Source organism: Bufo gargarizans, chromosome 4 (genome assembly GCF_014858855.1).
Source record: "Bufo gargarizans isolate SCDJY-AF-19 chromosome 4, ASM1485885v1, whole genome shotgun sequence".
NCBI classification, from domain to species: domain Eukaryota; kingdom Metazoa; phylum Chordata; class Amphibia; order Anura; family Bufonidae; genus Bufo; species Bufo gargarizans.
This window is the reverse complement of record NC_058083.1, coordinates 521,706,742-521,850,920: the sequence shown is the minus strand read 5'-3', so window position 1 is coordinate 521,850,920 and position 144,179 is coordinate 521,706,742. Positions and strand designations below refer to the sequence as shown.

General features: G+C 46.0%; 1 protein-coding gene and 1 long non-coding RNA gene across 2 annotated transcripts in view; one reads left to right on the top strand and one right to left on the bottom strand.

Moving 5' to 3' along the window:
• LOC122935984 overlaps positions 1–9,022 on the bottom strand; it is a 21,010-nt gene extending 11,988 nt beyond the window's left edge. Inside the window, exon 1 of the long non-coding RNA XR_006388860.1 lies at positions 8,814–9,022. This is a non-coding gene — a long non-coding RNA (uncharacterized LOC122935984). The remainder of the gene's footprint in view (positions 1–8,813) is intronic.
• A 23,456-nt stretch (positions 9,023–32,478) lies between these two features.
• On the top strand, positions 32,479–125,123 carry ITPKB (inositol-trisphosphate 3-kinase B). Its single transcript, XM_044289456.1, has 8 exons — positions 32,479–32,827; positions 42,204–43,479; positions 99,416–99,515; positions 99,741–99,954; positions 106,300–106,504; positions 110,508–110,609; positions 111,121–111,192; positions 120,062–125,123. Exons 2-8 carry the CDS (start codon positions 42,364–42,366, stop codon positions 120,275–120,277), a joined length of 2,025 nt encoding a protein of 674 aa, XP_044145391.1. The 5' UTR covers positions 32,479–32,827; positions 42,204–42,363; the 3' UTR covers positions 120,278–125,123.
• Positions 125,124–144,179: the final 19,056 nt, after the last annotated feature.

The following is a 144,179-nucleotide window of genomic DNA, read 5'->3' as shown; positions in this document are numbered from 1 at the left end:
GCGCTCTGATTGTCGTCTCATTACGGAGGCGCTCTGATTGTCGTCTCATTATGGAGGCACTCTGATTGTCGTCTCATTATGGAGGCACTCTGATTGTTGTCTCATTATGGAGGCACTCTGATTGTCGTCTCATCATGGAGGCACTCTGATTGTCGTCTCATTACGGAGGCACTCTGATTGTCGTCTCATTATGGAGGCACTCTGATTGTCGTCTCATTATGGAGGCACTCTGATTGTCGTCTCATTATGGAGGCGCTCTGATTGTCGTCTCATCGTGGAGGCGCTCTGATTGTCGTCTCAGTATGGAGGCGCTCTGATTGTCGTCTCATTACGGAGGCGCTCTGATTGTCGTCTCATTATGGAGGCACTCTGATTGTCGTCTCATTATGGAGGCACTCTGATTGTTGTCTCATTATGGAGGCACTCTGATTGTTGTCTCATTATGGAGGCACTCTGATTGTCGTCTCATTATGGAGGCGCTCTGATTGTCATTTCTATGAGGTCACTGTGACTGTTTTTATCATTTTTTTTGCGGACCGTATGCGGAACCATTAGCTTCAATGGGTCCGCAAAAAAAAAAAAAAACACGGAAGCTATTCCTTGTGCATTCCGTTTCCGTATGTCCGTATTTCCGTTCCGCAAAAAAATAGAACATCTCCTATTATTGTCTGCATTACGGACAAGGATATGACTGTTCTATTAGGGGCCAGCTGTTCCGTTCCGCAAAATACAGAATGCACAAGGACGTCACCCTTATTTTTTGCGGACCGCAAAATACATACGGTCGTGTGCATGAGCCCTTATGGGGCGCCATTGTTCTTGTCAGGGGGCGGTGAATGTGCTTGAATTCATTTTTTCGGAGGTCAATGACATTGTCCTTGAAATGGGGGACACTGTAATTGGCATTATGGCGGGTGGCACTGTGATTGCCCTTGTTATGGGGGTGCTGCGTTTTTTCATTTTTATGAGGTTGTTGTCCCTGTCCTTAATATGGGGGCGCTGTGTTTCTCTTTTTATTTTTTTACGACACGGTGACTGTCCTTGTTATGGGACACCATGGTGGCGTTTATAGGAGTGCTCTTGTTATGGGGGCACTTTAATTTGCATTAGGGCTCATTCAGTGGTATGCTGGCCGCAAAAATGCGGATCTGTTTTTTGGCGGACGGTTCAGCATGTCCGCAATTTTTTTTTTATTGCATTCCGCATTTTTGCTGACCCATAGACTTCAGTGGGGCCAAGTCTTGATTTTCACTGACAAGTATAGGACACGTTTTATTTGTTTTACGGAGCCGTAGAACGGAAGAAAAAGGCCCCATAAAAATTAATCGGTCTGCATCTAATGCGCAAAAAACTGATCCGCATTTTTGCGGACAGCACGCGGCAGTCTGAATGAGCCCTTAATATGAGGCCACTTCGACTATATTTGCCATGGGGGCACTGTCAGGTATGTGGTCATTGAGGTCCCTATGAATGTAAGGGCTCATTCAGACTGCTGTATGCTATCCGCAAAAATGCGGATCCGTTTTTTGCGTACCCATAGACTTCAATGACTGTATGAAGTATAGAACATGTTTCATTTGTTTTGCTGAGCCGTGGAATGGAAGAAAAGTGCCCCATAAATGGGTCAACATCGGATCTGAAAAAAAAAAAACGGATCCGCATTTTTGCGGACAGCATACGGCCGCCTGAATGAGCCCTAATTGTTATGAGGTCACAGGGGTAGTGCAGCTGGCGCTGTGATGGGAGTCTTGCTCTAGCACCTGAGGAGCTTTGTGAAGCACCTACCTACGTGGGTGATGTCCCTTTAAGAAAAGTCACGCCATGTTTTATAATAATATTTTTGAGCATTTTGTCTTTTTTATGTGATAGAAACCGACGACGAATCTCCCACGGTTCACTTAGAAGTCTGCAAAAAGGCTTCACCCCGTGGGCGGCGATGTCGTTTCAATGGAAGGCTGTGAAATCAGGGGCCGCCGCACAATAACCGTCTTCTCCGTGCGGCCGGTGGCTGAGACGGCGGGATGTATTATCAAAGGGGCCCCGGGAAGACACGACGCAGGTGCCATTCTTTGTCTCTGTCCTATTAAAGCTGTTACATTTGCCATTATCTGAGCCGCGGCGGTGAGCCGGGAGACAAAGAGGCGCCATTCTTTTTCTTCGTCTTTCGCGGTTACTGTATGTGCGATGGGCTCGCTGGGACAACGGACTATGAAAAATCTAATTTGGCTCCTCGCTGCGGGATCGACCCAAATTCAGAGCTGCTTATCCTTGAATGAATATGGAGGAAGTTATGAAATGTAAAATGTAAAGCGTGAAGCTACTGCCTAGTCCGATCACATGCTTTACACTGCAGCTCTGCTTCTTCAGATCGGCTGCTAGGGTCAAGCGCGAGCCCACTGGGAGCTGATTATAGAAAGCACAGAATGATGATAAACTACCGGTGAGAAAAGGAAGGTCACCGCAGATATTTGAAGTGAGAGTCGTGGTCGGTAGGGTTCTCCACACCACAGGGTGGCGCCCTTCTCATCGTGGTTTCTCCCTGACAAAACGGACCCAGAGCGGAGGTGCAAAACTGTTGCTGTTTACAGAACTTGGCTGAAAGAGTTAAAGGGGTTGTCAACGTCCTATAATGCCCCCCCCCCCCATATGCCCGGGCCCCTTACACAGATAGTACTTACCTCACTCCCCGGCACCTGTGTCGCTTCTGAGCGATGGGAGGAGGGCGGCCAATAGCGGGCCGCGATGGGAACGAGCCTCCCTTGCATCGCTGGTGACACTAGGGAGGCTCGTTCCCATCGCGGCCTGCTATTGGATGCCCCCTCCCCAGACTCCAGATGTTTTCATCCGTGCGACGGGGAGATGCAGTGGCGGCCTTGGCGGCATCAGAAGCGACGCGGGTGCCAGGGAGTGAGGTAAGTACAACCTGTGTGAGCAGCCTGGGCTAGGGGGGGGGGGCATTATAGGCCTTGGACAACCCCTTTAACTCTTCATAGTACAATCTTTCACGGAGGCACAATCTTGTTGGTTGCAGTCTTCCAATGATGAGGTACAATGTGCTTACTGGTTCCACTTTGGGCACAATACTTTAGGTGCAATGGTCGTCCGTTTCTCTGCTGTAAGTACCTTAGACCCTTCCCTGACACAAGGGAAATCCTGCAAACCTGACTCAGGACAACTCTAGGGAGACTCCTGTCGGCACCCGCCTGGGCCAGCAAAGTTCCTGGACCATATGACTGCCTCGGTGCAGTAACTGGCTCCGCTCTTACCATGCGTGGGAACCTTTACTACCTGTATAAAGCGCTCATTGCCCATGGCCCTTCCGCTGCCCCCCTCTTGCCCCTAGCTGTTGCTATCCTGAGGCGATTGCCTCACCTGGCCTCATTGGTGGTGCACCCCTGAGCAGGACTATCAGTTAGGGTCACAGCCAGCACACACTCTCCACATGGCGGGAGCAACGTTTCTTAAAGGGGTTGTCCCACCAAAAATATTCTACAGTTTTCAAACCGGCACCTGGATCTGAATACTTTTGTAATTGCATGTAATTAAAAATGTATCTGCATAGCGCCACCTGCTGTTTGTTCTCTTATTTCTTTGTCCAGCTCACTGAGATGGCCGCACATGCTCAGTTTCATCCTTCAAATGCCTCCTGAGCTGTGATAGGGAGAACATGGACACGCCTCCTGAGCTGTGATAGGTAGAGCTGAGACACGCCTCCTGAGCTGCAGCAGAGAAGACACTCCCCTTGAGCTGTCAGCTTGATATAAATCTAGCAGAGCAATGAATGGGGAGATCTCTGGATCAATGTGAGGTCCAGGGCTGGTTCTGGCTTTGTTAGAAATAGATTGTCCTGTACTATATGATGTCTGATTTTTATTTTTTACATTAATCATGGGAGAACCCCTTTAAGTGCCACTCAGCTGGAGCCCACGGCAATGTGTCACAGCACCATCTATGTGGCCAGATCCTCCAAAAACATAGCACCTGGGGACAGTCTTCTCCCAACTCCCATGCTTGAGCAGAGGGGGAACCCTAATTAAAGGGACAGCGGTATATTATATAAATTATGCATAAAAAAATATAGCACATGATGCAGCATAAATTAAGGCAGGAACTTGTATGTGCACCACGGCATTCCTCCCAACATTTGACCCGCCCCCGCCCCCTGTCCCGATTCATCGATGAAAGCCTCCCAGAAATGATGGGAGTATTCCCTTACGTCCTAACCAGTGGCACAGATGGGGTATTCTGCCCCTGTGGACTGGTTAGGACAGGTGGAAGTTTTAATGAAATTAAACAACACATACACACACCCTCCCTGCCCCAATAAAGAGGGGGCGTGACCCCCAGGCCCTTGTGTTTTTTTCTGTCCTTTGGACAGTTAGGATGGGTGGTCCCCTCCTCCGTTTCGGCGGAGGAGGTTGTTGTAGCTGGCCGGGTCGGATTGTTTTGACTCGAATCCTGTCTATGATGGGGCCGTAGGTCGGGCACTCACCAGTTTGTGTGCTCCGGCGTCGGCTCTTCCCCATGCGGCTGTAGCGGTGTCCGCATGTTCTGCTGGGCGCCGCCATCTTGGGAAAGTGATGTCATGTGACGTCACTTCCCTCCTCCGCCCTGCCGATAGCAGGCCGCATTTAAACAAGAGATTCAAGGCAGTTTTTCCTGTAAAGGAGGATCAGGTATCATCCTGGGGGCCTGTCCCAAAGGTGGACATGGCTATTTCCAAACTATCAAGGAGGACTTTAATCCCATCGGACGACGGATCAAGCCTCCAAGATCCGATGGATCGGAAGGCGGATTGCGCCCTTAGGCGGGTTTTTTTCTTCAGCGTCTGCCTCTGCCTCAGTCACTATTGCGTCATCAGAAGTGGCGAATTTTCTTAGATCAAGGTTCACCCAGATACAGTCTGACCTGGACCAGGGGGGTTCCAGGGATGACATCTTGGCCTCCTGTAAGACGGCCAGTTTAGCCATCGACTTCTTTTGTGACGCTGCTCCACAACAATTGAAGTTGGCATCCAAGTCCATGGCGCTTTAAACCCCGGGCAGGCGTCCGCTCTGGTTGAAGCCTTGGAAGGATGATATTACCTCTAAGCATAACCTGTGCGCTATGGCTTATGAACCCGGCAAACTTTTTGGAGCAGAGCTAGACCAGATAATGGAGGGGCTGTCGGACAAGAAAGGCAAGTCCCTTCCCCAGCAGTCCTTTCGTGGTCGGGGCAAGAGGTATGGTTCCAGGACGTAACCTCAACCTAGAACCCAGAGAGATTGGGGTTCCCGTAGAGTAGGAAAATCCTCTAGGGGATCTAGACCCCCCAAGAAGTCCTCGTCGCTCTGATTGCGGGCCTCCTCGAGGCTCTTGGTATTTAGCTGGTCTGACTGGATGTCCAATGCTCCCTGCTCCCCACATTCCCGTAGGCGGGCGCCTACAAAATTTTCTAGATTTTTGGCAGGATCATATTCAGGACCAATGGGTCCTTCGCATCATTTCTCAAGGTTACCTTGTGGACTTGAGCAGTCCGCCCGTGGACAAGTTCGTCCAGACAAGGTTACTTCCCTGCAGCAAGCAAAGAGTTCTAGAGAGCTATGTTCTAGAATATCTTCAGAGGGGGGCTCTAGAGGAGGTCCCCCCCCCAAGAGAGGGGAGCAGGTATCTATTCCCCAATGTTTCTGGTACCCAAGAATACCAGAGGATGGAGGATGATTATAGATCTGAGGTACTTCAATCGTTTTATCAAACGAAATAAATTCCGTATGGAAACTATCCAGTCAGTGACCAATCTTCTTGTGCCGGGGGATTTGCTGGCAACCTTGGACCTCAAGGATGCTTATCTCCATATTCCCATCCACCCTGGGTCCAGAAGATTCTTAAGGATCGCGGTACGGATCGGGGGGGGGGGGGGGGGGGTCGTAAAACAGTTTCAGTTTGTGGCCCTCCCGTTTGGGATTTCTTCAGCCCCACACACTTTTACCAAGGTGATGGTGTCCGTGGTGGCTGCTCTAAGGCTTCAGGGTCTAAGCATAGTTCCTTACCTGGACGATTGGCTCCTCAGAGCTCCTTGCCAAGCGATCCTGTCCCAACACATTCAACAGGCTGTCGCCTTCCTTCATCAGCTAGGATGGATAATCAACTGGGACAAGTCCCAACTTCTGCCAGCCACCTCGATAAGGTTCCTGGGGTTCGTGGTGGATTCAGTAAAGATGACTATTCATCTCACTCCCGAGAGAAGGCGATCCGTTCAACTGACAGCCCATTCTCTCTCAGTACCACGAGAGGTAACAATTCGAACATTGATGAAGATGTTGGGACTAATGTCATCAACCGCAGAGGCGGTTCCTTGGGCATTATGGCATCTGCGTCCGCTTCAGTCGGAGGTACTAGCCAAGTGGAATCACAGTCCGGGGGGACTCAATTCCGTGCACTCCCTGTCTTACCATGCCCGATCCTCTCTAAGATGGTGGTCTCACCTCGAGGACGGCAAGTCCCTGATCCAGCCCTCTTGGATCATACTTACTTCAGATGCATCCCTAGTAGGCTGGGGAGCTCATTTTCTGGACAAGACAGTCCAAGGAACTTGGACACCACAGGAGAAATCATTGTCATTGAATCTCCTGGAGATCAGAGCGATCAGACTAGCTCTTTTTCATTTTGCTCCCTTCATTCGAGGGAAAGCAGTGAAGGTACAGTCAGACAGCATGACCGCTGTGCTGTATATCAACAAGCAGGGAGGCACGAGGTCACAAAGTCTCCTGAGAGAGATAGGGGTGATATTGGATTGGGCAGAACTGAACCTCACCCACTTATCAGCCGTTCACATTCGCGGAGTTCACAATGTGATCGCGGATCGCCTGAGCCGAGGTCTTCCAACCGGAGAATGGTCACTTCATCCAGAGGTCTTTAAGGAGATAACGCTCAGGAGGGGCATGCCAGAGATCGATCTCATGGCAACGAGGTTCAACACCAAGGTGGAGAGGTATTGCTCCCTTTACAGGGAGGACAACCCGGTGGCAATAGATGCACTGTCAATCCCATGGAGGTTCAGGCTGGCCTACATCTTCCCTCCAATTTCCTTGATACCAAGGGTCTTGATGAAAATCAGGCAGGACCAAGCGTCAGTCATCGCCATCATTCCATACTGGCCAAAGAGAGCTTGGTTTACCCAACTCTTCCAGATGAGTCAGGGTCAATTTTGGAGGCTTCCCCCAGAGAGAGTACTGGTGTCGGGGGACACTCAGATCTCCTCAAATCTTCAACCTGACGGCCTGGAGGTTGATCAGTCCCTTCCAAGGATAGAAGGGCTTTCGGGGTCTGTCTTGAGTTTTTGCAAGACGGTCTGGACAAGGGGCTGCCTTCTACCCTCAAAGTGCACGTTTTAGCAATTTCAGCCTGTCTCAACAGGTCTATTTCTCAAGAGCCCCTTATTAAGAGGTTCCTGAAGGGAGCTTCAAGATTAAAGCCTACAGCGATTAGACCGGTCCCTGTTTGGGATTTATCGGTCGTGCTCAGGGGGTTATCATCTCCCCTTTGAGCCCCTAGAGGAGGTGGAATTCAAGTTCCTTACCTGGAAGATCACCTTTTTGTAGGCCATTACCTCTGCAAAGCGAGTTGGGGAACTCCAAGCTTTTTCCACGTTTGAACCTTATACTAGGTTCCTCCAAGACCGGGTACTACTTAGATTTCTGCCTACCTTTATTCCAAAGGTGCCTTCTTTTGACAACATTAACCAGGTGATTTCCCTGCCGACTTTGGCTCCACCCCCTCCTCTGAGGAAAGAGGGCTTCATACCCTCGACATTTCGAGATGTCTTAGGATTTACCTGGAACGCTCCAAGGTATTTAGGAGAGATGAAAACCTCCTTATCCTCTTTTCTGGTACCCACAAGGGGAGGAAAGCCTCTAAGCCCTCCATCAGTCGATGGATTAAAGAGGCAATTCGGGAGTCCTATATGTCTCAGGGCTCGGAGCCTCCTGAGTTTGTAAGGGCCCACTCCACTCGGGCAGTGGCCACTTAATTTGCAGAGAGAAGCTCGATTCCATTGGATGTGATCTGTAAGTCGGCTTCTTGGAGTTCTCACTCCACCTTTATCTCACACTATAGAGTGGATTCTAGAAATTCATAGCTATTCCTCATTTGGCCGGACAGTATTAGCTTCCGCCAGGCATGAGGACCCTCCCATGGGGGTTTCTTCTTGCTAAATCCCCATCTGTGCCACTGGTTAGGATTTAAGGGAATCGTTAATTTCTAACGATAATTTGTTTTCCCTTAGTCCTAACAGTGGCACACAAATATCCCCCCCCCCCTTAGTTATACTTTAAAGTTGTTTTTTTTCCTACTTGTAACTACACAAGGGCCTGGGGGTCACGCCCCCTCTTTATTGGGGCAGGGAGGGTGTGTGTATGTGTTGTTTAATTTCATTAAAACTTCCACCTGTCCTAACCAGTCCACAGGGGCAGAATACCCCATCTGTGCCACTGTTAGGACTAAGGGAAAACAAATTATCGTTAGAAATTAACGATTCTTCTTCTCATGGAACTCTCCAGCTGTTGCAAATGATTGGGGATAACTGCAATACTAGATACAGCCCACTGGCAAAGGTGGCGCTATTTCTTAGAAAACAATAAATTAGTCCTTTTGTCTCATCAGATACAACCCGTATATTAGGGAATGCTCTGGCTCCTTTTCCATAAAGAATCTTGCAGTGACGGGTTCACTTTAAGCGTACTTGTAGGGCATGTGAGGATAGGGTGGTCTGAGGTGTCTGCTATTACAAAACCAGCTTTTGTGCGGGGGTTTGCGCTCGGGATCCTGTTTCTTACCACTGTGACATTTTCTTTTTCTTGAAGAGGGGTCTCATTCAGCAGGTCGAGGCGGAGAACCCGAGACGCGGATGACGGATCCATTTCTTCCTTCTCACGTACTTGGAATGTCGTGAACTTTTCGAATAAACATCTGGACGCGGAAGTGGAAACAGGAAACGTCTCCTTCTGTTCTGACCACATGGGGAATTCTCGCCTCTTACGTTTTTGGAAACTGATTTTAGTTTATTTTTCCTTTTTTTTCCTTCAGTACTGTTATCTTTCTGTTATATTAACCCGAATCGGCCCCTGACAACCAATCGGTTCCTGTCCCATCTCTACCTTGCCTGCCTTCTAACTCTTCACCCTGTACTGCATGTGACTACCTTTGTTTCTTACCCATCTAGACAACTATAGGATCTCCAACTGCAACTGGCAGCCACCTCCGCCATATGCAGCACCCCAGTGTGTGTGTGTGTGTGTGTTTGTGTGGGGGGGGGTGTCTGCAGATGGTTTGTTCTTTAATGTGATGTTATTGAATGTTATGTGTATTGCTATGCCATGTATAACAACCAATATAGCCGTGTATGCATGGCAAACCCAAGGTTAATAACTCACACAGCCCTTTTCAGGAGGTTGCTAAGTGGTGGCTGGCTCCACCCCTAGCTCCGGGGGTTTGTAGGGAGAGCCATGTGCGCCTTCTTTTTTAACGTCCAGCTGCAGAGATTAAGGCCTCTTTCACACAGGCGTTGCGGGTGACGTGTGGGAAAAGATGCGGGTGCGTTGCATGAAAATGCGCAATTTTTCCCCGCGAGTGCAAAGCGTCATGTTTGGTACCCAGACCCGAACCCGGACTTCTTCACAGGAAATAATAGCATTCTTAATACAGAATGCTTAGTAAATTAGGGATGGAAGGGTTAAAAAATAATAAACAAATTTAACTCACCCCATCCACTTGGTCACGTAGCGGATCTCCTCTTCTTTCTTCAGAACCTGGCTAAAGGACCTTTGATGACATCACTGCGCACATCACATGGTCCATCACCTAAATTCACATGCCTGACCGACACTGCCCCGTTCCTCGCCATAAAATGCGTAATCGCCCTATTGACTTTTATGCGGGCCCTATTCACCACCTCGACTGATCTGGCCCCGCGCCATACCTTACACGGGACTATGTCGGACCATACGGTCACCAACCTCGGGAACAAAGCCCATAACCTAAGCATATCAAACTTGATATCCCTCACCAATTACCTGAACTGTCTGGGGTCCTATCTAGCTTAACCAAACGTTGAAATTCCGCCATCACACTGCCCCAACCCATACCCCTGCGCCCCAGCCACCTTACCACTGCATCTGATTGAGCAATACCCAGCTGCTGACCGTCAGGTCTAACCGACGCCCGCAATGCTCCCCAAAATACAAAGGAGTGTCCCAGGATCCACACCAATGCAGATTCTGCACCTGCAATGAAAGAAGAAAAGAAACAAGGAGCAAAAACAGGTCCGCACCAACCATAACAAAACAACAGGATTAACGCAAGGAGAACACAGCGAAGCCGCCCTACAATTTTTTCGGCCGAACATATGACTTGAACCTGATCGACTCCCAACGCCCAATCTTTTTAATCATGCCGCCCTCCAGCCCCAAACGCGCTGCCTCTGTCACCACCCCTATCTGAAACGAGTGGCTGGCATACCGGAGCTGCCCACCCCCAACCGATCCAAACACCTCCGAAAAATTGCCGTGAACTGAAAACGGGATAAAAAGAAACCGTCCGCATGGACCAACAACGGCAAGACCTCCCGTTTTTTTTGCCGCCCAATATTCCTTCAAACACCGAACCGGGCACATGAGACACCACGAGATCTCGTCAAGCACGACCGTGCACCCTTTTCCCTCCACATCCGTCTTGGACCGGCGGATGCCAAACTCCACCCTGTCTCCTAACAACTTAACGTCCTCTGCGAGCAACTCACCTGCTAGCCTAACCGTGGGTGAAATCAGCTCCCCCAACTGCATGGCCCCAAGAAAACGCCAAAGAAAAAGCTAAACGGAACAGCCTCGTCTCCCCAGACCAGCTGCAGACATCCTGTAACTGCCCCCCTAATCCCAGAAGCAACGCAAAAGAGACTGGACGCCTCCCGTCCTTATCGGCTCGCAACCGCCGCCACCCTTTTAAAATGTAACTAACCAAAAAAGAGCTGGTAAAGTCAACCATCTTGCGTAACTTAAAACCAAATGAAAGTCCCGCCACATACCTATTTATTTTTGACACCGACCATCCCTCTTCTCTACAGTGGCCTAAGAAAAGCAATAACGGGAACTCCAGGTCACCTTCACAGGTCCCAAGCCTATCACACCATTCCTCCCAGCAACGCCACGCCTTGACATTAGTATCCCACGTACCGGGCGCCAGAGATGAGTGGATGAGCCGCGCTACGTCCTTCCAACAGATCCAAAGGCAACCCGGGCTCCCCAGCCCGACTTCCTCCGCTTCTGGGGCAAGCTGCCGAAAATGCTCCCACTGTGAACGAGAGAGTGCGTCAGCAATAGAATTCTCAGCCCCTGGTATATGCACCGCCACCACACATGCATTCAATAATAATCATTCCCGCACCAAACACTGTAACAACTTAACCACCATAGGCGACGACGCCGATAACCCGTTAATCGACTGAACCACCCCCCAAATTATCACAATAAAACCGGATTTTTTTATTACAGAAAAACTCCACCCAAAGCATCGCTGCCACCACTATTGGAAACAGCTCCAATAAGGCCAAATTCCTAACCCAACCCTTCGTCACCCAACTCTCTGGCCATGCTTCCGCACACCACTGCCCCTTACAATACACCCCAAAACCCCCGGCTGCATCAGTAAAAAGCTCAAAATCAAAAGAATCTATTACCTTCCCGATCATTATTGACCTCCCATTATAATCTTCTAAAAAGGCACTCCTGCAAATCAGCCCTCAACTCGCTACTCAAGCGCACGTAATGATGCGGCATAGACACCCCCGCCGTCACCCCTGCCAACCGCCGACTGAACACCTTTCCCATAGGCATGATTCTGCACGCAAAATTGAGCTTGCCTAGCAGGGATTGAAGCTCTCGTAACTGGATTTTTTTTAAACGCCCCTCCCTTGACACTTCCTTCTTCAGGTCCGTAAGTTTATCCAAGGGCAACCGACACTCCATCCTGACGGTGTCAATTTCTATCCTCAAAAAAACCAAGACGGTAGCTGGACCTACGGTCTTCTCAACAGCCAACGGTACCCCAAAACTATTAAACAAAGTAACCAACGTGTGCAACAACACCGAACAAACCTTCGAACCTGGGGGGCCAATACATAAGAAGTCATCCAAGTTATGGATAATGGACTTACACCTCGCCGCATCTGCCACCACCCATTCCAAAAAAGAGCTAAGCTTCTCAAAATAAGCACATGATAGGAAACAACCCATCAGCAAACGACGGTCGACAAAAAACCCGCCCTCCCAAAAACACCCCAAAAGATGCACACAATCCGGGTGTACCGGCAACAACCGAAACGCTGCTTCAATGTCCGTCTTCGCTAACAACGACCCTGCTCCCAACTTTTGCTTCCATGCCACTGCCGTGTCAAATGAGGCGTAAACCACAGAACAGATGTCCGGATCAATGCCGACAAACCCTTTGGAAATGACAGGTGGTGAATAAGTCTAAACTTATTCGCCTCCCTCTTTGGAACCACCCTCAGCGGGGACAACCGTAAATCACTCAAAGGAGGTTCCGCAAAGGGGCCTGCCATCCTACCTAACCCCACTTCTTTGTCTAACTTCCCAGAAACCACCTCAGGATGCTGTAAAGCAGATTTTAAATTCTTCTTTACCAAAACCGGACCGGACGGGCGAAACGGAATCCTAAAACCTAACCAAAAGCCCTCCCTCAAAAATTCTGCCGTGCTCTGTATGGATACCTATTTAGAAACGGTTCCATCCTTTCCAAACTTACCGGTGTCTCCCACTTTGTTATTATTATCCCCGCCCTTTTGTCTATTTCCCCTAAAACAACGTGTGGCTCCATGACCACCCCCGCACGTGGAGGACTCATGCTTAAACTTGCATTTCCCTCCAAATTTACAGCTCCCCTCGGTGAACAAGAAGCACAATCCTTTAGAGGATGCTGTCGTCAAACCGGATTGGCATGCACCCCCCGATTCCCCACGAAAGGACTGACCTAACCTAACCGGGACCGAGATCTTCAACCATAATGCAATATCCTTATGGTCCCACCTAATGCTAGGCCGAACCGCTCTCCGCTGCCTGAACTGGTCGTCGTAGCGGATCCACGCCTGACCCCCATACTCACGATACGCTTCCCCAATTGCATCCAGGTAACAGAACAGCGCCGAGCAACACTCCGGCGTCTTTTCACCTATCACGCTCACCAAGATTGCAAATGCCTGCAACCAATTAGGAAAAGTGCACAGGGTCAAACAATACGGCCGCTTTTCCTCTTCCTCTTTATTACTATCATCTCTCTTGGCCCTGTCCAAATTTAATTTTTCCAACAGAAGCAAGGAAAAGAATTTACACATACTCTCCTTTCCAATTTTTTTTCTCAGACCTCCTGCTTTAATTGTGCTCCTAGTGGTCCCTCAAAACACACTGTAAACTTCCCCTTTTGCCCTATCATCTACCTTAACCGACTCGTCCTCCACCGGCCCACCCGCCTGGGTCTCGACTGACACCTATCTGCCACTTGTCCCCGACGCAGCTCCCCCCGAACCCCTAACACCTCCGCCTACCCCCCAAGGGGGCAACGGCGACCCCCCAGCCGCCCCCAACCCTGACAATAAACCCGCCAGGCCACCTAATAACTGACCAAAGCCCCTACCTAAAAACGCTGAGGGGGGCCTACTCCCCCCCCCACCCGCTACCTTAGGCAATACGGATCCCCAAGCAATCTCACCTGGGTGCCGTGTTCCCATCAGCCGCAGATACGGAATCCAGCCGAACGGTCCTCTGCGCAGATCCTGAAGGTCCTGGATAGACGTCATCCCATGCAGATTCCCTAGCTGCGCCACCACTAGGGATGTAACCTCCACTGCTTCCAGATGCCCGGCTACAATCTTCAAGTGCAGGTCCCACCGGATCCACCACCAGGGACGTAACAATCACTGCTCCCAGATGCCTGAGGGGGGGGCGGAGCCAGCACGATGCTGCTCCTGAATCGCAGCAGCCCCGTTCCGGACTTCATCTTGCTCCCGCAGGGGCGTCCCCACACCTCCTTGAGTCCAACGTGAGCCCGCCGTTCCTGGTGCCGCTCCCACGCCGCCTGTCTGAGGAGGGGGTGACCGGGGCCGGCCACCCCGCGAGTCCCGCCTACTTGGAGGATTCCTTCCCCGCCGAGGCGCGCGGGCCTGGGCCGCTGCCTGCCGACGGGAAGGGTCCCGGGAGGGGCTCCTAATGCGGCGCTGGACTCTGGGAGGCTGGTCAGGGCTGAGGTGCGCCGGCGGCCTGGTCCGCTGCGGCCGGCAAGAAGTTAGCGGAGGCGAAGCAGAAGCCTCCGCTGCCCCCCTAAAAGCCCTTGAAGCTGCTCCTGCAGCCATCTTGATACGCGGGAATTCGCCGCGGCAGCAGTTCTGCATTTATTGCATTTATTGCCATGGTAAGATATTAAGGGGATGCCTGCAGCGCTGGGTCAGCTACCTGAGCTAACTAAACCCACAAAATGGCGCCTGTCCTCCTTCTCCTCACCCCTATATAACCCCCTTAAGACCACCCCCCTAAACTCAAATCACCCAATCCCTAGACGGGGGGCTCCTTAACCAAACCCGCCATTAAGGGCAATATAGACTTTACTGCTGTGGAGGGATTATAGTTAACACACCCTACACAATTAAGGACTGACTTGGCTAGTCGTATCGCTCAACCTGTACGCCGCTGTGCACATTACAGGCATCATTGCAAAAGTACAGTTGCCAGCCATAGATTCTACTGAGAAAGACTTTAAGCAAGATAGAGAAAGAAGAGGACCATAACTCCCATCCTTGCCCAAATCCATACATCGCTATCTGGAAGATAATTCCACTGTGTACAATTAGAACTGTGTTTTTCTATCATTGGATGTACTACAACTCCCATTTTGCACTACAGTAAAAAGAGAGGTTCATTCTGTTTAATGTGGCCTGGTTACTGACTTTTGCACTATATGCTGGCCGTTGCACTTTGCACTCCACACGCTCTGCCTTGCACCCATCTGAACACCTAACATCACGGGCATGCCAGCTACCATCAGGCAGGAGCCACAGAACCAGGGTGTGCCCCAAGGAAGAAAGGGTGCCCCCTCCTTTCACTGCATGGCCTTAGGGAGCAACAGTGTCATTGTCTGGGACAGCTAGAACCACTACCACTCTAATCCTCCGCTCTGGCTGCTCACAGGTCGCTGCACATATGTTCTCCAATATACTTCTTTCTCTAGTTTCGCCCTATTATGACCGTAGATATCATGGAGAAGGATCCTCCTCTCAATACCTATGACCTAGAGTGAAGATGGTCTGGTTGGCTCGAGACGTCCATGTGTCCATCAAAATGGGGCTATACTTTTGGAAATGGGCTTTGGAGACATTGCTGCTGCGGTGTGAGCAACATTTTGGACATAAGGCCACACCCTTTACTGGGTCCCTCCCCACCCTAATATTTTTGAGTTATGAGAATTTAAAGGGGTTATCTCATGACTAATGCCAAAAATGAAAATCATACATTATATAGTACATTACAATCTCCTTCTAATAAAGCCAGAACCAGCCCTGTACCTCACATGGATCCAGAGATCTCCCCGTTCATTGCTCTGCTAGATTTATATCAAGCTGACCGATCAAGGCGGGTGTCTTCTCTGCTGCAGCTCAGGGGGCGTGTCCATGCTCTGCCTATCACAGTTCAGGGGGCGTGTCAATGCTCTGCCTATCACAGCTCAGGGGGAGTGTCCATGCTCTCCCTATCACAGTTAAGGAGGCAGTTGAATGATGAAACTGAGCATGTGCGGCCATCTCAGTGAGCAGGTCAAAGAAATAAGAAAAAAACCAACAGCAGATGGCGCTATACAAATACATTTCATTGAATAGCTCAGTAGCTATGCAACATTTTTAATTACATGCAATTACAAAAGAATTCAGATTCAGGTGCTGGTTTTAAAACTACAAAATATTTTTTTGTGGGACAATCCGTTGTCAGGGGTGCCAGGAGCCGAACCAGCATTAATCAACTGACTGCAAAGAACCCCTTTATCAAGAATACTCAACATGTAAAAGTTAAATGAACCATGTTTTGACCCATACATAGAACCATGTATCAGGACTCATGCCATATAACAGGGCTGAAATAAATGCTACATGGCACCAGCTTCATTGTCTCCAAGACACAGAAAACCGTATCTTATTGACTGCAAATGTGTCTGAAGGCTTCAACTTGTATGGGAGGAAGGAGGAGGGTGTAGCCAAATTACACAAAGTTCCCACATGTCTGGCCAACAGTGAGATGAATATGGTTTCCAATACGTCTTGAATATTCAAGCCCAAAATAAAGTGATTTCACAGTCAGAATATTTGTGGAGAAAGTGTCGGAGAGTTGTAAAAATGATACCAGCTGCAAATACATCAGAGAATGCCCAGGTTATACCAGCTGTACATATATAATTATACAGAGGAGATGCCCAGGTTATACCAGCTGTACATATATAATTATACAGAGGAGATGCCCAGGTTACACCAGCTGTACATATATAATTATATACAGGAGATGCCCAGGTTATACCAGCATGATCCATATCACTATATACAGAAGATGTATAACTTATACCAGCTGTACATATATAATTATATACAGGAGATGCCCAGGTTATACCAGCATGCTCCATATCACTATATACAAGAAGATGTATAACTTATACCAGCTGTACATATATAATTATATACAGGAGATGCCCAGGTTATACCATCATGCTCCATATCACTATATACAAGAAGATGTATAACTTATACCAGCTGTATATATATAATTATATACAGGAGATGCCCAGGTTATACCAGCTGTACATATATAATTATATACAGGAGATGCCCAGGTTATACCAGCATGGTCCATATCACTATATACAAGAAGATGCATAACTTATACCAGCTGTACATATATAATGATATGCAGGAGATGCCCAGGTTATACCAGCATGGTCCATATCACTATATACAAGAAGATGCATAACTTATACCAGCTGTACATATATAATTATATACAGGAGATGCCCAGGTTATACCATCATGCTCCATATCACTATATACAAGAAGATGTATAACTTATACCAGCTGTATATATATAATTATATACAGGAGATGCCCAGGTTATACCAGCATGCTCCATATCACTATATACAGGAAGACGTATAACTGATACCAGCTGTACATATATAATTATATACAGGAGATACCCAGGTTATACCAGCTGTACATATATAATTATATACAGGAGATGCCCAGGTTATACCAGCTTTAAAAATATAATTATATACAGGAGATGCCCAGGTTATACAGCTGTACATATATAATTATACAGGAGATGCCCAGGTTATACCAGCTGTACATATATAATTATATACAGGAGATGCCCAGGTTATACCAGCTGTACATATATAATTATATACAGGAGATGCCCAGGTTATACCAGCATGCTCCATATCACTATATACAGGAAGACGTATAACTGATACCAGCTGTACATATATAATTATATACAGGTCCTTCTAAAAAAAATTAGCATATTGTGATAAAGTTCATTATTTTCTGTAATGTACTGATAAACATTAGACTTTCATATATTTTAGATTCATTACACACAACTGAAGTAGTTCAAGCCTTTTATTGTTTTAATATTGATGATTTTGGCATACAGCTCATGAAAACCCCAAATTCCTATCTCAAAAAATTAGCATATCATGAAAAGGTTCTCTAAACGAGCTATTAACCTAATCATCTGAATCAACTAATTAACTCTAAACACCTGCAAAAGATTCCTGAGGCTTTTAAAAACTCCCAGCCTGGTTCATTACTCCAAACCGCAATCATGGGTAAGACTGCCGACCTGACTGCTGTCCAGAAGGCCATCATTGACCCCCTCAAGCAAGAGGGTAAGACACAGAAAGACATGTCTGAAGGAATAGGCTGTTCCCAGAGTGCTGTATCAAGGCACCTCAGTGGGAAGTCTGTGGGAAGGAAAAAGTGTGGCAGAAAACGCTGCACAACGAGAAGAGGTGACCGGACCCTGAGGAAGATTGTGGAGAAGGACCGATTCCAGACCTTGGGGGACCTGCGGAAGCAGTGGACTGAGTCTGGAGTAGAAACATCCAGAGCCCCCGTGTACAGGCGTGTGCAGGAAATGGGCTACAGGTGCCGCATTCCCCAGAAACAGCGGCAGAAGCGCCTGACCTGGGCTACAGAGAAGCAGCACTGGACTGTTGCATGTCATTCGGAAATCAAGGTGCCAGAGTCTGGAGGAAGACTGGGGAGAGGGAAATGCCAAAATGCCTGAAGTCCAGTGTCAAGTACCCACAGTCAGTGATGGTCTGGGGTGCCATGTCAGCTGCTGGTGTTGGTCCACTGTGTTTTATCAAGGGCAGGGTCAATGCAGCCGCTATCAGGAGATACAGGAGCACTTCATGCTTCCATCTGCTGAAAAGCTTTATGGAGATGAAGATGTCATTTTTCAGCACGACCTGGCACCTGCTCACAGCGCCAAAACCACTGGTAAATGGTTTACTGACCATGGTATTACTGGGCTCAATTGGCCTGCCAACTCTCCTGACCTGAACCCCATAGAGAATCTGTGGGATATTGGGAAGAGAAGTTGAGAGACGCAAGACCCAACACTCTGGAGGAGCTTAAGGCCGCTATCGAAGCATCCTGGGCCTCCATAACACCTCAGCAGTGCCACAGGCTGATTGCCTCCATGCCACGCCGCATTGAAGCATCCTGGGCCTCCATAACACCTCAGCAGTGCCACAGGCTGATTGCCTCCATGCCACGCCGCAGTGAAGCATCCTGGGCCTCCATAACACCTCAGCAGTGCCACAGGCTGATTGCCTCCATGCCACGCCGCATTGAAGCATCCTGGGCCTCCATAACACCTCAGCAGTGCCACAGGCTGATGGCCTCCATGCCACGCCGCAGTGAAGCATCCTGGGCCTCCATAACACCTCAGCAGTGCCACAGGCTGATTGCCTCCATGCCACGCCGCATTGAAGCATCCTGGGCCTCCATAACACCTCAGCAGTGCCACAGGCTGATGGCCTCCATGCCACGCCGCATTGAAGCATCCTGGGCCTCCATAACACCTCAGCAGTGCCACAGGCTTATTGCCTCCATGCCACGCCGCATTGAAGCAGTCATTTCTGCAAAAGGATTCCCGACCAAGTATTGAGGGCAGAACTGAACAGAATTATTTGAAGGTTGACTTTTTTTGTATTAAAAACACTTTTCTTTTATTGGTCGGATGAAATATGCTAATTTTTTGAGATGGGAAATTTGGGTTTTCATGAGCTGTATGCCAAAATCATCAATATTAAAACAATAAAAGGCTTGAACTACTTCAGTTGTGTGTAATGAATCTAAAATATATGAAAGTCTAATGTTTATCAGTACATTACAGAAAATAATGAACTTTATCACAATATGCAATTTTTTTAGAAGGACCTGTATATAATTATATACAGGAGATGCCCATGATTAACCAGCTGTACATATATAATTATATACAGGAGATGCCCAGGTTATACCAGCTGTACATATATAATTATATACAGGAGATGCCCAGGTTATACCAGCTGTACATATATAATTATATACAGGAGATGCCCAGGTTATACCAGCTGTACATATATAATTATATACAGGATGTGCCCAGGTTATACCAGCATGGTCCATATCACTATATACAGGAAGATATATAACTTATACCAGCTGTACATATATAATTATATACAGGAGATACCCAGGTTATACCAGCATGGTCCATATCACTATATACAGGAAGATATATAACTTATACCAGCTGTACATATATAATTATATACAGGAGATGCCCAGGTTATACCAGCTGTACATATATAATTATATACAGGAGATGCCCAGGTTATACCAGCATGCTCCATATCACTATATACAGGAAGATATATAACTTATACCAGCTGTACATATATAATTATATACAGGAGATACCCAGGTTATACCAGCATGGTCCATATCACTATATACAGGAAGATATATAACTTATACCAGCTGTACATATATAATTATATACAGGAGATACCCAGGTTATACCAGCATGGTCCATATCACTATATACAGGAAGATATATAACTTATACCAGCTGTACATATATAATTATATACAGGAGATGCCCAGGTTATACCAGCTGTACATATATAATTATATACAGGAGATGCCCAGGTTACACCAGCTGTACATATATAATTATATACAGGAGATACCCAGGTTATACCAGCATGCTCCATATCACTATATACAGGAAGATATATAACTTATACCAGCTGTACATATATAATTATATACAGGAGATGCCCGGGTTATACCAGCTGTACATATATAATTATATACAGGAGATGCCCAGGTTATACCAGCTGTACATATATAATTATATACAGGAGATACCCAGGTTATACCAGCTGTACATGTATAATTATATACAGGAGATGCCCAGGTTATACCAGCTGTACATATATAATTATATACAGGAGATGCCCAGGTTATACCAGGTGTACATATATAATTATATACAGGAGATGCCCAGGTTATACCAGCTGTACATATATAATTATATACAGGAGATGCCCAGGTTATACCAGCTGTACATATATAGTTATATACAGGAGATGCCCAGGTTATACCAGCTATACATATATAATTATATATAGGAGATGCCCAGGTTACACCAGCACGGTCCATATCACTATATACAAGAAGATGTATAACTTATACCAGCTGTACATATATAATTATATACAGGAGATACCCAGGTTACACCAGCTGTACATATATAATTATATACAGGAGATACCCAGGTTATACCAGCATGGTCCATATCACTATATACAAGAAGATGTATAACTTATACCAGCTGTACATATATAACTATATACAGGAGATGCCCAGGTTATACCAGCTGTACATATATAATTATATACAGTAGATGCCCAGGTTATACCAGCTGTACATATATAATTATATACAGGAGATACCCAGGTTATACCAGCTGTACATATATAATTATATACAGGAGATGCCTAGGTTATACCAGCATGGTCCATATCACTATATACAGGAAGATGTATAACTTATACCAGCTGTACATATATAATTATATACAGGAGATGCCCAGGTTATACCAGCTGTACATATATAACTATATACAGGAGATACCCAGGTTATACCAGCTGTACATATATAATTATATACAGGAGATACCCAGGTTACACCAGCTGTACATACAGTTGCAAGAAATAGTATGTGAACCCTTTGGAATGATATGGATTTCTGCACAAATTGGTCATAAAATGTGATCTGATCTTCATCTAAGTCACAACAATAGACAATCACAGTCTGCTTAAACTAATAACACACATAATTAAATGTTACCATGTTTTTATTGAACACACCATGTAAACATTCACAGTGCAGGTGGAAAAAGTATGTGAACCCTTGGATTTAATAACTGGTTGAACCTCCTTTGGCAGCAATAACTTCAACCAAACGTTTCCTGTAGTTGCAGATCAGACGTGCACAACGGTCAGGAGTAATTCTTGACCAGTCCTCTTTACAGAACTGTTTCAGTTCAGCAATATTCTTGGGATGTCTGGTGTGAATCGCTTTCTTGAGGTCATGCCACAGCATCTCAATCGGGTTGAGGTCAGAACTCTGACTGGGCCCCTCCAGAAGGCGTATTTTCTTCTGTTTAAGCCGTTCTGTTGTTGATTTACTTCTATGCTTTGGGTCGTTGTCCTGTTGCAACACCCATCTTCTATTGAGCTTCAGCTGGTGGACAGATGGCCTTAAAGGGGTTCTGCACTTTCATTTAACTGATGATCTATCCTCTGGATAGATCATCAGCTTCTGATCGGCGGGGGTCCGACACCCGGGACCCCCGCCGATCAGCTGTTTGAGAAGGCAGCGGCGCTCCAGCAGCGCCGCAGCCTTCTCACTGTTTACCGCTAAACAGCGCTAAGCAGCCTTCTCACTGTTTACCACTGTTACGGCTAAGCTCCATTCAAGTGAACAGAGCTTAGCCGCGCCCACTCTAGTTGATACAAGTCGTGACGTCAGTGGGCGGGCGGCCCGGCGGTAAACAGTGAGAAGGCCGCGGCGCTGCCTTCTCAAACAGCTGATCGGCGGGGGTCCCGGGTGTCGGACCCCCGCCGATCAGAAGCTGATGATCTATCCAGAGGATAGATCATCAGTTAAATGAAAGTGCAGAACCCCTTTAAGTTCTCCTGCAAAATGTCTTGATAAACTTGGGAATTCATTTTTCCTTCGGTGATAGCAATCCGTCCAGGCCCTGATGCAGCAAAGCAGCCCCAAACCATGATGCCCCCACCACCATACTTCACAGTTGGGATGAGGTTTTGATGTTGGTGTGCTGTGCCTCTTTCTCTCCACACATAGTGTTGTGTGTTTCTTCCAAACAACTCACCTTTGGTTTCATCTGTCCACAGAATATTTTGCCAGTACTGCTGTGGAAGTGGCATCCTCTGTGGTATCCTCCCATGAAATCCATTCTTGTTTAGTGTTTTACGTATCGTAGATTCGCTAACAGGGATGCTGGCATATGCCAGAGACTTTTGTAAGTCTTTAGCTGACACTCTAGGATTCTTCTTCACCTCATTGAGCAGTCTGCGCTGTGCTCTTGCAGTCATCTTTACAGGACGGTCACTCCTAGGGATAGTAGCACCAGTGCTGAACTTTCTCCATTTATAGACAATTTGTCTTACCGTGGACTGATGAACAGCAAGGCTTTTGGAGATACTTTTATAACCCTTTCCAGCTGTATGCAAGTCAACAATTCTTAATCGTAGGTCTTCTGAGAGCTCTTTTGTGCGAGGCATCATTCAGATCAGGCAATGCTTCTTGTGAAAAGAAACCCAGAACTGGTGTGTGTTTTTTATATGGCAGCTGTAACCATCACCTCCAATCTCATCTCATTGATTGGACTCCAGTTGGCTGACACCTCACTCCAATTAGCTCTTGGAGATGTCATTAGTCCAGGGGTTCACATACTTTTTCCACCTGCACTGTGAATGTTTACATGGTGTGTTCAATAAAAACATGGTAACATTTAACTCTTTGTGTGTTATTAGTTAAGCAGACTGTGATTGTCTATTGCTGTGACTTAGATGGAGATCAGATCACATTTTATGACCAATTTGTGCAGAAATCACACGATAGGCTAAGGTATGCCAGCTCTGCAGACAGTATCACACAGGTTAGGCTTAGATACCGGAGCTCAGCAGCAGCTGACAGTATCACACAGGATAGCCTTAGATACAGCAGCTCTGCAGACAGTATCGCACAGGATAGCCTTAGATACAGCAGCTCTGCAGACAGTATCGCACATGATAGCCTTAGATACAGCAGCTTTGCAGACAGTATCGCACAGGATAGCCTTAGATACAGCAGCTCTGCAGACAGTATCGCACAGGATAGCCTTAGATACAGCAGCTCTGCAGACAGTATCGCACATGATAGCCTTAGATACAGCAGCTTTGCAGACAGTATCGCACAGGATAGCCTTAGATACAGCAGCTCTGCAGACAGTATCGCACATGATAGCCTTAGATACAGCAGCTTTGCAGACAGTATCGCACAGGATAGCCTTAGATACAGCAGCTCTGCAGACAGTATCGCACATGATAGGCCTAGATACTTGAGCTCAACAGCAGCAGACAGTTTCATACAGGGTAGGTTTAGATACACCACCTCTGCAGACAATACCACACATGTTAAGCTTAGATACAGTAGATCAGCAGCACTCCATTCCAGTAACAGTAGACAATATCACACATGATAGGCCTAGATACACCAGCTTTGCACTCAGTACCATGGGTGATAAGGTTAGATACACCCACTTTGCAGCACTCTGTTCTTGTAAGATCACAGTATCAAACATGATAGGCTTAGATACACCAGCTCAGGAGAAGTCCATTCCTGAAACAGCAGACAGTATCACCTGATAGGCTTAGATACACTACTTCTGCAGACAATACAATACGTTTAGATACAGTAGCTCAGCAGCAGACAGTATCACACAGGGCAGGCTTAGATACACCACCTCTCCAGACAATACCACACTGACATAAGCTTAGATACAGTAGCTCAGCAGCACTCCATTCCAATAACAGTAACACACATGATAGACTTAGATACACAAGCTCAGCAGCACACCTTTCCTGTAACAGCAGGACAGTATCACGCAGGATAGGCTTAGATACACCACCTCTGCAGACAACATCACACGTGATAAGCTTAGATACAGTAACTCAGCAGTCCTCCATTTCAATAACAGTAGACAGTATCACACGTGATAGGCTTAGATACACAAGCTCAGCAGCACACCTTTCCTGTAATAGCGGACAGTATCACCCAGCATAGGCTTAGATACACCAGCTCTGCAGACAGTGTCGCCCAATAGGCTTAGATACACTCCACCTCTGTTAAATGTTGGCACTAATCAGAACTAATTATATCTTCTCTTGTAAAGGGAAGAGCACTGGGGACTCTCTGCGGTGGATGCCAGAGGCTTGGATGTCTGGACCTTGCTCACATCCGCAGAGCACAGGTAATTATTTTCTTAGGCACGAGACGTCTTCACTGACAAGTTCTTACACATCTTTCTTATGTTCTCCTTATAAATAGGAAATCTCCGCAGGACTGTGTGCCGTGGGATCCAGCATGTACAGAGGGTTAATCTATGACACACGCTCGCACATCATACCTAATTTGGTTTGGGTAGGTTTAAATTTGTCTTAATTTAGATGATCCTGGCTCTGCTCATTACCCGACCTGTTACCGGCTGACACCATACATCCATGTGATCTCATCGAGCTCGCTAAATGTGATTACAGCGCTGCCCGACAGCCGGCTGCTAATACTGAGAGAATGGGCGTACATATAATACATCATGTGCTGCCGTCCTTATAAACCTCTGACCTGTACAGTGAATGTCAGCTATGGGATACAGAGGGTGGGGGGTGACGAGAAGGGAACTATAGAGGGTGGGCTGCTGGGAAGTGTCACATGGACCATTTCTACAACTTCCAAAACCATGCGTATGCAGTCTTTATGTGCTGGACCCCTCCTGCTCCATATCACACCGCCAATCAGTCTTCTCCCACCTCTGACAGCTGTAAATATAGTCCCCGAGAAGTTCCTCAGTCAGTGACCTTTACCCTCTGGCAGCCACAAATATAATCCCCAATAAGTTCCTTAGTCAGTCTTCTTCCCCCTCTGGAAGCTGTAATTATAGTTCTCAGTAAGTTCACCAGTCTACTTCACCCACTGACAGCCATAAATATAGTCCACAGTAGGCTTCCAATCGGTTTCCTTCCCCCTTTGACAACTATAAATATAATCCCCACTAAGTATACAAGTCAGTTTCCTTCCACCTCTGGAAGATGTAAATATAGCTCACAGTAAATTTCTTAGTCAGTATAAATATAGTCCCAAGTAAATTCTCCAATCTCCTTCAGCCACTGACAGCCATAAATATATTCCACAGTAGGTTCCCAGTCAGTCTCCTTCCCACTTTGACAGCCATAAATATAACCCCAGTAGGTAGACAAGTCAGCTTCATTCCCCCTCTGGAAGCTGTAAATACAACCCCAGTAAGTTCCCCAGTCTCCTTCACCTTCTGACAGCCATAAAGATAGTGGACAGTAGGTTTCCAGTCAATTTCCTTCCCACACTGACAGCTATAAATATTCAACCCAGTAAGTACACCAGTCAGCTTCCTTGCCCCTCTGGAAGCTATACATATAGTCCTCAGTAAATTCTCTAGTCTCCTTCACCCACTGACAGCTATACATATAGTCCACAGTAGGTTTCCAGCCAGCCTCCTTCCCACACTGACAGCTATAAGTATAGAACAAAGTAGGTTCCCCAGTCAGTCTCCTTCCCCCCTCTGACAGCCATACATATAATCCCCACTAAGTACAGTAGTCAGTTTTCTTCCCCCTCTGGAAGCGTAAATATAGTCCCCAATAAGTTTCCCAGTCTCCTTTAACCTCCGACAGCCATAAAGATAGTTTCCAGTCAATTTCCTTTCTACACTGACTGCCATAAATATAGACGCCACTAATCTCCCGAGTCAGTCGCCTTCCCCCTCTGAAAGCCACAGAATCTGCAGTGTTTCCATTATGTGTGGCTGTACCCTAACTGTCACTGCACTGCTCTCTGGCCACAGGAATCCAGCAGGATTGTGAACGCAGCTTTGGCTGTGACTAGTGTATAAGACACGACTTAACACTACAGGTTGAATCTCAGTTCTATATTCTACCTTTACTGTACACTACCATACTGACGCTTTAATACAATGAGTGTTCCCGCTCCGTCGTTCCTGGCCGGCCGCTCCCTGGGTGTTCATTTGCTCTAATTCAATACTAGCAGAACACACAAACAAGATGTGTTTGTTTTTTACTTTGTTTTTTCTTTCCTATACAGCAACGATTATGTATGCAGTGCGCACGGCTGGACATGTAACCATATAGACAGGGACATAGGGTGACGCTGTGACGCATCCCCTATATAGTCACCCAGCTTTACGGGACAATGTCTCCCGGGTTACTATAGATACCTTGTGTTCTACGAGAGTCAAAATTACAGAGATCTCCTTCCATTACGACCATAATCCTCCAACCATATGAAAACACAGTGCAAACACCAGTATCCTCACATGCAATCCTGTGCTACTTAAAGGGAAACTCCACGTTTCAGCTACCATTCACACCATTCCACCTCTAAAACCTACATCAAATCTTCAGTCACTTTGTAAACACTTTGCTTTATGTATCTTGCACTGATATTGGCTTGTGTGATGTTTTCTTCTCCAGTCACATAAATACCTTCAGAATTCTGGTAGTTTCATATTTCCAGAGAGCAGTGCATTATGGGAGCTCAGACAATACATGCAAATTATAAGTAAAACTGTTTAGTCACATGTCTGACAGCGGTGTGGCGCTAAAGTGTTGTCAGGTTTCCATGGGCAACCAGCAGAATTTTGAAAACTATTCTAGATAGGAAAAGGGAAATCATATAGAATGTTACAAAGAATAGTGAAGGAAAGTATGTAAAAATCCAGCTTCAGAGGGTGTGACTGCAATCAGGACCGTTATAATCAGGCAGCCAGCACCCCCACCCACCCAACCAAATATATATCGGGAAGAAAAGCCCAAGTGGGGGGGAGGCAAGGGGGGTGGAAAGAGGTTCAATGAAGGACAATGGAGGCCCATGGAGGCTACAAGTTTGTCTAAAAGCAAGAAAAGGGATGCCCAAAAAGGAAAATATAGGCTCAAAGAGGTGGAAGAAAAGCCCAAGTTGGAGGAGACAAGAAGGTTGGAAAGATGTCCAAGATGGGGTGGACAGAGATCCAAGAAGGGGAAAGTAATGTCTAAGGTGGAGGAAGAGACTAACCCACAGGGAAGTCATAGAGGAGAGAAGTGGAGGAGACAAGAAGGATGGAAAGAGGCCCAAGATCATGATGGGGTAGACAGAGACCCAAGGAAGAGGAAGATACCAACTCACAGGGAAGGCATAGAGGAGAGAAGTTGGAGGAGAAAAGAAGGATCGAAAGAGGCCCAAGATCAAGATGGGGTAGACAGAGACCCAAGAAAGGGACAGAAATGTCCAAGGAGGAAGAGACCAACCCACAGGGAAGGGATAGAGGAAAGAAGTAGTGGAGGAGACAAGAAGGATGGAAAGAGGCCCATGATGGGCCAGACGAGACCCAAGAAGGGGAAAGAAATGTCCAAGGATGAGGAAGAGACCAATTGACAGGGAAGGCATAAAGGAGAGAAGAAGTTGAAGGAGAAAAGCATGATCGAAAGAGGCCCAAGATGGGCTAGACAGAGACCTAAGAAGGGGAAAGAAATGTCCAAGGAGGAGATAGAAACCAACCCACAAGGAAGGCATAAGCTTGAAGAAGAAGGGAAAAAAGCTCAAGTAGGATGAAGGCAATAATGATGGGTAAAACCCCAAGAACAGGAAAGAGAGAGACACCAAGAACAAGGAAGAAAAGGGGTAAGTGGAGGAAGGGAACAAAAGAGGATGGGAAGAGGGAAAAGAATGGTGGAAAGAAGTCCAGAGAAGTGCAAGAGAAGTGCCAGGAGGCCAAAGACATGGGGCAATAGAAGTGATCTGATGCAGCAGTAAGTGTGAAGACCAAAGTCATTGTCTAGCCCTAGATGTAACCCAAAAAAATGACAGACCTCAGAAGCCAATGACTCGCTGTATTGTTGCAGTGACCCACCACCACTGCTAAAGGGATAATGCTACAGTACTTACGGTCACTACTTTAAAATGCTTATTAGTATGTTCATTGTGGTTTAGGCACTTTGTGATCCAGAAAGACTATGTATGGAGCAAATAGTTAACTGGCAGCATGAGTTAGTAGGAGACAGGCTGCCCCCTGGTTAGAGAGTTCCTTGCAGACTGAGCTAGAGTGAAGACCTGAATTGGAGTGCTCTGCCAGGTAGGCCCTAAAAAGAAGTATTCGCCAGGAAAACAACATTCCTGGGGATAAATCTGCCAGAAAAACTAACTGCTAGGAATTACCTGGGGTTATCTGCAAAGTGTGTTTTGTTATCTGATGTTCATCACGCTAATGTAATGTACACCTAGTAAGTCTAAGACCACCCTGGCCCAGCCCTCTCTGGAGTTTAGGGTGTGGACTGGCCCCACACCCCAGCTCAAGAAGTTTCAAGTCAGACAAGCTGTAGAGAGGGAGGAGGTAAGGAAAAGTCTCTATGTGCTCCTCTCTTCCAGACACCAGCACCAAGCCCTGAAGTCCCATCACCTATAATAATAATAGTAATCTTTATTTCTATAGCGCCAACATATTCAGCAGCTCTTTACAGTTCAGGGGTTCATGTACAAACAGTCATAAATAACATAGCAACAGATGAGTCAATCATTTAAACAAGAGCAATGAGGGCCCTGCTCGCAAGAGCTTACAATCAATGAGAAAGAGAAAGTGCTAAAGAAGAAGGATTTATATGGCTACAGCATGGTAACCCAGTTTAAACCATTCCAGACCCTGCTGCTACAGAGGGAACACAAGTAAGACACCCTATGCACTCCCAAAGAAGAAGGGTTGTGCCCATTCACTTATTGCATGGCTCAGGGAGAGCTAGAGCAAGAAGTTAGCCACCATGAGGACTGTGACCACTCTCACTGCAACAGCCACCACTCCTATCCTCCGCTCCTGTAGCCACCATGCCTCCCATGCAGGCCAGCACGCTATACTGTCAGCTTCAGATGGGGTTTCAGTTTCTCCATCTCATGAAACCCTGTTGCAGCTGCTCTTCTCATCATGACCCCTATTGTGGCTGCTTCTATCCTCATGGCTGTGGTTGGTTCTCTACCTATGTGTGCTGCGGTAGCTTCTACTCTATTCAAGACCCCTGATGTGGCTGCTCCTCTCGTCATGGCTCCTGCTGTGACTGCTCCTCTCCTTGTGGTCCCTGCTGCGGCTGCTTCTCTCCTCATGGGTCCTGCTGTGGCTGCTCTTCTCCTTGTGGTCCCTGCTGTGGCTGCTCTTCTCCTTATGGATCCTGCTGTGGCTGCTACTCTCCTTGTAGTCCCTGCTGCAGCTGTTTCTCTCCTCATAGCCTCTGCTGCTGCTCCTCTCCTCATGGCTCCTGCTGTGGCTGCTCCCCTCCTCATAGGTCCTGCTGTGACTGCGCCTCTCCTCATAGGTCCTGCTGTGACTGCGCCTCTCCTTGTGTTCCCTGCTGCGACTGCGTCTCTCCTCATGGATTCTGCTGTGGCTGCTACTTTCCTTGTGGTCCCTGCTGTGGCTGCTTCTCTCCTCATAGCCTCTGCTGCTGCTCCGCTCCTCATGGCTCCTGCTGTGGCTGTTCCTCTCCTCATGGCTCCTGCTGTGGCTGCTCCTCTCCTCATGGCTCCTGCTGTGGCTGCTCCCCTCCTCATGCCTCCTACTGTGACTGCTCCTCTCCTTGTGGTCCCTGCTGCGGCTGCTTCTCTCCTCATAGGTCCTGCTGTGACTGCGCCTCTCCTTGTGTTCCCTGCTGCGACTGCGTCTCTGCTCATGGATCCTGCTGTGGCTGCTACTCTCCTTGTGGTCCCTGCTGTGGCTGCTTCTCTCCTCATAGCCTCTGCTGCTGCTCTGCTCCTCATGGCTCCTGCTGTGGCTGTTCCTCTCCTCATGGCTCCTGCTGTGGCTGCTCCTCTCCTCATGGCTCCTGCTGCGGCTGCTCCTGTCCTCATGGCTGTGGTTGCTACTCTTCCTATGTGTGCTGCTGTAGCTGCTACTCTATTTAAGACCCCTGATGTGGTTGCTCCTCTCCTCATGGCACCATCTGTGGCTGCTCCTCTCCTCATGGCTCCTGCTGTGGCTGCTCCTCTCCTCATGCATCCTGCTGCGGCTGCTCTCTCCTCATGGCTTCTGCTGTGGCTGCTCCTCTCCTCATGCATCCTGCTGCGGCTGCTCTCTCCTCATGGCTTCTGCTGTGGCTGCTCCTCTCCTCATGCATCCTGCTGTGGCTGCTCCTCTCCTCATGCCTCCTGCTGCGGCTGCTCCTCTCCTCATGCCTCCTGATGCGGCTGCTCTCTCCTCATGGCCCCTGCTGTGGCTGCTCCTCTCCTCATGCCTCCTGCTGCGGCTGCTCCTCTCCTCATGCCTCCTGTTGCAGCTGCTCGTCTCTTCATGGCTTCTACTGTTGCTGCTCCTCTCCTCATGGCTCCTGCTGTGGCTGCTCCTCTCCTCATGGCTCCTGTTGCAGCTGCTCGTCTCTTCATGGCTTCTGCTGAGGCTGCTCTCTCCTCATGGTCCCTGCTGTGGCTGCTCCTCTCCTCATGCCTCCTGCTGTGGCTGCTCCTCTCCTCATGCCTCCTGCTGCGGCTGCTCCTCTCCTCATGCCTCCTGTTGCAGCTGCTCGTCTCTTCATGGCTTCTACTGTTGCTGCTCCTCTCCTCATGGCTCCTGCTGTGGCTGCTCCTCTCCTCATGGCTCCTGTTGCAGCTGCTCGTCTCTTCATGGCTTCTGCTGAGGCTGCTCTCTCCTCATGGTCCCTGCTGTGGCTGCTCCTCTCCTCACGCCTCCTGCTGCGGCTGCTCCTCTCCTCATGCCTCCTGTTGCAGCTGCTCGTCTCTTCATGGCTTCTGCTGTTGCTGCTCCTCTTGTCATGGCTCCTGCTGCAGCTGCTCCTCTCCTCATGGCTCCTGCTGCGATTGCTCCTCTCCTCGTGGCTCCTGCTGTTTCTGCTCCCCTCCTCATGACTCCTGCTGTGGCTGCTCCTCTCCTCGTGGCCCCTGCTTTGGCTGCTCCTCTCCTCATGGCTAATGCTGTGACTGCTCCTCTCCTCGTGGCTCCTGCTGTGGCTGCTTCTCTCCTCTTGGCCCCTGCTGTGGCTGCTCCTCTCCTCATGGCTCCTGCTGTGGCTGCTCCTCTCCTCATGGCCCCTGCTTTGGCTGCTCCTCTCCTCATGGCTCCTGCTGTGGCTGCTCCTCTCCTCATGCCTCCTGCTGCGGCTGCTCCTCTCCTCGTGGCTCCTGCTGTGGCTGCTCCTCTCCTCGTGGCTCCTGCTGTGGCTGCTCCTCTCCTCATGGCCCCTGCTGTGGCTGCTCCTCTCCTCATGGCTCCTGCTGTGGCTGCTCCTCTCCTCATGGCCCCTGCTGTGGCTGCTCCTCTCCTCATGGCTAATGCTGTGGCTGCTCCTCTCCTCGTGGCTCCTGCTGTGGCTGCTCCTCTCCTCGTGGCCCCTGCTGTGGCTGCTCCTCTCCTCATAGCCTCCGCTGTTGCTCCTCTCCTCAAGGACCCTAGCAAACAGTCTCACACACCATAGGCTTAGATACAGAATTCAGCAGATATTATTCAACAGGATGGGCTTAGATACAGCATCTCAGCAGACAGTATCCCACACGGCAGGCTTAGATTCACCAGCCCAGCCCTGTATTCGGCTTTAATATATTCGCTTAAAAGACAGTGTTACATACAGTATAATAGGCCAATAAAATACACAAGCTCTGCAGCACGATATCATAGGCTTAGATGCCCCAATTCAGCCAGCAGTATCACTCATGACAGGCTTCGATACATTGTTTCAGCTGCATGTTATAATGGTCAGGGTGCATTCTAACATCTGCTTTCTACATCTTTCCTTTCGTTTCACCCCATGTATAAAATTATTGACGGCTGTTGGCATCCCGGGTTCACAGCCCTCGCCAGCCATCTGAACCGGTGCCAGGGAGGGTGCCCCCCGGGGCAGCCGTTCATACAATTCTTCTTTTTCTGCTTTTAGACATGGTGTGTCCTCCTCTTGCCGCCTGCAAATCCAGTGATTGGATGGGAGAGGAGAGAAAAGCAGTCTGCTGTCTCCCAGGCGCAGGCAGTGGAAAGTAGCAGGGCTGCAAGCAGAGGGTGCACTGCAGAGTGTCCTGACAATGGAAACTTTCTCAGTTCCCCCAGTACAAGGAAGCTTGTAGAGCTGAGTTCAGCCCCAGACAAACTACACAACTTCCTTCCTGCTACATACTTGTACATTGCACATTAAACAAACACTGCAGGGAGGCACAAAGGAAAGCAGCCGAGCGGCTCCCTCCACATATCCATGGACCCCCAGGCTGGATTCTGACTCCAGGACTGTCTTCTTGCAGAAGAAACTGTGGCTGCTGGCAAGAAAGGCGAGAAGAAAAAGGTAGAGGACGAGGAGCTGGACACCAGGGATTAGGTCCTAGAAGTCACCTCCTGCACAGGTAAGGCGTATCACACTGCCTGCGCTTAGATACATGCACGTTGCAATACTGTATCCCTACTATAAACACATGGGGCGGTCTTAGGGCACCTTATGAGCCATGGGTGCCCGCCGCCGGGTGCCCTGCGTGGGCAGATGTCAGTCTGTGTACAGGGCGCACTGGCTATGCATCTGCTGGATCACTCTCGCTACGATTCGCAATGGGAATGATATTCGCCCATCAGGAGCGCCCGATATCTTGGTCGCTAACTTGTTGCACCCCCGCAGGCGGAGGGCGCAAAACCGTAATTTAGCGGATTGATCGCTCTCGTTTCTATCAAGTAGCGATTGCTGGCAACCGCTATGACGGTTGAGATGAGGATACGTTCCAAGTTGCCATTTACGGAAAGGTTTTGTCGCCAGGGAGCGCTATTTATCGGCTGCTCATCGGTGGATTGCAACCCCCATCGTATTGTGAAGGTAATAGTTGTGGCCGGCTGCTGGATCTGTTCCGAATAACAGAAGTTATTGACCATAGCTAATTTTTTTTAGCAATTCCCCAATTTATATGCATAATGAGAGTCTCCTGCTCAAGCACAGAGGACCTAGGTTTGTTGTCCGCTCGTTTGTCCGATTACTTCTAATTATATTGACCATAATATTTTTTTTTACCCATTTGAATATTAGGGAATTGCATATGTAGCAATTCCCCAATCTATATCTATTATCAGACTCTCTCTTCTGTCCAAGCATAGAGAACCTAGGTTTGTTGTCTGCTAGTTTGTCCGATTACTCCTAATTATTTAGACCATAACCAATTTTTTTACCTATTTGAATATTAGGAAATTGCACATATAGTAATTCCCCAATCTATATCCATTATCAGACTCTCTCCCTTCTGCTTAAGTACAGAGAACCTGGGCTTGATGTCCACTCAGTTGTCCCATTACTCCTTATTATACGAACCATGTCCTATTTTTTAACCAATTTGTTTGGAAAATTGGACAAATAGCAATTCCCTATTATCTATAATCCTTTATCGGACTCTCTCCCCTTTGCTCAAGCACAGAAGACCTAGGCTTGCTGTCCACTCAATTATCTAATTACTCTTAATTGTATTAACTATTACCTATTTTTAACCTATTTGAATATTAGGAAATTGCACATTTAGCAATTCCCCAATCTATACCCATTATAAGACTTTCTCCCCTCTGCTCAAGCACAGAGGACCTAGGCTTGTTGTCCGCTCAATTGTCCGATTACCCCTAATCAGGGGCGTTGCTAGGTTAAAACATTCGGGACTTGGGCCCCTGATGTTTTGTCCCAGGCCCCGAATGTCCTGCCTGCCTGTTAGATATAACTGTATTGCCATCCTCAGGAAGGTAATACAATTGAATCTACTGCCCTGCAAGAGCTGAAGGACCTGTGGTGACATCACAGGTCATGTGATCAGTTCTTAATGCAGTAGCTGAAAAGGACCTGCAATGATGTCACGTCATGTGACTAGTGCATGAGAGGACGGCTCAGCAGTGAAGAGAAGTCCTGGGAAGAAGCTGTAGTATGCTACATGAGGAGAGGCAAGTGAAGGGAGAGGCAGAGTAATGCTGGGAGTTGTAGTTATTTAACTAGGACTGTATGTTGGGGCTGAAGGGAGGAAAGTTATTTCATGGGACAGTGGGTGAAGTGATGTTATTTACATGGGACTGAAAGTTGAGGGGGGTGATGTTATTTACATGGGAACGCATGTTGTTGGTGGCTGTGTGAGGGAGTGATATTATCTATATGGGACTGAATGTTGAGGGGTAATGCTATTTACATGGGACTGCATGTTGAAGTTGTCGGGTGGGGGGTGATGTTATTAAATGGGACTGAATATTGAGGGAGTGAAGTTATTCACATGTTCACATGGGACTGTATGTTGAAGGCAGCTGGGGAGGGGGTGATGTTATTTATGTGGGACTGTATATTGCAGGGGGCAGGAGAGATGGTGTGATGTTATTTACATAGGACTGTATTTTGCAGGGGGCTGTAGATAGAGAGGGATGTTATTTACATGGGACTATATATTGGAGGGGGCTGGATAGATGGTGTGATGTTATTTACATGGATACATGGGACTCTATGGTGGAGGGGCTGAGGAATTATAATTTCTGAGGGCAGTAAATGGAGGAATATAACTACAGGGGGCACTGCAGGGAGCATTATAAATACTGGGGGCACTTCAGGGCGAGCATTATAACAGTAGGGGGCGATATAAATACTGGGGGTACTGTGGGGGCATGATAACAGTAGGGGGCATTATAAATACTGGGGGCACTGTGGGGGCATGATAACAGTAGGGGGCGATATAAATACTGGGGGCACTGTGGGGGCATTATAACAGTAGGGGGCGATATAAATACTGGGGCACTGTGGGGGCATTATAACAGTAGGGGGCGATATAAATACTGGGGCACTTAAGAGTGAGCATTATAACAGTAGGGGGCGATATAAATACTGGGGGCACTGTGGGGGCATTATAACAGTAGGGGGCATTATAAATACTGGGGGCACTGTGGGTACATTATAACAGTAGGGGGGCGATATAAATACTGGGGGCACTGTGGGGGCATTATAACAGTAGGGGGCGATATAAATACTGGGGGACTTGAGAGTGAGCATTATAACAGTAGGGGGCATTATAAATACTGGGGGCACTGTGGGGGCATGATAACAGTAGGGGGCGATATAAATACTGGGGGCACTGTGGGGGCATTATAACAGTAGGGGGCGATATAAATACTGGGGGCACTGTGGGGGCATTATAACAGTAGGGGGCGATATAAATACTGGGGCACTGTGGGGGCATTATAACAGTAGGGGGCGATATAAATACTGGGGCACTTAAGAGTGAGCATTATAACAGTAGGGGGCGATATAAATACTGGGGGCACTGTGGGGGCATTATAACAGTAGGGGACATTATAAATACTGGGGGCACTGTGGGTACATTATAACAGTAGGGGGGGCGATATAAATACTGGGGGCACTGTGGGTACATTATAACAGTAGGGGGGGCGATATAAATACTGGGGGCACTGTGGGGGCATTATAACAGTAGGGGGCGATATAAATACTGGGGGACTTGAGAGTGAGCATTATAACAGTAGGGGGCATTATAAATACTGGGGACACTGTAGGGGCATTATAACAGTAGGGGGCGATATAAATACTGGGGCACTGTGGGGGCATTATAACAGTAGGGGGCGATATAAATACTGGGGGCACTGTGGGGGCATTATAACAGTAGGGGGCAGTATAAATATCGGGGACATTAAGCGTTCTTATTACTACTGGGGGCTCTATAGGAGGGACTTATAGATCCACATTATTTCTACTAAGAGCACTATGGGGGGCCTTATTACTACTGAAGGGTCTGTAGAGAGCTTTATTACCACTAGGGGAACAATAGGGGGCCTTATTTCTACTGGGGGGGTTGGTCGGGGGTGCGTTTGGTCGACTCAGAGAATTGTGCCATATGCATTGGGGCTCGGGCCCCAGACCCTAGCAACGCCCCTGCCCCTAATTATATTAACTATTACCTATTATGTAACCTATTAGAAAAGTGCACAAATAGCAATTCCCCAATCTATATCCATTACCAGACTCTCTCTCTACTGGTGAAGCTGACAGAACTTAGGCTTTTTGTCCCACAACTGTAAAGAAATAATTCCAATACATATATTATAAATGAGCAATTGCTATTTATGCGATCCACTGATATTAGTGTGTTCCTCAATACTAGGAAAATACAAGATGCTACAGGTTACTGGGCATCGATATACACTTATTATTGGAAAGTGTGACTGTATATTGTATTTTAAGAGGAGCTTTAGGGAATTGCTTACATACCAATTCCCTCATATCTTCACAATCCCTACCTACACAAGCCGGGAGGATCCAATAATAAAGATGAAAGATTTCCATTGCCCTGGGAATACTTATTTAACCCTTGCCCCTTTAAAGGAAGAGATCCTAATATAAGTATACATAAGGTAATTGCTACTTATGCAATTGCCCAGCATATTAGCACCTGATAGAGTATAATGGATGCTCAGTTACAATAGTCGGTGACCTTTAGCGTATTTCGAACCTCAGCAGCGACATGACAACAATGAGAGGTGTGAGCAGCATAATGCTCAGCAGGAGATCATCACTCTTCAGGTGTGGGTGGTACTGTGAATACACAGCGCAGGTGTGTGCGGGTATAGGTCAGGCAGGGTACATAACAGAGGGCAAATACATTTGTCAATGTGCTGAAAAACAATAGGGGGCATGCACTTCCTGCAGCAGGACCCCTGACAGTCAGCTGTACTCTGCTCACACGAATATGGGAATGTAGCATGGTGTGGGTTTAAAGGGTTAATTAATAGAACACCAGTTTGGACATTCCTGGGGACGGCAATGGTGAACAATACTGGTTGTCACCCTAATAAGTGATGATCAACTGGAGCGCTGCAGAGGGATGAAGATCATAGGCAAAACTAGGGACATAAGGAGAACAGAAGGAGCCACAAGGACATGAATACGGCTTGTCACAGAATACTGCCTGCTACCACAAATGTGGTGGGTCACACATTGATTCTGAGTTACAGTATACTCCAGAGCTGCACTCACTATTCTGCTGGTGCAGTCACAGTGTACATACATTACATTACTTATCCTGTACTGATCCTGAGTTACATTCTGTATTATACTCCAGAGCTGCACTCACTATTCTGCTGGTGGAGTCACTGTGTACATACATTACTTATCCTGTACTGACCCTGAGTTACATCCTGTATTATACTCCAGAGCTGCACTCACTATTCTGCTGGTGCAGTCACAGTGTACATACATTACTTATCCTGTACTGAGCCTGAGTTACATCCTGTATTATACTCCAGAGCTGCACTCACTATTCTGCTGGTGCAGTCACAGTGTACATACATTACATTACTTATCCTGTACTGATCCTGAGTTACACCCTGTATTATACTCCAGAGCTGCACTCACTATTCTGCTGGTGGAGTCAATGGGTACAAACATTACTTATCCTGTATTGATTTTGAGTTACATCCTGTGTTATACTCCAGAGCTCCACTCACTATTCTGCTGGTTGAGTCACTGTGTACATACATTACTTATCCTGTACTGATCCTGAGTTACATCCTGTATTATACGCCAGAGCTGTATTCACTATTCTGCTGGTGCAGTCACTGTGTACATACATTACATTACTTATCCTGTACTGATCCTGAGTTACATCCTATATTATACTCCAGAGCTGCACTCACTATTCTGCTGGTGGAGTCACTGTGTACATACATTACTTATCCTGTACTGATCCTGAGTTGCATCCTGTATTATACTCCAGAGCTGCACTCACTATTCTGCTGGTGCAGTCACTGTGTCCATACATTACATTACTTATCCTGTAATGATCCTGAGTTACATCCTGTATTATACTCCAGAGCTGTACTCACTATTCTGCTGGTGCAGTCACTGTTTACATACATTAAATTACTTATCCTATACTGATCTGAGTTACATCCTGTATTATGCTTCAGAGCAGCACTCACTATTCTGCTGGTACAGTCACTGTGTACATACATTACATTACTTATCCTGTACTGATCCTGAGTTACATCCTGTGTTATACTCCAGAGCTGTAATCACTATTCTGCTGGTGCAGTCACTGTGTACATACATTACTTATCCTGTACTGATCCTGAGTTACATCCTGTATTATACGCCAGAGCTGCACTCACTATTCTGCTGGTGGAGTCACTGTGTACATACATTACATTACTTATCCTGTACTGATCCTGAGTTACATCCTGTGTTATACTCCAGAGCTGTAATCACTATTCTGCTGGTGCAGTCACTGTGTACATACATTACTTATCCTGTACTGATCCTGAGTTACATCCTGTATTATACGCCAGAGCTGCACTCACTATTCTGCTGGTGGAGTCACTGTGTACATACATTACATTACTGATCCTGTACTGATCCTGAGTTACATCCTGTATTATACTCTGGAGCTGCACTCACTATTCTGCTGGTGCAGTCACTGTGTACATACATTACATTACTTATGCTGTACTGATCCTGAGTTACATCCTGTATTATACCCCAGAGCTGCACTCACTATTCTGCTGGTGAAGTCACTGTGTACATACATTATTTATGCTGTACTGATCCTGAGTTACATCCTGTATTATACTCCAGAGCTGCACTCACTATTCTGCTGGTGGAGTCACTGTGTACATACATTACATTACTTATCCTGTACTGATCCTGAGTTACATCCTGTATTATACTCCAGAGCTGCACTCACTATTCTGCTGGTGCAGTCACTGTGTACATACATTACTTATCCTGTACTGATCCTGAGTTACATCCTGTATTATACTCCAGAGCTGAACTCGCTATTCTGCTGGTGGAGTCACTGTGTACATACATTACTTATCCTGTACTGATCCTGAGTTACATCCTGTATTATACTCCAGAGCTGCGCTCACTATTCTGCTGGTGGAGTCACTGTGTACATACATTACATTACTTATCCTGTACTGATCCTGAGTTACATCCTGTATTATATTCCAGAGCTGCACTCACTATTCTGCTGGTGGAGTCACTGTGTACATACATTACTTATCCTGTACTGATCCTGAGTTACATCCTGTATTATACTCCAGAGCTGCGCTCACTATTCTGCTGGTGGAGTCACTGTGTACATACATTACATTACTTATCCTGTACTGATCCTGAGTTACATCCTGCATTATACCCCAGAGCTGCACTCACTATTCTGCTGGTGCAGTCACCGTGTACATACATTACATTACTTATCCTGTACTGATCCTGAGTTACATCCTGTATTATACTCCAGAGCTGCACTCACTATTCTGCTGGTGGAGTCACTGTGTACATACATTACTTATCCTGTACTGATCCTGAGTTACATCCTGTATTATACTCCAGAGCTGCACTCACTATTCTGCTGGTGCAGTCACTGTGTACATACTGTACATTACTTATCCTGTACTGATCCTGATTTACATCCTGTATTATACTCCAGAGCTGCACTCACTATTCTGCTGGTGCAGTCACTGTGTACATACATTACATTACTTATCCTGTACTGATCCTGAGTTACATCCTGTATTATACTCCAGAGCTGCACTCACTGTTCTGCTGGTGCAGTCACTGTGTACATACATTACATTACTTATCCTGTACTGATCCTGAGTTACATCCTGTATTATACTCCAGAGCTGCACTCACTATTCTGCTGGTGCAGTCACTGTGTACATACATTACTTATCCTGTACTGATCCTGATTTACATCCTGTATTATACTCCAGAGCTGCACTCACTGTTCTGCTGGTGCAGTCACTGTGTACATACATTACATTACTTATCCTGTACTGATCCTGAGTTACATCCTGTATTATACCCCAGAGCTGCACTCACTATTCTGCTGGTGCAGTCACTGTGTACATATATTACATTACTTATCCTGTACTGATCCTGAGTTACATCCTGTATTATACTCCAGAGCTGCACTGGAGTCGGGCCTCTCCGCTGCAGCGCGCTGGTTGTGACTCCACGTGATGCCCCGTGCCCGATACGTGTAATGGGTGTATGGCGGTTCTATTTCTGGTGCACAGTCTCTTCATGTAGTTTTGTGTTTATGGAGCGGATGCCAGCTGCCGGGGAATCCCCTGTGTATCCCGCCCGTGGACAGCGAACGGATAATTCTCTGCAGTACAAACATCCCTGCCTTGTGCGGAGCAATCACCTGTCACTAAAACTGGTTCTCCATAATACCAGGGCTGGAAACACGCCAGTCGTCAGGCTCTCATCCTGCTACTGGAAGATGGGCCATCCCTTCTCATGTCCTCAAGTTCTACGTGTGACTATGTATAGGTCCTTCAGCCGGGCTATGCATGGTGGCGGTTATGTAGCAGAGGAGGAAATGGCGCCAAATATACAATAAATATAATATCCAGACGCTGGTTTGAAAAATGTTGAATTTATTTGTGTGACAACCACTTTAATTAATAATATTAAATAATAAGAAAGTCTTATGTGTCCTTGCAAAAATAGTTAAAAAAGTAAACAAAGAAAAAAATTAAATAAAAAATAAATAAATAAATAAAAATCTATTCCAAAAAGGTGACATTTTTGTCTGGTCCTCAAGGTCCTGGTCCTGAAAGGTTAAGTAATTTCTTAGGTTATAAAGCTGATATGATAAAATTTTGTAGGTCGGAAAATGGGAAAAAAACAAACATTTGCCTTTTTTTAAGTTTTATTTTAGCATCATTTATTTTTATCTCGCCCCCCCCCCCCCTCTCCAAAATGAATCGTCTAATTCTCCCATTAATACCGGCGCTATAAATCATGTAATATATGACGTCGCTGTAGTGATGAGAACAAAGACTCTTCTTCAGTCTTACAAGGATTTCCCTCCCTTAGGGCTCATGCACACGAACGTATTTTCTATCCGCTTCTGTTCCGTTTTTTTGTGTTCCGTTTGCGGTCCGTATGCGGAACCATTCATTTCAGTGGGTCCGCAAAAACGACGGAAGGTACTCCGTATGCATTCCGTTTCCGTATTTCCGTTCCGTTCAAAGATAGAACATGTCCTGCTATTGCCCGCAAATCACTTTCCGTGACTCCATTCAAGTCAATGGGTCCGCAAAAAAAAATAAAAATGAATGCATACGGAATGCGGAACCATCTATTGAAAATTTTATGCCCAGCCCAAAGTTTTTTTATGTACTTACTGTTTAAACATTATTGTATGCTTCCGTTTCCGTTTGCGATATGCAAAACACGGATCGCAAACGGAAACCAAATGGAATGGAAGCAGAATCACTACTGAAACAAAAACGGTAAAACAAAATAAATTCAAAAAATTATCTTCCATTTTTGAATTTTCCTTGTAATATAAATTTTATGGTGTCAAAAAAATAAAAAATATATAAAAAATATTTTAAAAATGATCAACAATTAACCCTAAGTGGCTACCGTATGTTTTCCCAAACCGTACCATAAATATTCAGAGTCTAACATGACTCAGACGTCCCATAAGAGGTTAAATTCTGGAGAGGGAAGTGACTGTTGGAGGCCTCGCTCACATTTCTGACATGGTTCTACAAGCCTGTTCTTGCGTCTGACATCAGGACTTGTTTACGGTACAGGTTGTAAGTCTTGGGCAGGTATATGCAAATGGATTCCTTTCATCGGCGTGAATGACGGCGGTGAACTCGCCAAGCGGCAGACTTTTTTTTTTTCATGATCTCTTCGTCAGTCCAGAGAATCTCGTCAAAGGCATTTACATTTTTCTCTTCTCTTCTCATTTACAGCTGATTTGTTTATGGAGGTCTGGGCAGCTGCCCAGCCGAGCCGTCATCTCATCAACTTTTCAAGCAATGTTGTGGACGAGAAGACATCTTTGGGACCTGTTTGCCTGAGCCGGTGGTGCCCAGCACACCCCGTGTCCACCGCTCCTCTCCTCACAGGACTATGGCTGTGTATTGCTATGCCTTGAATAGCTTGGTCATGATGAATAACAACAGTGTGACGAAGACGAGCCAGAGACCGGTGTTGCCCATGCCAGAGAGACGTAGCACTTATTGTCCACTGTTGGTCCGATCTCCACTGCCTCTCCATAGCCCCGGAGCCACCAGTCCCGGTAGCTCTCCAAGGAACAACAACACATCCTCCTTTGTCTTTCCCGAGTCGGGAGAACGATCCACCTCAAGAAGTCGTAGCCCTAGTTTTAACGGCAAAGATGACCATTCTCCGACGTTGTCAAGAGTCCGAAGGTGCCCCTCGCCTTTACGACTTCATGGCGGGAATGTGGGGGAAGCGGTCTCTGTGATAGATTCGCGATCGGGGTCTTTGTTGGGGTTTGGGCACGGACATGGGTCAGGAATGGGACTTGTGGAACCCGGAGAGAAGAGACGCCTTTCTCAGTTACAACGGGAGCTCCAAAATGTTCAGGTTAACCAGGTTGTGGGACTCTTCGAAGCACATATTCAAGCCCGGAACCGCCCAGTTTCTCCAGCTCTTAGAAGCCCTCGTCTAGGTAGCAGGTCCCCGTCACCTCTAAGATTTGGTAAGCGGGAGGATAGTGTGTTTAGTTTTTTTCATGATAGAGGACCTAAATCATCTTCCTCCAGTTTGGAAGGAACATCAACCCCTACATCACCAATATCACCATCAGTTGTCCCAGTGTCACCCATAATGGCTCCAGGAACTTCATCAGTATCACCATCAGTGGTCCCCTGTAGTGAAATAGACACATCTAGAACTTACAATATAACCAAATCTGAGCAAAACCTCAACAACTCCCTGGAAACTTCAAGCAAGTCTATCCCACCTAAGATAGTATCTCCAGGACCTATTCCAGCAGTCATAGTCACTGACCATGGGGAAGACGTTGAAGGTCAAGAGGACTTTAATAGCCTAAGCATCAATCCTGCTAATCTACCTAGGAAATTATCCTCGTCTTCAGCTTCATCTACTGGCTTCTCTTCATCTTGGGATGACTCAGAGGACGACGTATCCAGTGATCCCGAGAAATCCCCCGCACACAGCACCCCGTTTCTACAAACCATCGAACAAAAGCCAAGAGTGGTGAGTGTTCCTCATCTATGTCGCTTTCTGTTTAGGCTGATGGTACAGATGTAGCAGAGCTGAACAGGAGCTGCATTATGTTCTTAGTCAAGCTATATTAGTTTTACATTGCGTCTCGTCCAAATTGCCGAAATTTTTTTCCTTTGTTTTTATATGTTGTTGGTTTTACGTTGTTGTTGCAACCATCAGATGATTATGGATCATGTAGCCATATGTCTAATGCCGTAAGAAAAGCATTCACCCTTCAAGACTTGCCCATACTGTAACCACCTGCATTCATAATGCCTTTTTTTGAGGGGTGGAATACTTTTTATATGCATTTTAAACTGTATCAGTGGTTTGCAAAAATATTCAAATATAGTTCTTTAAATGTCCATCTCGTCAGTTCAGGTTCCTTAGGCTTTTGGTCTTCATTTTCACTTCTTGAAAAAAGACCAATGGTCAGGATTTTTTTTTTTGTTGCTGTTGTTTTTTTTATTTTACAAGTAAAGGTCAATTGTGAGCCAGCTGTTAGGTCAATTTCTTGAACTTGGAGCTTCCCACACAGGGGTTGAATACTTACACAAACAGCATTTTATCATTTTATTTTTTTTCTTCTGTGCTGTCAGACTGACGTATGGGAGAGGAAGGGGGTTGAATACTTTTGCAATGCCCATTATATAGTATTTTGTGTTTGGATGCAGATTTTCTTGTGCTGTTCTCTTATCAGGAGATTTGAAATACCTCGTGGATGTTACCTTTGTACTTCTGCTTTTTGTATCTGTCCTTTCACTCTTCTGTGCACGGAAGAAGCCTTTGGCTTTGTTCATCCTGAGCTATCTGGTTCCCGATATTAAAATGCTAGAACTTTAGAAAAAGGCCGTCAGCATTCAGGGTCTGTGGAAAGCTGGATGATAAGCCTTATGTGACCATGTCAGGTCAGTAGCCCCCACTGTTTGATCTGTAGATTTTGGTCCTTTTTTTTAAATGCATTTGAGGAGATATGACCTAAAATTTTGCACCCAGCCCCTGCAGCATATCCACCACACCCTGCTTCAGCTACGTAACCTGCACATGGTGCCCAAGACCTTCACCAAGAAAACAGAACCTTCCTACAGAGACTTTTTTTTTTTCTCCAGAAGTTTGAATTAAGATGTGAAATGACAAGCTGTGAGCATAGGTCACTGGCGGTACTATGCGGTGACTATAGTGCAGTATGTGGCGCAAATGGGTCATATCATCTGAATGACGGTTTTTATGTCTTGGGGCCCTCTCAATAGATTCTTAGCTGCAATACAACTGGCCATCGACCAACCAAATATCATTAGCTGAATTTGAAAGGGAGGGGGGGGGGGGGGGGGGGGGGGGTTTGCAGAAAACGGATAGCCTCACGTCTTGACCTTGGGGTGCACCTAGCCTTTCTGGTGCCTGAGGCGAAAACTGAAACGGTTCCCCCCCCCATGCCAATTTCTTAACCTAACCCCTTCCCTTCAGCCATTGGCCCTTCGGCTGCCCCTCTCTTGCCTCTACCTGGTGCTGCCTGAGACGATCGCCTCACCTGGCCTCATTGGTGGTGCACCCCTTGTATGGTGTAAATGTATCCCTGTAAGTTCTGTTTTTTGGGGGCGTTTTATGGTTTTTGTGCACAGTTTGGTGTATTATTTAGGCACTTTATAAGGCTACTTTCACATTAGCGGCAGCCTTCTCCGACAGGCTGTTCCGGTGGGTGAACAGCCTGCTGGATCCGTGCTGCCGCTAGTGGAAGTCCGCTTCGGCCGCAGCACGGCAAACATTATAGGTGAATGGGGCCGGAGCGGACTGTATAAATCTGCAGTAAGTTCTGGTATTTGGACATTTTATGGCTTTCTTATATGGTCACAGTATAGCTGTGCTATTGGTGCCCAGTGTGGTGTATTACTTAACCACGTTATATTTCCGGTATTTGGGCAGTTATATGGACGCGGTATGACATGTTGTTTGGGCACAGTATGGCGTATGGTTTATGCCCTGTAACTTTCTGTTACTTGGACAATGTATGGCTATTGGTGTTGAGCGCGAATATTCGAATTGCATATTTTTTTCTCGAATATCGTAACTTGGAGATTTTGCGAATATTTAGAATATAGTTCTATATATTCGTGAAATCGAATATTCTTTTTTTTTTTTTTTAATTGTTATATTTTTTTCTTTCCCACTTCCCTAAAGTTGTTCTTACCTGTCCTTTGGATTCCTGGCTTCCTGGCTGCTCCAGTCAGTGCCCGTTGCCGCTTCTGCCGACTTCCGTGCTCATGGAGCGTCCCCATCACCATGGGAACGTCTCCATATACTAGAATGTACTGTCGGATTTGAGAATTACGTTGAAATCGCAATTCGATTAATTCAAGTTATAATAATCGAATTGCGATTTCAACTTTTTACGTATATTCTTAATATTGCTCTAACTTTGTCTTTTAGAATATTCGTAATATTCTGAAAGACGGAGTTAGAGCAATATTACGAATATTCTAAAAGACGAAGTTAGAGCAATATTACGAAATTTCGTAAAATACACATATAGATTGTAATTTAGCTAATATACTGCTATAGTAATATTTTTTAATAGTGTACATATTTTTCAAAACTGAAGTTCAGAAGAGGCCAAAAAAATTTGAGAAAAAAAAAAAAAAGGGATTATAGCACTATATTAGCTAAATTACAATCTATATGTGTATTTTACGAAATTTGGTAATATTGCTCTAACTTCGTCTTTTAGAATATTCGTAATATTCTAAAAGACGAAGTTAGATCAATATTACCAAATTTCGTAAAATACACATATTAGCCTAGCCATAGTCAATTAGTCATAGGAACGTTGCCTTATAGTATCAAAAGAAAAATCGCAATACGCGATTAATTAAATCGCATATTATTCGCGATAATTGGAATAATTACGAATATTCGATTTCGACGAATATAACACGAATATTCAATCGAATATTCGCGAAATTGAATATGGCACCTCCCGCTCATCACTAATGGCTATGTTGTTTGGGCAAAGTACAGCGTTGTTATTGGGGCACAGTTTGGTGTGTAGTTTATGTGCAGCGCAGTTCGGGTATTGTATGGCTATATGGTGACAGCGCGGCTTGTGTTCTTTGGGCAGAGTCTAGTGTATGCACTGGAACTTTCTAGTATTGTAGGATTGTTTGTGCTCAACATGGCCGTGTTACTTGCACCGTATAGCATAATTATATGTGCCCTAAGTTCTCGTATTTGGATATTGTATGGCTTTGTTACATGGACATAATACGGTGGTGCTATATGGGCACAATATGGCAGTATTATTCGATTTTTGCTATGTGCAGGCACATCTCCGTAGCTGTCATCCAGCCTCGTCGTGGAATTGAACCATAGATATCAATGGAGAATGACCAAGCATGCTCTGAGAAGTGATTCCACCGGTTCCCAGGTGCGGGACACCCACCGATCATATTTCTTTGACGTGTCTGATGATATTCCAGAGGAGGACGACTTTAAGGTGGCAGTGGCACGGTCACGACATACCGCACTGTAACCTAAATACTTGTGTTGGGCTGAGCGGTGTTATCCGCTGTGCGGATGTCAGGAATAGTGGGATCTGACAACTTCCAGGGTCCTCAGGGCATCTGCAAACATTGTCAGCTTCATATAAATCACACGTAGAGATGGATGGCGGCCTCTGCGTGTCCTGGTTTACATCTGGGAGGATAATCTGCGGGTGGAGACTCCCATAGAAGAAATGAGACCTTTTATTCAGCCCAAAAAACTGTCGCAAAAGCTAATTGATACTCTGACCCCTAATGTGCGTCAGAAGAGCTTACAATCTAATTTTCTCAAGCTAGACATACGCGCCGCCTGGGAATTTGTAGAAGGGGTCCATCTGCTGGTATGTGCCCTGAGGATACAGGAGCTATCACGGAAAACGATTCCGTACAGATGTTTCCCTACACATGGCTCTAGTTATCGCTATAAAAATATCAGCACTTAAAGGGAGTTTTGACCTGTGCCAGAGAGAAGACCCCCTTCGGATTTCCGGAAAGAAACTGCTGCAAAACTCTAGGCCTAGCCCAAGGGTCCTGCGACCTGGAAGGGGGTGTCACCTGTGTCTTGGGTACCCCAGGCTTGCAACTGCCAGGAATCTTAATAATAACCATATAGCAGTAATAGGCCTCATGCAAACCGCGGATCCGCAAAAAACGGCCCGTGTGCCCTCTGCAATTTGCGGAACGGAACGGGCGGCTAATTGTAGAAATGCCTACTCTTGTCCGCAAAACGGACAAGAATAGGACATGCTATATTTTTTTTTCTCCTGGGCCACGGAACGGAGCAAAGGATGCAGACAGCACGCGGAGTGCTGTCCGCATCTTTTGCGGCCCCATTGAAGTGAATCGGTCCGCACCCAAGCCGCAAAAAGTGCGGCTCGGATGCGGACCCGAAAAACGGTCGTGTGCATGAGGCTTTATATGCACATATATAGCATGGAGCTGTTATTTGGTTATTGTATATTGGTATTATGTAAGCACTCTGTGGCGGTATTTACATTGTGTGGCACTGGTACAGTGTTATTTTGCAGTCTATGGTGGCGATGGCACTATATAGCAGTGTATTAAAGTGCTATTTGGCCAATATATAGCATGGTATTAGATGAGTGTATATATGGTGCTGTTATTTGGTCACTATAGGTTGGCATTATTTGAGCACTCTATGGCAGTATTTACGTTGTGTGGCACTGATTACATTTTGCAGTCTATGGAGGAGGTTGCACTATATAGCATTATATTAAAACGCTATTTGCCCAATGTATAGTGTATAGCAGTTACATGACTGTATATACGGAGCTGTTATCTGGTCACTGTATGTTTGCATTATTTGAGCGCTGTATGGCGGTATATACATCGTGCAACACGGATATAGTATATTGTGCAGTCTATGGTGAGGGCAGCATAATATAACATTATATTGAAGTACTATTTTCACAATTTATGGTATGTTATTAGATTACCGTATGTATAGAGCTGTTTTTTGGTCACTGTATGTTGGTAACATTTGAGCACTCTATGGCGGAATTTACATTGTGTGGCACTGATACAGTGTTTTTTTGCAGTCTATGGTGTGGACGACACTATATTGCATTTTATTGAAGTGCTATTTGTCCCATGTATAGCATGTTATTAGATGAGTGTATGTATGGAGCTGTGATTTGGTGACTGTATGTTGGCATTATTTGAGAGCGCTGTATGACAGTACTTACATTGTGCAACACAGATACAGTATTTTATGCCTTCCATGATGGGGGCGGCACTATATAACATTATATTGAAGTAGTATTTGCCCAGTATATAGCTCGTTTTTAGATTACTGTATGCTATTTGGTGACTGTATGTCAGTATTATTTGAGCATTATATGGTGGTATTTAGGCGGCACTGCTACTTAGGCACTTTACAGTACATTTTGTGGGACAATGCACTGGACAACATATTGCACTGTTATTTGGCGCCGTTATTTAGGCACTATATGGTAGAGTTATTTGTGCACTGTATGGTGGCACACAAGTACATCATCCAATGCAAGGCCAGTCTTCCAGAAACTAGGCTTTCAGCCCGGTGACTGCTCATCTAGCAGGGCATGCTGAATCATATAGTGCCGCCAGGTCCAGAGAGCAGCTGCCAGTCATCTGCAGGGATCCAGGAACTGCGGTGCAGAATTAAATCCTATCCACGGGACGGGGGTGCCGGAGGCGGCTGCGGTGATGGCAGAATTCGCTTTTTATGGAACACGTATCGAGCGTTGGGATAAAAATAGCACAAAAGCTGCGGGACGAAATCCAGAAAAAACAGAATAGCTATTTCTGCGATCCTCTATACGTCTGTCTATAGCTGCTGCCCGGCCAAAGAAAATATACTTCAATGCATATTAGAGCCTGGAATGCGGCTGTAATCCAGCGAGCGGCGTGTGTCACAGGAAACGGGGGCTTGGTGGGAAGCTACTCTTTGTTATGTGTGATCTATGGCCGATGCGTGCTCTGCGACTTCCAGGATGCCGCCATATTGTTACACATTCCAATCCGTTCTATCTGCTCCCGGGAAAGCTGGGTGACAAGTTCCGACATGGTCACCATTGCATCTCAACCTGATGCTCAACTGACCTGTGACGCAGTAAAGCTTGACAGAAGATGACATTTTTGAATAATTCAGATTCATGATGAGGATAATTTGTAAAAAAAAAAAAACATAATAAAAATTAAAGGGCATCTGTCAGCAGTTTTGTCCCTAGGATACTGGCTGACCTGTTACATGTGCGCTTGGCAGCTGAAGGCGTCTGTGTTGGTCCCATGTTCCTATGTGCCCTCATTGCTGAGAAAAATTATGTTTTAATATATGCAAATGAGCCACTAGGAGCAACGGGGGCGTTGCCGTTACACTTAGAGAGTCTCTGCAGCTGCCACGCCCTCTACACTTTGATTGACAGGGCCAGGCGGCGTGATCAATCTTATGGTCCTGTCAAAGTGCAGAAGGCGTGGCAGCTGCAGAGATCTTCTAGGTGTAACGGTAACGCCCCCGTTGCTCCTAGAGGCTCATTTGCATATATTAAAACATCATTTTATTTCTCAGCAATGCAGACACATAGGAACAGGGGACCAACACGGACGCCTTCAGCGCACATGTAACAGGTCAGCCAGTGTCATAGGGACAAAACTGCTGACAGATGCCCCCAGATTTGGCACAATAAACACAGTATTAGCAGTGCCGAAAACCGGAGAATGGGCAGCGCTGGTGCAGAAACCTTGATAGTATAGTATTGAGTCGCTTTGCAAATACTTTACTCATCTTGTATTGATCTTAAGTCGGATTAAGTTTTGCCAATCATAGTGTCCTGAAAATCCACATATGTTGTTTTACTTCTCTAGTCACATCCAAAGCTGCATTCAGAATTTAGCATGACTGAAATACCTGCCAAGAGGTCTGTTTTTTATGAATCTGGCAATGGAATCACATAAGTCTGGATGAAGTCTGTCCACTTATTGTGTCCTGAAGATCCCTAACATTGTTATACTTCTCTGGTCACATCTAAAGCTACATTCAGAACTCAGCATCTCTGAAATACCTGCCGAGAGGCCTATTTCTTTTTGAATCTACTAATTATTAAAAAGGTAATAGAATTAGATCTGATTAGGTTTGGTTAGGTTATTGTTTCATCCGAAGTCGATTCGCTCATCCCTAGTCCACATGCATTGTTTTACTTCTCTAGTCACATCCAAAGCTACATTCAGAATCCTGCCAAGGAAAATACTAATTTTTTTATAATGCAGTGGGTTTAAATGTGTTTGGATAGATTTGGATACAATTTTGCTAACTAAAAATGCTAATACATTCTTCTATGTCTCCAGTCACATCCAGAGCTGAAAATACCGAATTTTTAATACTCATTTTCACCATGCAGTGTGTTTACACAGGGGCATTGCTAGGTTAAAACATTCGGGGCCTGGTCCTCTGATGTTTTGTCCCAGGCCCCGAATGTCCTGCCTGCCAGATAGATACAACTGTAAGTCCTCAGGACGGCAATACAATTGAATCTAATGCCCTGCAAGAGCTGAAGGACCTGTGGTGACATCACAGTCCATGTGATCAGTTCTAAATGTAGTAGCTGAAAAGGACCTGCGATGATGTCACCATCATGTGACCAGTGCAGGAGAGGACGGCTCAGCAGTGAAGAGAAGTCCTGGGAAGAGGCTGAGGTGAGGTCTGCTACATGAGGAGAGGTAAGTGAAGGGAGAGGCAGAGCAATGCTGGGAGTTGTAGTTATTTAACTGGAACTGTATGTTAGGGCTGATGGGAGGTAAGTTATTTACATGGGACAGTGAGGTGGAGTGATGTTATTTACATGTGAATGCATGTTGGAGGTGGCTGTGGGAGGGAGTGATATTTATATGGGACTGAATGTTGAGGGGTAATGCTATTTACATGGGACTGCATGTTAAAGTTGTTTGGGGGGGGGGTGATGTTATTAAATGGGACTGAATATTGAGGGGGTGATTTTATTTACATGGGAATGCATGCTGGAGGTGGCTGGGGAGGGGGTGATTTTATTTACATGGGACTGTATGTTGAAGGTGTCTGGCGGAGTGATGTTATTTACATGGGACAGAATATTAAGGGGGTGAAGGGATTGTATGTTGATGGTGGCTGGGGAGGGGGTGATGTTATTTACATGGGACTGTATATTGGAGGGGGCTGTAGATAGAGAGGGATGTTATTTACATGGGACTATATATTAGAGGGGGCTGAAGAGATGGTGTGATGGTATTTACATGGGACTGTATGGTGGAGGAGCTGAGGAATTATAATTTCTGAGGACAGTAAACTGAGGAATATAAATGCTAGGGGCACTTCAGGGTGAGTATTATAACATTAGGGGACAATATAAATACTGGGGGAACTGTAGGGGCATTATAACAGTAGGGGGCGATATAAATACTGGGGGCACTGTGTGGGTATTATAACAGTAGGGGGTGATATAAATACTGGGGGCACTGTGTGGGTATTATAACAGTAGGGGGCGATATAAATACTGGGGGCACTGTGTGGGTATTATAAATAGGGTGATATAATACTGGGGGCTCGTGTGGTATCTAGGGGATAAATACTGGGGGCCTGTGGGCATTATAACAGTAGGGGGTGATATAAATACTGGGGGCACTGTGTGGGCATTATAACAGTAGGGGGTGATATAAATACTGGGGGCACTGTGTGGGGGTATTATAACGTGGGTGTGGTATTATAAATATATATTGGGGCACGTGTGGGGATTATAAACAGTAGGGGTGATATAAATACTGGGGGCCTGTGTGGGTATTATAACAGTAGGGGGGTGATATAAATACTGGGGGCACTGTGTGGGCATTATAACAGTAGGGGGCGATATAAATACTGGGGGCACTGGGGGGCATTTTAAATCCAGGTGACATTAGACGTTCTTATTACTACTGGGGGCTCTATAGGAGGGACTTATAGATCCACCCTATTTCTACTAAGAGCACTATGGGGGCCTTATTACTACTGAGGGGTCTGTGGAGAGCTTTATTACCACTGGGGGAACAATTGGGGGCCTTATTTCTACTAGAGGCTCTGTAAGGGCATTATTAATACTGTACGGGGGGCACTCTTGGGGAGCACTATCACAGTTGGGGGCACTGTAGAGGGCAGTATTACTAATGAGAGCATTCTAAAAAGAAAATACTATTGGTGGGACTATGAGGAGTACTGTTACTATGGGGAAGATTATCTGTATGGCACAAATTCTTCTTCAGGATAGTATCTGGGGGTAGAGAAAAATGAGGAAGCTAAGACGTCTGTGTGTCACACTCTGCAGAGACGAGGCGGCTGAGAGAAGATGTACGGACCAAATGGAGAAGATGATGACAGAGAAGATCTACATCGGAGGAGACGTCACCTGGGAGGCCGTGGATGTGAGAGGTACGAGCTGCTGTATAGCGAGTACAGCAAAATGTCTTCAGTGCTAGTGTTTGCGGGGGAGCGATTGGTTGACTTAGAGAATTGGGCCATATGCATTGGTGCTTGGGCCCCAGATCTTTTGAGACCCCAGCAACGCCCCCGCAGCAGATAGATCTGGATAGGGTTTTACTAGTGTCCTTAAAATCCTAATATTTTCTTCTATGTCTCAAGTCACATTCAGAGCTGCATCTAGAATTCATTGTCTGAAATACTTCCTGTTTTTACAAAAAGACAATAGGCTTAGATAGATCGTGTATACTCTAGTGACTTCTAAAGCTGCATTTAAAAAGAGAGACGGCGTCATTTATCAAAGCTGTCTATAGCAACCAATCAGAGCTCAGCTTTCATTTCTTAAGCTACTCTGGTAAAATTAAAGCTGTGCTGTGATTGGTTGCCATGGGCAACAAAGGCCGTTTTCTTTTTAAACACTGAAGGAAAAGACACACCCACTCCAGGAGAGGTTTGAATGCAGGATCTTGCTGCAAAGCATCCTGGTACCTAATTTCAGCACCTCGAAAATGGCATTAAGTGAAAAATGTCTCTTAAATGAACCCTTTAAACCCTAAGGCCTCATGCACACGGCCGTGCCGTTTTTACGGTCCGCAAACCGCGGATCCGCAAAAAACGGAAGCAGCCCGTGTTGCGTTCCGCAATTTGCGGAACGGAACGGGCTCCAGCAATATAAATGCCTATTCTTGTCCGCAGAGCGCGGACAAGAATAGGACATGTTATATTTTTTTAACGGGGCCGCGGAACAGAGCCACGGATGCGGACAGCACACGGAGTGCTGTCCGCATCTTTTGCGGCCTCATTGAAGTGAATGGGTCCGCATCCGAGCCGCCAAAACGGCGGCTCGGATGCGGACCCAAACAACGGTCGTGTGCATGAGGCCTAAGGCTGCACATAATCATGGATTCTGATTAGGCCCGTGTATAAAAGTATGCTTGGTGGAGATGTACTTTAAGGGCTCATGCACACGACTGTATGTATTTTGCGGTACGCAAAAAATACGGATGACTACCGTGTGCATTCCGTATTTTGCGGAACGGAACAGCTGGCTCCTAATAGAACAGTCCTATCCTTGTCTGTAATGCAGACAATAATTGGACATGTTCTTTTTTTTTTTTGCGGAACGGAAATACGGACATACGAAAACGGAATGCACACGGAGTAACTTCAGTTTTTTTTGTGGACCCATTGAAATGAATGGTTCCATATACGGTCCGCAAAAAAAACACGGAACGGACGCGGAAAGAAAATACGTTTGTGTGCATGAGCCCTAAAGGGGTTTTTCCATCTCAGACAATGGGGGCATATCACTAGGATATGCTCCATTGTCTGATTGGTGCGGGTCCCACCTCTGGGACGCGCACCTATCTCATAAAGCCATCCGGCAAAGTCTCAGAGGGCGCACCTGGCCGCCCTCCATTCATTTCTATGGGTCATCTGAAAATAGCTAAGCTCTCGGCTATTTCTGCCATTCCCATAGAAATGAATGGGAGCGGTGGCCGCGCAGTGCGCCCCTGTTCAATTCTATGGGTATTCCAAAAATAGACTCACCGCTTGGCTATTTTCAGGGCCAATAGGAAGGCTTGGTGGTGGCCGGACCCAGCACTGCCTACCACCACTTTGCGGCCTCTTGTTAGTCGTTTTCCTACCGCTGGGACCCACACCTATCAGACAATGGGGGCACATCGTAGCGATATTCAATGGGGGCACATCGTAGCGATATTCAATGGGGGCATTTCCTAGCGATATTCAATGGGGGCATATACTAGCAATATTCAATGTGGGCATATCCTAGCAATATTCAATGTGGGCATATCCTAGCGATATTCAATGTGGGCATATCCTAGCGATATTCAATGTGGGCATATCCTAGCGATATTCAATGTGGGCATATCCTAGCGATATTCAATAGGGGCATATCCTGGCGATATATTGAGTGGGGCCATATCCTAGCGATATTCAATGGGGGCATATCCTAGCGATATTCAGTGGGGGCATATCCTACCAATATTCAATGGGGGCATATCCTAGCAATATTCAATGGGGGCATATCCTACCAATATTCAATGGGGGCATATCCTAGCAACATTCAATGGGGCATATCCTGTCAATATTCAATGGGGGCATATCCTGGCGATATTCAATGGGGGCATATCCTGGCGATATTCAATGGGGGCATATCCTAGCGATATTCAATGGGGCCATATCCTGGCGATATTCAATGGGGGTATAGCCTACCAATATTCTATGGGGGCATATCCTAGTGATATTTAATGGGGGCATATCCTAGCGATATTCAATGGGGGCATATCCTAGCGATATTCAGTGGGGGCATATCCTACCAATATTCAATGGGGGCATATCCTGGCGATATTCAGTGGGGGCATATCCTACCAATATTCAATGGGGGCATATCCTGGCGATATTCAGTGGGGCCATATCCTAGCGATATTCAATGGGGGTATATCCTACCAATATTCTATGGGGGCATATCCTAGTGATATTTAATGGGGGCATATCCTAGTGATATTTAATGGGGGCATATCCTAGTGATATTTAATGGGGGCATATCCTAGCGATATTTAATGGGAGCATATCCCACCAATATTCAATGGGGGCATATCCTAGCGATATTCAGTGGGGGCATATCCCACCAATATTCAATGGGGGCATATCCTGGCGATATTCAATGGGGGCATATCCTAGCCCACATTGCCTGAGATGGGAATACCCCTTTAAATCAAATTCTGGACGGTACTTTCTTCGGATTGTAGTCTGAATTGGTGTTTCCTTTCATGGAGATATCAGTGGAGGTTCCTGGCGTCTGTCCAGTTACAGTCTTCACCCCGTCCGCCCCCGATTATTGGACGCAGCAGCCGGAGAGACTGGTTTTCCACATCGAACCTTTGATGACAGTACTAGATATGCCTGTAGTATTACGGTACTTTCCAGCTCTGCAAACCTTATCCCAGCAAGGTTAATAACTGTACTGGTGGAACTGGGAAATAGTTTCCAGCCAATTTTTGGATTACAATCTAGGATGGAGAACAATTGGGGAGGAATAAATCACCTCACGTAACGGGTTTCTAAATTTTCCACCCAGAGTGGCCATATTTTTCGAGTTTTTTTTTTTTTTTTTTGCCATTGAATGTTATAATCGCATAGACTTTAGCCATACTCTGTCGCCATATTGTGCCGCCACACAGCGCCGTATTACGGAATTCTTAGGGTGGTTTAGTTAGGAAGTGGAAGCTGGGAGGGAGTACAAGTGCAGGACTACTTAGGCTTTGTTTGTAGTCTGTTACCATGGAGACACATAGGACTGCCTGGAAGCTGTAGACACCAAACGGTAACGGATTTTTAGTTGATATTATTCGCAACGTTGCTCAAATTTTCATTTTTTGAAAAGGTGGTCGCGCAGATGGAGATGCCATTTAATTTCAGAACCAACATCGCCCACTGTGAACCCCCCCAGGCCTGACCAGGGAGCGTGGTATGAATCTGACTCTGCCATAGAGCGTATATACTTCTTAATGAATGAAAATGACATGAAAGGAGTAAAGAAACGTGGCCGCTGGAAGCCAGATTCTGCGCCGGACATTTGCATAGACAAATTTTCTTTAGGAATCTGAGATTACCAGGACAGGCTCATAGCTGATCAACAAGGGGGTCTGGTCCAGCTAAACATTTTCTTACACCCTATTAGGGAATTAAGGGTTAATATATGGAGGAGGGGCGTGCCCTCTGATCAAGATCCTTTCTTGGCCCAGAGTGGAGAACGGTTACAAAGAGCCTCTCTCGCTCTGGAGGACCTGTCCTGTCCTGCATTACACAGACCACTCATTGATTGGAATAGGGATGGGGCAATACTTTATTTGCCCTGTGGTGGCACTGTAGGAGATTTAAAACTTCCTCTCAGGTTTCCCCCACCGATCAGAGCCGATTGCTGGAGGTTTCAGCAGGTGGACACTTTATGATCATCTTATTGTCAAGGGATTGTCTAAAGCAGAGGACCCCTTTAAAAAGCCTCTTGTTTCAAATCCCTCAATCTCACAAACCTACAAAACTACTTGTTAAAGAAGTCCTCTATAGATGGTCCCTTTTTGGTGAGAAGGCCCCCCCATGCTTCTGGGACCTGCAAAGATCAGCTGTTATCCGTAGAGAAGACTGGCAGCAACTGGGCGATTTTCCTGCAGTGCCCCCACAGGAGAGCTGAAGCATTACACATGGACCATTTATTCAGGCATCAGGCAGGAAAATTAACATAGAAGAAGAGGGGGAATATAATGACTTTATTTTTTCTTATATTATTATTTTTAGATTGATAATGACATAACTATCATAAAAAAATAAATTCATATTTTTATTATTTTATTATAGTATCAAACCAGTCAAAGTATAGTATCAAAATAGTGTCATAGTATGACAATACGGACAGTCCCCAAACCTTTTTGTAAAGCCAGTTTGACCAGTAAAACCGGGATTTCTGAACAATGTGATGTGAATGGCGCGAGATAAGGGCTCGGATGCTGTAGGAACTACGTCTGTGGAAAGGGTTAAAGGTGTCTGTGCCTGGCTGTATACACTGCCATGTTATGTCACGCTATAACACAGCCGCCTGTGTTTGGTGGGCAGGGCGTGGGCGAGGCACACTTAATCTGGAGTGGAAACTTCACGCTGCATGTGGTTACCAGCTCTGCAGAAACTTTTTACACAGATGCAGTAAAACACGGTGCACGGTGGGGATTGGCATGCCATGGGGGTCACTTAATTATCGATTGCATCTATGTATCAATGGAGCATTCCGCTCATTATTTAAAAAACAAACAAAAAAAACATAGATTTAAAATGAGGGACCATGATCCTTTGCAACAGGGCAGAATATTCAAGCCCCTCCTAGTGACAGTCAGAAATGGACCTGTTGTGCGGCATGTCAGTTGTTTTTGCGTTTATTTTTTGTTTTTTTTTCAATGGAAAGGTGAGACCAGCAGGAAAACGGCATCTGCAACAAAAATACACATAAAACAGCACAAAAACACACCAAAACTGCAATAAATAGTGTGGATTTATGTCCTCTTTATTTGGTAAATTTTTGTTTGGACTCTATTCAATGGAAGGGTGAGACCTGCAGAAAAACCACATTAAGGGCTCGTTGCCCAGCCGTGGCCGTATTGCGGCCCGCATACAATACACGGGCATCGCCCCTGTGCACCCAGTGTGCATCCTGCATCACGAATGCAGACCCATTCACTTGAATGAGTCTGTAATCCGGGAGATGCAGAACGAAGGCACAGATTGGTAGCCAATGAAAGCACTACGGGGTGCTTCCGTGGGTTTTCTGTTCGTGGCTCCTCACCGCAAAAAAAAGTTTTGCATGCACTACTTTTTTGCCGTACGGACCGTCGGATGTGGATCATGGACCCCATTCAAGTGAATGGGTTCACGATCCGCATGGGGCAGCCCCAAGGTCGGTGCCCGTGCATTGCGGACCGCAATTTGTGGTCTGCAGCACGGGTCCGGCCAGCACATGGTCATGTGCATGAGAGCTGCATAAAAAAAAAAAACACATGCAAAAACGCACCAAAACTGCACTAAATAGTGCGGATTTATGTGCATTTTTAATGAGGTTCTGGTGCAGATTTCTTTCAGATTTTCTGCACACAAATCCACACCGTGTGCAGCCACACCCTTGTGGTACCAACACAAGGTGCAGATATGTATGTAGAAAATCTACATGAAATGTGCACCAAAACCACACAAAAAAAGACCACCTTTTATTGCGGTTTTGGTGCGTTTTTATACGCTTTTTGTTGCAGTTTTTCATGCGCCCCCCTTGGAGGACCCAGCATGTTTTTGCATTACATTGCTTTCATTGAGAACTGTGTAATCCTCCATATCGCCTGTGGTAGCGCTGCAGGAGAATTTAACACTTAAAGGGATTCTCCTTCTTTCTTCCTTCTCACTGCTGCTATGTCTATAGCAAGCAGGAAGCGCGTACCTTCCCTTCATACAGCTGATCGACGGGGGTGCTGGGTGTCGGATCCCCGCCAATCTGATATTGATGACCTATCCTGAGAATAGGTCATCAATATTAAAAGCGTGGCCAGCCCCTTTAATGCCCAGCTTTCCAGCAGATTGATCACTGGGAATCCCAGCAGCCGTACACGCCATATTCAGCTTTTTATTAAAGCATTGTCTATGGAGGACCCCTTTAACTATTCATATATTCTGGGCAATTATGCTTACTATTATGGAATTTTCTTTTAAATACCCATCACCACTAAATATGTAAAAATGTCCCTGTTGCTTAGTTACAACACTCATAGTTTATCTATGCAGCCTGAGACAAAAATACCCTGATAGTTTATTTCATAGTGACAACCACTCTCTTTTTTTAAAACGGAGAGGTTGTCACAGCCCCACCTCCTTTCCTGTCATCGTAAGCTGTAGCAAACAATAATAATAGCATATTTAGTATTAGGTCTGTATGGGGGTTTCAGCTAGTGGATCTAAAGTAGACCGCGAGTAAAGATCTGAGGAATAAGCTTTAAAGGGGTTCTCCGCTTTGGACAATCCCTACTTGTTAGAAGGGCCACTTGACTATGAGCAGATCACAAAGACTTTCAGCGATCAACTGTAATCTGTGGGGAAACCTGGCAGTAAGTGTTCAGTTTTACCTGCAGTGCCCCCACAGGGGGAATTCAGCATTACAGTGTCCATTCAAATCCATGGGCTGTCTGTGTGATGCAGGACAGGACGGGTCCTCCAGAGCAAGAGACGTTTAGTGATGAAGACCCAGAGCTGCTTTATTAATAAAGGGTGTATGACAAACCCTTTAATTACATACATCTTGAACCCCTCTTAAAGCAAGCCCCTTAGTCCATATTGGGAGTTGTAGTCCTCCAGCGGTTGCATGGTCACGGCTTATCTAAGGTAAACAACGCCTTGCACCATTGTAGAAGGCGACTGCTCCTCATCTGGTGACAATGGCTGTCCATCCCGGTTGCTAACCAGATGAATATATTGACAATTCCGCTTGTGGAGATTTTACGCCATAGTTATCAGTTTTCCAGTGTTTAGGATGCAGCACGCTGACGCATTTCCAGCCGTTCCTAATAGGACTTATGGAATGTGAGAGGAGACAACCCCTTTAAGGCATTATTCGGACACTTCATGAGGGCGATTGGCCATTCAGGGGTCTGAGAAAGTTGGGTGCCTGTCAGTAGTGCTGGTTGTGACCCAGCTTTCCCAGAGAGAGATGAAACAAACAGCTTAAAGCTACGTTCACATGAACCCAAGTTGTATGAAATCGTGACATTTTCACAGAAGAGGGTAACTTTTCAGTTTCTGGGAAAGCTGGTTGGAGTCACCATTATAGTGACCCTTCGCTTTGACACCCTCATAAATCTGTCTGTATATGCAGCAGTATAGGACAAGAGGGATGTATAGGTGCCTACCGATGGACATTTGCCACTCCGGCTACAAAAACATGGCCGCCATCTCTAGAAACAGTGCCGCTCTTGTCCTTACGATGTCTGGTATTGTGGTTCTGTCCCATTCAAATGATGCTGAGTTGCATTACCACCTATAGACAGAAGTGGCGCTGTCTGTGGAAACCGGCAGCCCTGTCTTTTTAATCTCAGACTACCCCTTTGAGGCCGCCGTGACCCTGGAAGGTTTTTTTTTTGTTTCCCTCTTTTATACATTTTATGCTTTAAATGGGAACTTTTATATGAAACCCCCAAAAAAAAGATGACCTCAGAGAATTTCCTGCTCTATAATGGAAAATTAATTTGAGCTGACGAGCGATGGGGGAAGGGCGAGCGGAAAAAACTTCAGTCTTGACTACAAATAGTAGACAATGAGCCTGTCCTGACCCATAGGGAATGCCAAAAATGGTGTCATGGTGAATAAATCAGGGAATTGCTCGACTAGCTGTTCACTTATGATTTCATATTATTGGAATTGTAGAGGTAAAAGTAGAAAGAGAAACTGGGCCTCAAACTGTTGATGTTGCCCATAGCAACCAATCAGAGCTCGGCTTTCATTTCTTAAACTGCTCAGGAAAAATGAAAGCTGAGCTCTTATTGGTTGCTGTGAGAGACAAAATATGGGTGTGATTCCGGTATGCAAACTGTCTTTGTCACACATAGCAACCAATCACGGTCCAGCTTTCATTTCGTATTCTGCTTTTGACAAACGAAAGCTGCGCTGTAATTGGTTGCTATAGGCGAAAAATGCATTTTTTTCTTTGAAACTATTTTTAGAAATGTGTCTATGGACGCATAGACTTGGACAATTGCTCAGGGTTCCCATTTCCTAGGGTATTCCTAGGTATTATGTAAATTGTATATGACATGGCACTGTATGGTGATATTATCTGGGTTGCATATGGCAGTATTACTTTGGCACTGTATGGTGGTATTATATGACCTTTATATGGCAGTATTATCTTGGCACTATGGAAGTATTATGTGGGCTGTAAATGAAAGTATTATTCTGGCACTGTATGGTGGTATGAAATAGGGTGTATATTACAGTATTGACAGTATATGTTGATATTATGTGGGCTGTTTATGACAGTATTATGCTAGCACAGTATGGTGGTCTGATATGGCATGTATATGGCAGTGTTATGTTGGCACGGTATGGTGGTATGATTTGGGTTGTACATGTCAGTATTAGGCCTCATGCACACGACAGTATTGTTGTTTCCGTGTGTCTTCCTTTATTTTTGGAGGATCACCAGACATGTGAAGGAAAGTAAAAAAAAATCTAAGTCAAGTTTGCCATGCAAATGATAGAAAGAAAAAAAAACGGACGCGCGGACGCGGATGACAATCTTGTGTGCCTCCGCGTTTTTTCACGGACCCATTGACTTGAATGGGTCCGCGAACCGTTTTCCGTGAAAAAAAATAGGACAGGTTATATTTTTTTTACGGACTGGAACCACGGATCACGGACGCGGATGACAAACGGTGCATTAGCCGAGTTTTCAACGGACCCATTGAAAGTCAATGGGTCCGCAGAAAATCACAAAAAACGGAACAACGGACACGGAATGAAACAACGGTCGTGTGCATGAGGCCTAATTCTGACAATATTATATGGGTTGTATATGACAGTATTGTCTTGGCGGTATGTGATGGTATTATGTGGGATGTATGTGTCAATATTATTCCGGCACTGTATGGTGGTATTATGTGGGCTGTATATTACAGTATTGTCTTGACAGTATATGATGATATTATGTGGGCTGTATATGACAGTATTATTCTGGCACGGTATGATTGTGTTTTGTAGGCTGTATATGACAGTATTATTCTGACACTGTATGGTGGTATGATGTGGGATGTATATGACAGTATTGTCTCGGCAGTATATAATAATATTATGTAGACTGTATGTGTCAATATTATTCCTGCACTGATAGTTAAGGCTGCATGCAGCCTGTTGTTGTGGGAGGGGCCAGGTCCCCTTACTTAAACCCCCCCGCACAGCTCACCTTCACCGCGTCCGCCAACCGCACTTCATGTGAACGTCACTTCCGGTAAGCACGCCACTTCCGGCAAGCACGCGCCCCGGGTAAGTATCGCCACGCGCTCCCATGGTGGGCTCCGGTCTCCCGCCTGCCGGGCCGTGTCCGACCGCCGGCTCACTCCTTCGGCCGCCGCGGGCTCCCCTCTCTCCCCTCTCCGCCGTCCGGGGCCGCCCGTCCGCACGCGGGCCGCCGGGGGGGGGGGGGGGGGACACCGCCGGCCACCAAGAGGTGTCATTTCGCTTACAATCTGACTGGACACTGCAGCCTCGCGTTGGAAAAGCTTCCAAGGGAGTCGGGTGGATTGTGGAGCTGTCTGGGGGGGAGGCTGGCTGTTGCCCATGGCGACCAGTCACGGCCCGGCTGTCATTCCAAATTCTGCTCATGGAGATTGGAGGCTGTGGTGTGATTGGTTGCCGTGGGCGGAGGCATTTTTCCCTTTAGACAGCGTCACAATTGTGTCCCTCAGTCTTTTCTCATGTGCAAAAAAAAAATAAAAATTCCATGCCCCGGTGGGGGCTGAGGCATGCGGGCACTCTGTCCTCCCGCCCCGGTGGGGCTGCCACTGCTCAGCCGGGGGGCTCAGGCAGCCGCCACCCGCGCTGTCCAGCGGCCACATTCCGGTCTCTCATGTGGCCTGGGCCACGTCCTGCTCCAGGCCCAGCCTGGGATGGCTCCCGGGTCATGACCGACACTGGGTGGTCTGAGCCCTGGCACGCGGTAAATTGCCCGCCACAGGTGGCCAGATGGGCAATTCACGGGCCACACCCCCTCCACATCCCACTGCCCCTTCAGGTCGCCGTGCCGGGCCCGGCATGCCCACCCCCAGGCCCGCTCCTGCGGGGCCGGCACACGCCACGGTTCCGTCACACACGTTCAGGGCAGGTCAGGGGCGCTCCAGGTCATTCATGCCCCGGCCTACCCACGGCCTCCCAGCGGGGCCCCTGGGGGCTCCGGCCTTGGTACTCTCCATGTTCACATGTGTGTTCCTTTCCCAGGTGCCAGTAGCGTTCGTGGTTCCCGTCGTACCTTATTCCGACTTTCCCGACGTCAGGTTAGGTCCTGCAGGAAATCGCTGTCGGCCGCTCGCGGGAAAACTCATACTTGAGGGTTCAGGTAGGTAATCGGGGGCTGCTCCTGGCAGTCCCTCCTCCCGACATCCCGGGTTGCCTCCCAGGGGGCACACGGGGATGTGTTCTCGCTCTCAACCCGAGACGTTCAGGTGTCTCCTCTGTCCTGCTTAGCCTGAGGCGTTCAGGTGTCTTCTCTTTCCAGGTACCCTGAAACGTTCAGGTGTTCTTTCTGTCCATCTTGGCCTGAGGCGTTCAGGTGTCTTCTCTCTCCAGGTTCCCTGAAGCGTTCAGGGGTCCTCTCGGTCCATCTTTGCCTGAGGCGTGCAGGTGGCTTCTCTGTACAGGTACCCTGAAGCGTTCATGGGTCTTCTCCGTCCATCTTTTCCCAAGGCGTCCAGGTGTCTGCTCCATCCAGGTACCCTGAAGCGTTCTGGTATCTTTTCTGTCTTTCCTTGCCCGAGGCACTTAGGTGTCTTCTCTGTCCAGCTACCCTGAAGCGTTCAGGTGTCTTCTCTGTCCATCCTTGCCTGAGGCATTCAGGTGTCTTCTCTGTCCAGGTACCCTGAAGCGTTCAGGTGTCTTCTCGGTCCATCCTTGCCTGAGGCGTTCAGGTGTCTTCTCTGTCCAGGCACCCTAAAGCGTTCAGGTGTCTTCTCCGTCCAGGTACCCTCAGCGTTCTGGTATCTTCTCTGTCCTTCCTTGCCTGAGGCGTTCAGGCGTCTTCTCTGTCCAGGCACCCTGAAGCGTTCAGGTGTCTTCTCTGTCCTTCCTTGCCTGAGGCGTTCAGGTGTCTTCTCTGTCCAGGCACCCTGAAGCGTTCAGGTGTCTTCTCCGTCCAGGTACCCTGAAGCGGTCAGGTGTCTTCACTGTCCATCCTTGCCTGAGGCGTTCAGGTGTCTTCTCTGTCCAGGCACCCTGAAGCGTTCAGGTGTCTTCTCCGTCCAGGTACCCTGAAGCGGTCAGGTGTCTTCACTGTCCATCCTTGCCTGAGGCGTTCAGGTGTCTTCTCTGTCACGGTGTCCACGCGCACCCACGATAGTTCCAGTCTCGCGCGGCTTTTTTCTCATGTCACTCCCAACTTTCCAGTTCCCAGGTCCAGCCGGTTCGTTCCCGTCCATCCTCTGACGGTAAGACAAGGGTGTTGACCCAACGCTCCCAGGTACGTCTTCTTTTACGTTCAGCCACGACCTTTTTAGTCGGGGTGCACGTCCCCTTGACCTCTCCAGCGGCCGTATTGTTGTCTCTAATTCCAGGTGTTGCAAGGTCTCTGCCATCGTTGAAGCCTTGTCACAGGTCTCGGACGTCGACGACATGTTGTCCCTCCCGGGTACGTCAGTCTCCAGCCAAGGCGGCCCAGTTGCCCTCCGAAGATGGACTGTGCCGAGGCTCATTGCGGAATTGGCCAAGAGAGGCATCAGACACCCAGCGTCAGCCAGGAAGGCCGAGTTATACCGCCTGTTGATGACCCAGTCCAGCGCTCCTGAAGGGGAAGATCCACCTCCAGCCATCCAGCAGTCCCTGGTGCTGTTGCAGGCCTCCTTGGATTCGCTCATCTCGTCCGTTGCTGACATCAGGACCAGGGTGGTGGACTTGGAGTCCAGAACACCGGCGTCTTCCCAGGCGGTGGTCCCCGTCTCCGATCCCCCTCTGTTGCAGCTTCCGACTCCAGGTACGTTCCCGGCTGCTCCGGTGGTGGCTCCTGCGCACTTGGTACCCGACCACATCAGGAGGGACATCTTGGCGGGCAAGGACGTGAATCTCGCGTCCATCCTGATTGCGTCCCACGATGCCGCAGACAGCAAGACTTTTGACTGCGGGGAGGTCTCGGTGGTCCTTCGGGCCAAGGATGGACGTCTCAACCGCAAGCTCTCTGTCGTCGAGTTTGTTTTGGCCTTCGGCCTGTTTAGAGACGTGCTCTGCTCCGCTTCCCCGGCCCGCCGGGAGGAGCTGGACACGTATCTACACAGGGTCACTGGACTGGGGCACAAGTACGGCGGCACAGCTTTTTATGACTACCACCGCTCCTTCTCAGCCAAGGCCGCCGCCGCGCTTGCCCAGTTCCAGTTCTCCGTCAACTGGGCCACGCTGGACATGGAGTTGTTCTGCCAGCATTTCGCCGGCCTCCGGGCCCCCGCTTGTTCGACCTGCCAGTCGATTTTCCATTCTACTGAGTGGTGCCCTCAAACGGCCACGGCCCAACCAGACAAGGCTATTCCTGGCCCCTCTGGGGTCTCCCGCAGTCCCTCCACCACCGATAAGCTGGGCAGACCCATTGTCTACCTTGGCAACAGCCAAGTTTGCAACAACTTTAACTTTGGTGCATGTGTTTTTAGCGGTTGCAGGGCCCTGCACATCTGCTCCATCTGCTTCAGGGCTCACCCCAGGTCCACATGTCCCAAGAAGGGGTACAAGCGCCTATGACTAGCCGACTGCGACATCGACCTCCTGGCTCTCTTGTTACGGGACCATCCGGTACCAGGGTTCGTGGACTTCCTGGTCACTGGCCTCTGCTCCGGGTTTGACACAGGGTTGGTGGCACTACCCCATTCCACCTGGGAGTGCGGCAACCTGCAGTCGGCCAGGTCAGATCCCACCGCTGTACAGGAACTCCTGAATTCAGAGGTGGAGAAAGGGTTCCTCCTGGGCCCCTTCAACCAGGTTCCTTTCTCTCGCTGGCGGATCAGTCCCATAGGCATCGTGGCCAAAAAAGATTCAAATAAAAAACGTTTGATTTATGATCTCTCCGCCCCCCATGATTCCGTCATCCCCAGCATCAATTCGCTCATCCCTTCGGAAGAATTTTCCATGACCTATGCGTCCATAGACGAGGCCATTGCCCTCATCCTTAGCGCCGGGAAAGGCGCCTGGTTGTCTAAAACTGACATTGCGGACGCCTTCAAACTGCTGCCCATTGCCCCTCACCTTTGGCAGTTCTATGGCATCAGGTGGGAGGGCAGGTTCTATTTTGCCAACAGGTTGACCTTCGGCTCAAAAAGCAGCCCGTGGTTATTCGACCAATTGGCGCAGGCCCTGCACTGGATCCTGATCCACCACGGCAGCGCCCCAGCGGTCATCCATTACCTGGATGACTTCCTCCTCATTGAACCTCCGCTAGGTCGACCATCAGGGCTGCTCTCACTCCTGGAGATCTTTGCCGCCCTTTCCATCCCAATTTCGCAGGGGAAGACCGCGGGGCCGGTCACCTCCATCACCTTCCTGGGCATTGTCCTGGACTCAGACAGAATGGAAGCCAGGCTTCCAGAGGCAAAGCTGTCCCAGATACGGGAAGTCGTGGCCAGAGCCATCACCTCGTCCCAGGTGACCAAGGTCGAGCTACAGTCCATCCTGGGTCGGCTGAACTTTGCCTTAAGGGTCATGCCCCAGGGCAGGGCTTTCATTTCCCGGCTGCTCTCACTCCTTCCCTCAGCCTCCGAACCCAGCAGCATTGTCCACTTGGACAGGGCTGCCATGGCAGACTTACGCATGTGGGACAGCTTTCTGTTATCTTGGAACGGGGTCAGCCTGTTTGTCCCCTCATGGTCCCAGTCATCTACCAGGGTGTTTGCCGATGCCGCAGCATCCCGGGGTTTCGCGGCCATATTCGGGTCCCAGTGGCTGGCTGGCCCATGGCCTCCTCAGGTCAGTTCCGACCCTCAGTCCCTCAGCTCATCACCATTCCTGGAATGTTACCCCATCGTGGCGGCCGCTTCTGTCTGGGGTCACCTCTGGGCGAATTCCAGCGTCATGTTTGTGTCTGACAGCCAGGACCTCGTGGACATCATCTCCAGAGGCCGAGCTAAGTCGGCCAGGGTCATGTCCCTGTTGCGCAAACTGGTCTGGCTGGCCATGACCCATAACTTTCATTTCTCATGTTCCCATATCCCAGGTACCAGCAACACGGCGGCCGATGCCTTATCGAGGTTCAATTTTCACACCTTCTTTCAGGTATGTCCAGAAGCAGACCGGACCGGGGCCCGGATTCCCGGTTTCAGCGACCTGATGTTGGACTGAGGTCTCTGCTGGCAACCGCCGAGGACCTCAGGCACCGATCCCTTTCGGTCAACACGGCTCGCAACTACGGCACTGGTTGGAACCACTTCCAGGCGTTTTCCAGGGTCCATCCCCAACAGGAGATGTCCTTCATTGCGTACATCATGGCTTTCATGGCCCATTGCCATGTCAACCTCAAGCTGGCACCCAGCACCATACGTTTGTACCTGGCCGGGGCGCAGCACTTCTTAGCCCTTCAGAACCCAGAAGTACGCGCAGCGTTCACATCCCAAGCCGTCAAGGCCACGCTCAGAGGCATTGAGAAAAACAGTAAAGACTCCAACCCGTCCCGTCGGCCGGTCTCCGGTGAGCTGTTTAGGCAGCTGTCTGCAGCCCTAGATGGCAATCCTTTTGGCCATTTCACTAGCCTGGTCATCAAAGCCGCGATGTACCTAAGCTTCTACGGCTTCCTTCGTCCAGGAGAATTTTCAGTTCCTTCCCTGAAAACGGTCTTCCTGAAAAAGAAACAGCTATCCTGGAGCCAGGATCATCTGGTATTAAGCCTGCCTTCCACCAAGACGTCCCAGACGGGTCCTCCCGTACTGATCCGTTTCTTCAAGTCCGGGAACGCCTGGTGTCCGGTGGTAGTACTCCAACATCTCCTGGGTTCCACACCATCTCCAGATCCAGAGTCTCCGTTGCTGCCATTCCAGGGGAAACCCCTATCCACGCCACAGTTTGTCTCCCACATCAGATCCCTGGTCGCAGGGTTGGGGGTGGACCCCAAAACCATATCAGGACATTCATTCCGCATCGGAGCGGCTTCAGCGGCTTCCAAGCACGGGACGCCTCCGCACGTCATCCGTCACATGGGTAGGTGGAGATCTGCCTGTTTTTCTCGATACATCCCGGATCCGCTGACCGAAACCCGACAGGTATTCCGTTCCTTGGCTTTGTAACCCTGTTCCACACGCATTAAACAGCAGCACTTCTCCTACCTGGTGTCTCTTTGGCCCTCTTTTAGGCAGGCCCACGTCCCGTGGCTCCAGGCACACACCAGCCACTGTCTAGCCCCCTCCCGTCACTTTACTGACCGTGGCCGCGGCCACAATATAGTATAGTGGTATAATGTGGGCTGTATATTGCAGTATATTCTTGGCAGTATATAATGATATTATATAGGCTGTATATGACAGTATTATTTTGGCACTATATTGTGGTATGTGGGCTGTGTATTACACTATTATATAGGCACTATATGGCGGTATGTTACACAGCAACATGGACTGTACATACATCACTCACATGCTGGTGAAATAAAAGGTTTTGTTCAGTTTATTATAATAACGCTCAATCATAGTAACATGCAGCTTTCTAATATATTTAGTTTTTTCAATTCCTCTCCATTTTCACAATCTCTGCTTTTTGTCAGTGAACGAGAAAATTCTTCTAGTGGTTGAAATACTTGTGACAGCTGAAGGCCTGTTACAATGTAACTGTCTAGACAATCCTCTGTGAGCTAAACGGCCCAGGCTTCGGAATAAGATATTTTACCTGCACTGATACATTGAAGCAAACAGTCAGGGCAGTAGAGACATATGGGCTGCTCATGTGTTCCATCATGTGTTGTCATTGTTTCTGTCATAGGGGCAAGAGGCGTGTCCAACTGCTGATCCAATCAAATTCCTTCTAGCTTGTGGCCGGGGGAAACGGGGTCCCCATCCTGGCGATCGCGGGCGTTCTAACAGTCAGATAGCCAGCGATCTATCGTTTATCACCTAGCCAGTGAATTGGTGATAAGTGCATTAGGCTGGAACAGCCCTTTAAGTCTTTTGGTGTTACCATTAAGATTATGGTTGCACAGAACCAAAAACAGTCCACTGGACTAAAACAAAGACCAATTCAGTCTTCTTAGCACAGTGGGTGGAGCTATGCAAATGATTCTAAAATTGGAGAACCACCACTAGAGGGAGCTTTATAATCGAGCTCAGTGTATGCAGTCAGCTCCTGAGCTCCCTCTAGTGGTGGCTGCAGGAAGTCCAAAGTTTATCAATTATGTCTAGGCAGAGGATTAAAGGGACTCTGTCACCAGTTTCTAACCCCCCCTTTTAAAACTATTGTTCTGTCCATGGCGCCCTTGTGATTACAAAGGTGTTGTTATAAGCTAAATCTGCCGTCTCGTTTTGATAAAAAAAAACTTTTATCTAACCTGTCAATCATGTGGATAAGGTGCCCAGGGCGTTTCTCAAGGTCTGAAGCTGCCGCCCGCCGCCGCCGTTGGTGCCCAGCTCCTCCTCTGCTCCTTTCAGCGCTGCCTGAATGTAAAGAAATACGCCTCCGGCTCTCTCTCAGTGCCCCCTCCTTTTTTTTAAAGATCCCGCGCGTGCGCACAGGCCTGTGCCTGATGCCCCCGTGCGGACTTTTAGATTCAGCCTCATTGAGCGAAGTGCGCATGCGCACTTCGCTCAACCTCCCGATAACGCGAACACTGCTGCACGCGCGGGATCTTAGAAGAGAAGGAGGGGGGACTGAGGGAGAGCCGGAGGCGTATTTCTTTATATTTCAGGTGGCGCTGACCAGAGCAGAGGAGGAGCTGGGCACCAACGGCGGCGGCGGCGGCGGGCGGCAGCTTCAGACCTTGAGAAACGCCCTGGGCACCTTATCCACATGATTGACAGGTTAGATAAAAGTTTTTTTTTATCAAAACGAGACAGCGGATTTAGCTTATAACAACACCTTTGTAATCACAAGGGCGCCATGGACAGAACAATAGTTTTAAAAGGGGGGGTTAGAAACTGGTGACAGAGTCCCTTTAAGTACAAGAATTGACACAAGATGTTGGCCCTAAAAATGTTGTGCTAATAAAAGATTTTTTTGTGTGACATGGATAGCGATGGGTGGTCACCCGTGATATTTAGAATTATTTGTCACCAGAGCTGTGTTGACAGTTGAATGGACATGTAATTAGTGCTATCACTACACAGACAACATGAATGACAGATTATTATTTCCTTGACGTCTTGTCCGTTTTGGCACAGGTTTATTTCTTGTGCTCTGGTATTTTACATTCTGAGAAGTATCATCTATACACCAGGAGCTGGACAGTCATCATCTGATGTAGGAAAAAACCAACTGCCCTCTATAATATAGGAAGTCAGATAAACTGCTTGATGGATGTCTGACAACGAACAGTATAATACAGGATGTAGCTGAGGATCAGTACAGGATAAGTAATGTGTGTACACAGTGACTCCACCAGCAGAATAGTGAGTGCAGCTCTGGAGTATAATACAGGATGTAGCTGAGGATCAGTACAGGATAAGTAATGTGTGTAGACAGTGACTCCACCAGCAGAATAGTGAGTACAGCTCTGGAGTATAATACAGGATTTAGCTGAGGATCAGTACAGGATAAATAATGTGTGTAGACAGTGACTCCACCAGCAGAATAGTGAGTACAGCTCTGGAGTATAATACAGGATGCAGCTGAGGATCAGTACAGGATAAGTAATGTATGTACACAGTGACTCCACTAACAGAATAGCGAGTGCAGCTCTGGAGTATAATACAGGATGTAACTCAGGATCAGTACAGGATAAGTAATGTATGTACACAGTGACTACACCAGCAGAATAGTGAGTGCAGCTCTGGAGTATAATACAGGATGTAACTCAGGATCAGTACAGGATAAGTAATGTAATGTATGTACACAGTGACTGCACCAGCAGAATAGTGAGTGCAGCTCTGGAGTATAATACAGGATGTAACTCAGGATCAGTACAGGATAAGTAATGTATGTACACAGTGACTCCACCAGCAGAATAGTGAGTGCAGCTCTGGAGTATAATACAGGATATAGCTCAGGATCAGTACAGGATAAGTAATGTATGTACACAGTGACTCCACCAGCAGAATAGTGAGTGCAGCTCTGGAGTATAATACAGGATGTAACTCAGGATCAGTACAGGATAAGTAATGTATGCACACAGTGACTCCACCAGCAGAATAGTGAATGCAGCTCTGGAGTATAATAGAGGATATAGCTCAGGATCAGTACAGGATAAGTAATGTATGTACACAGTGGCTCTACCAGCAGAACAGTGAGTGCAGCTCTGGAGTATAATACAGGATGTAACTCAGGATCAGTACAGGATAAGTAATGTAATGTATGTACACAGTGGCTCTACCAGCAGAATAGTGAGTGCAGCTCTGGAGTATAATACAGGATGTAACTCAGGATCAGTACAGGATAAGTAATGTAATGTATGTACACAGTGGCTCTACCAGCAGAATAGTGAGTGCAGCTCTGGAGTATAATACAGGGTATAACTCAGGATCAGTACATGATAAGTAATGTATGTGCACAGTGACTCCACCAGCAGAATAGTGAGTGCAGCTCTGGAGTATAATACAGGATGTAACTCAGGATCAGTACAGGATAAGTAATGTAATGTATGTACACAGTGACTGCACCAGCAGAATAGTGAGTGCAGCTCTGGAGTATAATACAGGATGTAACTCAGGATCAGTACAGGATAAGTAATGTATGCACACAGTGACTCCACCAGCAGAATAGTGAATGCAGCTCTGGAGTATAATACAGGATATAGCTCAGGATCAGTACAGGATAAGTAATGTATGTACACAGTGGCTCTACCAGCAGAACAGTGAGTGCAGCTCTGGGGTATAATACAGGATGTAACTCAGGATCAGTACAGGATAAGTAATGTAATGTATGTACACAGTGACAGCACCAGCAGAATAGTGAGTGCAGCTCTGGAGTATAATACAGGATGTAACTCAGGATCAGTGCAGGATAAGTAATGTAATGTATGTACACAGTGGCTCTACCAGCAGAATAGTAAGTGCAGCTCTGGAGTATAATACAGGGTGTAACTCAGGATCAGTACATGATAAGGAATGTATGTACACAGTGACTCCACCAGCAGAATAGTGAGTGCAGCTCTGGAGTATAATACAGGATGTAACTCAGGATCAGTACAGGATAAGTAATGTAATGTATGTACACAGTGACTCCACCAGCAGAATAGTGAGTACAGCTCTGGAGTATAATACAGGATGTAACTCAGGATCAGTACAGGATAAGTAATGTAATGTATGTACACAGTGACTGCACCAGCAGAATAGTGAGTGCAGCTCTGGAGTATAATATAGGATGTAACTCAGGATCAGTACAGGATTAGTAATGTATGTACACAGTGACTGCACCAGCAGAATAGTGAGTACAGCTCTGGAGTATAATACAGGATGTAACTCAGGATCAGTACAGGATAAGTAATGTAATGTATGTACACAGTGACTCCACCAGCAGAATAGTGAGTGCAGCTCTGGAGTATAATACAGGATGTAACTCAGGATCAGTACAGGATAAGTAATGTAATGTATGTACACAGTGACTCCACCAGCAGAATAGTGAGTGCAGCTCTGGAGTATAATACAGGATGTAGCTGAGGATCAGTACAGGATAAGTAATGTAATGTATGTACACAGTGACTGCACCAGCAGAATAGTGAGTGCAGCTCTGGAGTATAATACAGGATGTAACTCAGGATCAGTACAGGATAAGTAATGTAATGTATGTACACAGGTATAGAAAAAACTGCAAGAATAAAGATAGATAGACAGGAGCCGGCATTCCTCCGACCCGTCCCTGCACAGGGCATCCCTTGTCATGTATTGCTGCCTGGTTTGTTGACACAGTGAAACACGACGTGCTGTGTGCACAGTGACAGTCTTCTCCATGGAAAGCTGTGACCTTTCATGAGGACTTCAGAGCTGAGAAACTTAAGGCAAACGCTGACACTTGTAGTTTGTTCGAGAGTGAAAGCTTCATGAGATTTTCCAGTAACATTTACGTTACATGTGTAGATACAGCGTAATATAAACTGCGCATAAAGGCCACGCCATGGCGACCAGGCGGAACATACAGCAGGTAGATTTGACAGTTTTAGTAAATACTTGTATTACTCACTCAATAGTTTTTCCTGGCCCTCTACATTGTGCCATTACTCTTTTATTCCAACTGGAATGATATATATATGTATTAGCACTCAGTAGCATGTGTCCACGCATAGTCTGACAGTGTCCAATCAGTGCTGGCAATGTTAGCCTGTGTAGAGGCACATCCAGGAGGATTTCTAGGAGGATTGACAGAGGTAATAAACGATGCACCAGCCTGATATTGACATATTTATTCACAGTATTGCACTCAAATCTTTGGGACTTGGTTGTGTTTCATCCCTTGAAGCCCCGATCTCATTAATAATTGTAACGCTTCCGTTAAATCAGGGAGACAGGTCACCTGGCGGATTCGCGTCATCTCTCTGAATTCCGTCTCTTCCTTCCCGTTGTCTCCGAGCTTTACATTATCCCATACTTCCCTTGTAGGAAAAATCTGTTGTGTTCTCCTCAGACAAAAGAGTGTTTGTCGTGTGGGGCGAGCGGCCGAGATGACTTCTTTCCTGTTGAATATTTTCCTGACAGCCGGACATTTCGCAGCCTCGGCTTTGGACGATAGAAAGGAGCAGGAAGATGCTGCCAGTGGTAATTATTATCATTATTGGCCGGGACGCAGCCGCACATGGAGAGTGTCACCAGTCTGGTCCCTGACAATGGGGTGCGGGGAGGGCTGTCTGTCCATTTTACTATAATAATAAAGGTTCTTGTACCTAATATTTTGCTGTCACTATCTCATATCTATCTACCGTATGTTTTGCTTTATAAGACGCACATGTTGATAAGACGCACCCAGGTTTTAAAGGAGGAATTTTTTTTTAATCAGACCCCCATATTAGAGCCTGAGATCAGACCCCCATATTAGAGCCTGAGATCAGACCCCCATATCAAATTCTCAGATCAGACCCCCATATTAGAGCCTGAGATCAGACCCCCATATCAAATTCTCAGATCAGACCCCCATATTAGAGCCTGAGATCAGACCCCCATATCAAATTCTCAGATCAGACCCCCATATTAGAGCCTGAGATCAGAACCCCATATCAAATTCTCAGATCAGACCCCCATATTAGAGCCTGAGATCAGTCCCCCATATCAAATCCTCAGATCTGACCCCTAAGGCTCCATTCACACGTCCGTAGTGTATTGCGTATCCGCAATACACCCGGCCGGCACCCCCATAGAAATGCCTATTCTTGTCCGCAATTGCGGACAAGATTAGGACATATTCTATTTTTTTCCGGAGCCGCGGACCGAAAGTTCGGGGGCGCTCTCCGGAAATGCAGATGCAGAGAGCACATAGTGTGCTTTCCACATCTATTCCGTCCCCATAGAGAATTAATGGGTCCACACCCGTTCCGCACAATTGTGGAACGGATGCGGACACATTCACGGACGTCTGAATGGAGCCTAAGACATTACATTACACTCCCATATCAGGACAATACATGAGACCCCAATATCAGGACATTACATGAGACCCCCATATCAGGACATTACATGATACCTTCATATAAGACCCTCATGAGAACCCCATCAGACCTTCTTCAGACCTCATCAGCCCTCCATTACAGACCCCCATACTAGACCTCCATCAGACCTCCGATCAGACCTTAAAATAAAAAACCTTTTCTTACCTCTCCTGCGCCGAGGCTCCGCTCCGGGGGTCTCTTTAGAAGTTGCGCTCCCCTGTCTTCGCTGTACGCGGTCAGTACAGTGCCCCGCTGCCCAAGAAGGAAGACCAGGGAGGGTGAGTCCAGGAAGCACTCACAGTGCTTCTCTCCCCTCTCCCGGCACAGCATACCAGTCAGCGCTTCCATAATTGAAGTGCTCACCACTAGTATTCGCTTTATAAGACACACAGCCATTTTCCCGCCACTTTTGGGGTAAAAAAGTGCGTCTTATAAAGCAAAAAATATTGTACCTATCTAGCCATCCATTTCATATCTATCTACACTACTCACAAAAAGTTAGGGATATTTGACTTTCGGGTGAAATTTATGGAAATAGTAAAAAGTTCTGGCTCAAGTGATATTATATCATGAAAGTTGGGCATTTAAAGGGAATCTGTCACCTGGTTTGAGCATATTAAACTGTAAACATTGCAATGTTCACTAAACTACCTTCATCCTACGGCTCGGACAGGCAGTCGGCGATACTGCGGCTGCCCGAGATTTCATGGGCAAGAAAGGAGGACGCAAGGTTCGTCTGTTGAATAAATTATATGACGTAGCGGAGGGGCCGGCGCCGTTCGGCTCGGCTGTGGGAGTAAATTTATTTATGAGGAGGCGCGCTGAGCTTAAAATAAAGACGGGCTGGGCACTGGGGGAGAGGAATAACGCCCCTCTGGGCACCTTGAAGGTTCATTAGCATATCTGAAAAATCACTTTTTTATCTAAATGACAACATGAATAAAAGAAAGAAGACCCATGCTGGAATGAAGGTAGTTTAGTGAACATTGCAATGTTAACAGTTTAATATGCTCAAACCAGGTGACAGATTCCCTTTAAGTAGAAGCAGCAATGGTGATTTCCTCATCTTCAACAATTTACTGAAACAAAAGCCGACACCAGTGCTGGGTATACCGCCACAAAATGTCTGTGTCTCAGGAACTTGTCATTCGGCCTTGAGCATCAATTACAGCTTGACAACGACGTCTCCTGCTGTTCACAAGTTGACTTCTTGTCTGCTGAGGCATGGCGTCCTACTCTTCTTGAAGGGCGGCCCTCAGGTCATTGACGTTCTGGGGTACAGAGCTATGAGCCTCTACACGGCGACTCAGCTGATCCTATAGGTTTTCACTGGGATTCAGGTCTGGAGAAAGTGCAGGTCACTCCATTTGAGGTCCCCCAGTCTACAGCAGCCATTCCCTAATGATGCCACCTGGATGAGATGGTGCATTGTCCTCCATGAAGATGAAATTAGGTCTGTGTTGTTCCTGCAGAGGCACAATGACTGGATTAATGATGTTCTTCAAGTAGTATGGGCTTGTCACTGGACAATTCACAAAGTGTCGGGCAGTTCTGGATTGACTAGACACGCCTGCCCACACTGTAACACCACCACCAAAGGCTCGTCTGGTGACAACATTGGCTGATGCATAGCGCTCTCCTTGACGTCTCCAACATTGTTGGCGGCCATCATTTCCGCTCAGCGTATATTGACTTTCATCAGTGAACAGCACTGAGGCCCACTGATCCCTGATCCAGCATAGATGCTCCCTGGCCCATGTAGGACGATGACGCCTGTGCCTGGTGGTGTGGTCAAGTACCTTTGCAGGTTGTCTACCAGGCAGATCATGAATGGTCTGACTGACACTTGGGGGGGCCTTTCATCTCCCTTAAATTTGCCTGGAGTTGTGTGGAATTCATCATCCAGTTCCGCAGGGCATTGATCACAACGAAGCGGTCATCAGTGTGGGATGTGGCCAAAGGATGTCCACTTCTCTGCCTTTCTGTGACTCTTCCAGTCTCTCTGTATCTCTGATACAACCTGCTGATGACACTCTGTGACACTCTAAGCTCAGTGGCCACTTCTGTCTGAGAACCACCTGCTTGAAGCCTCGCAATGGCGAGGTATTGTTGATCAATTATTAGGTGTCATCTTGGTCTCATGATGTCATAATGTGAACAGCATGATGAGGAGGACTGTTTAAATACCAATTCATCCAGAAATTATACCCACAAGCCAAATATCCCTAACTTTTTGTGTGTAGTTAATATTCAGAAGAAGGAGGAAGGGTATCAGGGTTGCCAACCGTCCATAATTTGTGGAGAGTCCGTAAAAATAGGCCAATTTTTTCCTGTGTCCATGAAAAAAAATAGATGCGTCCGTGATTTTTTTCAGGCTGGTGGTACTTGACTAGATTATTTTGGTGGTAATTATGATGATAATGAGTTGTTATCAGTATATTGAGCTATAGACATGTATTACTTATAATGTTTATCATTCACTATGGTTTTCCTGTTTGTCCGTAAAAATGTTGGCTGTCCGTGATTTGGGGATGGGTTATCCAGAAAAAAGAAGTCTGGTTGGCAACCCTGGAGGGTATCTGTTCATAGAGCAGATAAAAGGGGGAGATTATTGGCACAATTGTGCTATGTGATAGGCAAATATGTTTGCCGTATTTGTGGGAGGGGAGGCTTGTTACCTTATATAAACTCCCCTCCCCCTGACAGGGTTCTCGATGGAAAATGCTTACCCACCCTCCCTCCCACTTTCACGGATGGTCAGTATAAGAGAGGCCCTCTTTAGGTTTCTCTTCCTACAGCAGTTACGGCACAATTCTACTGCTTATTAGAGATAGATAGGCATGGTCATCATGTTCTCGATACGTCTCTGATAGCCGAGCCGAGCACAAATTACATTTATGTGTTGCAAACATCGGATATAGCTCAAGTTAAAAAAATGTTTATTTAACCTATACAATAAATGGCGATGATTTCCACACTGCTAATTGTGTGCTCTCCTGCACAGCAAATCTGAATAGCTTTTCCTAAATTATTTTTAGCCTCAGGTTGGTTCTCACTGACCGATGATTTACATAGACAGGAGTAAAGTCACTATGTGCATGAGACAATATCTCAAAGATCAGAGGATTCCAGCAGCAATTGTTTACTGATCCGAAATATTTCAAATGTTCATCATTCACTTACTTCAATAAGTACCCAAAGTCTCCTCAACCTCAGAGCAAAGCAAACTGTAACTTCTCAAGACCCTGATGTAATGTCTAACCATCCCCCAAATCTCTGATCCAGGAATGTAAAATATATAGTGTTGACCCATGATTACCTTGTAGCCATACTACCATAAGTATATAATACCATAAAATAATTCCATATGACTACTATAATACTGCCTTCTATGTACAAGAATACAACTACTATAATACTGCCTCCTATGTACAGGAATATAACTACTATAATACTGCCTCCTATGTACAAGACTATAACTACTATAATACTGCCTCCTATGTATAAGATTATAACTACTATAATACTGCTCCTATGTACAAGAATATAACTACTATAATATTGCTCCTATTTACAAGAATATAACTACTATAATACTGCCTCCTATGTACAAGAATATAACTACTATAATACTGCTCCTATGTACAAGAATACAACTACTATAATACTGCTCCTATGTACAAGAATATAACTACTATAATACTGCTCCTATGTACAAGAATGTAACTACTATAATACTGCTCCTGTGTACAAGAATATAACTACTATAATACTGCTCCTATGTACAAGAATATAACTACTATAATACTGCTCCTATGTACAAGGATATAACTACTATAATACTGCCTTCTATGTACAAGAATGTAACTACTATAATACTGCTCCTGTGTACAAGAATATAACTACTATAATACTGCTCCTGTGTACAAGAATATAACTACTATAATACTGCTCCTATGTACAAGAATATAACTGCTATAATACTGCTCCTATGTACAAGAATATAACTACTATAATACTGCCTCCTATGTACAAGAATATAACTACTATAATGCTGCTCCTATGTACAAGAATATAACTACTATAATACTGCTCCTATGTATAAGAATATAACTACTATAATACTGCTCCTATGTACAAGAATATAACTACTATAATACTGCTCCTATGTACAATAATTTAATCACTATAATACTACTCCTATGTACAAGATTATAACTACTATAATACTGCTCCTATGTGCAAGAATATAACTACTATAATACTTCTCCTGTGTACAAGAATATAACTACTATAATACTGCCCCTATGTGCAAGAATATAACTACTATAATACTTCTCCTATGTACAAGAATATAACTACTATAATACTGCCCCTATGTACAAGAATATAACTACTATAATACTTCTCCTATGTACAAGAATCTAACTACTATAATGCTGCTCCTATGTACAAGAATATAACTGCTATAATACTACTCCTATGTACAAGAATATAACTACTATAATACTGCTCCTATGTACAAGAATATAACTACTATAATACTGCTCTTATGTGCAAGAATATAACTACTATAATACTGCCCCTATGTACAAGAATATAACTACTATAACACTGCCTCCTATGTACAAGAATATAACTACTATAATACTGCTCCTATGTACAAGACTATAACTACTATAATACTGCTCCTATGTACAAGAATATAACTACTATAATACTGCCCCTATGTACAAGAATATAACTACTATAATACTTCCCCTATGTACAAGACTATAACTACTATAATACTGCTCCTATGTACAAGAATATAACTACTATAATACTGCTCCTAGGTACAAGAATATAACTACTATAATACTGCTCCTATGTACAAGAATATAACTACTATAATACTAAAATAATATAATACTGCCTCCTATATAATTATAAATATGTCACAAAAAACGTGATAATGTCCCAGCACATGAAGAGTCATTTAGAGAGTACTTCTAGAACTGCCTGTATGACAGCCTGCTCCTGTAGTGTATACCGTATAGTGCAGTCAGAATGCGCAGTCTCTCTCTGCTGTGCTGGTTCATCAGTGCATTATGTGTGCACCGCTACAATGGAAAATTAAGGGTTCCATTTTCCTGTTTAAAACGAGTGTTTCCCCTCGGGGTCAAAAACCACTTCCCCTGAGTATCTAGCGGCGCAGTAAACAGAAATACACACTGAGTATTTCCCTTCATAATTGTGTGTTCACAGAGTAGAGCGAGAGAGCACAGCCGGGGTCTGTAGTTATGGAAACTTAAAGGGGTTCTCCGGAAGCTTCATATTGTTGGCCCGTTCTTAGGATAGGACATTATTGTCTGATTGGTGAGGGTCCGACTCCTGTCACCCCCCTGATCAGCCAGCTCTGTAGTGTAGTGGACGGCGCTGGTTACCATTGAAGTGACTAGGAGCAGCGCTGTAGTAACCAGCTCCGTCCACTACACAATGGATGGCGCTGTGGAGTTCTGGGCGGGGTGATTCGATGTGTCGATCCCCCGATGATCAGATATTGCATTGCCTATCCTAATCAATAGTTTAGTCCTGCACAATCCTTTCAAAATATTATTTTATTTTTGTTTTTTTAGCACTTTTCTGTGTTTTTTTCCCCCTTTGCTTTATTGTGTGGGTGTGAAGTGTTTTGCCTACAATTGTGGTGATAGCATTTTATGTTAGTTTTTTTTTTCTACTGTAATCTTTTAATCTGCTCACTGTGAGGACACATTGTTTGCGGTAAACATACAGTATGGCTTATTATTGAATACCCAGAATAAATAATCATAATTGATATTAATTTTAAAAAAATTACTTTATAAAAATTAACTGCAGTAGGTTTACTATACTATGCTTTTTACCGTAGAAAATACTAAGAAAGTGACTTACTAACCTCTATAGGAGGAGCATACTCTATGCCATGTGCAATAGAGCAAGAAGAGGGAGGAGAGAGTTGGAGCTGTCTGCTTTCATTGTAGTCGTACCCTATGGTGATAATGAGATGACTGCTGACTCCACTCCCAATGTACACAGCACACACTGAAAAGTTTTTAACTGTTGCGATTGCCCATGGCATAGTGTGAACATCGCAATATTTCCTGATTTTAACTGGCAATTTTGACACTGCACACCAGGGTATTCTTGGCATCAAAAATACTGGAACGAATAAGAAAACTTGGAAATGTCGATGCCTAAAGCAGAAAATGTGAAAGAAACATTCTAAGTAATGTTATCAATCTGTACCTCACTCTGTAAGGGGCGTGGCTTACTGGAAACGGGGCGTGGGTTATGTGGAAAGGGCAGTACTGTGTGCTAAAATGGTATCAACATGTTAGCACAAAGTAAGGCATCCAGTCTGTGGTGTAAAGTTGGAAATATGTTCCTAAAACTGCACCTGGTTGATCAACTTGAGCCACTGCGATATACAGTTGCAAGAAAAAGTATGTGAACCCTTTTGGAATGATATGGAATTCTGCACAAATTGGAGAATTTACTTTTACTTTTGTAAGTCTTTAGCTGACACTCTAGGATTCTTCATCACCTCATTGAGCAGTCTGCGCTGTGCTCTTGCAGCCATCTTTACAGGACGGCCACTCCTAGGGAGAGTAGCAGCAGTGCTGAAGTTTCTCCATTTATAGACAATTTGTCTTACCGTGGACTGATGAACAGCAAGGCTTTTGGAGATACTTTTATAACCCTTTCCAGCTTTATGCAAGTCAACAATTCTTAATCGTAGGTCTTCTGAGAGCTCTTTTGTGCGAGGCATCATTCACATCAGGCAATGCTTCTTGTGAAAAGCAAACCCAGAACTGGTGTGTGGTTTTTATAGGGCAGGGCAGCTGTAACCAACACCTCCAATCTCATCTCATTGATTGGACTCCATTTGGCTGACACTTCACTCCAATCAGCTCTTGGAGATGTCATTAGTCTAGGGGTTCACATACTTTTTCCACCTGCACTGTGAATGTTTACATGGTGTGTTCAATAAAAACATGGTAACATTACATTATCTGTGTGTTATTAGTATAAGCAGACTGTGATTGTCTATTGTTGTGACTTAGATGAAGATCAGATCACATTTTATGACCAATTTGTGCAGAAATCCATATCGTTCCAAAGGGTTCACATACTTTTTCTTGCAGCTGTATTTGGAGGACTTTTAAGCTGCCCGGATATTAGTAAATCAGCCCCTATAGTGTCTGCCGTAGAGTGCGGTCTGATTAAGAGATCCTGCAGATAGGACAGGGGGGGATAAATCCTGTACAGCCGCGATCCCACAGCAGGTCCTATATCTAGAGCAGTGTTTCCCAACCAGTGTGCCTCCAGCTGTTGCAAAACTACAACTCCCAGCATGCCCGCACAGCCAAAGGCTGTCCAGGCATGCTGGGAGTTGTAGTTTTGCAACAGCTGGAGGCACACTGGTTGGGAAACACTGATCTAGAGCACTGTATAGCGGATAGGAAAGAGAAGGGGAGATAATGACCGTTGTCTTACAGACTTCCTATATACCCTGTAGATCTGTGCACGGGAGGTCATTCAGGATAACACAGCTTAGGAAGTGAGATGTGGGCCACAACACCAAGCCAACCCTACCTTCAGCATGCTGCCTGGACTTTCTATGATAATGACCCCTACAGTTCCCCCAGTAGTATGTACCCGGCAGTGAGGAGGGATTGGGTGGCCCTATGGGTATCAGCCCACTGGAAAAATTCCCTGTAGGTTTTTCTGCGCCCCATGTCATGCTCCCTTTTGGACAAGTGGTTATTATTTTTCAATAAGTCAATTTTCTGGCGCAAGGGAGATGATAAATCTCTCCTTAAGTTATCAACTTGCTTAATAAGAAACTCTTTGATATTGTACGGTGCACAATACAGTTCTGTTCTGCGTGCCGAATTGTGTGCTAAAAAGCACGTGAGGCCGGAAAATACACAAGTAATATTTCTGTTTATGCCAGTGGTAGAGTGGGCCCCCCAAATCAATTCCACTGGTGGGCCCTAGGCACCCCAGTCCGACACTGGTGGAAAGTGTACAGGGCTTCACGCTAACTGCAGCCATCATCCCATGACACCACTGTGCCGGGACATTGTGAACAAGGCAGAATGTCCACTCGGCCTCAGCGGATAATTCCACTGGAAAAAAAGGTAAAAAGATTCCATGAAAGGAAGATGTTCTAGATGTTTCTATAGACGAGATCTCTGCTGTCCGCCGTATTGGAGAGGAATAGTCTGGGGCCCGCGGCAGGAGCCTGCTCCGGGACTAGACTGGCGGAGGAAGCCCGCTGTTCTCCCGCTGCTGTACGCCATCCAGCAGACTGTTGACATAAAATCTGACCAGAGATTAATATAAAGGAAATCTTAGCCTCGTAGTTTACATTGTGCTGAGTTTTTCTTCTCTTTTGTCTACTTGACTCTCTGCAGATAACGTTTTATCATAAGACGGATAAATCCAGATCAGGACTGTGTTATCATGTCACACTAAGCCGGCCATACACATTATCTCAGGAGATAAGCAGCTGCCAGACGTGTCTGTCGGGGACTCTGCCCGTTCAGGACACATGCATACCCAGCAAGCAGAGTGTGCACGTGTATGGTGGGGTGTGGAGAGGAACGGGCACTCAACTGACAGATAACTAGTGGGTATGGCCAGCAGGATCAACTCTACTACACCAGGCATGCCGCCAAGTAGGGTTGAGTCTGCTGATTAAAATAATACATGTTCTGTGAAAATCAATTGTGACGTTCCCGAGAAAAAAGACTATCTATCTATCTCCTATCTATCTATCTATCTATCTATCTATCTCCTATCTATCTCCTATCTATCTATCTATCTATCTATCTATCTATCTATCTATCTATCTGTCTGTCTATCTCCTATCTATCTATCTATCTATCTATCTATCTATCTCCTATCTATCTCCTATCTACTATCTATCTATCTATCTATCTTATATCTATCTATCTATCTCATATCTATCTATTATCTATTATCTATCTATCTATCTATCTATCTATTATCTATCTATCTATCTCATATCTATCTATCTCCTATCTATCTATCTATTATCTATCTATCTATCTATCTATCTATCTATCTCCTATCTATCTCATATCTATCTATCTCATATCTATCTATCTATTATATCTATCTATCTATCTTTCTATCTATCTTTCTATTTCGGCCCAGGGCAGGTGTAAGTGTCACATTTAAAGGTACTACACCCTTCAGATGCATCACTACAGAACAGTAATGTGAAAATAACATTAAACTTTAAAAATGTATTTAATCCGGCCACAATGGGACATGATCTGTGACAGATTATTCATTATTTCGGATTAACGGATAGTCATAGGAAAATATGAGCAAGGGTATATCAGGGTAGAGAGTCTTCAGGAATACGGCCCAAAAAATTCTTCTTCCTATATTGCAGCTCTGTGCCGGAATATCAGGCGCTGGATTACCAGAGTATTGCGGATGAGCTTTCACCCTGGCGCAGTCTGCCACCATCACTCAGAGGTCTTCTATGTCATTGGAAATTCGCAGAGAAAATAAATATTAATGTTCACTTTGAAGTCGATGGAAATTCTGTTCCTGCGGTCGGTAAAGTTCTCATTTGTTAAACATTTGACTTCAAAATTCCTCGTGAAAATTCCGACCTCGGAGCCGTTCTGACATTTCCGACTCCATAAAACAACATTTGATCAAGCAGAAAATTCCTTCTGATGGGTCTGAGACGGACGGGTAAAAAATTTGACTTTAACATAAAAATTAAAAATTAACAAGTTTGACAAAAATCAGCAATTATTTCTCTTGAAAACTTAGCAAATGGAGAGGTCCACTGCTTTGCGTCAAAAAGTGTTGCAACAAGTAATGACCCTACTGTTGTGTCTTCTATGTTATACGGGATGAGAATGTATAAGGGGTCATGTGTTCATAAAATGGTTGTCACCCATCTGTGGCCCCTGAAAGGTAAAGCAGAACTGGTGCTTGAGGGGGCCCAAAAGTCCCTTAGCCACATAAGAACACATCTACACTCACCTAAAGAATTATTAGGAACCCCATACTAATACGGTGTTGGACCCCCTTTTGCCTTCAGAACTGCCTTAATTCTACGTGGCATTGATTCCACAAGGTGCTGATAGCATTCTTTAGAAATGTTGGCCCATATTGATAGGATAGCATCTTGCAGTTGATGGAGATTTGAGGGATGCACATCCAGGGCACGAAGCTCCCGTTCCACCACATCCCAAAGATGCTCTATTGGGTTGAGATCTGGTGACTGTGGGGCCATTTTAGTACAGTGAACTCATTGTCATGTTCAAGAAACCAATTTGAAATGATTCGAGCTTTGTGACATGGTGCATTATCCTGCTGGAAGTAGCCATCAGAGGATGGGTACATGGTGGTCATGAAGGGATGGACATGGTCAGAAACAATGCTCAGGTAGCCCGTGGCATTTAAACGATGGCCAATTGGCACTAAGGGGCCTAAAGTGTGCCCAGAAAACATCCCCCACACCATTACACCACCACCACCAGCCTGCACAGTGGTAACAAGGCATGATGGATACATGTTCTCATTCTGTTTACACCAAATTCGGACTCTACCATTTGAATGTCTCAACAGAAATCGAGACTCATCAGACCAGGCAACATTTTTCCAGTCTTCAACAGTCCAATTTTGTTGAGCTCGTGCAAATTGTAGCCTCTTTTTCCTATTTGTAGTGGAGATGAGTGGTACCCGGTGGGGTCTTCTGCTGTTGTAGCCCACCTTTCTTTCCCATTCTGACATTCAGTTTGGAGTTCAGGAGATTGTCTTGACCAGGACCACAACCCTACATGCATTGAAGCAACTGCCATGTGATTGGTTGACTAGATAATCGCATTAATGAGAAATAGAACAGGTGTTCCTAATAATTCTTTAGGTGAGTGTATATTATAAATGGCTCAGTATGGAGGACTAGGGGTCCCATAGAGACCTCACATATGGAGACCTCAGAATGCAAGGCTTGGTCATACATACCAACATCTGTGTTGGAAAATTCGGGGCCTTTAAGACCCGCTACTTACCCCCTAGGAACACCCACTTCTGCTGAGGGTTTACAGAAACACCACCCATTTTTGAGCCAGGAAGAGTAGGATTTTTTTGGATTCTCTCTGAAAATTCAGAACCATTCTAGCAAATTCAGGACCGTTGGCAACCATGTGCGACAGGCACAGGGCCCCTTTTTAGTGATCTAGTAGATGGTACCCAGGTGTAGGAATGCCTTAGTGATGTAGGGTGGCCTAAATGTCCCTTAATGTTGGTGCACGTGTCACAGTGCTCCTACCTGGATACATTGGAACTGAGGCATTGTCGTCCGAAGCTGAGCAAATAGGGTGAATAATGAAGGGATTTGAATAAATAAATTGAGTCCAGACCTTGTGATGAAGTTCAATAACAGCTTTACTTGAATAAACATGTCTCAAACAGTTTTAGGCTTTGTCTTGGTTCCCAGCAGGCGTTAGCATTAACTCTGGCAGGCAAACAAACTCACTCTGCTACATCTGTTGCTCTCTGGCTCTGCTGTGCTGACAGGCTGACTGTATAACTTTGCTTCTTTCTTTATGCTGCAACTTCTCTCTGTAGTCTGACTCTAGATTAATACCAGGGAATCTATACCTCCTGGCTTCAGAGGCTTTAAACTGGCTTATGTGTCCAGCAGAGCTGAAGGTGCTCTAGCTGGCTTAGGCAGGACACGTCCAGCAGGGACATGGACCTGCTTCCTTCCCCAAGCAGGGGGTACTCTCCACTGACCTCTAACTAACTAAACTCCTCCTTAGGCCTCATGCACATGGCCGTTGTTTGGGTCCGCATCCGAGCCGCCGTTTTGGCAGCTCGGATGCGGACCCATTCACTTCAATGGGGCCGCAAAAGATGCGGACAGCGCTCCGTCTGCTGTCCGCATCCATTGCCCCGTTCCGTGGCCCCGCTAAAAAAATATAACATGTCCTATTCTTGTCCGCGCTTTGCAGACAAGAATAAGCATTTATATTAAAGGCTGTCCGTGCCGTTCCGCAAATTGCGGAACGCGTACGGACGCCATCCGTGTTTTGCGGATCCGTGATTTGCGGACCGCAAAACACACCACAGTCGTGTGCATGAGGCCTTAGAGGGAGAGAAGAGAATGGGAAGAAGGTTCCATCCTCTGCAAATGTAGCCCTGCCATGCTTGCTGCCACCTTCTGGTGAACCAGGTACATTACATGAACAATAACAGTTGCATAGAAATAGCAATGCACATTGTAGTGGACTGAAATAAATGCATAAGATGACACTGTGTTAGCCTATAGAAGACAGTAGAGGGGTACGGAGTGGTGATGGCACTCTGGATCATTACACATGACCTCCTTCTCCTGGTAGCATCTGTTTCTGCAAGAGCTAGGTGACAACTTAGGTAGCTGCTATTACACTTCACACAGGGGTTGTCAACCATTGTCTTAACACAGGGATGTGTACTTTACTGCAGGGAACCACCAGGCCACTAACTCTTGGAGTAGTCCCGGTGTGGATGATAGGTGACCCATGAGAGACCGGAAGGAACAGGCAAAACACATAGTAACAGGTCAAGGTCAGGGCAGGCAGAGTTCATGCGAATCGGTGAAACAGGTCCGAGGTCAGGGCCGCCAGCAGAGGGACACAATAGTAAACAGGCAGAGGTCGGTACATGAGCAGACAACAGGAAACAGCACACCTTTGCAAGGAACTTATCAAGCTAGGAGTCTAATTGCTCAGCAGCATCAGCACAGAGTTATAGAAGAAGCTGATTTGCAATTAGAAGAGCCGGGAGAGAAGGGGAGTGGCAGTGAAGGCAAAAATGAGAATAGTAGTTCTTTAAAGAGTAATGTTCCTAATAAAAGTAGCAGAGCAGCAACTCAAACTGGACGCCTATGTAACAGTGACTTTTTGAATTTTAGCGCTGAAATCCTGTAATTCATCACATTTAGTGCAGAAAACCCCATTGTCAAGAGTCCTTTGTGCCGCCCCCATCAGTCGTGGAGCTCATGAAATATGGATGTGTTGACAGATGTAGCATAGGATGGAAAAGTAAACCGAGGCTTAGCTAAACAAGTGTGCTTTGTACGAGGCTGGCAAACATTACTGCTATTTATAAAATCAGGGCCCTGACACAAAGCAAACGCTGTTGGCGAGTGTATGGATGACCAATGGGAGTTCCCTTTTATGAAACTCCGTACAAGGCGCCAACCGTGGTCACACAATTGAGTGACAATGGCTCACAGAAGCCGCCCTCGTTCCTTCGTCATTGTGGGAAATAGAAAGGAAAAGCCTATTACTTATTCCCAGAGATAATTTATGCACTGTATAAACATGACTCCCGCCCCCTCAAATAACTCATTGCTGCACCTTTAATTGTCTTTAGGGAAGTCTAAGTTAATAAAGGGGTCCTCTGATGAGGATGCTGATCCATAAGCTGGAGCAGAGAGTGGCTACAAAGAGCGTCTCTCACCATGGAGGGTACTAGCCAGCCATACGTTACGTGGACAGCCCATTGATTCCAGAGGAAATGTTGTAATACTTTATTTCTCCTGCGGTGGTGCTGTAGGGAAATTGAACACTTGCTGTCAAGCAGATTACAGTTGATCACTGTGATCGGCTTTTCTTTAAGGGATTCATTGCAAAAAATGGATTTCAATATAATAATAATTATCTCAAGGGGGGTTTCCAGGTGTAAAATATTGATGACCTGTCCTCAGGAAAGTGGGGGTCAGACTCCCAGGTCCACTTTTAAAGAGGATGCAGTTTTCTGGTGAGCACAGCGCTGTACATTGTATAGTGGCTGTGCTTGGTATTGCAGCCCAGGCCTATTTCCCTAAAGGGGTTGTCCGGGTTTAGAGCTGAATCCGGACATCCCTCCATTTTCCCCCCGGCAGCCCCCCTGACTTGAGCATCGGAGCAGTTCATGCTCCGATGCTCTCCTTTGCCCTGAGCTAAATCGCGCAGGGCAAAGGCATTTTTTGGAGATCCGGTAACATACCGGGGCTCTCCATGGGGCTGCCAGGAAGCCCGGTGACGTCACCGAACACACTGCCGGGCTGAAGCTTCCGCCTGGCAGTGTGTTATGATAAACAAAAGAGGCCATGAGATTCTCCGATGCTAGCCTCAGGGGGGGCTGCCTGGGTGAAAATAAGGGTATGTCTGAACCCGGACAACCCCTTTAATAATGAACATGATGCCACATGACCTTGGAAGAGGCCGCAGTGTTCACCAGAGTGATCGTGTTGGGGGTCGGACGCCCACCTATCAGATATTGATGCCGTATTCCGAGCGGTCACTCAATTATTTTCATTGGCCATGGAACAGAGCCACGCCCATGAGGATTTATAGCCATGTCTAATAATGTAGAACAGAGCAGTTGGATACATTGTATCAATGTCTTATTTTTCACATAAGGACATCAGGAGGAGAGTAGGGTTAATTCCTTTTCTGCAGGTTACATGGTGTTCCAGGAAGGCGCCGCTGAGCGCCGTCAAGGCCTGTCTAGGCTTGCACTGAACAACTCATGTAATGCACTAGTGTGTCCAAACGGAGGAGGGGGATGGGCAAAAACTCTAATCATTGAGATGATAATAATGAAGCTTTTCTTATCTGTTTTTTGTTCTTCACCTGCGGACGGGCAGAATGGTCTCTCAGGGAAACCCTGCGGGAGATTAGGCGAGCGCTGGTAGCAATGGAAAATTCAACAACCATTTGTTCTGCTATTTAAAGGCCAGAGTAAATACACAGAGGCCTGTAGAGCGCGTCTCGCAGGGTTCCTCTCCGCCCCGGGGTTTGGTAAGATGTTTATTAAATTAACACTCCAAGTTACACAATGGGCTCGACGCTTGAAGTGGTGCTCGTGGGGTGAGGACTGGAGGGTACGCGGATAGGAAACTATTATGTAAACGCTTACGTATGGGGATTAATAGCAAGAAGCAGGGAGTTCTTCGAGGATCTGATCTCTGCACGGGAGTCATATACAATATAGCATCACACTGTGCAAATATATAATGAAAAATGGATTTCACAGAAATGTAATTTAATATTTTTACATTTTTTTGTTCTTTTAAACTTGCTTCTTATATCTTTTATTTGTTTCATCCTGGAAAAAAATTGTCAATTGAAATTACTTTTTAAGGACACGCTGATAAAAATATATATTTTATTAAATTTTATATATAATTTTATTTTTCTCTATTTTTTTATGTAAAGAGGAGTGGTCACCTCTTCTGACATGTGTGTGTTCTAGTTAATGCTTAAAGAAGCACTCCCACAAAAATATTTATTCTATGACCGGTTAGAAAGGTTCATGATGTGTAGTGAAGGTAATCTTCTTATCAGTGACTGTATTTGTGACTTATAACCTTCCTTCTGATCCTCAGTTGTGTCATGTGACCAGCACTCTGATCTCCATCTGACACAGGACAGGAAGTCAGTTACTTCTCTATTCGTTCCTATGAAACTGAGGCTCCCATAGGAATACATAGAGAAACTGGCTACCTGTCCACACATAAGAATGAATCTGTGCTAATTGGAGACATGACACAGCTGAGGATCAGAAGAGAGGTTATAACTCACAAACACAGTCACTGGGAAGAAAATTACCTTCACCACAGTTGATATCATGTACCTTTCTAACAGATCAGGGAATAAAGATTTTTGTGGGAGTGCTTCTTTAAGTATCTCATAAAACAAACATATTGGAACATCTTTTCTTAGAGATTTGTGTTGTGCCTATTATTCCTCCTAGAAATTGATGGTTTTTTGTCTACAGCTGTTGTAGTTTTGCAACAGCTGGAGGGCCGCAGGTTGAGAATACCTGCTATAGGGAATCACTGTATTCCCCTGAGATAAAAATGAACCCAACACAGGGATCTAAGAATAATTTTTTTTATCTCAGGGGAATACAGTGATTCCCTATAGCAGGGATTCTCAACCTGCGGCCCTCCAGCTGTTGCAAAACTACAACAGCTGTAGGCTGTCCAGGCATGCTGGGGGTTGTAGTTTTGCAACAGCTGGATGGCCACAAGTTGGGCATCCCTGCCCTATAGCGTACATGTCAGGAGAGCTGATACTCCAAGCTGACATGTGTAGTAGCATGTGAAAAAAAGATTGCATACGGTATTTAATATTTACCAAAAAGTAATAATAAATAAATAAAAAGACGTAACAATTCTAAACAAATAAATATACAAATTTCTACACAGATTGTACAAAATGTACAAATCTGTCTGTCAAATGTTGAAGCAGCAAAATTGCTGTGAAAATATGGATCCTCTGTAAGCTGCCATATGATGCATCATACAATGCCATATTATGGAGACGTTCTCACTTAGAAGTAATACTCCGTAATATGGTGCCTGATAGTACTGCCCCATAGAAGCATATGGGTTCCCTATTACAGCTCCATACAATGCAGAGACGCTCAGGGTTCAGTGTCTGGTCTTATGGGTGGGAGTATCCGGCACCGTGGGTCTCTAGGATGTCACTGTATTACAGCCTTACAGTGCACTAATTGCAGGAATCATAATTTAGACCAACAGAATAGATGTATTTATATATGTATTATGTATATTGCCATATAACTGTTTTGTTCATTAAAAAAAATACAATAAAACATATATATTTTTGTCACCTCCTCACTACTGAAATTCTCACAACTATGAACCATTATTAATACCTGGACTAAGGCCAGGTGGCATCTCCAACCAGAGAACATTTGTTCTGCTCCCTCCATATCCTGGCACTGGTGTGCAGCATCTGTTGTCAAATATAGAACTCAGAATATAAGAGCAGAAGAGAACGACAGACGAGATTTATATCTTAGCTCCAAAATGTATTTATAAAATTCAGTATATTATAATAGTTATGTTCCTGTACATAGGAGGCAGTATTATAGTAGTTATATTCTTGTACATAGGGGGCAGTATTATAATAGTTATGTTCCTGTACATAGGAGGCAGTATTATAGTAGTTATATTCTTGTACATAGGAGCAGTATTATAGTAGTTATATTCTTGTACATAGGAGGCAGTATTATAGTAGTTATATTCTTGTACATAGGAGCAGTATTATAGTAGTCATATTCCTGTACATAGGAACAGTATTATAGTAGTTATATTCTTGTACATAGGAGCAGTATTATAGTGATTATATTCCTGTACATAGGAGCAGTATTATAGTAGTTATATTCTTGTACATAGGAGGCAGTATTATAGTAGTTATATTCTTGTACATAGGAGGCAGTATTATAGTAGTTATATTCTTGTACATAGGAGGCAGTATTATAGTAGTTATATTCTTGTACATAGGAGCAGTATTATAGTAGTTATATTCTTGTACATAGGAGCAGTATTATAGTAGTTATATTCTTGTACATAGGAGGTAGTACTATAGTAGTTATATTCTTGTACATAGGAGCAGTATTATAGTAGTTATATTCTTGTACATAGGAGCAGTATTATAGTAGTTATATTCTTGTATTATAGTAGTCTATATTCTTGTACATAGGAGCAGTATTATAGTAGTTATATTCTTGTACATAGGAGCAGTATTATAGTAGTTATATTCTTGTACATAGGATCAGTATTAATAGTAGTTATATTCTGTACATAGGAGCAGTATTATAGTAGTTATATTCTGTACATAGGAGCAGTATTATTAGTAGTTATATTCTTGTACATAGGAGCAGTATTATAGTAGTTATATTCTTGTACATAGGAGGCAGTATTATAGTAGTTATATTCTTGTACATAGGAGCAGTATTATAGTAGGTATATTCTTGTACATAGGAGCAGTAGTATACGTAGTATATTCTTGTATATAGGAGCAGTATTATAGTGAGTTATATTCTGTACATAGGAGCAGTAGTATAGTATTATATCTTGTATATAAGAGGCAGTAGTATAGTAGTTATTTCTGTACATAGGGCAGTATTATAGTAGTTATATTTCCTTGTACACTAGGAGGCAGTATTTAGGTAGTTCTATTCTTGTATATAGGAGCAGTATTATAGTAGTTATATCTTGTACAAGGAGGCAGTATTTAAGGTAGTTATATTCTTGTACTAGAGGAGCAGTATTTATAGTAGTTATATCTTGTACATAGGAGGCCGTATTATAGTAGTTATATTCTTGTACATAGGAGGCAGTATATAGTAGTAGTTATATTCTTGTACATAGGAGCAGTATTATAGTAGTTATATTCTTGTACATAGGAGCAGTATTATAGTAGTTATATTCTTGTATACAGGAGCAGTATTATAGCAGTTATATTCTTGTACATAGGAGCAGTATTATAATAGTTATATTCTTGTACATAGGCAGCAGTGCCCACCTACTGGTGGTGCACAGTCCACACAACCACAGAGTGTGAATCTTAGATACAGTAGTATGGCAAATGGTTCCCAGTATGGTCTCTAAGGGGTTAAACTGTGCTAATACCGGACTCTGGTTCGTAACAGGCAAATACAAGGATCTCCCACAAATGATCTTTCCAGGCTAAACATCTTCCAGGAATCTCGGCCCTGGAAACAAAAGGTGTGGCTGCTAAACAAGATGTTTAAACAACACCCAAGGACAACAATAGCTTAAAATGTGGCCATTGTGCTCAAATATCAGATTTAAGGTCAACATTTTGGTTATCACAGTGTTGGACGTAATTTATTTTCCATTTGTAGGATTCCGAGGCTATTATGTATAGTAACCATGTGCTGAATGTATGGTTTCAGCACCATTTAAAGGGGTACTCCATGAAAAAAGGCATGTCAGCTATGAGATGCATCTGCCCCCACTGTCAGAACAAGAAGAAGTGTAGACTATTGGTCCTGGAGTGTTCCCTAAAATTTCTCTGAATACAGACCTCCTAAATAAATTCATACTCCTGACCCCATACATACAGACCCCCCCAAACTAATAAATACCTCAGATCTGACCCCATACATATTAAAAACAGCAACTTTGCTGCCTTCTCCTGTGGCTTGAGGACCTGCGGTGGTCATGTGACCGTGTCCAGGTCCTTCTGCAGAACAGTGCCCTAAGCAGTTTTGATGCGATAGAAACGCAATTTGTTTCAAGTCATTGGGCCGCCATGGGCCCCTTAGGAAGCCAGACGGCCACCCTCATTGCCCATATTATAATCCGTAATTGCATACAGGCGGAAATTTTGAAGCCAGTTTTTTCGTTGATGTAATTTGCTCCCGATTCCTCAAACGACGCACACTATTTGATAAATTTAGCACATTGTTAAGAAATAGATCAGGCATACACCTAATTAACTTAGCTAACTATATCCACTTTTCCGCCCACTTCTGGCAAGTGGCGAATGTGTCGTAAAATTGTAATAATAATTGTAAAAAAAAAATAAATCGCATTTGCTATTATTTGCAACTTTTTGGGGGATTTTCATTAATTATTGATAGGTGTTGATCGACGTGAAGTATTCAAAGCGGAATTCGGTCCATAATTTAGATTCGCAATGAAACCGAATTTCCTTGTGCTTCTTGGTAACGAATCTGGTTTGCCTAAAATGGCGGTTGCATGTGTTACAAAGTCAAAGTAAGAAGCCAGGGAACGCGAGATCACCCATAATGCTGTGCAGCCAACCAATCCGCAGGTAGCCATCCCCTATTAAAGTCTCACCCCGAGCGGTGTCCGCCATTTCACTGTGAGCTAAGCAGACGTGGCAAACGCTCATGTGCTAGGGACAGTGTTGCTGCAATAATCCAGCGGCCATGTTTGATCGATACATCCACCATGTTCGGCATCTGATTTTAACCCTAAAATATTTACAAGGGAAATATCATTAGGTTCATAGTAGGGAGGGATCCCGGACCTTATGGAGGGATCTACATGGGATTATGGTCATCCCTGTTGTGAATTCCTCAATTTTATTGCTTTGAGGAAGGTAAATGCTGTGTTCCATCTCTGGTACCATCACATAGGAGGACAGGGGCTGCTGCATACATGCTCCAGCTCCCCCGATCAGGGAGAAGCCGTTGCACACCCGGATGACCATGGCATCAGAAGGGTTAAAAGTCAGCAAACGGTTGGGGACATTACTGCAGGGTGTCTGCTCTTCAAAACAGCAGACACCCGACGACCGTTGTGCCTGCTACACACATCAACGGGCGCCATTTTTAAATGCCCGGCCGCCGACGTCGGGAAAGGGTTGACTTCCAAGCCTTCACCTGAAATTCTGCCACCAAGTGGGAAGAATATGATTAGGCAGAGTGGCCTGGGTATACCTGATTTATAGCGATTTGTGACGCATTAATTCGGAACAAATCAAATTTCTTCGTGAACTTCATCATTTACAGTATGCCAGAAATCTGGCGTAAATAATGATATATCTACCAGGGCCCATCGCCCTGCCTACCCCAAGCCCCCCACCCCCCACCCCCTTTTTTTGAGGTAGCCAGGGCTGAGTATAAAAATATTTAGCGGAAAGGCTGTTACCTATTGTAACTTTTTTACACCAGTTTTATAACGTGGGGCCTTCTTAAATGACCCCCACTTTGTTATTATAAGGGTATTAAGACTGTATATTAGGTCTATACACTGTATATAAAACCATTACTACTGTATATTGGGGTGTGAAGTATATTACTGTGTTTTAGGCTATTTATATCATATATTATGTGCTTTATATATTAGGAGAATACTACTCTTATATATTATAGCATGTTATTTTATTGTTTTAGGCTATTTTTTCTGTCTATTATACCTTTGTATTGTATATTAGGTAATTGTTGCTTTATGCATAAGTGTTATGTTGTGTTTTAGAGTATTTTAGGCTATATATTAGGCCATTGCTACTGTATATTAGGCCTTTATACTGTATATTAGGCCATTGCTACTGTATATTAGGCCATTTTACACTTTTTTAGGTCATTTATACTTGACAAGTAGGTGTTATAATGTGATTTAGGCTACTCATTCTACACGTTAACCCATTGCTACTGTATATAAGGCCCTTATACCCCTTATACATCATGTTAGGGCTTCAGTTACTGTCTATTAGGACATTTATTATGCATATTACTCTTTTTAGTTTTTGATATTTGGGCATTTTTACTGTATATTATGGCATTCATACTTTAACGCATGTTATATGGATTGAATATGAGAAGAATATAGTATAATAGACTATTTTAGACCCTTTATGGCCCATCTTGTGCTGTATATATAGCTGTGTCTTATTACTCCATCACTCATCATGTACGATTGCGGTGGCTGCTGATTTCATGCAGGCAGGAGGCTTCCACATTCCATCCTGGGGAACAGTTCAGTATTCCCAGCATGTTCTCCTACAATATGCAGACCTTTGTTTCCCTGCTGTTGGACTTGAAAATGACAACACTTTTAAGATTTCTTTACTTGTTTTTTGTGAAACATGACATTTTCTTCCATTCTCTTCTCTCCCCTTGAAATTGTCTTTATAGACTTTTACATATTCGGTACCAAACAATAGAATAATACCGACCGCTGGGTGTCAAGAGGTGGCAACTCTTTAAAAGAGCATTACCTCTTCATTCTCATGCATTATATATCCTGTGAACTTAAAGGGGCATTCACAATATTATTTTTTTTTAAATCTGCCCTCCCAAATACAAATTTTGGATGATGTGATGATCCCACCACCTGAAATTATCACCATGCTCCTAACTAATGGGTTGTGGTAATCTTTAAAGGTTCCTGAACCCTGATCCATATTAGCTAAAGTTGACATAACTTGTAAGCACGATCAACCCTATAAAATTAGGCCTACGGCCTGATAGAGTTGATCCTGCTGATAAAAACGATACCTGTATTATGAAAATCGGTTATGGCTTTCTGGAGAAAATATACTTTTATTCTTAAAGCAAATGAGGACTTCCATGCACCAAGGGGCGTGGTCAGTACTGAGAATCTGAGGGACTACACCACGCCCCTCAGTGAAATGAAGCTCTAATTTGCATAAAGAATAAAAGTCTTTTTTCCTTGGGAACGCCACAACCGATTTTCACAAGACAGGTATCATTTTAATCAGCAGGAAAAATCCTACCAGGTATAATAGGATTGATACTGATAGCAGATGGCCTTTTATTTTAGAGTTTGACACCTTCTCAGTCAAAGATACCAGGGATTGTTTGTTTTTTGAAAACTCTTTTTCAGATACCCTACTCAGAAATTCTGAATTGATATTCAGGACCCTCACTCATCTGCTAGAGCCTAGAATGGCTTCAAAGGGTGTCTCTGTGTGGAGGACCTGGCACATCCATGCATGACACAGACAGCCTATTGATTAAAAGGAGTACTGTGTAATGCTTCATCTTCCCTGTGGTGGCGCTGTAGGATTAATTGAATACTGGCTGCTTGCTTCTCCCACATATTGCAGTGGATCACTGGGGTCTCGGCAATAGAGGGTGTCCTGTGATCAGCTTATTGCGGGGAGAAACTTCTACTGAAAATTGATTGTTCAAAGTGGACAGTGCTGAGTCAGTCCCATCATTATTCCTTTAGACAGCCCCTTTAAAATCCCAGTTTGTCACTTGAAGTGATGAAGGTGGTCCCCAGGGATTCAGATCCCTAATTTATTAGATACTGATGCCCTATCCTGATGATCGGCCACCAATTAAGGTCTCGGAGCAAACCCACTGATCTCCATGATGATAAGGTCTTCAGCCGGTGATTCTTCTGCCGTGCAGTCTGTGTAGTTGACATTTGTGAAGTATGGATATTCTGTACGTGGCAGAACACTTCCGCACAGGGAGCCCAACACTTCCTCCAAGGCATCGCAGAACAGTAATATCTTATGGTAGAAAATAGCAATTAAGGAACCAAGTCTGGATTTTACAGTTTAAAAAAAAAAAAAATTCCATTGGGTCATAATTTTATTTTTACTGCAGCCTCCAACCACATGAAACCTGTATCGACATATACTGGTGGCATACCTCCCAAGTTTTAAAAAACAGAAAGAGGGACAATATGTGAAATTTTTTTTCATATAAGGCCACACCGCTAACTCTACCCAAAAATATAATTATACACACCCGGTCCCCTTTATAACCCCACATAGTAATTAATCCTTTATTGTGCCAGCACACAGTAGTAATGCCCACATTGTGCCCCCTTCACAATAGTCAGGGGCAGATTGGCCATAGACCTTACAGGGAAATTTCCCGGGGGGCTGCCTGAGCCCTCCTCACGGCCGGCCAGTGGATGTTCTTGGCGATGTAGTTTGTGCTTTTGGCAGCAGTATTTTGTGATGGACTGTGGTATGTGGATCTGTTGGGGTGGTATAATGTGCCACAATATGGTATTGCTGGCCCTGCCTTCCATCAATTTGGACCCAACTACAAAACGGGGCCACTTTTAGTATTTTTTCCAGGGCCACTTTAAGTTTCCAGTCAGTAATGCCCACACATTCAAAGTAGTAATGCTTACATTGTGCCCCTCATAGTAGCTATGCTCAGATGTGCCACTTTCATAGTGGCTATGCCTAAATATGCCCTCTTTACGGTAGTTATGGCAGATATGTGCCCCCTCAGAGTGGTTAAGCCAGATATACCCTCTCGCAGCAGTTATGCCCAGATATGTTTCTCCTCACAGTGGTTACATCAGATATGTGCCCCCTTCAGAGGTAGTAAAAAGCAAACAAAATAAACAGTAAATACTCACCTGGTTCTTCCGATGTCCACAGCTCAGCTGTCGGCGCTCCCCAGCAGGACGATGTACTGTCCCACATCGCGCTGCTGGTCTTTTATCTATCTAATATATATATATATATATTGTGACACGGTAAGAGGTTTGGTCTGGGAAAACAGGTATTTTCCTCCCAGCATGTGCTGCTGGGCTGATTTACAGCCAGATGAGGTCAAATACCGGACCGGATTTTAAGTGCCGGTCCGAGTTTTGGCAGCACCTGGCTGTCCTTAAATAGGCAGCTGGGCTCAGAAGCCAGGTCTCTGTGTTGGGATCTGGGAGCCTTGTGTCTGGATGAAGGTGTGCTACCTGTCTGGCGTGAAAACAGGTTGGTGCTTCTATGGTCAAGGACTCTCTGAGGCAGCATTGCCGCATGGTGTGAATTACCACAAACACTGCAAGGGGACTTTTTGCTTGTTTATAACTGCTTTTTTTTTCACTTGCCTAAAGTGTGAATAAAACACTGAACTCTATACTGCGCTAATCCTGTCTACCAGAGTGAGTCCCCACAGTATATATATATATCTATATCGGTTTATAAATTAAAAAATATTATTAATAAGGAAACAAATGGTAATAATAGAAAATGATACCCAACTCTCACATCAATAATGATCTTTAATTTGCAGAGCAAATCATGGAGAAAAATCAAGAACATGGTGCATTGGTCGCCCTTTGTTATGTCATTCAAGAAGAAGTATCCATGGGTCCAGCTAGCTGGACATGCAGGTATGAGAATGACATGACGCCATCTTGTGGCTGGGATCTTGTGAAAATGATGGCTGTTTCCATTTGGGCTGGTGGCATGCATTGTCACCATTAACCTATATCTCTTTGGAACCATAAGCTTCCATTAGTTCAGGCCGCACGGCTGCAGATTCAATAGTTTGTGCCCCCCCCCTCCCCCCCCCGTTTTCCCATAAGCTGACTGGTTTTATATCCTTGGATCTATAGGTAGTTTTAAAGCAGGCGCCAATGGTAAAATCCTGAAGAAGCACTGTGACTGTGAGCAGCGCTGCCTGAGCCAGCTGATGACTGACATCCTGAAGCCTTATGTACCCGCTTATCATGGAGATGTGCTGAAAGATGGCGAGAAGTACAACCAGATGGAAGATCTGCTCTCGGAGTTCGAAAGCCCCTGTGTCATGGACTGTAAGATGGGTGTGAGGTGAGATTTTTGTCTGAAAGTCACATGGGGACCCATTAATGAAGGATTAATCACCAGAACAAACTAGGAAATCTGTACAGCGTCCTATCAAGGGTGGACAAATGGGTGCACCTGGAAAAACTAAATCACCACCCAAAGTACCAATATGGCGGTCAATAGACGTTACCTCCATCCCCAACTCTTCTTAGGGTGTGTGTGTGCTGTCACCTCTATGGGCTCTGCCAAATGACTGAGGGGTATATAAAACTATTTATTTTCCAGACCCTCTAAATATATACAGAGCCCAGACCAGACCCCCCCCCCCCCCAATAAATACAGGGCCCAGACCAGATCCCCTACATAAATACAGACCCCAGACCAGACCCCCTATATAAATACAGACCCCAGACTAGACCCCCTAAATAAAAACTGACCCCAGACAAGACCTCCTAAATAAAAACAGACCCCAGACCAGACCCCCTAAATAAAAACTGACCCCAGACAAGACCTCCTAAATAAAAACAGACCCCAGACCAGACCTCCTAAATACAAACAGACCCCAGACCAGACCTCCTAAATAAAAACAGACCCTGGACCAGACCTCCTAAATATAAACTGACCCCAGACCAGACCTCCTAAATAAAAACAGACCCCAGACCAGACCTCCTAAATACAAACAGACCCCAGACCAGACCTCCTAAATAAAAACAGACCCTGGACCAGACCTCCTAAATAAATACAGAGACCAGACCCCCAAAATAAATGCAGACCCCAAACCAGACCCCCTAAATAAATACATACCCGAGACCAGACCCCCTATATAAATACAGATCCCAGACCATACCCTCAAAATAAATACAGAGCCCAGACCATACCCTCAAAATAAATACAGACCCCAGAACAAACCCCCTAAATAAATACAGAGCTTAGATCAGACCTCCTAAATAAACACAGACCCCAGACCAGACCCCCCCTAATTAAATACAGAGCCCAGACAGAGCAGTCCTCCTAGATAAATACAGACCCCAGACCAGACCCCCTATATAAATACAGACCCCAGACCAGACCCCCTATATTAATACAGACCCCAGACCAGACCTCCTATATAAATACAGACCCCAGACCAGACCCCCTAAATAAACACAGACCCCTAAATAAATACAAAGCCAGACCCCTTTAATAAATACGGACGCCAAACCAGACCTCATAAATACAGACCCCCAGACAAGACCCCCTAGATAAATACAGACTTCAGACCAGGACTCATAATAAATTCAGACTCCAGACCTGACTACCTAAAGAAATACAGACCTTAACCCCCCTAAATAAATACAGACCCCAGACCCCTAAATAAACGCAGACCCCAGACCAGTCCTCCTAAATAAATTCAGACCATCTAAATAAATACAGACCCCCCCAGACCAATATGGACTCCAAACCAGGACTCATAATAAATATACAGCCCACACCAAATCCCATAAATAAATACAGATCCGAGACCAGACCTCATAAACTAGTACAGACTCGCTTAATACATACAAACCCAGTGGGGCTCTCTGACATACAGAATAAATATGTATTTTAGAATTTCTTTTATGGGGGGGAGAGATTCAGATGCCGACTGTAAAAGTAAAAGTAAAAGATAATTCAATCCGGTCAGTGGTCGTGGCAGAGATCCATGGATGTGGCAGCTCATGACCACAGTGACAGAGCGGTCCAGCATCAGAGGGGTTAAAGTAGCTGTCAGAAGCCAGATAGTGCGTGGGTGTGCGCCGTATATAGATGGAAGGAAGCGGGGCTACATGTGTCTATGCTGACAGTGATAACTGCAGACCGGAGCCCTGCCCGCAGCCACAGTGCCCCTGAAATATGCCACTGGAGCAGGGAAATTCAGACGACTTTGTGTTAGTAGCGAGCATTGTTCAGGGCTTTTTTTTGTTGTGGGCTGTGAAAAAATAATGGGGTTCATGTAGTGCCAGAACTAGTCACAGTGCCCCATAACAGAGCCAGCCGCAGTGCCCCATAACAGAGCCAGCCACAGTGCCCCATAACAGTGCCAGCCACAGTGCCCCATAACAGAGCCAGCCGCAATGTCCCATAACAGAGCCAGCCACAGTGCCCCATAACAGAGCCAGCCACAGTGCCCCATAACAGAGCCAGCCGCAGTGCCCCATAACAGAGCCAGCCACAGTGCCCCATAACAGAGCCAGCCACAGTGCCCCATAACAGAGCCAGCCGCAGTGCCCCATAACAGAGCCAGTCACAGTGCCCCATAACAGAGCTGGCCTCAGTGCCCCATACCAGAGCCGGCCACAGTGCCCCATAACAGAGCCAGTCACAGTGCCCCATAACAGAGTCAGCCACAGTGCCCCATAACAGAGCCAGCCGCAGTGCCCCATAACAGTGCCAGCCACAGTGCCCCATAACAGAGCCAGCCACAGTGCCCCATAACAGAGCCAGCCACAGTGCCCCATAACAGAGCCAGCCACAGTGCTCCATAACAGAGCCAGCCACAGTGCCCCATAACAGAGCCAGCCACAGTGCCCCATAACAGAGCCAGCCACAGTGCCCCATAACAGAGCCAGCCACATTGCCCCATAACAGAGCCAGCCACAGTGCTCCATAACAGAGCCAGCCACATTGCCCCATAACAGAGCCAGCCACATTACCCCATAACAGAGCCAGCCACAGTGCCCCATAACAGAGCCAGCCACAGTGCCCCATAACAGAGCCAGCCACAGTGCCCCATAACAGAGCCAGCCACAGTGCCCCATAACAGAGCCAGCCACAGTGCCCCATAACAGAGCCAGCCACAGTGCTCCATAACAGAGCCAGTCACAGTGCTCCATAACAGAGCCAGCCACAGTGCTCCATTACAGAGCCAGCCGCAGTGCCCCATAACAGAGCCAGCCACAGTGCTCCATAACAGAGCCAGCCACAGTGCCCCATAACAGAGCCAGCCACAGTGCCCCATAACAGAGCCAGCCACAGTGCCCCATAACAGAGCCAGCCACAGTGCCACATCACATAACAGAGCCAGCCACAGTGCCACATCACATAACAGAGCCAGCCGCAGTGCCCCATAACAGAGCCAGCCACAGTGCTCCATAACAGAGCCAGCCACAGTGCCCCATAACAGAGCCAGCCACAGTGCCCCATAACAGAGCCAGCCACAGTGCCCCATAACAGAGCCAGCCACAGTGCTCCATAACAGAGCCAGCCACAGTGCCCCATAACAGAGCCAGTCACAGTGCCGCATAACAGAGCCAGCCGCAGTGCCCCATAACAGAGCCAGCCGCAGTGCCCCATAACAGAGCCAGCCGCAGTGCCCCATAACAGAGCCAGCCACAGTGCCCCATAACAGAGCCAGCCACAGTGCCCCATAACAGAGCCAGCCACAGTGCTCCATAACAGAGCCAGTCACAGTGCCCCATAACAGAGCCAGCCACAGTGCCCCATAACAGAGCCAGCCACAGTGCCCCATAACAGAGCCAGTCACAGTGCCGCATAACAGAGCCAGCCGCAGTGCCCCATAACAGAGCCAGCCGCAGTGCCCCATAACAGAGCCAGTCACAGTGCCCCATAACAGAGCCAGCCACAGGGCCCCATAACAGAGCCAGCCACAGTGCCCCATAACAGAGCCAGTCACAGTGCCCCATAACAGAGCCAGCCGCAGTGCCCCATAACAGAGCCAGCCGCAGTGCCCCATAACAGAGCCAGTCACAGTGCCCCATAACAGAGCCAGCCACAGGGCCCCATAACAGAGCCAGCCACAGTGCTCCATAACAGAGCCAGCCACAGTGCCCCATAACAGAGCCAGCCACAGTGCCCCATAACAGAGCCAGCCACAGTGCCCCATAACAGAGCCAGCCACAGTGCTCCATAACAGAGCCACCCACAGTGCCCCATAACAGAGCCAGCCACAGTGCTCCATAACAGAGCCACCCACAGTGCCCCATAACAGAGCCAGCCACAGTGCCCCATAACAGAGCCAGCCACAGTGCCCCATAACAGAGCCAGCCACAGTGCTCCATAACAGAGCCACCCACAGTGCCCCATAACAGAGCCAGCCACAGTGCCCCATAACAGAGCCAGCCACAGTGCCCCATAACAGAGCCAGCCACAGTGCTCCATAACAGAGCCACCCACAGTGCCCCATAACAGAGCCAGCCACAGTGCCCCATAACAGAGCCAGCCACAGTGCCCCATAACAGAGCCAGCCACAGTGCTCCATAACAGAGCCAGCCACAGTGCCCCATAACAGAGCCAGCCACAGTGCCCCATAACAGAGCCAGCCACAGTGCCCCATAACAGAGCCAGCCACAGTGCCCCATAACAGAGCCAGCCTCAGTGCCCCATAACAGAGCCAGCCACAGTGCTCCATAACAGAGCCAGCCGCAGTGCTCCATAACAGATCCCGCCACAGTGCTCCATAACAGAGCCAGCCACAGTGCGCCATAACAGAGCCAGCCGCAGTGCCCCATAACAGTGCCAGCCGCAGTGCCCCATAACAGAGCCAGTCACAGTGCCCCATAACAGAGCCAGCCGCAGTGCCCCATACCAGAGTCAGCCGCAGTGCCCCATACCAGAGTCAGCCACAGTGCGCCATAACAGAGCCAGCCACAGTGCGCCATAACAGAGCCAGCCACAGTGCCCCATAACAGAGCCAGAAAGGGGCAGCCAGTGGCTTTATAAAAAAGCACACATATTTGCACCATTTTCTACGCCAAGTACCCCATTGTATATAGACTGACACGTTTGCAGTGGAGGACTTTTGCACGTGTTTGGGATGTGTCCATGTATCCGGTCATCACAGGTCACCCAGGTGGAGGCTGTCGTAGTAATTCTCCAAGACCTTGATCTTCATGGTACAATGCTGGCTTTTCTCGGTGGTTCCTCCTTATCTCCTCGGCTCCTCTTCCTGTTTGCTCGCTGGAAACTCTTTCCTCATCAGTGTAATAATTACCCAGGCTATTGTTAAGTCCATCAGCCCACAAGTTTCCATTGTCGACAATACCCAGTGCAGAGCCCAAAGCCAGCGGGTCCAAAATACATGGACAATGAGGCGCACACCCTGCCCTTCCTAAGAGCCCGCTGCAGGGATCTGGGGCACGGAGGTCAGGATCTAAGGGCAGCCCAGAGGTCTTCAGATAACACCGTTCTTCTAAGTATAACCACAGTGCGATTCCTTTAATCTGGAACTTGATAATAAAAAATAAAAAAATCTGATAACCTAGTTATGTTGTGATTACATCTATTGGGAGCCTCCCCAGAAGGAAAAATACTGGAACCGCAGAAGGAACCCAGACAGACCCGATTATAATCAGTGGGCTCATTCAGGCGCCAAGGGTGTCAGATCCATCTCCACCAGTGGACATGCCTATAATTCCGATCAATACACACCCAATCCTGCCCAGTCCTCTATATGCCCCCACACAATAGTTATGTCCCCTTAATTCCCCCTTCGCAGTAGAATGCCCTCCTAATGCCGCTACACAGTAGAATACCCCCATAGTGCCTCCAAACAGTAGTTATGCCCCTGTTACAATAATGTTTCACCTAGCCCCGTTCCCCAGATGAATGGAGCTCATCCCGCACTCCCCAGCCGCAGTCATGTCATCAGCATTGCTCCTGCCGAGCTGAGAAGGAGAGTGCACAGGCAATAGGATGATCCCAAGCATGTGCACTTTCCTACTCAGCCCAGCAGGCACGATGACGTCACGGCATCGGCCAGGGATTGGTGGAGCAGGGAGTGTCCTCAGGACGTAGATACAGTTGAAATTGGGACATGCCACAACTGTCCTGGGAACACGGGACATCTGCCAAAATCTGGGACTCTTCCGCCAGATCCAGGATGGTTGGGAGGTAGGTTGACTTGAGTTCAGTTATCCAAAACATCTCATAATCCAGCCCCCCTCCAGGTCCAAACAGTACCAGATTTAACGACTATAGCGTGTGGTTTTGACATGGTCATCATGTACCATCACAGTCCCTGCGGGATGGGAGACTTAGAAGATTGTCTCCTGCCTTGGAGGACTCAGCACAGCCATTCATTTGAAAAGGACCATGTAATACCTCATTTGTCCCTTAGTGGCCACTGCAGGAGTAACGTGCGGCTGCCTACAGCTCTCCCTGGCGAGAACAGGTGATCGCTGGGGGTTTTTCAGCTCCTCCCCTGCAGATCACCATTCAGAGAAGGTGTTATCCAGATTAAAGAATCCTTTTAAAGACCCTTTTTGATCAAAATTCACATTGATCGTGGGGGTCCGAGCCCATTGGAAAGGGGGGGGGGGGGCCTGCACGCTTTAATAATTCCTTCAAAAGCAAATCTACCGCCATTTTCCATTGTGTTAATGTTCTATACAGAACCTACTTAGAAGAAGAGCTGACCAAAGCCAGGAAGAAGCCGAGCCTGAGGAAGGACATGTACGTCAAGATGACCGAGGTCGACCCCAGTGCCCCAACTGAAGAAGAGAACCAGCAGAGGGCCGTCACCAAACCACGATACATGACGTGGAGGGAGACCATCAGCTCCACCGCCACCCTAGGCTTCAGAATCGAAGGCATAAAGGTACGGGCAAGAATTAAAGGGGCATTCCGCCTTCCACTGAAAATTGATATATGTCAGTAAATCAGACCTTAGAGGCAAAAGTAAAAGATACCGAGATATTGCCCTTTTCTATTCTGTTGCGGTGGCTATTTTTGCAAAAGTCCACGAAATCTGGGTGACAACCATTATGGCCACGTTTACTGCTCATATATGGCTTGTCATCCAGCTTTTCCAGACTCCATTCAAAGGCCGTGTTGTCCGTATTACCTCTATTTTTACTGTGTTATGTCGCCTTGATGCTATTACTATATCACACGGGACATTGTGACACAACATCCGTGTCCTATACGTGTCTCAGGAAGGATGTATGCTGCGTACGGTGCTGTAGGTTGACTAGCTGGAGCATGCAGGATGTGTATTGTCCGTCCATCATGTCGTGTCACTCAGTTTCCTTTAGGAAAGGGCCTGGAGTTGGGAGTGTTTATGTCACTTGACATGAAGGGTGTTGCCGCCTGCAGTGTGCACTGCGGCTAGAGTTTTATTCGATTGTGGATTCAGCATTAACGAGAATCAATGTCCATTTAACCCCTTAATTGGTTTGGCCTGTGGACACTTATCACCCATCCAAATGTATGATCTCCTGCTCCTGAGATCAAGCAACCCATAGGCGCCCTGCAGTGACATCATAGAGGTGCAGATGGGGTGACAGAGGGACCCCCTGCCTCTGTGAAACCACTTAGGGTGGGTTCACATCTCGGTTTTGCCAACCATTAATGTGTACAAAAAACGTATACATTAACGGATGCCTCATACTGATGCCATACAGCGGCATCCATTCAGAAAGTATAGGTTAACGTTATACTGGACTCTGCAGGATATAAAAGCGTGGTGTGCTGCGCTTTTGTATCCTTTTCCCCCCCAACGTATACGTTAAATGGATGGCAAAAACATTAGTTGATGCCAGCCTAAGGGCTTGTTTACGCGAACATGCCGTGTTTTGCGGTCCACAAATTGCGGATCCGCAGAACACGGATGCTGCCCGTGTGCCTTCTGCAATTTGCGGAACGGAAGGAACGGCCCTTTATAGAAATGCCTATTCTTGTCCGCAAAACGGACATCATTTTTGCGGGGCCACGGAACAGAGCAACGGATGCGGACAGCACACGGAGTGCTGTCCGCATCTTCTGCGACCCCATTGAAGTGAATGGGTCCGCACCCGAGCCGCAAAAAATGCGGCTCGGATGCGGAAACCAAACCACGGTTGTGTGAATGAGCCCTAAGATATGTTGTGGTTGTTGTGTGTGGACGTTGTGGCAGGATGTCAGCTATGTATGACAGCTGGCATGTGCAGGTGATGGCACGGGTACTGATCCTGTGGCTGCGCCACTGTCCATTTACAGCATGGTGCGGGAAGTACTTGCTACATAGGTCATAGATGTACAGTTTGCATGGTTCATGAACAGAATGCCAGATTGCCAGTGTAGACTGACACCAACAAATGAATAGGGGAAAAGTTGATTATGTATGGATGTGCAATATATATATACGTATAACAGATAGATAGAAAGACTTGAAATAGATAAATACATATAAAAGATATGGAAATTAGATAGATATGAGATAGATAATAGATAGATAGATAGATATTAGATAGATAGATATTAGATAGATAGATAGATAGATAGATAGATAGATATGAGAGATAGATAGATAATAGATAGATAGATAGATAGATAGATAGATAGATAGATATGAGAGATAGATAGATAGATATGAGATAGATAGATAGATAGATAGATAGATATGAGATAGATAGGAGATAGATAGATAGATATGAGATAGATAATAGATATGAGATAGATATGAGATAGAGAGATAGATATGAGATAGATATGAGATAGATAATAGATATGAGATAGATATGAGATAGATAGATAGATAGATATAATTGGTGAATATATTAAGAATTTTTTATGTAGCTCCCACTCAGAGGATGGCGGCTCGGGTGGGGGATATATTTGGGTTCAATGTGAAATAAATTCAATTTACCACGCCGTCTGGAAACTGTCCTTACATGGAGTGCAGTGTGAATGTTGCCAGCAGCTAAATACCTGGAGATTTAATAAAGAAATACCTGTGCCCGGGGTCCGCTGCCAGCACAGAGATGCCGCTCTCTACATCGTAGACCAATTATAGACTCATTTATTGCCCTCTTCGTACATTTTTCTGACTTGTCGCGAGGCCTTGTAATTGTCATTTATCAAATGTTTGGGGGGATTAAGGCCGGCAGTTTTTATATCGCTTCACCTCTTCTACCCCCACCGATATTGACAGGGCAAGTTCAAAGCATTACACAGCACCTATGGGTGCCGCTCTCTGGCTTGACTGATAGGACAGGTTTCATCTGGGAACCTCTTATATCTTAAAGAGCATCAGTATCAACCCTAGTAAACCAGCCACAATGCCTGATAGGGCTGACCCTCCTGATTTAAGACATTTGTTTCCCCCGATCCGTTGCTGCGTTTAGGAGAAATAAGCAATTAGAAAAATATAGAAATTAGGGTTTAAGTGCACTGAGGGCCGGCCTTAGTCATTCAGTGCACCTGAGCTTCACTGATTTGCCTCCCTGGCTACTTGATTCGCAGGGCCAGGCAATGGCATCCAGATGGAGGAGAAGCAGAGCGGAGGAGTCTGGGTGCAATGAGTAACTAGAAACCGCCCTCAGTGCACTTAAGCTCTGATCTACATATTTTTTTAAAAAACACTTATTTCTCCTAAACCCAGCAACAGATCGGGAAAAGAAAGGTCCGCAGGGTCAGCCCTACCAATTCTTAGGGCTAGTTTAATAAGGTTGATCCTGCTGACATATGTCCTTTAAATTAACCCAACAGGATATGTTTTAAAAGGATCATCCAAAGCTTTCCCTTTAAAAGGGTTGTCCTAGGTGGGTTACGCCAGGGCTTTTCCTCTCCCTGGTGCAGGGATTCAGGAGGAGTTTGCATATACACCAGGGAGAGGAATGGTCCACCGTCCAGGCCCATCTATAGCGGAAGTGACGCCCCATCCATAGCCCAGACCTGAAGAGGAGCATCACATGACCTGGTTCCTGGGATGCTGATCAGGAAGTATATTACAAACCTCCTCCTACAGGCGTGGACTCATAGTTTCCAACAGTCCCAAGTTTGCATGGACCGTTCCTGCAAATTCAGGCTGTCCTGGGCTGAAAATGGACGGGGACTTATGTTAACCCCCTCCCATACATGGGCGTACCTATTTGGTTTTGGGGCATTCCAGGGGCGGGGACTACCTCTTAATTTACCAACTGCAATGTGTAATTAAAGTGGCTTTTAGTTACACAACAGCTGGAGTGCCAAATATTGCTGACATTATATTATACCGCCACATGGTGACATTCCACCCCATTACAGTGTAGGATAAAATGAAAAAAATAAAAATAAAAAATAAGTATTTATAAATTAGATTTGCATGATTGTTATTTAAATGGCCGCCTCAGTTTTGCAGGAGATGTTTGTGTTGACAATATGATCTTTTTTTTTTTTTTTTTTTTTGGTACGTCCGGGACTCGGAAGCTGACCACAAAACCACTAATGACCTTTAAAATGTGTCACGCTGGCAACATGATGCAGCAAAAGATTAAAATAATATTATTTTTGTTTTACTTGCTTTGCCTCAAATTGAACTTCTGCTGTCCTCTGTCCTGGATGTTTTATAGACGACCCTTGACCTTTATTTCGGCCTTTGCTTTTATTTTTGTGCGTATTTAAAGGCTAGGCACGTGCCGGAGGGGGGCAACATGGGAACCTATAGGCGAAGTACTGAGGTACTGTATACATGTGGAAATCCTCCCGACGTATACATGGAAAGCTCAACCGTCATGTGAACAGGGTCTTGGTCTTATCAGAGGCTTAGTTTGCTGCTCTCACCCATGCTTTAAACTGCAGCTGTTCCTGTTCATATTGGAGTCCTGTAAATCATCTTATATTCTTTTCTTTTTCTTTGGCAGAAAGAAGATGGAACTGTGAACAAAGACTTTAAAAAGACCAAAACCCGGGAACAAGTCATGGCCGCCTTCAGAGAGTTTACAAAAGCTAATGTTATAATTCTAGTAAGTGCTGCCCCCTGCTGGGAGATAGTGTCAGGACTGCTTGACCCACCTCTACCTTGACCCCCATACAGGCCTGCTGCTCTCCCTGTCAAACTCAATGGACCTCGACAGAGAGAGCAGCGGCCACCGAAGTTGGCAGACAGGGATCACTGGAGGGTCATTATTTTGCAGTAAATAAACTTTCCAAATGGTCTTGACTTCTCTGACACTCCTAATACTCCAGTCACATCCAGAGCAGCATTCAGAATTCTGCTGGTTGGTTGCATCTCTCTGCTTCGCTCTGCTGGTTCATCATCTTTATGGGACATGCTATGTTGCAGTGCATTGCGAGAGATGCGGTGTGCACAATACACATTGCCTAGTACCGTCCCTACACTTCAGTGCATTCTGTGACCTCAGGGGGGTGTCTGTCAGCGTGGTGCTGACTGATTCCAGGCAGCAGCCAGCAGAATTTCACATGTGCAGTAAGTGTGACTGCCATCCAAAAAAAGCTTTTCCTTTGTGTTTGCAGACGTCTTACCTGAATTGTCTAGAAGATATAAAGAGAACGTTAGAACAGTCTCTCTTCTTCAAGACCCATGAGGTGAGTGGCCATTCCTGTTATCTTACTTAAAGGGGTTGTCCTATTATAAATAGGGGATGAATGTCTGACTGCACTTCCGGGTCCGCAATTCCGTTCCAGAACAAAATAGAACATGTCCTATTCTTGTCCGAAATTGCAGACAAGATTAGGCATATTCTATTATAGTGCTGGCGATGTGCGGTCCGCAAAATGCGGAACGCACATTGCCGGTGTTTGTGTTTTGTGGATCCGCAAAACACACACTGATGTGTGAATGGACCCTTATAGGGAATGTCCTTTCTGTCATAGCTTTTTCCCTGTGACTGCCACAGCTTTTAACTGTAGATATAGCTGGTGGCAGTTGAAGATTTAAACTGAGCGCGTGCGACCACCTAAGTGAGGTGGACAAGAAATAAGGAAGAGAATAACAGCAGGTGGCGCCATACAGATACATTTTATTGAATAGCTCACTGGTTATACTAAATTTTTTATGACATGCAATTACAAAAGTGTTCAGATTCAGGTGCTAAAAAAATGTGGAATATGTTGCATGACACGACCCCTTTTGTTAGAGGTGCACAGAAGAGCAGGCCTCTTAATAAATATGGCATATTCAGGGCAGCGATAGTGTAGATTCACGATGTATTTTATGCCAGTTTCTGCTGTAAATTATAGCAAACCTGCTGGACCGTGGGAGACTCCGGCCATTAAGCTCTGTCTACTGGTTTGGAAAGTGGCAAGAGTAGTACAATATAAAAAAAGGTAACAAAACTGACAGGTGCCAAAATGAGTGCCTTTTTTACGATACTAGAAAATTGGCACAAGTTGCTTAAATCTCCACATCGTTTTTGGTGGCCACTAGATGGCGCTGCGTTTGGATGATACAAGGCCGTCCTGTGTTCATATGACAGGCAGTAGTGTCAGTCAACAGGATGCCAACAAATTCACCTACAACCTCCACTTTTTAGAGGCAGATTTGATAGCCTTGGCAGAGGGCACCTTGTTTCATCACCTTAAGCACCAGGAAAAAGAGGGTAGAAGGGTAATTCAACATCCCTGATGAGCACAATGGGCAGAGAAGAAGTTGCTTGCATTTACGCTGGGTTCACACCTGAGCGTTCCTACGCGCTGTAAAACGCACAACAGGCAAGAACCAATGATTCCCTATGGGAATGGTTCACACCTGGGCGTTTTACAGCGCGTACGATCGCGCTGTAAAACGCCCGACGCTCAAACAAGTACAGGAGCTTTTTTTGGCGCGTTTGGGCCATAGACTCTTTGGACAACACTGCTGTCAATCACCCAAACGCGCGTCAAACGCGCGTTTACTATTACAAAAAACGTGCATAAAAAAATGTGCGACAAAATCACGTATAAAAACGCGCGTTTGCGAAACGCTTAGGTGTGAACCCAGCGTTAAAGGGATGCTCCAGTTTCAGCTAATACCTCGTATGAATGAAAAATTTTAAAATTTTCCAATATACTTTCTGTATCAATTCCTTACAATTTTCCAAATCTCTGCTTGCTGTCATTCAATAGGAACCTTCTTTGGTGACTCTGCCCTGGTCATGTGATTGGCACACAGCTGTAGCGGGCCGTGCACCTGTGTATCCGTCACACGACCAGAACTGGTTTGGATCAGGACAGGACCCAAGTGTAGACCCTGATTCATTTACATGTTTTTCACGCAAATCTGATTGACAGTGGCTACAATGTTTTCAGATTTGGTAACATTACATTAAAAAGTGAATGGAAACATCACAGCTGGTGGTCTGTTACAATGTATCCATCACAGCAGCAGCACAAACCTCTCTACCCTGTGATGGACTGCAGCAGGACTAGGTCAGGACAGGTTTTCAGGCCTGTGAATGTAAACAACAATGCTTCCATTCCCTGACAGCAAGCAGAGATACTGAAGACAGTGAGAAATTAAAACACAAAGTGATTGTGTTACCGTTAAAAAGCTTTATTGACAAAAGAATGGACTCCCCCGCCGCTTGCTGGTGGAATGCGGGTTGCGTCAGCCGCCGACATGGCAGTCACCCGTATTCTGCAGGGTCCGGCTACGCTCGCCTAGCAACAAGAGCAAATATTGTTTAAGCCGATGATAATGAGAATTCTGTCAGCGACCCCATGTTTATTTATATGGAAGACGGGATGAATATTCCCCAGTGTCTCCCAGAGGGGGCCCGGTCTCTAAGGCTGGGACGCTCGGCCCTTCAGAGGGGGTCATCGAAAGTCAGCATCTCCCATGGAGAGGAATTCTACAAGAAGACGAAATATTCCATGGAAGCCACGGCGGGCGCAGGCAACAATCGCTGGCTTCATGGACGACTCTGCGGAGAGAGAAATCAAATACGGAAAATGAGATGAGGTCCTGTCAGGACAAGCTTCTGAGTTATCTTTCCGGGAAAGCTGGGTGACTATCAGTAGGGCTACTTCCTCAGGGGTTGTCACCCAGCTTTCCCACATGTACAAATCTGTCCAGTTATGCAGTGAAATGGGGGAAGGACTGTGATGCTGGGAAAGTTGGGTGACAACCAATATGGCCAACTTTAAGGCTTCCACAGAGGTTGTCACCCAGCTTTCCCAGATATACAAGTCGGCCCAGTTATGCAGGGACATAGAGGAGGGAATGTAATATTGGGCAAATTGGATGAAAACCAATATGGTGGCCAGTAAGGCTTCCCCAAGGGTTGTCACACAGCTTTCCCAGACCCGAGGTGGGCAAGGCTGCTAAATGAAATTTAGGAAGGAATGTAACGTGGCTACATGTCATTTGGGAAAGCTGGGTGACAACCAGTATGGCTGTTGTTACATCTTCCACGTGGGCTGTCGCTCAGCTTTCCTAGACTCCTGAACGGCAAATCTGCCCAGAAGTTCAATGTTGTCTGAGCATGGAATGTAATTTTGCTCACATAGATGGACTTCCCATTCAGGAGTGTGTAAAACAAACACCCAGCTTTCCCAGAATCAGCATGGAGGAATATCTGCTTTCCCTGTAACACATAAGGTTGGCAGAGTTTTACAGAACACCCCACATACGCCACCTGTATATTAACACCCATTTATTGGCATTACTGGCTTTTCCAATGGCACCTTATTGCAGTTGCATAGATATTCACACCCCTAAATCCTCAGATACTGGACTGATGGGAAGCCTTGTTTATAACAGCAGTCTAATAGTGTTGCCCATAGCAACCAATCAGAGCTCAGCTTTCATTTCTCAAACTGCTCTGGAGAAATGAAAGCTGAGCTCTGATTGGTTGCCATGGGCGACGAAGACCATCTTACTGCTAGACAGGCTTGATATGAGGCCTGCATATTTCTCCATGTTTCACTTTTACGTCTCCTTCTTCCTTCTATGGAGACATCTCAGCAGGTGTTCCCCGGAGATTCTCATAATCACATTGCTGCTGGGAGGGCACATATTTACCTCTTTATATAAAGTTATGTCTGCTCTTTGCCATCTGTTTGCTCATATAACATGTACCTGGAAAGGTAAATATTTCATGGCATGTGCAGCGAGTGCAGGAGGAGCAAATGGAGGATGGGAGTGGTAGTAGCTCAGGCAATGATATACATGGATCACAGTGGCAATCCTCACACTGATACCCCATAGGCTCCCAGTTCCAAGCAGATTACAGTGCATTTCCTCCCAAATGGCAATGTAAGATTAGCAGCAATGATGGGGGTTATAGTACTCCTCTCCATCTTTCTAAAGTCTCTCTGCACAACTTCAGGCTGACATTAAGGTTCTGGGTATACATCTCTGTAATTCCCGTACTGAGGGGTGCAGAATTAAGACACGGCTGTCCAAACCATCTCAGACAGTGGAAGGGTGCATTAGCAGTGTTCCCTCTCACAGCAGTAAAGTATCTTTCTGCCATAAACAAGCACAATACCTTGCTAAAAGACTTCAATGCACGGCCTTGTGGATCCTGGAACTTCTAGATTTATTTCGCCCTGGACCATTTTCGTAGTAGAGTGCCTTGCTTGGGTAACGGTAATCTCAGAGATGATGGTTCTCTGAAACTCGAGCCTAGCTCTGAGGAGTAAGCACATGGAGATCCTCTCTCTTCCTCAGCCAAGCATATACCCTCTCCCTCTAGGGAATGGACTCTGGTCCATCTTTTAGCAACCTAATGGGGGTGAATCAAGGTGTTAACCCTGCTTCATCCACGCAGTGCTATTAGGTATGCAAACACAGTAAATCCCATTTCTTAACATACCATTACAACAATTTACCCTCTTGCAGAAACCCTGTTCTGGGGTGCTGCATGTGTACCTCACTATGGTATGCAGTGCTTCGCATCAGTGGCCAGGGCACAGACATGGCTCAGATAGTGCCATGCTGTATGTGGTACCAGCCTACAACTTGAGCTGACCTGTAACCGGACATCAGTCAGGACATATAGAACAGATATAACATTGTATATTCTCATCACCGACATATCGGCTAACATCTAGATAAGAGGGCATTATGGGAATATTGGGTTCCAGAGCATTAGGAGGTTTGAAATTTTCACAGCACTCATTATTCCAAGGCATTCGTTAGTTTCACAAAGCATGTGGGGTTCCTCAGCTGTTCTGGTAACTAATCGGGGTACAAATTGTAACTCAAAAACATTACTAGCACTTGTGGCTCTAGACTAGAGCATTACTAGTACTTGTGGTTCTAGAGCATTACTTGTGGTTCTGACGCATTACGGCCACTTGTGTTTCTTCAGTATTGGTACTTGGAAGTTCTAATCTAAACTATTACTGGTACTTGTACTTGTACAAAAACAGTAGTGCAGTGGTGACATAAAAGGTTCTAGTGGAACATTACTGATATTTGGACCAGCTCGTCTGCCCCATAGGCTGATTTTAATTGGTGTGAGTATATAGCTTGGCCTGCTCTCCCTCATTCAATGGAAGCCATTTCTCACCAGGAGAGATATAGTTGTGGACTCTCATTGCATTCTTTGGTGGCCATTTGGCACCAGGAGTGGTGTGGAGTGGGCCCGGCATGCATGTTGGTAGCTGCATTCCTTGGATATAATGGAGGCCATTTTGGCACCAAAAAATGACAGAAATTAAAGCAGGCCCAGCATGCATGTGGAACCTACACTCCCTAAATCGTATGGTAGCCGTCATGGCACATAACAGGTAGAATTTAGTGTTAGGAACCCGTCTTACAGAGATCGCCTTGACGTGCGGCAGACGGGCTCAAATTATTTTGTACAAAATGATTTGCCAAGCATCTCTAATTTATAAGTATAGCACCAGCAATTATTATGCATTTTTGTACTTTATTTGGTTTGCAGAGAGCTGTTGCATTGCATGTTTTGTTTTACAGTGATATTTGGAGTGTTAGAACATTACTTGTACTCAAAGTTCTAGAACATTACTGATACTTGGAGTTCTGGAATATTAATAGTAATTGGAGTTCTGGATCATTACTGGTACTGTACATGGTGTTTTGGTACTTGTGGTTCTAGAACATTACTGGTATTTGTGGTTTTACAGTTTTACCCTGTGTTCTGGAGCATTTCTGGTACTTGGGATTCTAGATCATTACTGGATTGGGCTTTTGGAGCATTAATGGTTCTTGCTGTCCTGGAGCATGTTTGGTATTTGTGATTCTACAGAAAAACTGTGTGTTCCGGAGTTACTTGTGACTCTAGAGCAACACTGATTCTTGTGTCCTGGAGTATTACTAATACTTGGAGTTTTAGGACATTACTGATACTTGGTGATTTAGAACATTCTTGGGACTGTACATGGTGTTCTGGAGCAGTACTGGTATTATGGTTCCACAGCCTCACTGGTACTTGTGGCTGTAAAGCATTACTGATACTTTTGACCCGGAATAGTACCAAGATTATTTAGGCTCAAGAGCTTAACTTACTTTCTGAATTCCAGAGCATTGTGGTGGTTCTCGTGCAGTTTTTGTTGCAGTTTTTTTTAACCCAAAGCCAGGCAGGTTGGAAGGGAATAGGAATTATAAAGGAAGGACTTCTACTTCTGCTTCCTGCCAGATCCACTTCTGGTTTTGTGTACAAAAAGTACATTAGAAACTGCAACAAAAAGCTATCTGTGACACCAGCCCTACTGATATGTAGCTTTACGGGTACCTAGAGGGACCTGTGAGATTCTAAAGCATTGCATCCATCATCATTCCAGAGCAGAGATGACAGACCTTGGTGAACATTTTTGATTCCTGACAATTAATACTTAGGGTTCTAGAGCAAAGTAGACAGGTCGGGTTCCAGCAGCGTTACCAACATGGTGGTCACAGAGTAAATTAGGGTTTTAGCGCTTTACTGACTATTGTGATCATAAAGCATAACTGATGTTAGATGCTCTGGAAGATGCTTATAGGTTCCAGAGCATCACTACTGGGATTCTAAAGTATAATATACACCTGGTATTCCAAAGATATACTAAAAACCAAGACCAGTGAATGTGTGAATCCAGAACACTTGTGGCATTTGGGACTAAGAGCATTTGTGGTTCTAGAGCAGGCATCCTCAAACTGCGGACCTCCAGCTGTTGCAAAACTACAACTCCCAACATGCCCGAACAGCCTACAGGTATCAGCCTACAGCAGGGCATTGTGGGAGTTGTAGTTTTACAACAGCTGGAGGGCCTCAGTTTGAGGATGTCTGTTCTAGAGTATGACTGATATTTGCGGTCCTATTGATACCATTTAGGGTTCATGAGCATTACTGACACTTGGAATTCCAGAACAATATTGAACATTCCTGCAACTTGAGGTCTAATTATATAAAACTTGGGGCAGCAGAACACTACTGACACTGAGCCCTGCTGATAGCGTAGCATTTAATGTCCTACACCAATATTGGGGTTCTGGAGCAACACTATCCTGTGGGGTCCTAAGGCATTGCTGATAATTAGGGTTCCTGTGTATTACTGAGCCATGGAGTTTGAGATGATTGCTGAACCTTCCAGCCTTAGTGATACTTGTTGTTCTAGAGCAGCGTTTCTCAACTCCCATCTACACAATGTTCTAGAGCCAAGTTTCTCTACTCTCATCTTCTTCTATCCAGCAGGTCATGTTTTCAGGATTTCTTTAGTATTCAACAGGTAATATCCTTATTGTCAATGCATCGGGACTCACCCCAGGTATTCATTCTGTGGGATATTCTCAAATCGTGACCGACAGGTGGACCGTGAGGAGTGGAGTTGAGAAACACTGTTCTGGAGCATTGGCTGGACCAATCCCAGAGAATATTACTGACTCTGTGGGTTCCAGCCTGCGGGACTAAAGAGGTTCTTGATGTTCTTTCTTCAATGCGGAAAGGTCCAATGTCAGTTACAGACACAGGATCCGCAAAAATTACGGATGACGTCCGTGTGCATTCCGTATTTTGCGGAACGGAACAGCTGGCCTTTTATAGAACAGTCTTATCCTTGTCCTTTATGCGGCAATAATAGGACATGCTCTATTTTTTTGGCGGAATGGACACACGGAAATAAAATTCACACGGAGTAACTTCCTTTTTTTTTTTTGTGGACCCATTGAAATGAATAGTTCCGCATTCGGTCCGAAAAAAAACCAAAACGGAACGGACAATAGAAAGAAAATACATTTGGTCACTTGGTTGTAAATGGGCGGGGCTAAACTGAGGTCTGTTTCGCCCGTGTGTGTTCCGCAATTTTCAGAACGGAATGGGCCACCCATAATAGAAATGCCTATTCTTGTTCGCAAAACGGACAAGAATAGGACACTTTCAATTTTTTTTGCGGGCCATGGAACGGAGCAACAGATGCGCACAGCACACGGAGTGCTGTCCGAATCTTTTACAGCCCCATTGAAGTGAATGGGTCCGCATCCGAGCCGCATAAAAATGTTGTGTGCATGAGGCCTTAACCTACGAAATGCTGGTGGAAATGGAACTGTATGTGAAGTTCTCACATCTGTATGTTACTTGGTTCTCATTGGCCGGGGCTTATCATGTGTCTAGAGGTCGGGCGTTCTCCGGTTTGCGCGTTCGGGGCCTATATTGAGGGGAGCTGCTAAATATGGTCCTTTGTTGAAACACAATATCTCTTAATCTTTTCTTTCTGACTCATTTGTGCTGCAACAAAGGCCTCATTATCTATTTATAAGCGTTAATAGTCTTACGCCGGCTGCACACAAGAGCGAGCGCAGCGCCAAGTACATTAGCTTAGGGGATCGCAGGAATTAGGAACTCAGGCATTCGAGTGAGATGAGCATAATTTACTTAACTGGTTACGTTTAGACCGCATTTACATCTTCATAAAAAGTGGCGTCACTTTACGTACACTTTGTTTTATTGCTTTCCAACCCATTTTGGGATATTTTATGTTTTTTTTTTCTTCTCCATTCACATCCAAAGCTGCTTTGAAAACATTCGGGTTGCCCACCCACAACGATGTAGCTCCACCCACTGTCAAATGTGAACGGCGAGACGGCGACTCATTAATGTCTCACGTGATAGCATCGCGGGAGTATCACCTGGTAATAGGTCGACGTATTGTGGATGTTGTTCTCCATTCACTTCCCAAGCTGCATCCACATTCTCTAGCATCATGGGAGGTGCACTTTGCAACATCTTGCAAACAGAAATCGCGCACTGCATCACGTGATGTTTTTCAGAGCTGCTGATTGGCTGAGAGGAGTCAAGTGATGCACCAGGTGGCTCCGCAGATCCAGAAAGTTTTTTTTTTTTTGTCACTTTTTGGGGACTGTTTAGTTGCTTAGTATATAATGATGATGTCTTTAGGTCCATCACAGCACAGGTTGTATTATTGTTTTGAGTGGAAGCCCCCTTTAAATGGGGCAGGAAGGATGGGCGGGGACAAGAATTGTGACTCCTCCAAATTGTAAACTTTTTTTTCCCCTGTGTTCCTCCCTCAGGTCATTGGGAGCTCCTTACTTTTCATCCACGATAAGAAGGAAAAAGCCAAGGTCTGGATGATCGACTTCGGAAAAACCACCCCGTTAGCGGACGGTCAGGAGCTGAACCACAGGATAGCCTGGGTGGAGGGCAACCGGGAGGACGGCTACCTGTACGGACTGGATAATCTGATAGATATCCTCAAAGAGATGGCAGAAGAGAAGGATGGCAATTAGCGGGGTGGTGGAGGGGGCCACCCTGCTCCAGACTGACGCTCCATGAATGCACTACAGGACGTTTATAGGGATCACCCGCTTACGGATACTGGAAACCCGGCCTACCGTAATAGGGCTGATGAAGGCCTATCGCAGATCTTTTTGTAAATAGTCACCAGAACAAAGAGACTTTTCTTTTTTTACCAGAATATTCTATAGACTAACGCGTTTCGAGTCTCGTCGTCTTCTTATCCGTCACCTCATTTTATTCCATTATAATTACCCTTTTAACTCCAAGCACAATGGAAGCCACCATTTTCATTCCCAGAAGCTGATTATTCACGAGGCGCAGCCTGTTATTAAGATGCAGGAGATCTTGTCGTGGCTCCTTCTTAAAGAACAGTGGTACGGCCCACAAAATGGCTGCTTCCATTGTCTGTAGGTTCCCTGCACCGAGTGTAATGAGGGGGAAGCCGTTCGCCTGGTCTTTTAGGTGCCGTGCCGGGTTGTGTCATCATGGCCTGATCTGTCTGTTTAAAAAAACATTGTCATTAGATTGCAAGCTCTTTGGATCAGTCGTCACCGTATAAAGGGTGTGCAGGTTTTAAGACTCACCTGTGCAGTTCCATGTTCTTGTCCAAGGGGGCAGTATTGATATATTAAAGTAAGGTTGAGGCCGTTGTGAGCCAACAATGCACATAAAGCAGTTGTCACTTCCCTTCTCCGCTCTGCTCAGCAGGGGGCGACAATGAAGACAGGAGGAAGCTCCTCCCAGTTGTACGAAATCGAGGCTCCACCCTGGAGGGGTTAAGGAAAATTCATTTTCGCTGTGTTAGAGTTGCCCTTTAAGATGTCCCTTTTTATGTAATCCTCCTGCACAGACCATCCTTCACCGGCCAAGCATGTAAGGGAGGAATCCGCTATCAGACATCTCTGGCAGCGGCTTATCTCCCCTGAGAAAAAAAAGGATCAGGCATATTGAAATCCAGCAGCCCAGTCATTCTCTACCCAGACATCTGCTGTCGGGAGGCCTCCATACACATTAGATGGTGGGACAAATTATTCAAAGCCTAAAATAAAAAAAACTATCATTTTTTTTACTATTTTATTTCATTTTTACAGTGGCGCTCAAAAAATTTAATTTTTTTATTTTATATTATTTATATTTTTTATATTAACACCATAAATATAAATATAATATATATTTACACCACTTGTCCGATTTTCAGTCGATCCATTCACCTTAAAAAGGTTGAAAATAAAAAAAAAGTTTTTTTTTTTTAAATTAAAGTCGGCAGAATAGGTCGGTCACTGTCACCTCATGGAGACATTTTGCACATCCTTTGTGTCACAGATTTTGTACTTTTGTGTCTTATTTCAGTGCCTTTCTCTCCATTCACATACGGAGCTGCTTTCAAGGGGTTGCTTGCTGTTTGGAAACAGAGGTTTATCTCTGTGTAATTGTCATCTGAGCCCTTATTATGCGCTTTTCTCTGCTCACAGGAGGATTCTTGACCTTGCTTTGGATGTGAATGGAGGAAAAAAATATATAATTGAAATGGGCAGAAAATAGTAAAATTGAATTTTAACAGTGGCCCTCTACATTTTACGGTAAATTCTCAAAAGCAGAGTGTATAAATCTTTTGACGCTATATACTTTTCTGATACAAAGCTCCAAATCTCCTGCATAGAGAGAGAGTTAAATGATAAAATTCTGATTACCTGCAACCACCACTAGAGGGAGCTAACTGCATGCTGATTATACAGTACATTAAAGGGTTATTCCAATCTGAGACATTGGGGGCATATCGCTAGGATGAGCCCCTATTCTCTGATAGGTGCGGGTCCCACCTCTATGACCTGCCCCTATGCTTAGTATGAGACTGCAAAGTCCCAGCGCATGCGCAGCTGCCCTCCATTCATTCTGTGCTAGCTCGGCTAGTTCCGTCAGCCCCATAGAAGTGAATGGAGCGATGGCTGCTCTTCTCATCCATTTAATCGGGATTGCTGAAAATAGCGAAGTGGTTTCGCCCTCCGGGACTTTGCAGGCTCCTTTTTTAATATATAGGTGTGGGGTACCCGCACCTATCAGACATTGGGGGCATATCTTAGTGAGATGGGAATAACCCGTTAAACTCAATAGTAAGACAGCATGCAGTGAGCTCCCTCTAGTGGTGGCTGCAAGTTCCTAGAAATAGACTTTTTTTTTTTTTTATTTGACTTCTATAGTGCTGATATTTTCTGCAGCACTTTACAGACATTATCACTGCTTGCTGTCTCCAATGGAGCTCACAATGTAAGTTCCCTATCAGTATGTCTTTGGACTGGGGAAAGAAACCAGAGGGAACCCAGGCAAACAAGGGGAGAACATTCCATCTCCATGCAGATGTTGTCCTTAACCACTGAGCCACCGTGCTGCCCACTGAAATGATAAAATTGTGGTTACCTGCAGCCATCACTAGAGGGAGCTCACTGCATGCTGATTATAGTACATTCCACTCAATAATAAGTCAGTATGCAGTGAGCTCCCTCTAGTGGCGGCTCTACACTATCTCTTTCCAGAGGATTTGGAACTCTGTATCAAGAAAACAACTCTGACCTTACAAAGAAATGACTTAAGACAGAACAATGGACCTAAAAACAAGTGAGATTCACTTAGGTTTTTACCCGCAACTGCTGGGCGGCTGTTCCATGGATCCACTACTCTTTAGGCTTGCAGGATCCTTAGACTGTTCATTAGATGTACATTAGATGTTATATTTTATATATCGGACGTGCACAAGATTTCATAAATCCACAGTACAATTACACAAAAAAGCCGGGGGAGGGGGAAGAGCAATAAAATATTTTATGGCGGTTTTATGACCATGTTATTAGGACATGAAACATATCCTACAAAGGGTAATTTGGATCAGTCTTGAACGTTTTCCTAAAAAACAACAAAAACTCTTCATCATAGGATGCAGACCATTAGAGTACGTCAACGTACGCGGATCAGTCATATTTATGTAATATAATTTGCAACATTTTGCAGTTTATGCTCATTCTGCTCTGCTGCAATTTACTTATCGTGGTATTGACTGCCACCTGGTGGCAGAGAGAGGAACAGCATGTTCCAGTATTTAGGAAATTGTCATTCTCTCTCTGCTTGTGTTTTCCTGAAACTATGTATTTCAGGATATCCTCCCCATGGACTGCGGTCACTGTATTATCCCACCTTTACTCAGAGAGCAGATATCCGGGTCACCTTCATCATCCTACACCCCAGATCCTTGACGTTGTTTATACCAATAATGCAATATTTTTTTCAATGAAAAACAATGCAAAAAAAAATAAAAAAATTCTGACAAGTTTCCAGCAATTTCCCGTGAGCTGAACAAACCACATTCCTCAGCGTCCTCCTATTACAAGTGGGCGAAGACAGAATGTAAAATTCCTTCACCTCTACCAGTCCACTATTCCGAATAGTGGAGCAGATTTCCGTTGATCAGAACCGACCGGTTAGCGGCGCACACATAATGAACCGATCACCTTTTCCGGTTGGTTCATGAACTAGTATCATGATGTGTGCGGCCGCCTTATTCTTTAGAATAGGGAAGGCGGCAGGCTTTGCAGCACTGCAGTAATGTACAGATGTAGCAGTGCTGAGTACGCAATTCATCAAATTATACTGCGTTATATGTGTTTTTACATAGGACTGCTGGTAAATTTAGAACTTTATCACAGTCCAATGACAAGTTTAACTCTTCTACGTCTGCTTCTTGAATTTTACGGTCCCTGAGGCTAAGTCCTGGCTGCAGCATATGTTGTATATGCCTCCAGAATAATGGTGCTATATAGTGAGGAAGCTCCGTCTAGTATGCAGATAGCTTGATAGCTCATCACACCTAGAACTGGGGCCCCCAGTGTAATATTTCCATCATTCCAGTCCAGAATAGTACATGTTGCACTGGTAAGTGGGATCTGTCCACAGATAATATTTAATATTGCAGTGCACGCGGTCTAATTAACGTAACGAGTCATTAAGTTCATGTTCTAACGCCAAATGTGTCGCCATCAGCAGCAAATATTGATATCATCTTCCATAATTTCCATCCCAGCGCACAGGACATAGCATAACATCAGTCAACATTGCCACCTGCTGGACAGATAGGGGAACTACACCAGGCCATTAGCAATCCCTTGAGTTACCAATTGCATAGGCCCTAGATTGCAGTAACGTTGGACCCCGCAGTTGATGAGGGGGTAATGGATTCTGTAATGTCGCCTCCATAGTGTACACTTGGAGGCACAAGCACGCCTCATTTAAGGACTTCCTGGTAAAAATGGTTGCCGACCAAAATTTTACAAACCTGTGCGCTGGGGCAAGTCGGATACCTGACTGGACAGAACTGCCACTCAGGAATCTGGAAAAGCCGGGTGAGCTATAACGATGGCCATAGCGTCAGAAAAGGCAGAGCAGGATTTTCGGTCTGATATTTCTAGCACGTCTACATCGTGACCTGTAGATATTATATTTGTAGCGTCCGTACATTATAAAGTGCCTTAATAATGCGCTTTTTATTTTCTTTGTAATATTTTTTACATTTATATTTATTTTATTTTTATTATTTTTTGCGTATTGCACAAGACACTAACAGCATGGCGGCGCGGCTTGTGTTATCCCTGCTTGGTTAGTCTTACATTGCGGCATGTCTCTTTGTACATACGGTTTGCGGGGGTCGTTTTCTCATGTGGAGGGTGGTTTATCTGGAACGTGTTTCTTTGCTGTGAATGTTTCCTGGTACATGCTTCCGTGTGGACGTAGTGGACGCACCCGCTCCGGTGCCTTCAGCCCCATTTATCCAATAAAGGCATGTATACGAGACTAAGGTGGCGTTTGTGGTGTTTTTTGTTTGTTTCAGATGGGAGAGGAATCTATAAGAGAATTGCTTACTCTCCTGGACTATCTGCAAGGCTCCTGGAAAAAGAGACCCCCGTGACCCCCCCCCGGAAGAGCTAGCAGATCTCCTGCACAGCGCATGGAGGGTGGCTTTCTCCATGAGCGCTAACTGAATGTGGTGCCATGATAACGCACGGGCTCCGGCGCCCATACGTGCTCTGAGAAGGCGTATGAAAGGGGGGTGTATGTACGTCTGCAGGGGTAACAGAACATCTGGGCCACATAAGAAAGCCCCATAGATTGCCCAGGACATGTCACATCAGACTACGAGAAAAAATCTTGTTGATCCAGAATAAGAGTATTTTTCCACATTATCAGGTCTGGATTAAAGGACTTATGCATTACAGTCTCCATGAGAAGTTGCCAGCAGTCCTGGGAAGCAGGCAGAATTTTTAAATACTTCTTAGTAGGGTTGATAATGCTGATTAAAAAGATATCTTTCTTTTGTCTGTATGTTAAACAGCTGCAGAGTTATCTGCATTTTATTCATATGCAAATGAGCACGTTGAGGTGTCAGGAAATGGGTTTAATCCTTGAAGCACTGCTTTTCTAACACCCCTGTGCTCTGTACATTCCCCCCATCCTTGATTGACAGGGCTAGAAATTGACATACTGAGGGCAGAGCTGTGTCCTAGTGCAACCTAGTGCCGGACCGCCGAGGCAGTATGTGAGTGGAATGGTGTGCCAAATGGGTGTAGTAGTTGTACTCACTTTCTGCAGCTCCTTGGGTCAGCGTGCAGTGATGAGGAAGACAGCACTAAATCCTCTGGGGAGCTCTCTATTGCGGGAAACACCAGCCAGATGGAAGTTGAGGTGCCATTGATGGTAGTGGGTATGCTTAGGGTGCTTTGGTGGCTGGGCCCCGGTGTTGTTCGTGACGCCAGCACCCTAAGGTGCAATTAGGAGACAGAGGAAGTAGTTGAACCAAATAGGAATTTTACTCGTCTTGCAATAAGTATAGCAGCACTTTGTCCTAAATACAGATGGTAAAGCTATAAATCCCAGTAACAGGCTCAGTGAGGTGGTGTATGTAGGTTCCAGCTCAACTGTGTAGGAGTGAGGATCTTACTTGTACTTGGTTCCTGATCTTACTCTGGTTACTCAGCCTTTCAATAATAGTTTGGATCCTCTGTAAGTTCTTTTCTGCACTTCAGCAATATTCAGTAATTCAGCAACCCAAGGGCGGTCTCCCTTATGGCAGGCAAACTCTCTGTTCCATTCTTTGAAAAGGTTGCACAAGATACAGCAATTATTCTCTTAAACCTCGGAAAGGTCCCTGGAAGGGGTATTACAGTAAAGGATCAATAAGTCCTAGTCTTAGACTACAAAGGTTGAAGTAGCTTCACTCCCTGGGCTAGGCCCAGGAGGACAGAGTCAAGTCTGTCTCCTCTCCTCCTAATCTCTCTAACTTCCTGTGTGCTGACCTATATACATGGTGTTACAGAGACCTCTAGTGTTGGATGTATGTAATGCATTCACCAGCCTGAAATAGGAATTTAGCAGCTGTGACAAAGGAAAATACAATAAATAGTGCAAAATGACATAGGCTGGCACAGACAATTTTAGAGTGTTCCCATCCACCTGGAGTGGGACACTACATTCCCCACTGCTTTAACGAAAGTCGACCTCGACTTTAGACTTGCTAGATGCTGTGGATCTCCACCCCGTCACCTGAAAAACACCAAAAACATGCGCCGCACACATATATAGATATATCTCCACTTCAACATTGCATGGTAATATTAAGGCACTGCAATAAAAAGTTTGCATAAAAATACACATTATCAAAATATCACATATTAGTACTTTTCTTGGTTCTCATGACGCAAGAAGGGGAAATGGGCGTTGTACTCTTTTTTGCTTGACGGTGACAAAATGGGCAGTGATTCATAAGTAAATAATACAGTCTACAGCGAAGTCCATTGGAGCAAAGTCCTACTCAATATTGAGGTATAAAACATTTATAATTTTAGAAAAGAAAAGTGAGATTATATTGTGATGACAGAGACAGATGACAACCTTGGCTTCTCCAATCATCAATTGAGCATTCAGTGACCAGCTCGGACACAAGCTTCAGCAACCTACAATTGTGCAGGATCTACAGGCCCAGCTGCAACATCTGTGGATAAATATGCCGCAGGACACCATACTGAACCTCAATGCCTCCATGCCCAACCGTATCTCATCTTGTATCCAGGCTAGATACAGCCAAACATGTACTAGAGCCTCCTTTCACTTGTACAGTTTTCCCCAATAAACTTTTTTTGTCAAATACTGTATAACAAAATAGTTCACTTGAATTCCATTTAGAAAAAAGTTGTAAATCTCTCATCGCAACCATAATTCAGCACAGAAAATGTCCTTCTGGGTACATGGCTTGAACGTTACATAACTTGATTCAAAGGTAAAGTTCTCAGATAACAAGGGAACAATGGCGCAACAAAAATAAAAATGCGCAAATTGGAAATAAATGGTCCTGCTACGATTGTCCAGCAGGGTGGTCCTGATTATTTAGTTAAATGGCCCAGTAGGCTCTGAAGTGGCTTGAAAAAAAAAAAAATACTGCCACTAATGCAACGCGCACGAGTCCTACATGGGGCAACAAGCATATTTTTATTTTTTGTAAATGTGGCCATCTGGCCTTCTCACTAATATAGAGCTAATTTCTGGTGGGACTTCTTCTTCTTTAGGGTCCTGTAGCTCTGGTCTGGCAGCGGCTGGTTCTGGGTACTGCTGTGACCTTGACTCTTTGGAAACGAACTACGGCCCATGAGGGATCTTGTGGATGGAACCGTGAAAGAAGTAATCACCGGCGAGGTAGCTTGGTCGGCGGTTTTGTTCAGCTCCACGAAGATGTCTGGTGGAATGTGAGGCGGGGTCTGAGGACAATAGGAACCATAGTTGGAGACACGTTCCTTCCATGCCACGGTATAGGGTTTATCTTGCTCTTCGGCCGCAAGGGGGTGGAGACTCAACAACGAGCTGGCGCTTCCTTGGCCTTGAAGGCCCTGGTTCTGAGCCACCACCGCCCAGGAATAAACATTACCTCTACCTGCATATCCAGGTCTGTAGATCCAAGGGGCCAACATCACGTGTCAGAAAATTTTGGAGTGTTCCCATCCACCTGAAGTGGGACCCTACAATAGCATGTACATATCATATGCACTACTTACTATAGCCTTACCATGTTGAGAATAAAGGTTTTCTATACTTAGAAATATTACTGGTTTATTCATAGGCACAATATGATTATAAAGATACCAGTAATATGTATTAGCTTAATAAGTGTAGAAAACCGATTTTCTAAATATGATCAGGCTATAGCCTGGAGGTAAGTGGTCAGCATCTAGATGTCCTAGGTTCAAATCCCAGCTGAGACTTCTGGATTTTTTATTCAGTTGTTTTTTTTCTCCCTCATTTAACCCATAATAAAAGGCTATAGACTTGCTAGATTGAGAATAGAGGTTTTCCAGCCTTAGAAAGCTAACACATATTGCTGTTTTCTTTATAATCATGTACTGTGCCTGTGAATAAACCAGTAATATGTATTAGCTTTCTAAATATAGAAAACCTCTATTCTCAACATGATAAGACTATAGTAAGTAGTGTATATGATATGTACATGCTAGGACACAGCTCTGTCCTCAGCATGCTGATGTCTAGCCTGGTCAATCAAAGACAGTGCTCCAAGGTTTCATCCCCGCCCCTTGGTGCTCCAACATGCTCACTTGTGTATGGATAGAAAAGCAGATATCTCTGCAGCTATTTAACATACAGACAAAATAAAAGAGTCGTTTTAACCAGAATGATCAACCCTACCAGGCAGCATGCTTGTCCTGCACTATGCAACATGGATCTGTAAAATGCACGGGCCCCTAAATTGTGCACAAACATGATGATGATTGATGACCATCACTACTGATTATTCCCTAAGATGAAATGTATAAATCACTCCAATCATTGCAGATATTTTGTCCCTATAAAATTGTCGTCAGTAAATCTGACCATATATGACCTGCTCGTTCAGTGGTGCAGTGACCAGGTTTTGGGTGGTTCCAACACTATGCCGAGCCCCTCAGACAATGTCGAAATATCACCTGGTGTTGCTGCTCTCCGAAGGGCATGCAGATGTAGTGCACCCCAGGGTCAGGGTCTGCAGTAAACCAGTTTGCTTCTTTACTGGAGGAACTCACATGTAAAACAATACAGTGCACTGAGCTGGCTTCTCCAGTCTCTTCTCTGGCAGAAGAAGGTTCTGTGCTGAGGAAAGGCCTGAGCTAGTTGATCCTCTCTCTCAGAAGGCTGGCTCCCTGGACAAAGGGCTGGTTGCCGAGGATCTGTGGCAGAGTATTTCAATCTTGGCATCTTCTTCTGGTCACTCGTGCATTCTGGCAGAGTCTCTCTTGCTAAACACTGGTGCCTTTCTGCAGACCACTAGGGGCTCTGACTGTTCTACTTTTATACAGTCTCCAACTGATTCAGAAACTTCTAGTGGAAGGGGTGAAGCTGGAGAAGCACAGCCTAATAGAAACAATGTTGCAGTTCAAGGCTGCCATGGACTTGTATTGTGCCTCGATATAAGTCAATGGGAAAGACTAAGCAGTTTCCAGACATAAACATCCTTCTGACAGAGCTAAATCGGACGGTCAAAAGCTCACTGTGTCTGTTTTTTCCCCTCCAAAACTTAGGCTTGTTTTAAACTTGCATGAAACACTCCAGCAGGCTGTCTCGAATGCTGGCAGGGCCCATCAGGGACGGATCTGAAAGGCTGTTTCCGGCCAGAACAGCCTGCCGGATCTGTTTCACGCAAGTGTGAAACAAGCTTTGGCTCTGCAAAGTCTCTTATGACACTAGTGGAAAATTCCTAGCTTCTCAGTTCACAGGCTGGAAAGTCCCAAAGTCTCTCAATATCAGCTGTCTGTGTATTAACCCTTTCCAAAGTGCAGTGCAATAACAGTGCAAATGAATAAGATATATTACAATCTATATATACAGTATAAAGAAGGACGTATATATGTCACGCCTTGCCCTGTGAATGTGCGGAGGTCTGTCAGACAGGCTGCACATGTCTGACCTCTGTATATTTTGATTTGGGTTTGAGCTGGATCCACCTTCCCTCAGGTGTACTGGGTTTCATTGTTAGTGAGGCCAATTATCCCTCCTTCCCCCAGTGGCCTGTGTGGGTTATAGTTCTTTCCTGGGAGCTCTTGATGTGTGGTGGATGTGGTGGATTGTCTGCTCCAGCTCTGCTCAAGATAAGTCCTCTCCGTTATTTCCCTTTGTGTGTTTTATCTAGGCCTCTAGGGAGACGCTTGCTTCCTCCTGGTTTGAAGAAGCAGGTTGCCTCTTCCCTTTTCCCTGCTGCTTAGGGGTTGCCCAGGGTGTTTAGGTTTAGGCACAAGGGCATGTGCATATCCACCATAAGGGTATGCACATGGGCACAGCAGTTTAGGGAAAGCTTTTAGGGATCACTAGGAGGTGACCCTTTTCTCCCTAGCTCTTGGGCCTAGTTGTTTGTTCTGTTTGTTTCCTGTGTTTGGTTATTTCCCCGCTTACCTACCTATTGTGACAATATATGTGTGTGTGTGTGCATGTATGTATGTTCCGCGATCACTTAAAAACGCAACCATCGATTTTAACGAAACTTGTTATACACATCCCTTGCTACCTGGAAAGAAATCTTGTGGGGATCACAGCTCTGTAGGACATACCGTTCCTGAGATATTCCACAAAAATGACCTGCATTAGCCAATACAAGCCTGCAAGTCTTTCTCTTCAAATCACAACTGACATACACACGGTCACATGTCCCTTATCAGCCAATAGAAGCTCGCAAGGCCCTTAGTCTCCACATACACACAGTTTTACTCCAGGTTTCTGCAGCAGGCTGGTCCAGCGCCAGGGGTCTCTTCTACAGTGTTATGTGAGTTTTTGTCGTGACACCAGTTGCATTTCAGCAACGAGGGACTAAGTCCCCCTATGTAAAAGGAGAGGGTGGAACCCAGGTGTAGGAATGATAGAGTGGTGTATGGGCTGCCTATAGTGTCCCTTTAGGTGCGGTGCTCCTACCTGGATATCTGGAACCCCAAGCGTAGTCGTCCGCAGCAGTGCAAATAGGGTGAATGGTTGAGGAATTTTGAAGAAATGAATGGAGTCCAGACTTTTATTGAAGTTGAAACAGCTTTACTTGAATAAACTTGCATCAGGGAACCATCTTCCAACTTTATCTTGGTTACTAGCAGGTTTTGGCTTAACTTCTGGCAGGCAAACACATTCGGCTCTGCTACATCTGTCATTCTCTTAGCTCTGCTGTGCTATCACGATTAAATAAGACTTTTCCTTTCTGCTGAAGTACTTAACTTTCTGTAGTCTGACTCTATCTTTATCTCTTTATCTCTGTCTTGGGATATTTATCTTTATCTTTCTCTTTGTCTTTTTCTCTGGAGGCACTAAGCTCAGGCCTCCGGGCCCAGCCAAGCAGACAGGCTCTGCTGGCCGGCACACAGCCTTCCCTTTACAGAGGGTAAGCTAGACTAACTCTAACTAACACCTCCCTCTCTAGAGAGGGCTAGAATGGATAGAAGGCTCCACTCTTGGAAAACTAGCTCTGCCAAGATTGCCGCCATCTGCTGGTAGACCAGGCACATTACATGAACATCACATTTGCAAACATAGGAAATACACATTTTTGCAGGACATGGAAATAGATGCATAAGATGACACAGAAACACCCATAGGAGATAGTAGAGGGGCGTAAAACAGTGGTAATGCCACTCTTAGGCGTTACATTTCCATAACAACCCAGCCATTTTTCTTCACTGCTGTAGGTCAGCTTTAGGCTAGGGCTACACGACGACAATAAGTCGCACGACACATAGGGCACAACCACACTGCTACATTTGTCACGCGACATTGATGTCGCACCAATGTCGCGCAACAATTTTTATAATGATAGTCTATCGTGTTGCACTGCGACATGTGACACGCTGTGATTGCGACGCGACAGTCGCAGAAAAATACATCTAGCATGTCACATGTCGCAGTGCAACACCATAGCCTATCATTATAAAAATTGTTGAGACAAAATGACGCGTGACACATGTCGTCTTGCAGCCCTGGCATTAAAGGGGCAGGGCACTGTGGAGGTCACTGTTAAAGGGGCGGGCACTGTGGATGTTACAGTTAAGGGGGCAGGCTGCTGTGGAGGTCACTGTTAAAGGGGCGGGCACTGTGGATGTTACAGTTAAGGGGGCAGGCTGCTGTGGAGGTCACTGTTAAAGGGGCGGGCACTGTGGATGTTACAGTTAAGGGGGCAGGCTGCTGTGGAGGTCACTGTTAAAGGGGCGGGCACTGTGGATGTTACAGTTAAGGGGGCAGGCTGCTGTGGAGGTCACTGTTAAAGTGGAGGACGGGGCCAATATTAAAGGGGCAACTGCTGTGAAGGTCACTGTTAAGGCAGCAGGATACTGCGAAGTCGGGTCCTTCTGCAAGTAAACATATAAAATGCAGTTCAACAATATAAAACAGTGTTAGTGCACACAACATCATAAATCACAGTGCAAGTGAACCCTTCAAGGTGAAGTAAAGTAATGAGGTGATGGCTTTGCATAGCAGCAATAGGGACAAATGTCCACAAACATCTGGACTCCAAAGCACTATAGTGGATGCTTCCGAAACTTGCCTTTACTGCCTCCTACATGCCCGGCCAGAAAAGCGTCCTGTCAAATTTTCATGGTTGTTCCTCATTTGCAAAAATAACCATCAGCAAATGACCAAAGAGCTCCAGGATGGTCAGATATTTGCTGGTTGAAGACCCCAAGCCTGGAAGTGAACAATATGAGTCTGGGGGACATGCTGTGCCGGGTCTCTCAGTCAAGCAGCTGAGCTCACAAGTTAAAGAGACAACATATAAGAAATCGCAACACTGCCAATGTTCTTTTAGGGAATGCCCACGTGGGGAAGCTTCCCTGCACTGAGATTCCCATTGTGGACCTTGTTGCGATTCTGCGGCAAAATTCATAAGACGGGGAAACCGGCAGTGAAAGGGTGCAACGTCCGGCTCTGCTTGGGAGTTTTTCCACATGATGTGAACGAGATTTTGTAAAATGTCACAACCTTTGAGGTAATATGCTGCTGATTTTCCACCTGCATTTCCAAATATGTATTTTTATTGTATGAACCCGAAGATCATTCCCTTCTTTTCACAAACTGCTCCCCGTGTCCTTGTCTCTCATAGACTGCTCTCCGTGTCCTTGTCTCTCATAGACTGCTCTCCGTGTCCTTGTCTCTCATAGACTGCTCTCCGTGTCCTTGTCTCTCATAGACTGCTCCCCGTGTCCTTGTCTCTCATAGACTGCTCCCCGTGTCCTTGTCTCTCATAGACTGCTCTCCGTGTCCTTGTCTCTCATAGACTGCTCTCCGTGTCCTTGTCTCTCATAGACTGCTCTCCGTGTCCTTGTCTCTCATAGACTGCTCCCCGTGTCCTTGTCTCTCATAGACTGCTCCCCGTGTCCTTGTCTCTCATAGACTGCTCTCCGTGTCCTTGTCTCTCATAGACTGCTCTCCGTGTCCTTGTCTCTCATAGACTGCTCCCCGTGTCCTTGTCTCTCATAGACTGCTCCCCGTGTCCTTGTCTCTCATAGACTGCTCTCCGTGTCCTTGTCTCTCATAGACTGCTCCTCGTGTCCTTGTCTCTCATAGACTGCTCCCCATGTCCTTGTCTCTCATAGACTGCTCCCCGTGTCCTTGTCTCTCATAGACTGCTCCCCGTGTCTTTGTCTCTCATAGACTGCTCCCCATGTCCTTGTCTCTCATAGACTGCTCCCCATGTCCTTGTCTCTCATAGACTGCTCCCCATGTCCTTGTCTCTCATAGACTGCTCCCCTTGTCCTTGTCTCTCATAGACTGCTCCCCATGTCCTTGTCTCTCATAGACTGCTCCCCATGTCCTTGTCTCCCATAGACTGCTCCCCATGTCCTTGTCTCTCATAGACTGCTCCCCATGTCCTTGTCTCTCATAGACTGCTCCCCATGTCCTTGTCTCTCATAGACTGCTCTCCATGTCCTTGTCTCTCATAGACTGCTCCCCGTGTCCTTGTCTCCCATAGACTGCTCCCCGTGTCCTTGTCTCTCATAGACTGCTCTCCGTGTCCTTGTCTCTCATAGACTGCTCCCCGTGTCCTTGTCTCTCATAGACTGCTCTCCGTGTCCTTGTCTCTCATAGACTGCTCCCCGTGTCCTTGTCTCCCATAGACTGCTCCCCGTGTCCTTGTCTCTCATAGACTGCTCCCCATGTCCTTGTCTCTCATAGACTGCTCCCCATGTCCTTGTCTCTCATAGACTGCTCTCCATGTCCTTGTCTCTCATAGACTGCTCTCCATGTCATTGTCTCTCATAGACTGCTCCCCATGTCCTTGTCTCTCATAGACTGCTCCTCATGTCCTTGTCTCTCATAGACTGCTCCCCGTGTCCTTGTCTGTCATAGAATGCTCCCCGTGTCCTTGTCTCTCATAGACTGCTCCCCGTGTCCTTGTCTGTCATAGAATGCTCTCTGTGTCCTTGTCTCTCATAGACTGCTCCCCGTGTCCTTGTCTCCCATAGACTGCTCCCCATGTCCTTGTCTCTCATAGACTGCTCCCCATGTCCTTGTCTCTCATAGACTGCTCCCCATGTCCTTGTCTCTCATAGACTGCTCTCCATGTCCTTGTCTCTCATAGACTGCTCCCCGTGTCCTTGTCTCCCATAGACTGCTCCCCGTGTCCTTGTCTCTCATAGACTGCTCTCCGTGTCCTTGTCTCTCATAGACTGCTCCCCGTGTCCTTGTCTCATAGACTGCTCTCCGTGTCCTTGTCTCTCATAGACTGCTCCCCGTGTCCTTGTCTCCCATAGACTGCTCCCCGTGTCCTTGTCTCTCATAGACTGCTCCCCATGTCCTTGTCTCTCATAGACTGCTCCCCATGTCCTTGTCTCTCATAGATTGCTCCCCATGTCCTTGTCTCTCATAGACTGCTCTCCATGTCCTTGTCTCTCATAGACTGCTCTCCGTGTCCTTGTCTCTCATAGACTGCTCTCCGTGTCCTTGTCTCTCATAGACTGCTCCCCGTGTCCTTGTCTCCCATAGACTGCTCCCCATGTCCTTGTCTCTCATAGACTGCTCCCCATGTCCTTGTCTCTCATGTACTGCTCTCCATGTCCTTGCCTTTCATAGACTGCTCCCCATGTCCTTGTCTCTCATAGACTGCTCTCCATGTCCTTGTCTCTCATAGACTGCTCTCCATGTCCTTGTCTCTCATAGACTGCTCCCCATGTCCTTGTCTCTCATAGACTGCTCCCCATGTCCTTGTCTCTCATAGACTGCTCTCCATGTCCTTGTCTCTCATAGACTGCTCCCCATGTCCTTGTCTCTCATAGACTGCTCTCCATGTCCTTGTCTCTCATGTACTGCTCTCCATGTCCTTGTCTCTCATAGACTGCTCCCCATGTCCTTGTCTCTCATAGACTGCTCTCCATGTCCTTGTCTCTCATAGACTGCTCCCCATGTCCTTGTCTCTCATAGACTGCTCCCCATGTCCTTGTCTCTCATAGACTGCTCCCCATGTCCTTGTCTCTCATGAACTGCTGTCCATGTCCATGTCTCTCATGTACTGCTCTCCATGTCCTTGTCTCTCATAGACTGCTTCCCATGTCCTTGTCTCTCATAGACTGCTCCCCATGTCCTTGTCTCTCATAGACTGCTCTCCAAGTCCTTGTCTCTCATAGACTGCTCCCCATGTCCTTGTCTCTCATAGACTGCTCCCCATGTCCTTGTCTCTCATAGACTGCTCCCCATGTCCTTGTCTCTCATAGACTGCTCCCCATGTCCTTGTCTCTCATAGACTGCTCCCCATGTCCTTGTCTCTCATAGACTGCTCCCATGTCCTTGTCTCTCATAGACTGCTCCCCATGTCCTTGTCTCTCATAGACTGCTCCCCGTGTCCTTGTCTCTTATAGACTTCTCCCCGTGTCCTTGTCTCTCATAGACTTCTCCCCGTGTCCTTGTCTCTCATAGACTGCTCTCCATGTCCATGTCTCTCATAGACTGCTCCCCATGTCCTTGTCTTTCATAGACTGCTCTCCATGTCCTTGTCTCTCATAGACTGCTCCCCATGTCCTTGTCTCTCATAGACTGCTCCCCATGTCCTTGTCTCTCATAGACTGCTCCTCATGTCCTTGTCTCTCATAGACTGCTGTCCATGTCCTTGTCTCTCATAGACTGCTCCCCATGTCCTTGTCTCTCATAGACTGCTCCCCATGTCCTTGTTTTTCATAGACTGCTCTCCATGTCCTTGTCTTTCATAGACTGCTCCCCATGTCCTTGTCTTTCATAGACTGCTCCGCATGTCCTTGTCTTTCATAGACTGCTCTCCATGTCCTTGTCTTTCATAGACTGCTCTCCATGTCCTTGTCTCTCATAGACTGCTCCCCATGTCCTTGTCTCTCATAGACTGCTCCCTATGTCCTTGTCTCTCATAGACTGCTCCCCATGTCCTTGTCTCTCATAGACTGCTCCCCAAGTCCTTGTCTCTCATAGACTGCTCTCCATGTCCTTGTCTCTCTCAGACTGCTCCCCATATCCTTGTCTCTCATAGACTGCTCCCCATGTCCTTGTCTCTCATAGACTGCTCCCCATGTCCTTGTCTCTCATAGACTGCTCCCCATGTCCTTGTCTCTCATAGACTGCTCCCCATGTCCTTGTCTCTCATAGACTGCTTCCCATGTCCTTGTCTCTCATAGACTGCTCCCCATGTCCTTGTCTCTCATAGACTGCTCTCCAAGTCCTTGTCTCTCATAGACTGCTCCCCATGTCCTTGTCTCTCATAGACTGCTCCCCATGTCCTTGTCTCTCATAGACTGCTCCCCATGTCCTTGTCTCTCATAGACTGCTCCCCATGTCCTTGTCTCTCATAGACTGCTCCCCATGTCCTTGTCTCTCATAGACTGCTCCCCATGTCCTTGTCTCTCATAGACTGCTCCCCATGTCCTTGTCTCTCATAGACTGCTCCCCATGTCCTTGTCTCTCATAGACTGCTCTCCATGTCATTGTCTCTCATAGACTGCTCCCCATGTCCTTGTCTCTCATAGACTGCTCCTCATGTCCTTGTCTCTCATAGACTGCTCCCCATGTCCTTGTCTCTCATAGACTGCTCCCCATGTCCTTGTCTCTCATAGACTGTTCCCCATGTCCTTGTCTGTCATAGAATGTTCTCCGTGTCCTTGTCTCTCATAGACTGCTCCCCGTGTCCTTGTCTCCCATAGACTGCTCCCCGTGTCCTTGTCTCTCATAGACTGCTCCCCATGTCCTTGTCTCTCATAGACTGCTCTCCATGTCCTTGTCTCTCATAGACTGCTCTCCATGTCCTTGTCTCTCATAGACTGCTCTCCATGTCCTTGTCTCTCATAGACTGCTCTCCATGTCCTTGTCTCTCATAGACTGCTCCCCGTGTCCTTGTCTCCCATAGACTGCTCCCCGTGTCCTTGTCTCTCATAGACTGCTCTCCATGTCCTTGTCTCTCATAGACTGCTCTCCATGTCCTTGTCTCTCATAGACTGCTCCCCATGTCCTTGTCTCTCATAGACTGCTCCCCATGTCCTTGTCTCTCATAGACTGCTCCCCATGTCCTTGTCTCTCATAGACTGCTCCCCATGTCCTTGTCTCTCATAGACTGCTCTCCATGTCCTTGTGCAGCATACGGGTAGGCTACCCGACACTGCTAGATTTGAGTGTGTAGTTCCCTTTAAGCCAGTCAGGCCGGTTACCGGCAATCCTTATAACAGCCAGCAGAGGGAGCCCCCAGTTCAGTATAAATAGGCTAGGGCCTAGCTCAGGAAGGTAGAAGTTTCCAGGCTCAGTGCAGAGAGGGTTCCCCTCCTGAGTCCTTATGCATAGAAGTCAGAAGGGCATAGCTAAACAGCCTGAAGACACAGAATACCACAGAGGCCGATCAGATAAAGCGAGAGGTACTCAAGATAACAGAGGAGGTACTATATAAAGACAGCTTCAAGGGTACGCCAGCTATAGGGCATTAGACCTTGGAGGATAAGTCGCATGTTTCAGGACCAGTCAGGAATAGTGTGCAAGTCGCCTGTACTGCATCTCCTGTAATCAACACTCTGTAAAGGACATTGCTAAGACCGGCCATTCTGTACTTCTAAGAACCACCTGTATTTATATGTACAACCAACTGTCTTTCATGGAACGACGCTTCCAACTGCGTCCATGTATGAATATAACTGATATTCAGTAAAGTTCCAGTTTTTGTTGGCTATCCTGTGCCTGCTTCATTCTTCTACAATACCATACACGGCGTGTCACCGTTTAATTGACACTGGCGTCACGAACTTTTAATCACCTGCCTGTTCCAGTATCTGCCCCATTGAAGACGACAGTGGATCCCAGGTTAGTGGGTCGATCTGCACTACAAAGCCCAGCATACACTACTGACCCCCTGGGACACTGCATCGCTCTTTTTGGCGTCACGAACAGGATACGCATACTTCTGAAGTGCAGAGAAGTGTGAACTGTGTGCTTTAGCTATTCCACCACCGTATTGCAAAGACTGTAACCTTTATTTCCAAGCCGGTGGATTAAAATTGTGCCTGGGAGGAATCAGAGACGCTGTATTGTGTTGCGCTACCCCCAGAGAGAAAATCGTATTTGTGGACTGTGATTTATTGGACTTTCCGACACCCTGCTTGCTGTCAGGGAATCGTGATCAAGATGGCCACCAGCCGCCTGGAGTAAAGTTTCCCGCGCTGCTGAGGACCTTCGTGGGCGGATCCCTTCAAGGACACCGAAAAGCCCGCCCCTCTTCATCATCGCACCGCCGCTGCCCTGTTTCCTCTACGTCACCGCGGTCGCAGGAAGTCCGGAGTCTCTCGAGATTTGGCCTGCGCACACCCGGCGAAACCGGTAAGAACTTGTATCCGGAGGGAAGGGGATTGTTCCGGCCCCTTTAGTCACCAGCGGCCACCTCGTAATAAGGTAACATGTCAGATCCGGGAGTTGCCGAGCGGCCGGACCCGGGAGAGCTCGCGGGTCCTAATCATCCTATAGCCCCCAGCATGATGCCCTTTACCATGCCTTACTATTTTGGGGCCCCATGGTTTCCCCGCTACAACGGAGAGGCCCATACCCTAAGGGACTTTAAAGAAAAGTTGCTGGCCTTATTCAAACTATACCCCATAAATGCCGATCAGCAAATGGAAATCTTGCTAGCGCAACTGGAGGGGGCTGCCCGCAGAGAGGTATTATCCTGGCCTGCTGCGGAACGGAGTACTCTAGAGCAGATATTCACCCGCCTCAGGGCCACTTTTGAAACGAGGACTGCCTCAGAGATAAAGATGCACTTCTTTGGCAAGAAACAGAAGTCCGGTGAGTCCCTCCGTGACTATGCCCTATCACTTCAGGAGGCTTTGGGGGCTGTAATTCAGATAGATCCCAAGGAAGCTGATAACCAGGATCAGACCCTGAGGGAACAATTTATTACCGGAGTGTCTAGTGAGCAAATAAGGACCCAATTAAAGATGCTGTCCGCCCAACACCCTAACAGTACCTTTCTGGACTTTAAAGAACTGGCTATAAAAATTCTGGGGTCAGCAGTATCTACAGAGTTGAGCACCCCACCTGAGTTATCAGCCTGCAGGTCAAAACCGCTTATCATTAACCGAGCTGAGGCCGGTCAAGCTGTTCAAGCTACAGCTACCGATACTATCGCCATGCTGACAGAGCAAGTAAATCACCTCACTAAAAGCCTAGAGAGAGTGTGCAGAAAAATGGAGGAATGGGAAAAACCTATGATGTCAGAAGAGGAGTTCCTGTCACCCTCTAAGCCGTTCCCACCTCCATACCAAGAGACTCACCCCAGGGATCCTGGGAGGCGCACTAGGGGTCGCAAGCGGCCCGTGTGTACATACTGCAAAAAGATGGGACACACAGAATCCACTTGCTGGCAGTTAAACGGGCAACCCCTGAGGCTGAGGACCACCCCTCGGGAGGTAGAACACTAGGTCCAAAAGATCCAAATTGGATGCCACGGTATGTAGGATCCCATCCTAAAATCAATGTGGAGATTAACGGGGTCCCCTTTGAAGCCCTATTAGATACTGGGTCTCAGGTCACTACTATTCAGCTGCCTGCCTTTGAAAGATTCTGGGACACCAAACAATTGGCCCAGCCGCCTGAATCCTGGGTAGAGATTGTCGCCAGCAATGGCAAACCGGTAAAGATCCATGGATACTGGGAACCCACCCTGCAGGTGGGAGAAGTAACCTTGCCTCAACAGGGGGTGATAGTAGTACAGGCTGGCGACAGAGGAGGACATCCTGTCATTCTAGGCACCAATGTCTTCAAAAACTGTTATGCAGAAATACTTGCCGTATTACACCAGACTCTGCCCACCGCTTCCTCTGCATCCAAGAGGGTGATTCAAAAGACTATCACTGTGTTAAGTGCCCAGCAGAGGTTTGCTAACGGGAAAGGAGAAATTTGTACTGCCAGGATTCGTGATAATAAGCCTGTGACTTTGCCTCCTAATTCCCAAACTCTCTTATGGTGTCGTGCTGTCCTGGGAGTCCAAGGCCAAGATTATCCAGCCCTGGTGGAACCAATCCAGATGGAGAACTACCCTTACGTGAGAGCTGCCAAGTGCCTGGTGAACGTCTCCCAAGGTAAAGTACCTGTCCGTCTGATTAACCTGAGTGATCATCCTGTTGCGCTTACTAAGCATGACCCTGTTGCCCAGCTTTCTCAGGTGTTCTTCCAAGACATCATCCGTCTTCCAGTGACAGAAAAGCCGCCAGCTGTAGTCAGCGGATGTCCGCCGGTGCCCCAGTCACAAGTGCCCTGGTGGGAAGAGCTCCATGTCGGGGACGAGGCTACCCCCCAACGTCAACAAGAGGGGATACTACAGCTTGTCAAAGAGCACCACCAGGCCTTCAGTAAACATGCTAGTGATTATGGAGAGGTTAGTGCCATACAACACACCATACCTACTGGCTCTCATCCTCCTATCAAGGAGAGATACAGACCCTTACCGCCTACTTCCTATCAGACTGTAAAGGAAATGATCCAAGAGATGAAAGACTCTAATGTAATCCGGGACAGTCGTAGCCCGTGGGCGGCACCCCTGGTCCTTGTAAAGAAGAAGGATGGTGGTATCCGTTTCTGCGTGGACTATAGAAAAATTAATCAAATAACCCACAAAGACGCGTACCCACTGCCCCGCATTGAGGAGTCACTAACTGCTCTGGGCTCCGCTGCCTATTTCTCCACGTTGGATTTGACCAGTGGCTACTGGCAAGTACCCATGGCCCCGGCAGATAGGGAAAAGACGGCTTTCACCACTCCCATGGGCCTGTTCGAATTCAATTGTATGCCGTTCGGGTTATGTAATGCCCCAGGAACTTTCCAGAGACTAATGGAGCGGTGCTTGGGTCACAAAAACTTTGAAACAGTGCTGCTGTATCTAGATGACGTCATTGTGTACTCAAAAACATATGAAGACCATCTGAAACACTTAGCAGAGGTATTTGAAATCCTTATCAAATATGGCCTGAAGGTAAAGCCATCCAAGTGCCACTTGCTCAAACCTGCGGTAAAATACCTGGGGCATGTGGTAAGCGGAGAGGGCATACAACCTGACCCTGATAAGTTAGCGGCTGTCCGTAACTGGCCGGTCCCCACTACCGTCAAAGAGGTGAGGGGTTTCCTTGGTTTTGCCGGCTACTATAGACGTTTTATCCCCCATTTTGCTCAAATAGCCGATCCTATCCAGGAACTCTTGAGGGGGCAGCCCAAGAAAAGTCCTAGAACTCCAGTGCCCATTGAGTGGAATGAAGAAAGAGAGATAGCGTTCCAGTTGTTAAAAAAGAAACTGACTGAGCCTCCCGTGTTAGGTTATCCAGACTACAGCAAGCCCTTCCATCTGTATACTGATGCTAGCAAGCGAGGCCTGGGGGCTGTGTTAGCCCAGATCCAAGAGGGAAAAGAAAGAGTGATAGCTTATGCAAGCCGCTCCTTGAAAGGAGCTGAGAAAAATGACCAGAATTATAGTTCCTTCAAACTAGAGTTCCTGGCATTAGTGTGGGCAGTGACGGAGAAATTCAAAGATTATCTAGCCGCTACCCCCTTCATTGCATTCACTGATAATAACCCTCTGGCACATCTAAATACAGCTAAATTGGGGGCTTTGGAGCAAAGATGGGCCTCTCGCCTCGCCAACTATGATTTCTCTGTAAAATATCGTGCTGGACGTACTAATGACAATGCTGATGCTTTATCCAGGCTTCCCACAGAGACAGCTCCTGATGATGTGCGAGATGCTTGGGAAGATGTAGAAATGCCGGCCTTCTACCATAAATTTGCTCAACAGGATCAGGCCCGGGCTACCAGTGACAGAGCTGCAGATCCTTCACCCTCCAGTAGGCCTGAACTCAAAGAAGAAAGGTGGGTGAAACTACAGTCTGAAAGTAGAGTGCTGGGTGAATTGTTGGACTTCATCACCAGTGGCAGAGCCCCTGAGAGGATTCGGCGGAAGAGTACAGATCCTGAGCTCATCAAACTGTGGAGACAGCGCCATCAGCTCTTCATACAAAAGGGCCTGTTGCTACGGAGAAGCCTAGACCCAGTGTCCAACGAAAGAGTGCATCAGATTCTCATACCCCGACGAGATGCAGGTATGGTGTTGGAGATGTACCACAATCAATCCGGTCACTTTGGGGTCCAAAAGACTGAGGCAAATATCCGCCAGCGGTTTTACTGGGTGGGCATGCGAGAAGACATGGAGAAGTGGTGTCGAGAGTGTGTAGCCTGTACCTTGAAACGAGGTGAACACCATGATCAGAGGGCACCACTGAGACCCATTGTAAGTACTCGTCCTCTTGAACTTGTCGCCATCGACCATGTGAAGCTGGAACCTAGTCGCTCAGGGTATGTGTACGCTATGACTATTATTGACCATTTCACTAAGTTTGTTGTAGCGGTGCCTGTGAGAGACCAGACGGCCAAGACTACAGCCGAACTGTTCTGGAAACACTTCCTCCTGCCCTACGGTTGTCCAGAAAAGATCCTCACCGATCAAGGTCCTGCTTTTGAGTCCCATCTGTTCCATGAACTGTGCCGCCTGCACAACTGTAAGAAGATCCGGACGACGGCCTACCATCCGCAAGGTAATGGATTGTGTGAAAAAATGAATCAGACCTTGATAGAGATGCTGAGGACCGTGCCTCCTGAAACCAGGGGAGATTGGCCTAATCTGTTGCCACAGCTCATGTTCACATACAATCATACTATACACTGTTCCACCGGGTATACCCCCTTCTATTTGATGTTTGGGCGCCAAGGGTTATTGCCTGCTGACCACTCCTTGGACGTACTCGTACCTGATTGCATCAACCCATTACCTAATACCGACTGGGTTGCTGAACACCAAAGGCGATTGAATACGGCCCAAGCTATTGTTCAGGAACGTATGGACTATGCTAGAGACCGGCAGCAGAGAGACTATGACCAAGCAGCCCATGCAGAACCCTTGACAATAGGGGCTGTGGTATGGTTAAAAAATAACCGCCGCACCAGTAAACTGGACAGTAAATGGGAACAAAGTCCCTATGTTGTCACTGCAATCCCAAATGTTGGAACTCACACTTATGAGATCACCCGGGAAGGCAGGGGATCCCAAATTGTACACCGAAACCGGTTAAAGCTCTGCCTGACACCAGAACCCTGTGCCGAGAGTTCTATCTCTGAACCCCCTGTGTCAGAGTCATCAATACGGCCCGAGGATCCTATGCAGGCTGTCCGTGATCTAAGGTATGACGCTGATCCCATGCATTGGCTTCTGACACCATGGTTGAACTTGTTGGTGCCCGCTCCGGCACCTACTGTACCTTCACTTCCAGAAGAGCCGGTTCAAGATGCCCCGGATCCAACTCCCCCTTTAGTGGA

What these genes read in the sequence shown, in the direction of transcription:
- ITPKB (XM_044289456.1), top strand. Translation starts at nt 42,364, where the DNA reads ATGGCTGTGTATTGCTATGCCTTGAATAGCTTGGTCATGATGAATAAC. An exon ending in TCAGAATCGAAGGCATAAAG is followed by an intron (nt 106,505 to 110,507) that starts GTACGGGCAAGA and finishes TTTCTTTGGCAG; the next exon opens with AAAGAAGATGGAACTGTGAA. An exon ending in AAGCTAATGTTATAATTCTA is followed by an intron (nt 110,610 to 111,120) that starts GTAAGTGCTGCC and finishes TTGTGTTTGCAG; the next exon opens with ACGTCTTACCTGAATTGTCT.